Here is a 144,179-nt window from a genome sequence, read left to right on the forward strand (position 1 = left end):
TTCAAAAAGAGCCCAAACTACAATCTCCAGGATGGTCCCTCTAAGATCTGTACTGGTATCACAATCCATGAGGACCCCACCTAAAGCTATAGCAGGAAGTAGTTTGCTGCAGGCCAAAGCCATCTATAGCAGGGCTCAAGTTAGAGGAGAAAGAGTTGTGTGATTTGGCTAACGGTGTAAGTAACGTTGTACAGTGCCCCAACATCCTGTTCTGCCACATGAGAATCATCCAGCTTGCTATAGCAAGTACATATTTTGGTGGTACTTGCTGGATTTGCTAGCTATCTGTGTTTGGTATTACACATATTTTAGGAGAAATTAGTAAGTCTACCTAAATTTTAAGACATTCTTTCCTGTGAGGGTGCTGATGCACTGGAATGGGTTGCCCAGGGAAGCTGTGAATGCTCCATCCCTCACAGTGTTCAAGGCCAGGTTGGACAAAACCTTGGGTGCCATGGTTTAGTGTGAGGTGTCCCTGCCCATGGCAGGGGTTTGGAACTTGATGATCTTAAGGTCCTTTCCTACCCTAACCATTCTATGATTCTAAGTGCTGGATCCTCTGTGTAAGCATTTCAGGACTTGTTTTATATCAAGAGTAAAAGAATGGGGACAGGTAACTACTTTGCCCCTACAATGGAAGGGGTAGGGAGAACTAGGCTAATCTGAGGGCGATTTATGCAATTAGCCAGAATATAAAGGGTGGCAAAATCTTAGGAAGTATGTTCAGCAGAGATCAGAATGTCTCTGTGCCTTGAGGAGGGATCAGCTGTACCTGCATAATCTAAGAAAATGTTATCCAAGTTATTCTTACAGCAATGGTCATTGCCTGCTGGTGATCTGCAGTGCTTTTCCACCCTCCCTGGCATCTTGAGAGGCTGCTCATGTTCAGAGCACCCACCCTCACTTTATAGCTTCTCCTGACTTGTGACTCAAGTTTTCCATGCAGCAGCTTAACCCCATTACTTATTGTTCTGTCTTCAGATGAGCCCTTTCTCTACTAAGACACTTTATGCATGAAGCTCATAATGGCAATAATCTCTGTCCCTGAGGTGAATTATCCTTTGGCAGATTACAGACCTATAATTTCTTGTCATTCTCCGTGAATGGAGAGCTGAGGAGAGGCTTAAGTTGTATTGACTTTTAAGTGGACTTGAATACGCAGATTCCATGCTCTCCACCGGAATTCTCAAACATGAATGGGCATGGCACAAACTCCATCAGCCTTGCCATTTGCCTTGCTTCTATGCCTGAAGCAACCCATGCTACAAGGTAAGGTTCTAGAGAAAAAATCCTGGGAAACTGAAGCTGATTAGATTCAATGCTGACTTGTCATCCCTAATGGTTTATTGAATAAAAATAACCACGGCTCTCCTTTCTGCCCAGTGTAACATTTGAGATGTCAATGGCTTCCTGATGGGACAGCAAATAGGGCAACTTCTTTGTTATTTCACCCCCTTTCTGCAGAGGAATCCAGCCTAACAGGCTGTACACTGTTTTATAATGAACATATAAATATTTACACTGCCAAAGCGCTTTGAGCTTTGTTAGAGTGACATCCAGTGGCATATAAAGTGCTCTTGCTTGTGGCAGCACACAGCAGGTAAATCTCTGTCAGTGTACTACAGCTTTAGAAACATCTCTGTTCATGATCACCTAAGTAACAGGCAGCAGAAGGAAAAGCAGCAGCTGAAGTCTCCAGCCTGGGGTGCCTGCAGCGGGCTGTGTAAATGGATTTCTAACAGGTCTGCATAAGTGACCTGCTGGTATTGAGAAAAGCAGAACACTCCCCTTGGTTATGGAATTTGTGGATGCCTGAAACGTCTGCATCTGGTTCCCACCTCTGAGAACCCCAGTGGGCTGGGTTCAAAGGCCCCTTTAAGACAGTATCCCACAAAGTTCCCAGCTGTCAGCATGTATGAAACGAGTCCTGGGAACTGCAGAATTAACACCTGAGAAAACATTGTCTCTTCTGGCACAGCTCTTTTAATCCAGCTGCTCTGACATAAAAGACATCAGAACCTCAAAGACAGATCCCTGGACACAGCTTTTCCCCAAGTCCTGCCCAAAGGGACCCAACAGGGAAGTCAAGGGTAAACTTGAAGGATGGTTCTACATCACAGGAAAACCTGATGGGGATTGCAGGCTAAGCCACTATTTATTGGGGGAAGACAAATCCAAGGTAGGAGGAACATGCCAGAAAGGAGGCATCACACCAACCTGGACATGTTTAGCCAGTCCAATAAGAAAAACACCCTGTACCTCTGCCCACTTCTTCTGCATGCTCATGTTTAAGACATTCATTGCTTTATTTAGCATATCTGAACAGACATGCCCCATCTCTCTGCCAGTTTCACACCTGATCATGTTTAAACATCCTCTGCACAGCAGGATGGCAGAACCATGCTCTGTCCAGCAAATATTCCATATTTGAAACACACGCTGCATTGGTATGGAGAACATACTCCCACCCAAGCCCAGACCCCTGGTGTAAACTGGTGGCCCCAAGAACAACAGAATTAGGACACAAAGGAGTATCTGGCTCAGTATGCGAGACTGGAAGAGGTGACCTCACGTTCATCTATTGCCAGCTCTTCTGACCTTGGTAACTAACTTCTCCCATTGAGAAGGTCTCAAACCACAGAGGAAACCACATCCTTCCTGGGCTCAGGGGGACATTTTCCTCCTAGCTTGGTCTCCAAACACTCTGAAAGCATTTTTGCCAGGCAGCTGGAGAAACCAAGACGATTCCTGGGCCTCAGGGGCCAGGGCCAAGGGCATGCTAGAAAATGAGATGAAACAAATCCAATTGCACCTTGGCAGCAGCTGGAGACTCAGCCTACCATAGCAGAGGGCTGATACATGGCTGAACTGTGTGGTGCTACTGAGGAGCTGAGTCCTGATGCAATTAATTCTGTGGGGAGGAGAGGAGAAGTGTGCACGAGGTGAGCCCTGGGCCAAGTGAGTGTGTGTCAGGCAGGAGGGAACTGGTGCATTTTGAGCATCAGCTTCTCCAAGAAAGAAGTCTCTGGAGTGGAAATACAGTTTGTGTCCTAAGTGGCAAGAGAAAACCCTGAGAAACAACAGCATAACAAGCCAATGCATTTCTCTCCTTCCTCCTTCCCCACACTGTTATGGGCACAATGGAATCAGGGGTTGTAGAAAAGCTACTGGGGGCTGATAGAGTCATTTAGGTTGGAAAAGACCTTTAAGATCATCAAGTCCTGTCACTTGTTATTTGGGTGCAGAGCCCAGCCTCTCCTGGCTCCATCCTCCTGTCAGGCAGTTGTAGAGAGCGATCAGGTCCCCCCCGAGCCTTCTCCACACTGAACCCCCCAGGTCCCTCAGCCATTCCCCATCACACTGGTGCTCCAGGCCCTGCATCAGCTCCATTGCCCTTCTCTGGCCCCGCTCCAGCACCTCAATGTCTCTCTTGCAGTGAGGGGCCCAGAACTGAACCCAGGATTCAAGGCCCTTGGAAGCATCCCAGAACCTCTGGGGCAAACCCAAGGGTCCCGGCTCAGTTTTTAATCAGGTGTTTCAAAGAGCTCATCAGTTAGTGCTGAAGGCCCTCCATAGAGCACAGCTGCTTAAATGAGAAACCTCCCACAGGATTCTGTGGTCTCCATTGGAATTGGTCCTTGTTTGACTTTAGGCCATGCCCTGCCTTTTTTCCTCTCAGACACCTCCTTTCCAAGGTCTGTTCTCAAAGAGTAGGTAGAGATACTGAAGGCTTTGCTTTATATGCCTACACACGCACACACAATTCACTGCGTATCTGCACCTTGCTGCCTGTCACTTACCAAGTACATCTCATCCCCTCCCATCTGTACACAAAACTGTGCTTCCAGCCGCTAATTACACCTTCTTCTAATTTAACAGGAGGTGTGCTTCAGCCTCCTGTTCCTGGAGCTCTCCAATTCCCAGGCACTCAGTGAAGCATCCAGGAATCAGCCTTGGTTGAGCATTACCTGACAGCGGGGACATTACTTGGCAGGATTCAGACAGAGAACAAATGAAGTGAGGGCTAAACCAGTCAAACTTGGAATGAAGCTGGTTTTTCTGGCTGAGACGGCTGTTGGGGGCTGAGGGCGGTATGCTGTGGGTTGTCATTTCTTACACCACGCAGTGTTTCCCATCATTTTAAACACCTAGACCATTGAAATCTCACTGACAACTCTAACACCGCAATGGCAGCTTCAGCAGGAAGCTCTGGGGTTATTTCATAACAACTTATAGCTCCTCTGTAAAGACTATAAATACATTCTGCACATGAGAAATTGGGTCCAAGGAAACCTCTCGACTCCCTGTTTCGTGGCTTAGATGCTGAGCCGGGGGGACGAGCTGATTTTACTGGCATGTGCTGCCACCTAATGATACAGGAACCAGGTCGCTTGGCAAACAGAATCGGACCTGCACCAAAAAAGGCGCAGCTGCAGAAAGGACTCACAAATCCCGTCAGCTCCAGAAGTGCGTGTCAAATACATGTGAAGAGCTCGGAAAAGCGGGTGGGAGACCTGGCCGCTGCTCGCCTGCTGCAGACAGCAGCAGCGCCGGGGCTTTGCTCTACAAAGCCACGGGTTCATCACCAGCTTTAGGCCGATTCTGCCAAAAGGTGTCCCCAGTGCCCCACAGACATGCTGTTAGAAGGCGTGCTCCGAGAGCACAGCAGCCAAGAGGGATGCAGTTACCTACACGGAACCCCACACCCCGAGAAAGGAAACCTTCCCCCGGGAACGCCTCCACGCCGCCGCGCAGCCCAGCAGAGACTGCAAAGAGCACAAGCTGCTTGCTCTGATTTCAGAAAGGGAAGGTTCAGCTGGGGGGGAACTCAATTTTTAAGTTAGAGTTCATTATTTTATCCCTTAATTCCAGCTTAACCGGGAGAAACAGCATTTCTGTTTCAGGTAACTGCATGTCAGTGAAGAAAAGCTGCTGCTGCAAGAAGCCAGCATTCCAGTGAGCAAAGAGCACTGTATTCACTGGGTTCTCAGACACTTCCATTAGTCCATGGAGTTACCACAATAGCTACTACTCAGTAGCATCTAGAGGTGCAGTACAAAAGTTACTGCCCCTAATGCTGCATCCTCACTCCATCCTGTGTGCCTATTATTTCCCAACACACAGCTAAGAGCACAGCTTCCACCACAGAACTGACTTTTACAGCACTTGGTATTTTCATACAAAACCCCAAAACTCTGTAAAAATACAGGTAAATTAAACTCCTTCAGCTGAACAGATAAAGCGTGCATTGGCCTACAACAGGACCACACCAGGACCCATGCGACAGTTCCCAATGAGAACATTTGCTGAAAAAATGCCTTCATTCCAAATAATCTTAAACTGACTTGAATGATCTAAAAAATGAGGAACTTTAACAACAGCCCTGCAATGCATGGAGCAGCCTCACAACTTAAGCTGGCCATGGGTTAGTCCAAATCCTGCAACAGCTTTGCCAGCTCAGATCATAACACACAAGGGCCTCCAGCACTATCCAGCAATACATGAAACCCACAAATTCCAGAAGTTACACTGCTAGAAATCTAGTTCAGACAGAGCTCCATCATCCACCCCACTCTTCCCACTCCCTACCTGCTGCGTGCTTGAGGCAGGTAGCAGAGGTCATTACATTCAGGAGATAACTCCAAGAGAGAGCTGACAACCATCCATGACAGCATTCCCACAAGGCTTCTTTCCAGCTTCTCCCTACCTTCCCTTATATCATATCACAGCAAGCACCTTCCTTCCCCACCCATGCTCACCATGTTCTGCCACTTACATTTAATGAATCCAACCAACCAACAGCCTCCATCACCACCGTCTCTCACTCTGCAAAGCAGAACCTCTGTAGTGAGTTGTGCTGAGGAGGAAGTGGTACCTACACAAGCAGTAGGCCCGAAAGCTTGGGGAGAAGTCTGTGCTACAAGAACCCAATGAGATTACTGTGAAGGCTGAGCCAAAACTTGACAAACAAGCAGAGCCTTTTAAACATCACCTGGGCTAGTTTTCTGGAAAGAATACCTAAAAATAAGCTATGTAACTGTCACTGGCAATATATTGTGTTTTCATCCCTGCAGACAACACAGATTAGTTGTCCTTTGCTTCTCTTAGCAGCCTGTTCTTCTCTCAATTTCTGCTTATGATTAGCTTCTCTGGGCACCCTGTGCCAGCGCCTCAGCACCCTCACAGGGAAGAGCTTCTGCCTAAGAGCTCATCTCAGTCTCCCCTCTGGCAGGTTAAAACCATTTCCCCTTGTCCTGTCCGTACCTGCTCTTGTCCCAAGCCCCTCTCCAGGTTTCCTGCAGCCCCTTCAGGCACTGGAGCTGCTCCGAGGTCTCCCCTTCAGGAGCCTTCTCTTCTCCAGGCTGCCCCAGCCCAGCTCTCTCAGCCTGGCTCCAGAGCAGAGCTGCTCCAGCCCTCGCAGCATCTCCATGGCCTCCTCTTTGTGACCTCATGGGCGATTCCACCTCTCACGTGTTGCACGTGGGTGCCGGGGCTGCTGATCAGCACTGATCAGAGCACAGCTGAACACAGCACTGCCTGCACCCACCTTGGCCCTCGGGGTGTCTGCCTGAATACCTGCAGTTTGCCCTTTGGACCTTGGCATGCCTTAACTGCAGATGGTCTTTAGCCCTTTGGGAAGAGGAGAGGAGTGATTCATCTGTGTATACTATGATAAATAAACGGGTGCTTTAATTCAAGTAAAAAGAGATCAGCCAGAATTCTTGGTGCTCCTTATGTTTTACTATAACGTTAAAGAGAAGCTGCTCTGCTTCTTCTATAGTGCTGTAGTAAGTGCCAGGAGTGGGTAGTGGAGTTGGCTGATGGACTGTATGAACAGCAAACTGATAGAAATAGAAAGCATACCCTGATATTTTGTCACTAGCCATTTATAGCAAGGAATTCTTGGCTATCCTTAGCGTCTCTTGTTTAACTGGGATACCTCAGTGAAGAGTAAGGACTCATGTTTTAAAAGCCATGGACCTCATCACGATAGAGAAGGACCCTCTCCATCAGCTGACAGTAGCATCTTGTGAGAAACAGGGCCCTGGTTGATGCTTCCAGCATGTGTTTAGTGGCATCAGAAACAACTGCTGGGAAGATGTTCCCCAGAGAGCAGAGATTAACAGGTGGGGGAACTGATCCTTTGAAAACTAAAGTATGTAAGGAAAGGGGTGGGCAACTGTTCCCAGTCAGCACACCACAGCCAGGCGTGGGGCGGGCAGGGGGAGGATGGGGTGGCAGGGCTGACTCTTCCATGGAAGAGTTTATATTAACTAAAGGTTAAGGATTTATATTAACTATATCTATGTAGTTATACGTAAGGATTTATATTAACTAACAGCGCCATGAAGTTGTGAGATCAGGAAACTTTCATTTGTTTCAGCCCCAGATGTACTGGACAAGCTCAAAGAAGCTGATGAATCTTCCCTCGTTTCTAAGTTCCCCATTTAAAGCCTCATGTCTGCCCTAACAGCGTGCTTGTGAGTATTTAATCTGTTAGATGAGGGTCATGTAAAATACATAAACTAAAATACACAGACTGGGGTTTGCCCATTTCCTTTAATCTTTGAAAATAAGTAAGTAGATGAAATCTTGTGCCCTTCAAAACAGAATCTTTCTTGATGTAAAACGTTACATAAACCTTAGTGGTTGTTCATTTTTATTGTACTAGTTGTAATAATACTGCAGATAGTTCAGAAAAGGGCAATGCTGCTTCTAACTGCATAAAAAAAGTCACGATATAGTTGGCGTTTGCATTTTCCCCTTCATGGGGGAAATTCCCCCCCCCCCCCCCCAGTGAGCCGCCGATGCTGTCAGGAAATGTCCCGTCCCACCCCTCCCCACAACAGAAAAATAAGGTTTTGAAAATCAGTACAGGGTTAAACAAGGCAGATAGATATTAAATGGACACATTTACAAGCACAGCACGTTAGTAATACTGTGTAATACTTTAGACCATGCCAAACCATATGTATGTGTATAAAGCTACAGGGGAGATGGTTCATAGCAGCAGAAGAGGAAGCATGTTCCATACAAAGCACATAGCTCCTGGGGAGATCCTTGGATGAGCACAGCAGTTCACAGTACACTGATAAGCCGACATGCACGAGCCCCAGCAGTGTGTGTGGAGTCAAAGGGCAATGCTGACCTGTCTGGGACTTTGATTTTGTGCCTGATGGACGGCCAGGAGCGGTGTGGGTTCCACCTCGGGGCACACTGTACTGCACACAGCCACGACGCGAGTCCCGACGACTGAGGGTAACTCCACTGAGATCAAGGCCCAGTGTAACCTGACAGTGCATCTACATCCACACAGCCTTCACTGGTAAGAGAACACGTTGACATTTCCTCTGGGAGGGGACATAACCCATCCCAAGGTCCATAGGTGGCTTTGGGTCCTCAGTACTGCAACACAGACGGGTGGAGACAGAGACCAGAAAGGGGCACTGGGTCAGAAATGCTAACAGCTTCTTAGGGCTTCCAAACCTGTTAATTTCTAGGTTTCGGAGCAGGAATGGAGTCAATGTCAACATGTAGCTTTCAGTTGTGTCGTTGTATAAACCTCTATCTGTGGTTTCAGTTCTGGGAACAATTCTCTTCCAGCAGTCCCATTTTCCAGTGGGACTGGGGTAACCCAGTTGCGGATCCCCAGCTGAAGGCTCCCTCTGAGGGAGGCCAGCAGTCCCCAGTGGCAGCTCGGTACCTTCACAAAGGCAGGCTCCTTCAAAGTGTCCTTTCTGAAACACGCAAGGATGGAGCGTGCCAAGGTGAGCAGGACTTAACACATTTCAAGCTGAATCCTGGTAGAGACGTTCAGTCTGAGCCTTCCACCTTAGCACCCAACAAATACAGAGAAGATGAATGAGACAGATGGGTGAGTTTTAATGATGTGGTTTGAGACAAAGCAATTCCATGAAAATGCTTTTTTAAGACATAAAATCTTGGAGAAGTGCTGAGCACGTGGACAGTTCTGGGACATCCTCAGTGACTTGCAGTGAAGCAGTTTCCTCTGCCAGGGGCCAGCAGCCACTTCTCTTCCTAATAATTCCAGGTGACGGCATCCGAGCTTTGCTGGTGTGGAACTGCAGAGAAGACAGCAGGCTGCATGTCATTTCTTCCGAGTTAGGCTGTTGCTTTTCTCTCCCCAGCAGGTGCTGTGCAGGGTAGTACAGTGTTCCTCCACAGGCTCTCACACAACCATTAGGTAAAAAAACACAAGGAAAAGAGGTTGTCCAGAACAAATAACAGTGGTTGGAGTATAGGCAAGGAAAAATAACCAACCAAGAGACAGAGATTTTGACATGGGGACTAGCATGTGCACACCTCATGGTGATCACCATCCATCAGCTACACTCACATACAAAATGTTTTAAATCAGAGGGAGCCAGTTCATACAATTGACAGAATAAAAAGACCTGATACCACAAACCCAATACTGCTCCCTCTGCGAAAGAGAGGTCGCAACATCCCTGTCTTCGTTCCTTCATCTGCACCATAGATAAATTACCCCCTGGAATCCTTGTAGAGATTAAGGACCAGATTTCAGCAGCCTTCTACCAATTACGCTCCTATCCTGACCCGGTGCAAGCCTCAATACCATGCGGGGTAGAATAATCAGTGCTAATCTGAGAGGATCTCGAAAGTACCTTGAAGATGAGAAAAGCTGTGCAGCTCTGCACACTGCCATTACAGCACTCTTGCTTTCATCTGAGGGGAATGAGCAGATGCCCAGGCAGACAGACTGGCAAACTACAGATAAAGAGACACAAAGGCTCTAAACCTGCTCTTTCTTTTTCCCTCAGCACATCTCCGCATACATCTCCTCTTGTACAAGCATAGACAGACACATTTCACTTCAGCGGATGGGACGTGTCAGCCAAAATGAAGTCCTGGTACCCAGACACAAAGGCAAATGCAAAGTTTCACAGGCCTCCTGGAGCAGCACACATCATCCCAGAGACCTTACAAGAGCAGCAAAATTCGTATCTCTTAAGAAATACCCTATCCAATCTCCAGAAGTAACAGTGACTCGGAAGTGGGCCCATTCCAGCACAGTTTTAGACCTGCTGAAGCACATGGAGGGCGGAGGGAAGGTGGGAAGAGCAGCTGAGGAGTTGCTTCCTATCGGCTTCCCAATGCTCACCCTGGAAGCAGAGCTGTGGTAGTTGCAAATGTGCCTTCCCAGCCCAGGGAACAGCAGCTGAACCCACACAGCCTGACACCCCTGCACTGGAGAGGCTCTCCCTGACTCCCACGGGTGCAGCCCCCCTCCAGACAGCAACATCCACACCAGCTACAAGTCATCCTGCACCCCTGCACCGTTTGTTCCAGCATAAACCCAAGGACGTCCTGTCCACTTTATATACATACATGAACAGCTGAAATGGTCTGGAATGCTCAAAGGTTAGAATGCACAGATCTATACAATGTTACACCTGCCAGAAATCAACGTAAAAAAGTTGTACAGCACATGATACAGTCCCTCCAACTGCCAAAAAACATCAACTGCAGTCACCATATTACAAGAAGTCATCACTAACATACTGAGAACTATTTCTTTTTCTTTTACATCATCATTACTTACATAGTCATTTAAAAAAACCATTTTTAAACAAGTATACAGTTTTCACTTTATAATTAACTGGTTAATAAAATTCTGTGCAAAACAAGCCAGCCTCTAGAATTAAGTGAATTTATTTATCCATTTATTTATACAAAAAAGAAAAACAACTCAAAAAAAAAAGAGTTCTTTCAGAAATGTGTCTCCTTTTCTGTAATGGTGGAAATGGCACCATCTCCTTTCAGTTTGGCATCGCAGTCATTGATTGCTGCAACGTAGGCTCTTCCTCCAAGCTTCCCCCTCATTTTCAGATCTGAGCTGGGTGTAATCAGCTTCCTGAATTTCTAGAAAATTGGAGAAGATGGGAATCATTATTTTTGCCTTGATGACACACAGACATTTCTTAAACAGACTGACTATAACCCCCTTTCTCTTGTATTCCCACTTCTCATTTCCCTGTTCCAGGTACATCCAGAAAGCTGCATGCCCCCCAATTCTTTACAGATCACACCAGACCGAATGCTAGAGAATGAAGGTGAAGACAGAGTCAAGTGAATTTTCATGCTGATTCAGAGTGACATCCCCTGCCATAAAGAAGCTCAGCTCCATGCTCTGGGTAGGGCCTGATCTGTGGGTGCATTACGTTTCTCATGGTATAGTCAAAGGATATACACTGAAGAAACAAGAGACCATTGAAGTGTATGAAGCTACGGTAAAGAACAAAAAGATGTGTGTTCATCTGAGAGCTTTCTCATTTCTAGCAACGTTGCTGCTCTCAGCTCGGGGAGCAGAGGTGCTGCAGGAAGTTGGCTTGCTGAGAAGTTTGCAATTGTGACTAAAACCCCCTCCCGTGTTCAGGTATGGAAAAGAGAACAACCTGTCTGCAGTGCTTCGGACTAAATGGACTTCAAACAAAGTCTGTTTACCTGCAGAGACAGGGAAAGGTTGCTGCATTAAGGAAATCATGTTGAGATTTGTGCAAAACTTCCTTTTTGACATGCTAAGACAATTATATTGCAGACAATTAATTTTGTGGTTATACACCCATAGCACAGGTTTCCTAGGTATTCTCCAGGTCGTATTTAATCGGCTTAATGGTGTCATTTCAACATGGACTGCCATGTTGGATGCCTTTTCCATTCAGGAATGCAGTACCTATTACAACGAGAGGCACTCGAATACATTTAGATGTCATACCCCTTGGCTCTGAATGGAGGATAATCTTGACAGTGTGGGTACACACTGAGACAGATCTTTCCAAAGTGCTGGGTAAATTAAGGAGCCCCAGGCACCCCAGACACAGAACTTCCTACAGTCTTGTTCATCCTGTTGGCATGATCCTAGAGAATATCAGACTGAGAAAGCACAAAAGGGGCTGAATAAAGGCCCTTCCATACATGCCTTGAGATAGGAGGAGGCAATACAGGGTTACCTCCTTCCACTAACTAGCATGTAAGGGGCTCCAGATGACAGAACTAGGCATTTCTGCAATATGAGAAATCCCAAATGGGTGAATAAGGTTTATATTCTTGTTTCTTCCATTATAGTTAGTCATCTTCACTGTCCTTCTCTGAGCAAAAAGTCATATATTTAATAATCTTAACCTTCCCTGGACCTGAGATAACCTGATACCCAATGTCAGTAAATGGCACTGAATATTTCTTTCTGCCTGTATTTCTCACTTAGATAACTGTAATCAGGAAAAGTGTATACAAGACATATGTGAGGTTTGCAACTCAGCTCCTGGAGGAAAATCCTGCTAGCACAAACATTAGTTACCAAAGCCATGAAAGAAGACAGCTGACCAGAATGAATGGCTGATATAAGCTCCTTGAGGGATTTAGCTGATGTTACAGACATTTTAAGCTACAAACTGAGCAGGAACTGAGCTCCTCAAAGCCATAGTATTGTTTAGTTTGCCACAGATTGTACATTCAGAAGAAAACAGACAAAATTCATATCCCTCTTTCCTCCAGTGACTGAGAGGCCTAACCCGAGTTGCCACCAGAAACCGCTTGTGGCATTTCTTCGATTAAACTGTGCTTAGTCTCTTGAGGTGGGGGCTCACGCTCCATTCCCATTTCTTCTTCTGGTATTGTCAATCTGAAAATGTATCTTACCTCTATGAAAGTGCCTTCTGTCTTCCATAGCTTAATGCAGATCCACAGGGGGATACAGATCATGGAAGAGAGTGCCATCATCCAGCCTATGCCGTAGCCCCAGTCAGGGTATATATAGACATTGTTGTATTTCAGAGGCTTGTATTTCACCAGAAAAAAGATGAAGATGCCCTGAAATAAGCAGAGAAATGTATTAGTGGTATTTGACAAAACACTGCCTGTGGAACAAGAAAATGATTGTTTAGGCAAGGCTGGTCTCCCTAAAGATGGAAAGAAGAGGTAAGCTTTTCAGTCAGAGAAACAAAACAACCAGCAGTGTCTGCTTCGTGTACAGCTTAAATAACATGTCTCAGTAGCTTCCACAGAAACGAACAACCTTTAAAGTTGAAATCCTATTTACCTCTCGATGACAATAAAACCTGCGCTTTGATAGCAAACAGTGCCTGGGCAGGAAAGCTTAAGCTTTGCTCCTGTGAACCAGCTGTGATTAAGTAACACAAGCTGTGTTCTCTCCAACCTGTCACGATGATAAAGGAAAGCCATTTTCAGAGTTGCCCTAATCCGCTGTCTGTGTTTGCAGCCTGCAGGCCAGAATCCTCACAGAAGCTCAAATACAGCTGTCTAAAGCCGGCAGGTGTCTTATCAAGCAGTTTGGACCATTTAAGTTTATGAAATATAGAAAAGCTACTGTGGACTTTCTCCAAAGTGGTGAAAAGGGTGGACAAGAGCAAGAGGTACTGAGTTCATTTATGGGTTGGTGAAAATGAGTCAGAAAGGCACCCAAGTTTGTGAACGAACCGGCAGAGCTCAAAGGAACCCCACAGGTGCCCCAGCATCTGTGGGTTTGCAGCCGCTATCATTTATGTGTTGGACAACTGGAAGGTTTTAGCATCTAATGCTCAAGCACTTGTGGATCAAATGTGTGTGCAAACTGGTCATGCTCCTTCAGTACTTTTGACCCTTTGCGTAGGCACAGCAGACCACCAGCACTGCTACCTTGTGGTAAGGCAAATTCCTTCTCCTTCTTCACGTGTATCAGATATGCCTTTGGCCACTACTTTTGATAGAAGAAAGAAACTCCCCTGTCTGAAAAAATGTCTACTTACCCAAAGAGAGAGAAGGAAGCAGGCTGGAGCAGCTAGGAAACCAGCATGAGCCTGGAGGAGCTTGAGTTATGTGGGGTAGACACCAGGTGTAGTGGAGATGCAGTGATGCAGTGAAAAAAAGCCTCCGTTGTACTGGCAAATGTTCATGTAGGGCCCTGTTTCCTCCTGTTATTGTGTATACTAAGAGATCTCACAACTCACACATTTAGCAGATCCTACGGGGTGTTTTTTAACTAGAACATACGCTACGAATCAGGAGATGTTTTTTTCTGAACTAGCAGCAGCAGCAAAATTCTGCAAGTCGGCACAAAATCCTTTGTGTTTAACCAAGTTCCTTGGATGCTCCGTACTTACTGCGCAAATCCCGGGAGTTAGAACCATCCAGCACCATTTGATCAGTGACAGTGGTCTGTACCCAATCATGTCTTCAATGTTTTCATAAAAGCGATTGCTGCCTACCCCAGGAAACAAACGAAAAGCAGAGGTAGAATGGACGTGGAAGAGGTTGCATGGGTCAGTACTCAAAACATAAAGAGAACAACGGAGTTTCTGACAGAGCAACAAGGGCTGCTCTGTCTTTCCCTGAGGCTGTGTCTTTCCCTGACACTTACATCTCTGTCATCTGCTCCATACTTGCCACGGAGATTGCTGCCCACATCTGGATCTGACCATTGTGAGCAATGAGGTGGTCAAGCTGTCAAACAGAAATGGCTTCTGGGCACTAACAGCCTGAGCAGAGGCAGTTAAAGTGTGTCTATATGCTACAAGCTTGCATGTCAATCCCTCAATAGCTGGGACTGAAGGTCACACTGATAGTCTTGTGGGTGCAAAAACTGCCGGACCACGTAACCATGAACACCCATGGTGGTTTGCTTTTGGCTTTGCTGACAGACAAGCAGCAGAGGCAGGGACACTGCTATGTCCCTCCCTGTGGTAATGAGGCAGGAACTCCAGCTCCCCTGGATATACCTGTGACTGTCAGCAGTGGGAGGGAACATGCCCCAGGGAAAGAAGGTGCAGGTCAGTCCTGACAAGGATTAAGGGGAAAATAAAGTAACAAATCTGTTCCACTATCTCTGTTAGTTAGAGTGGGGAAAAAAGGCATCACTGACTTATGGTAGGGCATGGGAACATGGAGAGCCCCATTCCATAAGCATACAAGGCTCACACACTGCTTTTATGCAAATAGAAGACTTCCATAAAACCCGAAACCACAGCAGTTTTCAGCAACTCACCGTAAACCCAGCCTATGCAGACACATTCAAATATGGCAACAAAGAGAAGGCACATGCCACTAGCTGCGTAAGAGTCAAACAACTGAAAGACGTACATCCCACCCTGGAAGACAAAACCAGATAAAGGAATAAAGCTATTGTGTTGGCACCAGTAGCAGTATTTCATAGCAAATATGGCTTTAATTACACGGTCCATCTGTTGGTTCCCTGGCAATCTTCCTACTAAAGCTGGCTCCTTCCTGAACAAAGTATTTAATTTCTCGCTGATTTCTTACTGTGAAAGATTTTTGCTTCCATAGCACTTAAGGTTATTCCCTTGACTGGCAGTAGACATTTGCTTTAAGGTAGTAAATGCTGGAGTGAACAACATTTGACTTGATTCCAAGATGCTCTCCCACTTCCCTGCCTTTTTTCAACTTCGTTTGGTAACACGTCAAGCTGTAGACATGTACAGGTGCTTCTGAACTCCACATCACTGCACATGAAGAAGCAGGGTCTGGTTTTTGTGTCTGATATTCATATGTAAAGGAATTAGTTAAAATATGGGGAAAGGCGGCAAAACCTGTAGCTACTAGAATCACTTTCCAATGGCATAGGGACTGTAAAATGAGTAAATCAACCTATGAAGTTTGGGTGTAGCTCACAGCCTTTAAGCCACGTTACTGAGTCATTATTTGACACCCCCCCAAAAAAAAAAACCAAGAATCACCCTGACTCCAACAAGTCTTTAAAACATGCTTTCCTAACAAGTTAAAAGTTGCTCTCCAAATGGCTTTACAATAGCAACCTCTGCCCTTCGAGAAAGGAGAGCAAGCCCAAGCTTTGTCCTGCACCAGCACATCCCTGCACCATGCACACTGCGCTGTCAACGTCCTGCCATCCTCTGCAGTCAGTAGTGCCACGATACCAACCAGCAGACACAGGGTGGCCCCTGGCCATTGAAGTGGCCAGGACAAACGTTCAATTTAGGAAACTGTTTTCTCTGCCCCGCCCCCTGATACAGGGAGGCTCTAATGGTCCAGCAAGCAATATGGGCAGAGGAGGGTAGGGATATTGCCCCTCTCTCTTGAGGCCTTGAGAGGAAAACTGCTGATAGAAGTCATTCTGTAAAGCAAACACTAAGCTCCTACCAAGTACCAAAGGGTCCCAGAGTCCTCCCCCAGCCTGGGTACCACACAGAGAAGTAGCAGAGGTGTTGTATCATGAACTGCTGGATGGGCTGACACCCTCAGAATTTCTAGTTTAGACCATCCCAAAGCAAACCCCCTGCTTTGGAAAAAAAAAGGTTTATTTCCTTTATTTCATTTTCCTGTCACTCTCCCTGAAGCAGCTGCTGCTCAGAGATTGGCTGCATCGACTGACCTGGCCTGCTGACATACAAATCAAAGATGTCTTAGTTTCCTATTTCCACTCTACACCATCTTGTTGACTGATCTATTAATCCAAATAAGTCTGCCCATAGTAAGCAAGCAGAAACCAAAGTCAATAGAGCTTGCTGGTGCAAAGCAGATGGAATTTCCTTGGCTATGTAAACTGGATTAAAATATTTCCTAAGCCCAGCTGAAGAACTGAGGATACATTCCACATTTCAGCTGTTCCACGGTACTTGAGAACAGTGTCTCAAGTATTTGTAGTCACATTCCTGACAGTGAAATGTAATATGGCAAACGTTCTTGCATTTTACCTGTTAGGATTATAAACAGAAGCCCGTTTCCTTTTCTCCGGAGCAGTACAGTGAAGGGCACATCTTACCTCAGTTAACAGCAGTGCAGTGAAGAGCACATCTTACCTCAGTTAACAGCAGTGCAGTGAAGAGCACATCTTACCTCAGTTAACAGCAGTGCAGTGAAGAGCACATCTTACCTCAGTTAACAGCAGTACAGTGAAGAGCACATCTTACCTCAGTTAACAGCAGTACAGTGAAGAGCACATCTTACCTCAGTTAACATTATTAGGCCGATGAAGTAGGACACAATGGAAAGGCCAAGAATCAACAGCTCTCTTCGGTAGCCCCTTCGGAAGATTTTTGGGTACATATCTACAACAGCTGTCACCAGGCTTTCAACACACACGAACTACAACAAATGATAGGAAAGCACAACTGAGTCTCATCTGGGACTTGGATTTGCTACAAAAACACTTCAAATATCCTTCTATGTTCCCATCACAGAGACTGACTGATCCCTGAGGACATTCTATAAGCAGAAGCTCAAACTGAGAGGAACACCATTTCAGAATTAAAAAGACCAAAGCTGTAGATTTCCAGTCCACCACCAAATTCAACTTCCACTAATATTATCCCAGAATACATTTGCCCTGCAGCAGAGGGATTACATACATTAAATCTTTCAAATGTGTCCTGAATGGGACTTAAATCCTGTACAAACCACCCACTGGATTGCAGCAGAACTGCACTCTAAGCACCCTGCACTTCTATCACTCACAGGAGCGAGCTGCAGTGCTGTGCACCTTCAAACACTGCTACAGGAGCTGCAGGGGGTTTGGAGATGTTCTCTCCATTTTACAGGAGAGAGAAGCTCCACAAAGCTATTAAGTGCCCAAGCCAAGTACAGCTAGTGAGGGAGGGGAGGAACGTTCTTACTAACTTTGAAACTCAGCAGAAAGCAAGAGGCTTGAGTTCTGCCTCAGGGCTCTGGAGAAGGTTTCTGAAATAGGCACCCAAACGAATGGCCAGAGGTAGGCAGTGTAAAGCCTGCTTCACTGCAGCAGTCAGGAGTAGAATTCAGGAAATGACATTTTAAAAGGCTTTTAAAGGAATTGTTTGATCAGGAAGAAGAGTAGCTACAAAAACGTTCGGTTTAATGTCATGCAAAACAAGCAGTGAAGGGTATATACTTAAATATATACTTATTCTACAGCATATGGTCATGCTGAGAGCTGAGCTGCATGCTAAAACTGCCACTTTGTCCATCAAACAGCTTTCATCATTTTGATGGTCACATAGCAAGAACAACTTCTATGCTGTCACTTTGCTGCAGAATATGCCTACACATTCCTTGCTACGGTATCTTGAAGTATAAATACACCCTAGAAACTTACACTATCATTGATGATCAGTTTCAAAATTCATTACAAGTGCTTTAAAAATGGGAAAAAAAAGGCACACTGGTATTTACTGATCTGTGCATTTTAATCACCCATACTTAAGTTCAAGCTGCTGGCTGTGTTCATAATGAAAGCTGATTCAGTGAATCAGGCTGCATCAGTGTCACAGGAGATCGTGAAATAATCTGCATCACGTAAGATTTGAAAGATTTAAGGAACTTGAATGATGGTTTTATGCACGGGATTAAGTTAGGGTTCATTCTTTCATCAGGTGAGATGTTGTTTCCATCATGGATGCTGCCATACACGTGCTAGGGGATCTGACAAAATATTTAAACAGCATTCATTTCATACCTGACTATCTAATCCAAGGAATATGAGCATCATAAAGAACAGAGCTGCCCACAGAGGAGAAAGAGGCATCATGGTAACAGCTTTAGGGTAAGCAATGAATGCAAGTCCTGGTCCTGAAAAGGAAGAAAGGAAACAGTTTACACTTGTGTACTGGGCCTGGCTGAGATGGAGTTAACTTCCTGCACTGCAGCCTGTGCAGCGCTGTGGTGAGGATCTGTGGCTAGAACAGCACTGCCAACAGCAGCCTTAGGGCTGCCACAGCACCCTTTATTAACCTCTCTTTATCTGCAGCCACCGGTGCTCTCCCTTTTTCTCTTCCTGCCCCCTGCCCTGTCACCCACTGGGGTGGGTGAGTGACAACAGTGTGGACACTCAGCTGCTGGCAGAGGTCAACCCACCTCTTAACTGGTCGACCTCTTAACTGGTCGACCCAACTTAACTGTTCTTTTATGGCAGATGAGAGAAGCTAAATGTATCTCCAATATCTGGTGATAAGGCTAATCAATAATGAAGACTTGCTTGGCACATCAACTCTGCTTACACACTGTCCAAAGGTTTGAAGGTCAAGAGGAGTACCTCTGCGCTCCTGCTGCAGTAACTTCAGTGAAGACCTGTCAGCACACTCCAGCTGTTGCACTGAACAGTATTTACAAGCTCCTATAATTTCCAGAGTTGCTGGAGTCTTTTAACCTTTCTCTATATAGCTTCTATAATAGTACAAAGCCAGTTGGCTTGAGGCTTTAGGAAAAGAGAAATATTTTCCACGAGAGCATCAGTGAAGCTCTGCTTCGCAGTTTTCCTGCTAACCTTGACTAACTTCCTGAGAGCCGTTTCTCCTCTCAACAGTTCAGCATTATACTGCTTTCCTTTCTGGTGGCCCTCCTTTTTGTTCTGCTCGGTTTTAAGTGATGCTTAAAGATGTGACATCCACGAAGGTGTTAAAGAGCTCTTAACTTCCATTGGGTGCCTAACTCCAAGGGATGGTAACGAACATTAGGTGGTTCATTAAAAGCCTTTGTGCCTTTCTGGACTCAAACCAAGAACGTTTATACTTAACCAACCAGAGTGTCTCAGTGTATGTCCCTGGGAGAAAAACTTAGTGACTTGAAGAGACTGCATTAGCCATCTGACTGTTAGAGATCTGTGTCTGGATAGGACACATTAAGCAAGACTTTGTGGCACAGACCCAGTGTTCTGACAGCAACCTCTGGGCATTTAACAACTCTGAAAACTGCTTTTGGAACTTACCTGATTCTGCAACTTCTGCAATGGGCACGCCTTGCTCATAAGCCATAAATCCAAGAACTGAAAAGATAGCAAAACCAGCAACAAAGCTTGTGCCGCTGTTCAAGCAGCAGAGCATGATGCAGTCTCTGAAAATACAAATAAGAAACATTTGTACAGTTGATCTCCAGAGCCTGGCTTGCTTCCACCTACTGAGCTGTAGGACTTAGAGCACCTCATCCTGCAGGACATGAAGTTGCTCATTGAGACTGAGCTCCCAACTAATATTATCAGTCAAGTATAACTATTTGCAGGAAGAAACCATCACTATACCCGTGTGTGCTTTAACTGGTGGAATTACAAACCTGCTGCTATTCACTACTGTTCTTTGACAGAAGCTTTAAAAATGTGTAAAAATGCTGTAAGAATGGTATTAAAAATAACGTCTCAACGGTAGTTGCAATAATGCATTCCAGAGTATATGAGCTCATTTAGAAACTCTATAAAGTTGGTATTAATTTGTTTCCTGGAAAAAACCCTATAGTCAGATCTTAGCTAATTCTATTCCAGTTACAGAATATTGGCAATATCTATTCCTACAAAATACAACTCCAATTTGATTTGCAGACTTTTTGTAAGACGCTGATGTAACAAAACCCACCAAACAGTCCATGAAGTACGTACATGCCTGAAAAAGTGCCTAACAAGTAGGCAAAGACAGTGCAGGGACACTGATCTCTCAGACCTGGGCATCCTACACATCAAACAGTGGCAGTTACGAGGCCAAGGTGAAGAAATATTTCTTTCCCAGATTGGAAATGTCACAGTAGTAAATCACTGTGAAAAAAGGGAAAATGATCTTGCAGCAAGGTGTAATCTTTCCCCAGAGCCCAGTGGAATATCCTTGTTCATCCTGCTTTCAGACAGCACTTGAGGCGTGACAGCAATGAGCTGGGAATGATTTATCCTGACAGTCAGCCTTTTAGGAGTGTTTGCTGCGAGAGCTGTATACCTGAGAAAGTAATAATCTAACCTACATGCCTGAAAGTACATTAGGGTGCCAAACCTGAAACGATATCCAAACTGAAACCCAAGGCAAACCTGTAGTTCTGTTGAGCCTATACCTTAGTCTGCTTTATTCCCATCCTAAATCTGAAGCAAATTTTTGTGCAAGTTGTCTATGAGAAGAAAATACCCTGTAAAATCTGACAGTTTCTGAATCCACATCTTCAGTACCATGTCCTATCTTTGCCACAGATTGGAAGTGACAGTAAGAGGCGGTTCATATTCTGGAAGTGTTGGCACACATTCCAAGCAAAACCCCTCGGCAGACTGTGTAATTTTTAATCCTTTGAAGGAGGGTGGGGAGAGCTCCTACTTCAGAGGGCTGGATCTGGCTGCTCACTGGTTGTACAATGCCTCCCGTTTGGAACAGTGTGCTTTCTGCAGGTAAGATTTATTTTAGATAATTCCCAGGCTTCAGACGCAGCCCGAAAAGGAAGGTTTTTCTTTTTATCAGGTGAAGGTTGGGGCACTCCATATTCTTCCAAACTCATGTCTTGCCAATCACCTGAATAATTCCAGACATGCATCCCTTATCCTGTCCCTGCCTGGTGCCAGGATACTGCTGAAAAGTTATTCTGCCTTCCTTAAGGAGCTTCTTAGAAGAGCCCGCAGAGCCTTTTCACCCCTCCGGTTACTTCGTTACCCTCATGGATCCCCTCAAGACCAAATCCCATTCCTCTTCTCCTCTTGATAAAGGCCACATCTTTGTTTCTGAACAGTTTTGTCCATTTGTTGGCAGTCTGAGAAATGACTCCTTTGTCTTCTGCACCCCAGTGGCAACCTCCTGTACTTAGGCTCGCACACAGGACTTGTCCCACCACAGTGCCAGGCTCCAGGACATAGGAGTGGTGCTAGAATGAGACCAACCCGTGCTTGCCCTGGGGGAGAGCTGTGCAGTGTGCTGCAGGGAGCTGCATCCGCTCTGGAAACCCAGAGCCATAGGAAGCAGGAAGATTGTCCTCTCCTATCTGCTGAGGCTCTCTGACTCTACTTACACCACTTCAGGCAGTGGAACATTTGGAATTCGGGCTGTCAGAGCCAAGCAAAGTGCAATTTAAGTTACTGCTAAGTTACTTTGCATGTTTAGATGGCAAAGTACCTGTACCTGCCGCTGGGTAGCTTTGCAGACATTCAGCTGGTGGCTGCATTTGTGTCTCTGTGGTTTCCAGTATCCCACTTCCCTCTCTGGAGGGTCATGTTGTTTGCTGTTTCTCTGACAGAAGAGCAAATTGTTGCCAAGATACTGAAAGAAGGTGTTTCCTAAAACTGTCTCCTGAACTCTCCAAGTGAACCTGTAATGTAGAATATACCTACTTACACTGCGGGGGATGAGGGCTCTGTTTGGGGTTCTTTCGCTTTTGGATTGTAACTGTTCCTTTATGGAAAAATTGGATTTTAATGCTCTGTCTGGAGGTCAGAATGGACGCAGCATAATCAAACTGTCATTTACTGCCGCCTTTTAGAAGCTGTTGAATAGAAGAGGAACTGATTCCGTAACTACTGATGACAGAAGGAAAAAAGTAGTGCTATGTTCTTGCCGCCGCTGGTAGAATGGAATGGGGTAGAACAGAATGCGTCACCTCCTTTTGACATTGGTTCAGGAGACATTAAAATCTGTTGAGTCATTAGCAATTCCCTCACTGATTTCTACAAAGATAAGCAATTAAATGCTCTCCATTTCTCCTGTGCTCTAGTGAGGAGCCAGTCGACTGTGCTAGAAAGGGACATTCAGACCAGACTCAGGTGACTTTTAATAACAATTTTTGGTAGGACTTTTTTTAAAGCAGATATTCATTATACAATCAAATATTGCATGTACATGCAACTATATATATATATATATATATATGAACTTCTGTTATACATGCAGTTGTGTATGCCTGTGTGTAATGAGTGGCTTGTGGCTGTGCAAGGATCAGGTATGATCAAAAGGGATGAAAACACCAGATTTTGGAAAAGAGTTCCTCTGCAACAATTATATGAAACATCATAGACCTCTGTTCTACAAGAACTTGAGCGTGTGCTTATCTGCAGACAGCTAAAGGAAAAGGAAAAGTACTTCTGAGTGAAGTATGTGGACGTTTCCATCACTGAAACTAAATGTAAAAGTGCAGTGTGGAAGGTATTACCTGTAGCAGTTGTTATTATAGTTGTTGTAGCTTCCCAGAGCTGTCAAGCACCCCAAGCAGATTGCGTAAGAGAAAAATATCTGTGTTCCAGCATCCACCCACACCTGGAGACAGAAACAAACCAAGTGGCAAAAAAAGGTCAGGAAGGAATCACCTTCATGCATGTCCTGCCTGCAAACCTGCAGAGGCAACTGCAGGGAAACAGCGTCCGGCAAACCTGTTCTACATCAGCCTCAAACCAAATACACCATGGGTTACAGTGCTCTCCCTTTCCCAATGGCACAAACAAGGAGTAACTCAGCTGGTCTTCACAGGTTCAAGCTAACCTGCGTAGAAAGAGACTCAGAATTTCTGGAGAAAGAACCTCACCCAGTGTAAGTTCTTTAATAGACTTATTAACACTGCAGGGTGTTAGTAATAGCAATCGGATCACGATCTTCTGCATTTATCTCATTCTTACTTCATAATTATTTATTCAAATTTAAAAAGGTAGTGTTGAAAAACTACTCTGAAGACAAAAGCTGCCATTCATAGATGACATTCGGATTAAGCAGGGGAAAGAGAAGGGACAACTTATCCAGGGAAAGGGATTTTAGCAGTACTTAACGGCTCCAGTTAGGCACTAGGATCTGGTTGTTTGGTCACTGTACAATTAATGAATAAAAGTTCTATAAAGCTTAACAAGTAAATGGCTTTATAATAGCATTATGGCAACATTTATATCCTGACATGATGCAAATACTAAATTCTAAATCAGAAAAGAGAAAACCAAACCAGGAAGCATGAGCTGACCCAGTGCAGTTATTCTCCTCACAGTAAGCTCAGAACATTAATATAACATGCAATTTTGTTGACTTCATAAATACTCCAACAAACCAGTTAATTTCATTTGACTACAGGCTGGGTGTGTTATTACTGGAAGTGAATATACTCTTTCAACTCCTGGTCTTGCCATGAGAGCAATGTGAAGAACCCACATCAACACAGCTGCACTATTATTTCCAATCCAATATATCCTGGCTCCTGGTTTCCTGGGATAAGAACTCTGTAAGGTTGGGTTCTTTAAAGCAGAGTGACCAAAGCGCTTTTCAGAGGAGTAATAAAACACTGACTGATAACCTGGGGCGATAGCTGTGTAGCCATTAGCTACTGTAAGTTAGAGACAGGAAGGAGGTAATGCAGGTAATGATTTCATGACTAATAATAGTAATCAAATACTCATAACTATATGAAGGGGATGTATTTGTTTTACATGTGATCAAGCGGGACCTTGGTCTCTGGATTTATTAAGAGTGTTTCTGTTTAGGAATAACATTAGGATCACATTTGATTTGCATCAGTGGCTTAAATGGTTTCCTTGCTGTCATACCAAATAAGACACAGCTGGTTACATCTCAAAGTTCCACCACTTGGTAAGGAAAAAACTGCCCAGAGAAAGCCTTTTGACAGACAGGCTCTTTAATGAGAACAGAAGCTCCCAAAAAAAGCTGTAAGTAGCATAGGTCAACTGAGAATGCACAGTCCTCTTAAACAGAAACGAAAGCTAGGGAACTGGACCAGCATGGGGAGAATCTGCGCTTCCCTTCCGCCCCAAGTTCTGCAGAAGCCATTGTGGCAGTGCATTGGCCAGCCTTTAGATGAGCAAGAGCCTTTCCTGTTGGCATTTGCCAGCTCCACACAAGTCTGATTATTCCTTGGACAGCAAGTCCTGCTGGAAACGGGGCAAAGAAAAACTGTACTCTGAAGTGAGGACCTTCAGAGCTGCTGGAGAGAACAGGAACAGAGAGCACTCTCCTCTGGAGGTCCTGTGTACCTGCCTAGAGAACGATAGAATTCTGGCCATAAGGGATGCTATTTCTGTCAAAGTAAGAAAGTAATCTCTAAAGACCATGACATCTGACTGTGACTCAACATAAAATGTGGCAAATACCTTATGAGAAACATGTTCTGTAAGCAAATGTTCACATATTCTATAGAGGCTGAATCAGATTGAAAAGCCCTTTTGTCCTGGGTGCACTATATGACATCAATCTAGAAATCAGCAGAAGTTAAGGGCCAGTGTTCAAACATGAAGTCATTTTATTTACTGAATGGAATAACAGAACCAGTGTAGGCTTTCTTGGGTTGTATACTCAGAGAACCAGGGACACTGAATTTGTGACGAACATGAATGTTCCAATTTCAGGTTTCTGAAATGGCAAAAACATCTACAGCTGATCAAGGAAATGGGAAATAGGGAAAGAAATGTAGGTAGATTTTAGCTGGCAAAACAGGAGCTGGACCAATTGACTCAAGCCTACATATGTCAATGTTTTAAAACCATGCAGTTGATATTACAGATCAGTACTTCACCTCCTTGCCCCAACAGCTAGTGCCCATTTGACGTTTAGCATTGGACTGCGGTACTCATTTATGGCTGGAGAATTCCTTGAGGTGGATGACTCATTATTAGTCTAAGTTCATACCCAGCCTCAGTCATTCCCAGACTGTACCTCAGGGGAAGTTGTTCTCATTAGAACTTCTAGTGGGTGCGGATGGGCTGCGTTAGATACCGCTCACAAATCCAGGTGTCACCATCTGGCTCCCAGCAACAAAAGCATTGTCGGTTATTTCTGAGCGCTCCATTAGCACTGCCTGGCTTACGCTGGAGGTTGAACCCTTTCCCAAGTACATGGAATGAATGGAGCACAACTCTGCAGAACAATGGAATTCTGAAGGACAGAGACAAAACGCTGCCAGGAAGCTGCAAACCAAGAGATCTGGAGCCAGCACTGGTGAGAGCCCGGGACAAAAAGGATGTTTCTTTCTGAAATGAGATGGGGCTCGATAGGTTTCTGGCATGAGTAAATTCCAGAGGAAAGGACCTGTACCAGAGAACACTCTGCTCATGCCTTATAAACCTTTTACCTAGAAGACCCTTTGGTTAATGGTAATTAAGCCAACTCGCTAGTATGCATTCATAAATTTGGGCATTGACAATGTGTTATAGTCTTCTATCAGCTTGTACTTTAAAAGATGAAGGTGTTTCTTATTACTTATTTTCACCTCATCTTTAAAATGTTTCCATGCCAAAACATTACAATTACAGCAAAAACGCTCCGTTTATTATACCCTAACATTAAAAAAATCCAAATGCCAAAGGATGGAATCTTTATTTCTACTGTGCTTCCATGTTTTGTGCCCGTGGTACAGCCACTTTCCAGAGGTGCTGGGCCCAGCAGTACGTTAGCAATAGCATGGGCAAACAAGAGGAACACAAAGGCCAGCTCAGAATACAATAGCACAGCTGCTGCTCTGACTCCCGCACAGAAATGATTCCTGCTGCCTGGGAAGAAGGAGCTAGGCCAATGCCATGAAGCTCTGTTCCCAAAGGGAGAAGGCAAGGTAAACAAGCCTCACCTCTGCAGCACTGCCTGCCTTCCCTGAGTAGAAATGAGGCAGAGCAGAGTGAGGCTGAGTCTCTCCGCTTCCCATTGCTTGAGTGGGAAGGGGAACAGCAGAGCTGTCTGTGTCCTGATACCCATGTCGGGGCTTTCCCACACTTGACTTTGCAGCTTTCCTGGTTCACACTGTTAGTGACCAGCAGCGGTCTCAACTCTGTCCTGCTCGTAACTACTGCTGGTACAAACACAATTCCGCACAGCAGAATAAACAAGAACATCTTTTACTACAAATGGAAAGCCCTGTTTTGTAAAGTCCAGCTCCCCAGAGCCCGCAACACCCAGATATTAAGTCTGCCTGGGTAATCTTAACTTGGCCTTCTTGGGTGCAGGTCTAGGGCACAGTCTTCATTTACATGACTATTCTCTCTCTGCCCAGGGAGATGAATTGAGCTAGTCAGAGGATCCTGCTGTCTGGGGGACCCCTTGCCTCTTTCATTGCCATGATTGTAGCACATGTCATGAATGAAGGATAAAGAAGGAAGAAGGGGGATGTGCTGTAGTGAAGACAACAAAATACTGCTCTAGAGAATTAGATTCTTTTCATGTCTCTGCTGTAAAGCTTGTGTGATGTTACATCCATAAATCACTTAAACCAGCCCTTTCTCAAAAGTTCATTAGCTGGGCAGCCCTAATTTAATAGGTGTCCAACGGGAAGTTAGCAATAGCATGTGTCCAAAGGGAAGGACAAAATTACTGAGCATTCACTGTTGCAACTAAGATGCATAAAAGCCATGTTTGGAATAAGTAAAAAAACCCTAAAAAGCACCAAACCCCTCCACAGTATAAAACCACAGGTCTACAACTTCAAACTGAAAATCCCCAGTAGACTGATGGCCTCTCATTTTAGTCTCACTATGTATCTCTCTACACGAGTAAGACGGGGTGATGCCATACACTGAAAACAGAGTAACAGATGTTTATGCAGCATATGCGCAGTGCAGAAATGGCTGAGCCATCCTCTGTGATGCCCAAGGTCTGGACGATGTGCTGCCTATCTACAGGGCCAAGCGATGAGGAGAAAGTCTAAGCCAAAATCCTGCATCCCTGTCCTGAAATGGGCTCAGCTGACGCTGTACTTGGATAAAGCAGAGACCTTGGGGAAATGTGTTATGTGTTGACATCAACTGTTTCCCTAATTCATGCAATATAAATGAACATTGCTCACCTGAAGGGCTACTGTGAAGTTGCAGATTTTTCTCTAATCTGTCCCTTCCCTTTACTTTCCATACTCTTTGCATGTCTTTTCTACATAGAGCCATTCTGGAATCCTCCCATGACTGCAGGAAACATCTCCAAGGATAAACTGACTTTAACTGGGACTTCCACAGGCTTCTAGAGCCATGCCAAACAGCTGAATGTAACTCAAAAAGCAGAAAATCATGTCTGGGGAATGTGGGATAATTCAGCAGTTATTTTCAGTCTGGAAAGCTTCATTTTACACCTCATCTAGGAAGCGATGAACGAAATGGCACTGTTCTGTCTCATTGTGCATGCCTCTGCGCATTAGTCTATAGGAAAGATGTAAGAGGTTGAGGACATTTGTGAGCAGAAGTGGGAGGGTTTCTTAAAAATGTGATACTTGGAAACCCTGTTTATGGCAGGTTCTACGTTCACATGCAGAGCCAGGCACCTCACACCTCTGTGATGGGCCCGGGAGGCAGACAGGACCTGGCCAGGTATCCTGCCTCTGTCTGGGAACATCTTGGCTGTTGGATGGGTAGAGAAGCTCCTGGGATAAACACCAGTTTATGGCTTAATTTTTCAGTCTGTTGTTCAAATAATGTTAAAAATAGGACAAACAAATCACCTCAACCACTTCCTATACTTCAAATGCCTGTCTGTACCTCACTTGTGTGCATGCGTCCCCACAAGCCCCCTGCACATGGGGACAGCAGGCTTCTAACTGTTGATCCACATGTGCAGTGGTTAGGGGGTGATTTTTTAACTCTGCTCTAAGCCATCAATGAGAATAATGACTGTGCAGCACTAGTGCTGTTGTTACTGTGGCACTAAGTGGGAAAGACCATGCACAGGCCTGAAAGACAGGATGAAATTTATACCAAGGAAGCCCAGAAAACCTCTAAAGAGCAAGCAGAAGAGCAAGCAGCATGTAGATGATCAAGTATATGCCTAATTACACACAAGGAAAAGTAGCAGGAATGAACAAAGCTGCTATAGAGCAAGCTCACAGCTTTATAACAAACAGGAAAACTGTTGAGGATGTCATTACAACTGGCTCTGACCTGTGGCAGGAGACATAATATCAGGATCTCCCCTGGTACTGCTCTCTGAACTCCCAGAACCAATACAGATGCTGAGGTAGTAGCTGTGTGTTCTTGATACTAATCTGGACTTACACGCAGGCTTTAGGTGGCCATGTATTACAGATTCAGGCTTTGTGTATGCAGAGAAACCCACAAGTTACCTGTTCTCTTTTTGTAATCTTCTAAATTGTATTTGCCAGATTTCTTAATGGTACCAAACCATTGGGGTGCTTTAGTTCAGAGGACAGCTTAGAGTTCTGATCTTGAACATCTGCAGCATCCATATTTCTCCAACCATAACCAGAACAACAGTCGAGCACTCTGAGGATTCTTCCGTTAAGCAAAACATGTCTGTTGTGTATCTGTCTTTCCATGACCTTTCCTATAGTCTATAGTTAAGAGATCTGCTGGAAATGATAAACATGTGAGTGCTGCTCCAATCTGTAACCCACACTTAAGTTTGCTTCCTTGAGTATTTCTATCAAAATCAGGGAATTAATTTCCCATTGGTGTCTGAGTACCGGCTAAAATATGCATCCCAGTGGGGTAGCTGCATAAATATGCACATTGATTTTCACCCTTAACAGGAAGACTGAACACCCACTTCAGCTGCAAAGCTCAAAGCGCCCTTAATTAGAGTGGTTAATGACAATTATAATGAAGCACTCTGAGAACATGGGAGATCTTACAGGCCAGTTAAATGCTGCTCTTGCTCTTTAAAACATGATGTTCCAAATGTTGATAGTCATTTATTTCCCATTCTGTTATCAGAGAATAAGCAATCACTTTGGAGTTTTCTTTCCATTTAAATTATTCACTACTTTTGATGAATCTCAGCAGTGTTTGTATTTGGAAAAGCAGTTTTCCTTTGGTTTCAAATCAGGATTTGAAAAATAAAGCCTTTGCTGTCAGGATTTAATAAATGAAATGTCAAGGTAAAGGCATAGAACTCTTGCAGATTGTTATGACAGTAAGAATGCTTGAATAAAACAACCTGTTGCCAAATAGACTTCAATATGAGCATTACTGCAGTTTCAGTTCTACCTGTCCTGAAAGGTTTAATGCTCATGTGCCAGTGTCTCTCTCAACGTCTGGGGAGTGTGTGGAAAATGGCAAAAGCTCATGTCAGTTATGGAATACCTTTACCTGTACTAGAGCACAAGGTTCAGCATTTCCAAGCTGGCTTCTAAAGCACAGGCTTGTCAATCTTATAGGCACAAAGTACAGTTTGCATCCAAGCCACCCAGCATGAAAAAAGAGAGGGAAGATGGACAGCAAACAGAGACTGAAAGCCAGTCATGGACCTCACACGGGGTCACCAAGGTAAAGATCTTAGCTTCCACTTTCATTATCATGTGGGTTTAGACATGACAGGACTGTAAGGAACTATGTTAGTTCTCAATCTTGAAGTAGCACCCATACTTGAAGAGTACCCCAACAGGTATGAGGGAATCAACAACATGTTTAATTATGAACACCAACAGAAGCTGTTGGAGAATCACACCATTTCAAAGGAATCTGCCAGCCGTCACCCTAACCTCGGCTTCTGTCCTGCCACCTGAGTTACGGGAGAGAGTTTAAGGGACCGCTGGCAACTAGAGCTCCAAGCGTTGCTACAACAGGTCAGCACTGCTCTAATAATGTGACATAAATCTGTAGGAAGACCTCAAATTTACAATGAGCAAAATATGATTAAAAAATGCAGTCTCTAAAGGCCCTGGGAAAAAGCCAGTCTCTACTTCACCTTGTCCTTTCATCTCCGGTAGTCTGCATAAGTCTTTTCTACCATTTCACCATTAAAGACTGCTTTCACTTACTAGCTAACATAACTGACTGAGTAGGAGCTGCAGTGGAAAACCAAGCTGCCCTTCCTCCTGTAACCCCACAGAAAAGGATGGCCTGAAGCTCCCAAGGCAGAGAGCTTTACCAGTTTTTATCTACAAGACTCTTTTTTCCATTCTTAGATCCCACGTCTCTTAAACAAATGACAATATTATCACTCAGATGAATGTCTGAAGACACCAGGAAACTACTGAAGTGTGCCTACACAGTACAGGGTAATGTGCAACTGTGACAGTAATTCCCAGAATGTTTCTTACGTTGCTATTACATTCCCCTGCTGCAAGTTACATTTCTATGTATTTATATGAATGTATCTTCTAAGAAAAAAAATAGAGAATAGGCAGTGGTGGACACTGAGCATTTTACCTTTGATCTTATTCCAATTCAAGTCATTTTTTTCTGGTTTTCTCATTATGAAAAACATTCAACTACATCTCAAACTATTACACTTGGCATGGTGTAGCATAGCTGAGAATAGCAGGAGAGAACACCAGGATATAACTAGCCTGTTGCATGATGGCTGGATATAGATACACTGGAGGGAAACAGCAGGTATATGTGTGGCAGCTTCTTTTTTGACACTTCCTCTGTTCCTCCCTTGCTAAGCAGGATGCAGAATGCTATACATTCACACAACACCCCACCTAAAAGACAGATTCATCTTGGACGTTTTCAGCTTCAATGCAGAATGCTTTGTCAAACGGATGGAGAAGAGGTCAATGCACCCCTGTCAGCCCTGGAGGCCTTTGTGAGCAGGATCATGCGGTGCCTAGATCCTGGTGCAAAAAGTGCTTCTTTACACTCTGGACCTGCCCTCAACTGAAATCTCCGTTCAAAGGCATGAAACCCAGAATTAAACAGATTTAATTTATTCTCTAGTCACTCTCTGGCAATCAACTGAGTTTCTTTCTTCAATAGCTGCTAACATCAATATCAGCTGAACATCCGTGCTATGCAACCGCACAAAACACAGAGTTCAGTTCAAAGTACAAGTCTAGTCTCAAAACCAACCCAAACACTCAAAGATGCAGACATTTGAAGTGTATAAAGCCATTCCTTGCATTCATTTTGCTCTTTCTTCTGACTACACGTATCTTATTCCTATGAATCCCGCAGACAAAATCATACAGGGAAGAATAGTTTATTATTTTAATTTTCCCACATCATCAACACAGCTATTATAATTGCTCAGTTTTTCGTGTTTGGCTATAAAATAGTAAAAAAGACTGATCTTCTGATCCTGGTATATGGCTAGTTTTTAAAAGTATCGCCACAGAGTTAATTAAAAAAGACACATTTATTCAGAGATCAGACAAAAAGATGTTTCACAAAATTGAACTCGTCAATCCCAGGGGTCACAATGAAAAGCTTTTTGCTGACTAGGAGAATCCAGCTTCCCACTTGGAAGTGAAATCTTGGCACAACCAATGAGCAAAACAGACTGTCCGAATGCAATTTTAAAGTAGAGCATTACTTTAGCTAAAGACGCAAGTTGAAGCTGAGAACTTACGTGATAACCCCCATGAGAAACCATTCTGAAGGACACTGCCTCAACAAATATACTTTCAATAGTAGTTCAACATCCTTTTGGTATACTTCTATTCCATTAAATATGCTCCTTTAAAATAAAACCTCCAATGTCGCTCCTTTAAAATAAAACCTCCAATGTCCAAAGTTATCCAATCTAAATTTACTGAACCTACGCTAGAAGTGGGATGTAGAAAAATCAGGATATAAACCCGACTGTCCACTGAAAATGTCCATGTCCTCAGGCTACTTGAAAGTGGCAACTGTTCAGACACTCATCAATGTAAATGAGAGCTTAGCATGATGTTTTACAAGGGAAGCACAGCTCCTCCAGGCTTATCCAGATGGAAAGAGCAGCGCTGCAATACCCCTCTGTTATCTCCATGCAGCCTCAGTCAACTCCAAGGAATCATGGCTGAGGGCAAACCTGGGGTCCTTTGTTCAGGAAAGTGAAGTAAAAACCCTGCTGGATCCAAGCACACTGGCACCAACTGTGTTACCTAAAGTAAATAAGCTCTTTATCCCCTGCCCCTGTCCCCAGATGCCTTCTTGGGGAAAAAAAAGAAGAACAAAATAGAAAAAGAAGTAAGAAAGAACAGAAAACAAAATCACCACGTTACCCGCTCAACATAATGGTAATGTCATTAAATGGAAACCAAACCTAACCAAAGTATGAGCTGTGTATTGGGGAGAAGCAGCAAAAAAAAAAGGTGAGTTTTGGTTACAGGGCTTGGTTTGTGTCTGAAGTTTACTACCCAGGAAACAACACAGCTTCTGAAAGCACAGCCTTCATTAGAGCAGGAAAACACAACCTAAACGGCCAGGCAGAAAATGGCTGAATTAAGCTCTTTTTTCCCCACTCTTTAATGGCAGTGATTCTCAAATGATTAAAAGTAGGTTAGGCGAATAATAAACCAGCTATGTTTCTAGTGTCTACCTGACAACAGCTTTTGTGGAAGTGAATAATTACATGAAAATCACTTCCCTTCCACCTCTCTTTGGGATCTCTGTGGGTTGCTAGGCAGTCTCTCTCCTACCTTCTGCTAATGTTACTTACAGACGGGATGAATACAGTATATTCATTATGAGAATGGCGAGCTGAGGGGGAGAAGGACCTAAATACTTGAAGGTTTGTTTATTCATTGCTGCCTTTGGAGACCAACACCATAGCTCAGATTACTTTACACATATTTAAATGCTAATTTTCCGAGGCGTAATTGTTAGCCAAGTACCACCCTGTTCAAATGGAGCGGGACCTTCCTCAATACAGGAGCCACACTAGTAGTATGTTTCTGTGTTGCCAGCCAATGTTGAAAGTCAGGTGCTGGAGCAAAGCATACTGAGGTTCCTTCTGGGATGTGGAGAAAGAATTCTTTCACTCGCTCTGAGTGCTTTTCATGACTGAAATAATGTTTGTTAGGAGGCTGGTTTACTTTCCTGACCTCCTTAACCCAAAACTTGGGAGATGCTGTGATTGCTCTGGCCTGATTCCAAAACTAGCAGCCACAAAGCACTGTTGTACTTCCCTAACATTCCAACTTTGCCAAAGGAAAAATTCCACCTGCAGTGGTATTTATGAGCCCAAGAACTTCTCTGACCTATCTTTATGATAAAAACTTTCAAGTCTGCAATTACAGCTAATAGCGACAAGAGTTGTCTAGAATACATGTAAGGGGAGAGTTGTCCCATCGCATAGAATATTCCCTGGATATATATACAAGCTTTCCATTACTTTTGTTCTGGAGCATAAGGTGAGGGCTGACAGGATAAGATACACAAAACATTCAAGAGATATTACTCATCTAAAAATATTTATGTCCTTATTGATGAATATGATTTCAAGGGGAGTGGGGAGGGAAAGTCACTGAGTAGCTGGAACAGTTCTTTAGCGTCTGAATGAGAAGACATGAAAATGGTCTTCACCGGTAGCTTCACTGGTAGCTTGAATCTGGGAATCTGGCAAGTGGGAAACCTTTTAAAAAGGTATTGATAAGAGGCAAAAATACCAAGTCCCAATAGCGTGGGTGCAGCACTGACTTTTTTCACCGATGTGCTCCCTGTCACTGCATACCAAGTGTACATGGAGTTTATGTCAGCAGGATGGGCTGCATCCTGCCTCTGTGACCAAGCCTGCTTGTCCTGACAGCTCTTGCTGAGTGAAAACTGTCCAGCATCCTGGGAAGGTGAAGCCATTGACTGCTGGAGCATCCACATGCTCCAGTTGTGCGGTACAGCTCTCTTGCAGCATGCCTTAAAAGCATCAAGAGTTTTGCCTTCTTGTACACTCACACTGCACAAAGCTTCAGGCTTTTGGAAACATTAAATTTGTTTTTTTCATTTTATACATGACACGAAAATGGACCCAAAAGTAGCCACTGTCTTTTGTTCTCATTTCAATAGCATGTTTTCTGTCTCCTAGAGACACTGGGCTTAACCAGGTCCTTTTGGGGGCTGCTTGGCAGTTGGGACATGCTTAGTGTAATTTCTATGAATGATAAAGAGAGATGCAAATGGAGGAAGTGCAGGTCACTAGTTCTAAACTGAGGGTATTGATTAGTGCCTGTCTTTACTAAGACACCATCACCAAATGCTCTCAGAATGAGATATTTGGCTGCTCCCACATACACTGTATGGACAGTCAGAGGAGTTTCAAAGTATTTACACTGCCTTGCATAGAGGGATTGATAAGAGAGGGCACCCTGACTGATTTCCAGAGTATTCTGAATCCAAACTGACATGGTTTTAAGGTCGTTTTTTCTTTAAATATTTGGTTTACACTAAATTTGGAAAAAAAAAATGCAGAAAACAGGGCTCTGGGGTTGGTTTGGGAGTTAGGTTTTCAGGGGAGGGAGAGGCAAGAGTTTAAGCAAGTGCGGTAGGACCCCATGTCCTCTCATTTTGAGAGCACCTAATGGCTATTACAGAGCTGCTTGACTGCAGTATCAGTGATAAAATAAATCCTTCTCTGATGGCTTTTTTGTTGACTGCTGTTACTTCTTTAAGATTCTCATTCAGCACCCTTAAAGCCTGGGGAACAACGCAGGTATTAACCATACTATGCAGCCCTGATTGCAGATGCTTAAAGAAGGGTAAATGTTTTTGTCCTGAATTATTATCCAAAGAATACACTTTGTTTAGAAATAAACTATACTTATGGAAAATAACATGAGGTTAAATGCTGTTTAATCTAACTTCATTACAATTAATAATTCTGAAGAATTCTTTTTGAGCAATCTTCTTAGGAATACTGATCTTTGATACAGGAGAGAACACATTTACCGAAGCATGACAATTATTTGATCTTAAGTTCTTCCTTTTAGTGAAAACAGCTTAACCCTGACACTAAAGGGGATTTCTATTCATTTCTGCAATTTAGACACTGTCCGCGTGCCCAGTGATGAATACTAAAATGATACATAAACCCTGACTGAAGCAAAGTTTGACTGAGAAGTAGGATACTGTGTACTGTATATGTGACATTACTTAAACAGTTGTCACTATAAAATGCTGATCCAAAGGTTTCAGATGTACTGAAGTAACTTAGTGCCATATATTATTGTCCTGGGTTCAGCAGTAGCAGTCATGTTTCTCCTCCTTGATAGCTGGTGCAGTGCAGTGTTTTGACTTTCAGCTCGGGAACAGAGCTGATAACAATGTTTTGGTTTGGCCAAGGACTTTGTGAGCCTCATGCTCTGCCAGGGAGGAGGGGAAGCCAGGAGGAAGCAGGGACAGGACACCTGACCCAAACTGACCAAAGAGCTATTCCATACCACAGCACGTCATGCCCAGGAGGTAACTGGTAACTGCTTGGTCGGGCTGGGGGGGCGAGTTATCGGTCAGCTGGCGCTGAGGTGTTGTATTCTCTTCCCTTGTTATTTCCTTTATCATTATTATCATTGGTGGCAGCAGTAGTGATTTGTGTTATACCTTAGTTACTAAACTGTGCTTATCTCAACCCGTGGGAGTTGAATTCTTTTGATTCTCTTCTCCGTCCCTCTGGGAGTAGGGGGAGGGCAAGAAGAGGAGGGGAAGGGAGTGAGTGAAGGAGCTCTGCCTGGTTTTAAACCACGACAACTATTCGTAAGTAGTAATAACTAGAACACGCATTAAAAATTAGTAAAAATAACTGACATAGTGACATGGAACTGCATACGAACCCTCTTAAAATAGAGGCTAGATCTCTTCAAAGAAGCATTTCCTCATTCTTGAATACCCTACTAACCAACAGTTAGTACAGTAACTGGTGTGCGGCAACCTGCAACTCAGAGGCAGGCAGACTGTAAAATCAGGCAGAAGTGGACCTCCTGTGGTACTTGAGACCATGGCAGTAGCATACCTGTGACCTGTTCCGTTTCCAGTGTTTATACACCCCAGTTCCACAGCGAGGTCATGCAAAATGATGCAGTCCCAGCCTGGTTTGTGTTGGATGGCACCTTAAAGCTCATGCAGTGCCAACCCCCTGCTACAGGCAGGGACACCTTCCACTAGAGCAGTTTGCTCCAAGCCCCTGGCCTTGATCACCCATAAGCTCTAGATTCAAACATGAAGGAATGCGAATGCTCAGATTCACAGAGCAATACTGCACTGATTATTATTTAGTTTTTTAAAAGATCTCCCCTTTAAAATGTTCATTATATCTCTGTTCAGTTCAGAAATCCCTTTCATGATACAAAAGATTCTCCTTACTGCAAGCATTTTGCAGAAGGGATTCCAACAGCAGTATTTAGGAAAATTGCAGTAAACATGGTAAAAGAAGCCTATACAAAGATTCTACCCTCATATACACTGCTGCAGACAGAGGAATCCCCTGCACCATCTGGTTGATATGCAGATTTGCAATATCAACACTTAGTATGTAGTGCATAGCCAGTGTCCTCATTCTTTGCACATGCACACAAAGATCTCATTACCTCCTGATGAAAAGAACTGTGTTTGACTAGAGAGTCTGTGTCAAGGGATATATAAAAGTGATCTATGTACCAATACTATAATCTGTTCCTGGGTGCATTCTGCAATGAGATCTAACAAGTCCGCTTTCTTCCTTAAAGTGGGCTGTGCAGAGATTGCCAGGCACCGTCAATAGAGGGAAAGAGCAGACAGAGTGGAAACAGCTCTCTTAAAATTGCTTTTCATTTTTACATGTTTGTGCCTTGCTTGCTTGTTGTTGCATTTTCTACAGTAGCAACCAGTCATTTGGGGCAATAATGCATCACACATTTGATTCACTTTCTCAGATTAGATGGGATTACATTACTGCCTTCTTCAAACTGCGCTGGGAAAGCTGACATTGAATCTCAGTAATCTTTCTTCAGGCTGTAGTTTCTACTCATACAACCTCTTTTTCAGCGACTACGGTCAGCAGGTGATTGTGCTGAAAACAGTGTATCTCTATTGACTCTTCATGGAAAGCAGAGTAGCAGTCACAAAAGCACAGCTTCCTAACCCCCAGCATTGCCCTTCTCCAGCCACTGCCAGAAACATAAAAGCCCAAAGACAAACGAGGCAGCAGTCTGCCGTGTTGACTTGCCCAGAGGTGAAGAATATATTTCCCCTTCTCAACTACCCTGGCGCAGTGCCGCGGGTGGGCACCTCAACATTGGATTCTGGCCCAGCTGCTGGAATTGTGCCACTGGCAGCTGCACTTCCAAAATTAAGAAACCAATCAATTTTCTGTAGCATTACCAGCACAGAATTCATCTCTGCTTCCAGAGCCTGTTCCCTCTGCCACTTCTGTTCCTTCTATACTTGGCATTCAAAACATGACAGAAGCTGCTGGTGAAGCTTAGAAACTGCAGAATCAACTTCAATCAATAGGTTATTGCTCCTTGTCATGGTTAATCCCCAGCCCAACTAAGTTGCAGGCAGCCTCTAGCTCACTCCCCTCACTGCCCCAGTGGGGTGGGAGAACTCGGGGAAAAAAGGTAAAATCCCATGGGCTCAGACAAGAACAGCCTAATAACTGAAATAAAGTAAAATATAATAACAACAAAACAAATACTGATAAAAGGAAATCAAGAGAGGAACAAGCCCCAAGACAGGCAAGTGATGCACAAGATCTCCCCAACCACTGACCAATGCCCAGGCCATCCTTGAGCAGTGACTGCTGCCCCCAGCCATCCCACAGTGTCTCTACTGAGTCTGTGGTCTGGAATACCCCTCCAGCCAGTTCATATGTATGTGTCTATACTGTCATCCCCCAGTGTCTATACTGAGCCTGAGACACTGAAGAGTCCTTGGTTAGGTCTGCTCTGCTGAGCAACAACTCAAACATCAGTGTTTTATCAATTCTATTCTCAGACTAAATCTAAGCCATAACACTGTTCCAGCTAGTAGGAAGAAAATTAACCCTATCACAGCCAAAACTAGGACATTCCTACCTGTTTCCTCTCTTGGAAGTGGTCAGCACCCATGTGGTTGAAGGTGATGTAATTCTATTCTGATTTTCAAACGCATTTTGGAAAAATCTGTCACCAAAAGCTCTTTAGGAAACTAAGCATCTGTGGTTTGAGAAAGAAAGTCATTGCTCGAAAAAGAAATTATAAGATAGGAAACATCAGATCAGAGTAAAAGGAATAACGTTTATGGTGGAGGGAGGTCACCAACGGAATACGACAACCAACAACCTGTGCCTTTGCTGCCACAGCAAAGGTGCCACAAAAGCTGGTCAGAGCAGGAAAGATGATCGTTAAAAAAGAAGTACATTCATACAGAGTAGGGGACAGCCTGCTGCAAGGTGCGAGGGGACAAGCTGACCATGAGCTCACAGTGTGCCCTCGGGGCGAAGAAAACCAACAGCATGCTGGGCTAAGCACGAGGAAGAGTGTTACCAGCATGTTCAAGGAGGTGGGTGATCCTTTTTCTCTGCCAAACACTGTCGAGACAGGTCTATACCACTACGTCCAGTGCTGGAGTCCCAGTTCACGAGAGACATAGACTTCCTGGAGTTAGTCCAGTGAAAGACTACAAACAGGATTAAAGGGACTGTTGCATTTAACATGTGAAAAGTGACTGAGAGAGCTGGGACTGCTCAGACTAGAGAAGATTCCAGGGATTGTAATGTTACAAGAGAGGGAACCAGTGTCTTCTCTTCATCCTTGGAGACGTTGGACATGGTCTTTGGTGGACTTGGCAGTGTTGGGTTTACAGTTAGACTAAATGATCTTAAATGTCTTTTCCAACCTAAATGATCCTATGATCCTGAGCTTAGGGAAGTCAGGCTGGACTAGAAGATCTCCTAAGGTGCCTGCCAGGCTCAACTATGCTGTGATTCTGTATGAGAACAGATTGAGTGGCCTAGGACTCCTTCAGCTGAGGAGACATGTCAGGGCAGTTTAACAAGTCATGAATGAGAAGTTAAGTAAGAGTAAGAATACTTTGTTCACTGTTACTTCCAGTGCAGGAACTTTTGAACAATCAGATGAATTTTCTAGGGATCCAGTTCCAAAGGAATGAAAGGATGTAGCTCCTCCTGATACAATTCACAGACCTGTGAAACTTGCTGCCAAGAGATGTTGGGGATACTGTCAGTCTTCATGGGCTCTAGAGACCAGAAAACTACATGGAAGGGAAATTCGTTGAGGATTTCTGAACATAAAAAGCCACGCAGACCTCGGGAACTCACCAGAGCAGAAAATACCTGTCTGCCCAAAGGGTTCGAGAGACAAATATCATATATTCCCCTAGGAATCCTCATGGGTCCATTGCAGGAAACAGCATAATGGGCTACATCAACTTTATTCAGGGAAAGCTTTTATGTAAAGGATTATCTTATATACTTTCAAGCAAATAACAGTTTGATGCTTCCTATAATGCTTACTGTTCTGCAGCAAAAAGCGCTCATGGTGACTTGACTGTGCATTCCACAAACTAACATTTAGTAGCTATTTTCTTACAACCATTTCCATAATTCTCTTAAACTCTCACCTGATAATACCAGTACCCAAACAAGGACTGTTATGTTTCCATGCCTATACAACTCCTGGCACAACCTCCCCTACCAATCCATGCCCAGGATAATGAAAGTGATGAATAATTGCTATCAAAGGATTAAAGACATAAATTAAACTATGAATCTGCAGCAGTCCGGCACAAACATGTTATTTTCTAGTCAAATAAGCATATTCAAATAAGTTCTGACTAGCTGGCATATATTTAATCTTATTTTATAGTAGGGACACAGGAGACAGTACCTGCAGGGTAGACACCCCAGGACAGGGAACTTGCCAGTAGAAGCTGGGTGGAAATCCTCCAGCAGAAACAAGTTGGAACCACAGGTTATATGTGAACTTGTGTTTAACAGTTCACAACTGACCTATCCACAATTAATGGAATTAATTTATACTTTCAGCCTCCCACATCCTCCAGCAGGGAGTTCCACCATTTAGTTATTCATTGTGTGAAATAACACATTCTTTTGTATTTCTCTAAGCCCACTACATCTCCATTTTTATAGCCTTTTGCCAAAGCCAAGGGTTCCAGTAGGACCTCCTGAGTTACTGGCTGAGAGCCACACAAACAGGGAATGGTGCCTTGGCTGCAGAACTACAAGGGCTCTGCTCTGCTCTATTTTCAGGTCTGACAGTGTGTAAAAGGCTTTTGGTTTGGGTTTTTTTTGCCTTTTGACAAAAAAAAAAACAACCCACAAGTGACTGTTGGCTGTACACTACCCTGGAGAGCTACCTCTGCTAGGTACAGGGAAGATCAGTATCCTAAGGAACATCACAGAAATGATACAGTTCTCTGAAATGCTACTCCAGTTACTTGTCTACAATACCACCAAAACCATGGTCCAGCTTCCAACTGGTACCCACTGAGTTTATTTATTTGAGAAATATTTATCACCTAAAGACCCAAAGGAATATTTTTAAAACATTCTTCACTTTAACAAGAATGTCTCTCGAAAATCCCTCAAATGAAACCAGTATTTAATAAACCAAAGGAAGGTTCCAAGTGACAATGCATTACCTATGGTTCTGTTATACAATTACATGGTTAAATGCAGACAGCATTGATTTCACACTGCCCACATAATAATCCAAATATTGCACTTCCCAACCGTAGTCAAAGCTGAATGCTGAGGCAAAATAAAGAACAAAGACACAATTAAAAGTTAATCATCTTTTGCAAACAGTAATGTCAAAACAGAACTGAACTCTTGTGCCACATACACCTTCAGGTATTGATACGGACAATACAGGTCAACAATCCAAAGTGACAGACAAGAAAGTATATTATATTATTATAATTTAACCTCATTTTAGTCACTCAACAAAGCTACAGATATGGATAATTCCATCCTAACTCAGCAAAAGTGCCTCAGAAAACTAAGAAAAGACATAGTTAATCTAGAGCATTAAGCCCTTTACTAAAACATCTTAAATCCTCTTTCCATTTGAGAACTGTCATTTTCTGTTTAATATAACTTAAGACAACAGAACAGAAAGGATTCAAATTACTAGCAAGACAGTCAAACACAAATATTATTTCGGTTCAGCTACTTCTGTGCAGAGGAAACATACTGGGATAAAAATACAGAACAGAGGTATGGCTACATTCAGTCAGTGCAAAGATAGCCTTTTAATTGCTGCCCAAAACCGGATGCTCAGGAAAAGACTACAGCAAACATTTCCCAAAACAATAAATTCCAATTTCATTCTAACTGATTAAACTGTATCAAAGCATTTCACAATTTTATGTTTTCAAATGACTTGAGTACAAGTCAATGGAAATGCTCTCCAAAGGGGGCTTTCCTCTTTGCATTGTCCTTGCAAGAAGCCTGTGAGACCGACCACCTCCCTTACTCCTGCCACAGACACAGCTAACCAACAGGCTTCACACGGCATCACTCTGATCCAGGAGTTCTCAGAGAAACAATCAGGGCCAGAGCATCTTGGCCCGGGTACAGCCTTGGTGTTTGGTGCCTTACTTTGTGCCATTTTGTGCAATCACATTACAACTACAGACAATTATTTTTATTCAGTTGTTTTAATGCAGAAAACAAGTAGCACGAATGAGTCAAGGATACACAGGTCTATGACAGCCCAAGGAAGCACAAAGAAATGAAAACCAACAAATGTCTTTAAGCAACGATTAAGTCTAAGTGAATGTGCCCCCACTGGGTACAGCAAACCCAAATGAGTTCAAAGCAAAAGCTACATATTACTTCTCTTACTCAGCCAAAACAGAACAGCAACTCTAGGAGCAAAAGTAAGACTCCATTAAGATTACTTCACAGCTAAACCTTCAGAATATCAATTCTATGGCAGCAATGCCCAGTAGTAAAGTGTTTCAGTACGGATTCCTCCCCAAGGAATGTATGGTACAAACCCAGATATATGTATTCACTGCAGACTCATGGATCCATATTCACAAACAGAAACTCTACTTCCTCATCCTGTAATCTCTTCTTCCTTGTATTTCACCAAAGAGTAAGTCCTGAGCAAGGAACAGTCATTAACTAAGGCATTTTATAGAATCCTAGAATAACAAGCTTTAAATTAATTTTTCCCCATTTGCACACAAGTCAGAAGCCTCCAATCCTGAATGTGATGGCCAGCTAGGGGTGGGAAGTCTTGCAGCATCTGTAACAGCCAGTAAGCACTGCCATTCTGGGTGGCAACCAGGACTCCCAGGAAGGAATTTGTTCTGGTACATAAGGGGAGGCAGACAAACCACTGACTTGTTCTGCGGACTTGGACCAACCTGATTCTGTGGATGAAGAATCATGGCCACAGCTCTGCAACTGGCAGGGTACCATCACATTGCTGCAATGATGATAATGTGGTAAATACCATCTGACTATGTGTCTCAGAGTTAATTACTGGTGAATGGTAGCTGGAATTTGCTTGGAACCAGACCAAGAGCCTGGCACCTACCCCAGGTTATGTGCCAAGGATCTCAGATTCCTCTAGCAAGCTTAGAACAACAATTTATCCAATTATCTCACATCTGAAGATTTTTACTTTTGGGGAGTTTTCTGGTTCTTCTCAGTTCCAAGTCATTGAAACCCCAGCTGCCTGTTTAAAGAACCTCACATCACTAGGTAAGGACCTATTAATGACATCCAGCTCCATAAGCGGCTCAACAGATAGAAAAAATCAGACTGAGTTCCCTTAATAATCTTTATAAATAAAGGCAAAGCTATAAACCAGATTTGTTTTAAACCTTCAGGCATAAACTTGTCATCTCTTCCCTGTGACGGATTTGTCTTGGAGAAGTTAATTTTGGAAACAAACTGATAGGCTAGGTTTACTTACAACGCTCATCTGAAACATTCAAAGAGCTGATATGCCGGTAGGGGTTTTTCCTAATACCCAGCCAGGAACATAGACTGATGTTCCAGCCAAAAACATCTTTGATGCTGTGTCTTTCCCTCAGAATCACTTCTTGCATGTTCCCCCCTCCATGTGAAGGGCAGTTTGCTTCAGTCTGATACCGCCAATCTACAATACTCATGCAATAGGATGGAAAAAGGACAAAAAGGGATTGTGTTTTTGTTTGCTTCTTCCTCTTTCCCACTTGCTGACAACTCATTTAGCCACGTGTTCTTCAATTCTTTTTGGTAATAAACATTCAGTTCTTACTTCTATTTGCACCTATGACTGCAGCTACAGTAAAAATTTAAGCCAGTGGATAAAAAGAGCAAACACACCTCCCTAAAGAGAGAGTGCTATTCATATTTTACTATTTGGAGTTGTGTTTGACAGATGGGGTTCCTTAACAACTGACTTGTTCAGTGACTATATGTTTTTTGTGACATAAACTACTTACATATCTGCAGGTAAACAGAGTTACAAAAATACAGTTATCAGTGCTATACCAGTATGAAAATCATTGCCTGGTTAGCCTCAAAACCCCCAGGAGAGTCAATTAGCCCCTATGTTATTTACCTCTGCCTCACTCACTGGAGCTGAGGTAGCTGTGTCTGCTCTGGCTGTAAGACTGCGCTCATTCCAAGTGCCCTACACAATTAGTTCAAAAAGGCACTTACAGAACTGATGCAAATGGTGAGTGACTGAGGTACGCTTCCAAAACACCTTCCCCTCTCCGGTGATGAAAGAGGCAGCCATCTACAAAGTCAGAAACTTGCTTACACATGCCATAATTACACATTACGTATGTATTGTTGAATATGACAACTCCGGACCACCTTATCTAGTTTGTTGTGAAGTTCAAGATACAGAACGGACCATTTTAGTTTGTAATCTCAAATCATGCACCACATTTTCTGCCTTTCTGCATAAGATAGAAGCTCACTGAGGGCTAGTGCCCCAACTGTACTTTTTTCAGTGCTTTAACTACTGCAATCACTTTCCACCTATGTCCTGCTCACCTTCATGGATAGATAAACAAGTTCCTTTAGACCTCCAGGCTGGGAATGTACCAGCTTTCACTGTACCTGTTTGTGAGCATCCCTCAGAGTCACCACGCTGTTTTATTATTTCACAGAGGATTTAGAGGATCTGAAAAGCAGGGGTTGTTTTTGGAGTGGCAGGAACTGTATACCCAACTGGCAAATGCTAGTAAACAAGCCACTCAAGTTTCGCTCAAATTCTCTGTGAGCCTAGTCCTTTTTAAAGAGAGCTGGGCAATGAAAAACCTTTCTTTTATGCCACAGAGCTGGCAGAAACTTCAAGTAAAACCAAGTTCAAGATGGAAAAAGCAATAGAATAAAAAAACCCATAAACACCATTTAGGAATTGTATTCAGAGCCTGCAGTTCTTTACACTAAGGGGGCGACTGAAAATACTGGCATAGCGCAAACGTTTAATTTCACAGATTCAGTTTAATTTACATTCTTTGTAAAATGGAGTCGAACAGTCAAGGTGTTTGGTCAAACCCAGGAAGGTTATTTTGGAAGTTAAATGTTGTTTTTCTTATTTTCTGCTTAAATGAAGCAATTGAATTTTGATTCCTAAATGAGAGTTTGTTTCAAAGTGTAACAATAACAGTAAAAAGAATTAAGCAGAACACCTCTTTAAAATAAAACCACTTTTTAAAGTGCTGGTCTGCTTGAAATGCCTTGCATTTGTTCTGCTAAAATATCAATATGTGAACACAGAACTGAAGTGCACATTCACCAGGAACCAGGTTCTGCCTCCCATTCTTCCCAAATCCAGCTGCACTTTCTTTACTCAGCCATTCTCTGACAGTTCACATGGGCTGACAATAAGCAAACCGATGAAAGACTGGTGAACCCGGATCCCAAACAGCAACATCTGATCATTTCCTGCCAAGTTTGTAACAAATTTACTCAATGCACTTTCTGGCCTCTTCTCTTTGTGATTCTTTCGTTATCCTTATTTACAGTCCTAAATTGGAGGAGTAGAGTTTGGTTTGCACTCATGTAACAAAACACATGGTATCGCCTCTGTGCTCTGATGGCATCTTCTTGCAGCCATGATTCTGGTGCAAATGGTCACAGAATGCCCAGTTCATTTGAGCTTCAGTGTTTAAAGTAGCTGTCCATAAACATCCATATGGGAAAATATGTTCAAATATGGAAATCTCAGACTGTGGACATGGTTAAGTAAGGTATCTTCAAAAACATTAATGACCTTTACAGGAATTCCTGTACTACAAAATTTTCTGGAATTTAACATTAACACAGGAATAAATTTATGTCTTAAAAGACTCTTCTTCCAGATAAAAAGAATATGAACCCTATCTCCAAGTCACATAATGCACCACAGCAGAACCTAAAGTTATGAAATCCTGTTGACTATCCCATCCTATCATTCATCTTCATGGGCAGTTCTGATCATGTAACTTTAGTGTGCATATGTGTTTGTGTGTTTAAACATATTGCAAAGCATAAGGAAAAAACAGTTACGCAGTGCTAGGTAAGCAGTCAGCAATCAATCCAGCTTCAACTGCCGACTCAAAAACTCTACTAATACACTGGAGCTTCTCTATCCATACGGAAGGGATAATCAGCAACTGAGCATAGTCATTAAGAGCAGAGAGCATCAGAAAACCACAGCAGCCGATACACACATCTCATCTTCCCCATTTGTTCTCCTGATGTGGATCCTCGCTGTGAGCTGCCTGGCAGCTGGTGACAGTTTGTGATGGGGCAGACAGTGTGTTCTCCTACATGCATTAGGGCAGTGTGCCAGCAACTGTCACCAGTCACCACCCGCCTTCTCCTCCCAGCTTCCCTCTCCTTACTTCCTATCACCTTATCCTCCCTTTCCCATACTGCCCTTGCAAATAAAGCACATACGTACACACAGGTGTCTTACAAACTACATGCCAGCAGACACAAAAGGCATGGTAGGGAGAGGGGAGGGCAGAGTAAGGCACATGTAGTTGTAAGATACCTACATAACACATAGCTGTCTTATACCACCCTGGAGGAAGGCACCTTTTCTGTTCCTTGTGCCTCCTCATTTTGAATTTCCATTAGTTTGGGGACACCTTCAGGGGAGAACTTCAGTACCAATCTGTAGGCTACTTCTGAGGGAAAAACAAGTGAGAACCCAACTCCCTTCACTAGAAGCCTGAGGCAGAGAGTACTCCAGGCTGATGGTGAGGCCCTGTGCACAGCACCTCTCCAGTGGGAGAGCTGGGGTGTACACAAGGTGCTTCAGCCATTCCTACTTCCCTGCAGAGGTTTGCCCAGCCTGCATTTTCTTGGATTCTTTTGAGAATTCAACTGTTATTCCAGTCCTAGGATGGAAATAAAAAGAGTCTCAGAAATATTTGGGGGCTTAGAAAGCTGTTTTGTTTTTTCTTTATGTAGATCTTTAAAGAAGAATCTTTAGGAGCACTGATTTCTAAACAGTAAATAACAGATTTTCTGCACATCATTCCACTAGTGCAGCAAATTTCTCTTTTTCTTTTTTCTCTCATTCCTCTGGAATAACAGGATTAACAAGAATCCTGTTGGCAATCCTTGAAATAACTATATATTTCCAGTGCCTCTATTTATGTGGCATCATATACCCACTTGTGACTGTTGCAGAAATAGCATGGAATATTTATTTGTTTCACTTACTACCCTCACTGTGCACAAGGTCCCTTATTACTATTTCCATACATCACTTAGTATTTCTTGTAACCATTTTTAATGTCATCTGAAAATGCTGAATTTTCAACAGCAGCTTTTCTCCTGCTTGTAGACTTGACTTCTAGAGCAGCTGGCAGTCTGGAGTCATGGACAGCATTTGCAGTTCCTTAGATGTTCCTGGGAATGTTAATCAGTTTATGCACAAAAAGGCTTTTCAAGTTTATCTTCCAGCTGCCATCATTGTCAACAGTGAAAAATCTCTCCCTGTTATGCCAATACACTGAGCTAATATGTGGATCCTGTCTCCCTCCAGTGGCATATCTCATTAGCCATAAAGTCTAATATTAAAGTACAATCAGAGCTTCCCTAGAGCTCAGATGATGTCTCTCCATTACTGCTAAGGGGTTGCAGGGATAGCTGGAAGAGATTTCATGTGGCCTAGAAGCCCCAGGAAAATTACAAAATGACCCCATTCTTTCAACAAGTCTCTTCTAACTACCAAAATCTGCTGTTGCCTGCTCAGCTTGCTGTTGCTTGTGTACCAATAGCAGGAAACATAAGGAAAAACCATGGAGAGAAGCAAACTATTTGTTCAGGGCTTGAAATACATCTCCAAAGCAATAACTGCTCTTCTGAAGTCACATTTGCTTATAAAAATTAATAGTCACAACATTATGCCATTGAAAAAACATAGAGTTGTATATCGAAGCATAAAAAGACACCAGTAGTTTTGGAATGATGCATTCAATTTAGGTTGTGCCTTTCCCACAGCATACTTAAATATAGCTCAGATCTTTGCACAATGGAGTGACCTGCACAGTGAACAACTCCTAAGCTGTTCCATGCATTACAGAGGAAGCATGAATGTTCCATGCATTGTAGCAGAAGACCCTGAATGGTTTCAGCCTTTTGAGGTGTACCTGCCCAGTCACTGGAGTGCAGATTCACCATGACAGAACAGTGAGTGTTCCTTCGAGCAGGGAAATGAAGTTTTGATTTTGAGCAGGGAAAACGTAATGTGCTCCCGGACTTGCCTTCAGTCTTTGCAGAAATGGGAATAGCATCCATCCCTATGGAGCTTTGTTAAACATCTCTGCCCTTCCAGCAAGAGCACAGCATTACAGCAATGTGCTGGTCCTCCTATTTTTTGAGGCCACATAAACAATTTGTAATGTAAAAGCTGTAATACTCAGTAACGGGAAATAGTTCCTCATTGTGGAGATTGTAAACTGCATTACAGGGCAAAATGTTTCTAAACATCACAGCAGTCTATACCCTGCACTTACCATTTAAAATCCCAGTAATCTGTAATGCTGGTGGAAACAGCAGACCTTAAGAATAAATTCTTTACAAGTTTAAAAGTTTGGGCAATGATTATGACTGAGCAGCAACATGAGAGCCCCACAATCACCAGCAGGATGTTTTTCCTCTCATAGAAAGGACAGTTTGAAATTTAGCTTCTGTATCAAAATGAACAAAAACTGACAGTTCAAAGATACAGGTGTAAAGTCAGAGCTGCAGCTCTATAGACAGTAAAGTCAGGTCAGGATTTTCAGACCTCTGGCCCTTGTACATGTTTCTGGCATCTCACTCTTAGTTAAATTTACTGCAGCTCATGTGTGTGCATCACAACTGCCTGGTTCAGAAAGCAAATACCTCATGACGCAAACAGTACAGAGAATGGGAGGAAATCCATAGGAAAAAGAAGAGTAACTGTTAACAGAACCGGACATCTCATTACCACTATTTTTTCCCTGTTAATTGATTTTTAAGAAATGGCTGTCCATATTCTTCTGAAAACCACTCAAAACTGCAGAAAATTGCTGAAGGTGTTACTAGACATAGTGGTATAAAAAGGCTGGTGAGATCTAGGACACATGACCTGCCTCTGAACCCTTTCTCCAAGCACTATGCTTAAAAACTGGCTTATCACCCAGTATCGGGCATGTCTTCAAGAAGTACATTTCTCTTTAGATTGAGGCTTCTCGCATTCCAAACAGATTAAAGCATCAAAAGATTCTCCAGCAATGAGCTGTCATTCCATTGCCACCACAGGAAAATTCCTTTACATTTGAAGGCTCAGGATGCTTAGACTGATACATTACAGGTCTAAAGTCCACCACTTGGGAACCCATACAGTTCCCTTGATTTTCTGAGCACAAAATGAAAACACTGTTTGTTTCAAAGCTAGGGGAGCATTTCTGTTCTCTTCTGCCTTTGGACACAGAGGTTTCCTTCTGCCTCAAGGTGGCAATACAACTGTGATAGCTGCTCGCTTCCAGGGCTGCGTGTACCAAAACTGAATCAGTTTGATTTATTTCTCCTGCTGTTAAGCCATCAGCAAAACAACTCTGCAGTGTTATTGAACATTGGAAAGGAAAAGTTATGGGAAGATAAATTCTCAAATATGTTTCCAGTTTGGATTTTCAGAAAAGGCTTTAAGAAAATATTCTCTCTACACCTCTGCAGTATTCCCAAATGTGTCTCACATACCTGAATATTATAATTAGCCTAATTGGTTAGCAATTCTTGACATCTTTTCTTAAAAGTATAATTTAATGTACATGCTCCAACATACGAAGATGATGTTAAGGAAGGAGTGAGTAACTAGCAAAATAAACTCACGCTAAACTGAAAATTGAGGAGTATGTAATTAAAATTCCCCTGTATCTTTCAGGTAATTTGCCCTGTCTTTCATTTATCATGTTTAATATTCACGTGAGAGTGTATCACAGATAAAGTACAACCTGTATTCATACAACTGTATTCTCATAGGATCATTTCAATTGGAAAAGACCCTTAAGACCCAGCACTGCCAAGTCCACCACTAAACCATGTCCCCAGTGTCACATCTATAGATCTTTTAAATACCTCCAGGGATGGTGACTTCACCACTTCCCTGGGCAGGCTGCTCCAGGGCTTGACATCCCTTTCGAGGAAGAAACTTCTATGTACAATTCAGCTGCAAAACCCAGATTAATTGGATTTGTTCAAGATTTTGGTAAGCACCTACTGCTGTGAGAAGAGTGCAATTCTGACTGTGTTGACAGGTTCACCGCCAGTAACTCAGCCAGTTATTAATATGCAAACATACAATAAGCAAGAAGGAGAATCCACTGCTACAGCAGGGTTTTAATTTACACAGGTATGTTTTGCACATCATTGACCATAATATTACTCCTTGAGCCATCAAACTGGTACATCTGCTGATCCCCAACTGATTTAACCTCTTCCATGCACAAAGGTTTGGAAAATACCATTATGAAGCAGCAAATATGTTCCCGCAAAAAAGAGCAGTGAATAACACACACAAATACAATTACATATCGAGGGACAGATAGAACCACACTCTGGGTCAGGCTTGCACACAAAACCCATCCTATTTACTTTGCTAAATACTTCTTTTTGTGTGAGCTATAACTCAGGCAAGACTTCATATTTAAGTTCCAAACAGTACCTCTAACCTCCAGATTGGGGTAGAGGGACACATCTCAAGCCAATTTAAGCATGAAGGCTCTAGAGGCCTCACCGTTGATGAAACAAAGCATTTCTGAAGCTTAAATATGGTACTCCACTATTATAATGAAAAGTGATTGGTAAGAGCTCTACAGATACACAGGACAAAGGATGGCATTTTCAGACCGGGAGGATTCAGTCTGCTGGAGAGATAGAATATAAAAATGAAATAGAGAACACAGCACTTGAAAGCTAAGAGGAGCTGAAAAGACAGATGAATAGCTGCTTAGAAAGCTATAATGAACCATGGAATGCAAATTACACAAAGACAAAAGCTTCAAGAACTTCAAACTAAAGCAAGCCTTGAAGAGAAACTTAATTTATTTAACCCACAGTAAACACAGTTGGCGCTATGGTTCAAATACTGCTCCTCTAATACAGACATATTAGCCTCCCTAGAACATTATTTCAACAGGCCTCCAGCTCGTACACATGCACTGTGCTGCGATATTGTGAAGCAAATGCAAAGAAACAAGAGCAAAGATAAAAACTGAAAGCACCAATGGCAAGGTCATTGGTCAGTTGTCCTATACATGCTTCTTGGCAAAAACCTCTAGAACAAATTGAGGAGAGGCTTATGGAATGGGATACAAAAATTCATGGGCTTAAACATTATTAAGCCCTACATTTCTATAAAAGGGAAAATGTCGTTTATTTATCTTGTTACCATTAAAAGCTGCAATAAAGCCAAACCAATTCCTTTCCACCATTTTTAATTTAAAAAAATGCTGCCAAATTCAGTTTTAAACTTCCTCCAAACTTCCTTCATTCCTTGCAAACTGACCAGAAATCCTGCTAATAACTCAGAAGTCTTTCTTCAAAAATTGATTAGTCTCAACAAAATATTTAATTTTTAATGCAACTGCATTCTTTCCAACACAAAAATCATTCTCTACAACCATTTCATCACACATATTATGTTTAAATTACATACAGTAGTGTTCAAGATCTCTGTTCTAGTTCATTCTACTTCAGCTTTTTTCCTACAAAAAGCTGCTTAAAATCCTAAGGCAGGAGTATGGCAATATGTCAGTGAAAGTCTCAGTGAAACACAGAATAAATTGGCTTGTTAAATCAATCCATTAAGCCTTCTGAAAAGACATCCCAGTATCAGCCAAGCACTATGTGTGGGACAATCAGATACATCCACACGTGCCTTTTAAGGGCTCACAGACTGCTTAGGCTAATACCATGTGCTTTGGGAATTGTCATGGCAACAGTGTATTTCCTTACAAATGGATCAGTATAGTAAACAGGCATATAAAACCCCCTTGTAGCCTGACAATAATGTTGCTTAAGCTTGCATGCCCTCCCTCAACGACACACAGAAGCAAGGGTGGTGGTGGCATGTGAAAAATCCACACACAAGGCAAAATCCTGTTAACAGGCATCTCGCACAGCACTGGGCGAGTGGATGGAGCAACAGCTTGGCAGCAGGGCTGCCTCCACACTCAGTCCACAGAATTCATGTGTGGAGGAATCATCACTATGTAGTACAAGAGTACTCAGTGAGCGCTTGCTGTTAATCACAAGATGGTTTGGGTTGGAAGGGGCCTTAAAGTTCATCCAGTTCCAACCCCTGCCACAGGCAGGGACCCCTTCCACTAGAGCAGCTTGCTCCAAGCCCCTGTGTCCAACCTGGCCTTGAACACTGCCAGGGATGGGGCAGCCACAGCTTCTCTGGGCACCCTGTGCCAGCGCCTCAGCACCCTCACAGGGCAGAACTTCTGCCTAAGCTAGTTAAGGCAGTGAGTAACGAGCTGTCAGAACCACACAGCAGTATGAAACACTAGTTAAAACTGGGCAAAACAAACAGATTGCCACCCGTGGTCTCAGATAAACAAATTTCTTGTCTCTGCTAAAATAAGTTAAGCCACACGGGTGTATGTGATCCACGTAAATGCTCACACATTTTCAGTAAACAGATTAAAAAACATAATTTGCACAAATATTCCCAAACTCCCTTTCTATCTCCACCTCAGTATCCATTTAATATTGTAACAGTCTTAGGAGTACAACACTGTATAATATCTTTTACACTGCCAAACCAGGTAAGTAAAAGGCTGTCTGCAACCTGTCAGGGTTTCTAGAGCTTGTGTCATTTTGCCTCTTTGCTATCAGACAAATGATATATAACTGTTTCATTGTACTCATCTGTCACTGAAAAAAATCAGCTTAATCCTGTATTTCCATGTTCAACTCTACTTTGGAAACAATGAAAAAGAGAGTGTTCTTGGTTTCAGTACTTCATCCCTCCTTGATTGCATATACAAACTTCTGCTTCGAAGACAACAGTCATCTCAATTATTAATTTCTCTACTAATTTTGACTGAGATTTAGAGCTGGAATAAGCAAAGAACTATAAAATGGCCATGTCTCAGTTAAATTCATTCCTGCTGAACCTGTGGCAATGATTTTGCCTGTCAATACCAGAAGCAGCAACTGGAACACTGGAAAATCCTGAAAACCATGGGCACTTTTCTAGCAGAAGAACTGTATATTCCAGCACATGCAAGCAGCAATGGCTTTAAAGCCTCAGCCACAATTCCAGATCTCTGACAATGAACAACCACCCAGCGAGCACCTCCATTCAAACTTAAAAATCAAGAAACTCTTGCAGTTTTACCCAGTCAGAGAGGAAAATGAATAGATGGCCCATGATCCTACCTGTGGGTCAGACAGTCGGGAAAGGTCAGGGTACAAGTAGAATTTTATCCCCTCGGAAGCACCTGGTAACGTTACTCCACGGATCAGGAGAATCATCAACATGATATAGGGGAAGGTGGCTGTAACATACACAACCTAGCAAGAAAAAGCAAACATTAGAAAAATATTTTCTTCCAACTGCAGAAAAACCCACCCAATTTCCACGTCCATTTTGCTCTTGGTTAAAAACCAAATCCTTTCTCGAAGAAAAGTGCTTTGGATGCCTTTGCTCATGCAGGTGAATTTTATCCTTCAATCTTCCCTTCTAAACTATGTCTTGTAGGAAAGGTCAACACATTTTTATAGAGAGATTGGCAAGTTCTCCAAGTATATTATTTGCTCTCTCTTGGTAGCAGGTGACCAGACATTAGACTCTAGTGTACCTGAACACCCTTACCACCTACTATTTCAAATACAGATACAGGGGAGTTACCTCATAATAGCAAGTAATTAATTGCATTCTATATATTTCATAGCAACATATGCAAGGAGTTCTCAGTCACCTAGTAATTACTAAACTGTCATCTGACAAGAGGGCTTTGCATGCCTGTGTTTGAGGAATAAACATTCTAGCAAGCCTAAAGGTTAATGCTCTGTACATCTATCTCCTTGCGATGTGCTGTAGCACCTTTCTCATGCAAAGCACCTTCAGGCACACTTTCTTAAGTGCTCAAGCTCAGCAACTTCTGTTTCCTTGTATATGGCCACACTTATTTTTTTCCAGAAAAACTGAGCTTTTCTGGAAACCTGAAAGAAATCACATCTTTCAAAGACAGAGTTGAGCAGAATTGATCCCATTTTATGATCACAAACTGAGAACAGTATACAGCGATTCAAACTTGGAGATTGATTAAATTATAAATTCCATGTTAATATAAGTATTTCTTTTAAATAATAACATAAATTCCCTATAGCCATTCCCACCTGTGCAGAGTAGGTATAAAATATGCTCGTGAGGGGATAGTCTTATACATCTGCCTTGCACAAGTCAAAATCACTTAACAAGCTGCAAGAATGGGGAAAATGCTTCAGTAAAAAATACAACCTGTAGAGCTGTCCAAAAATATACATATATTCAAAAGTTCATTATCTCTCCCATGCCTATGTAAATGAGAGACATCAGAAAATGCACCCATGAAAGGATTTTCAAACACATTTTCATTCCTTAATGAAATCTGATTTCATCAACTGAAATCTGATTTGCAGGTGGTGCTGAGTATTTAACCCCAAGCACAAAATCACCTCATGTGTGCTCAGCTGGTACACTCAGAAGTGAAGGAACTTAAAATCACATGGCAGATCTTCAAATAAGTCCAGCTGCTCAAGACAGACACTGCCCTCTCACTGACCTACCTTTCTAATACAGGTAAGCACCTATATATCTTTCAAGTGTCTTAGCCCTTTTGAAAACACAAATCATGATTTTCCTAGGAAAAGGAGACAACCATTGTATTCCCATAGGTCTCAGAAGCCTGAACTGATGAATTCATAGGTCAATAAGCTCTATCCTAGTGCTTACATTTACTGTAACTGACTCAGTGCAAATGTAAACCGATAGGACTGGCTGTGTTTAAGTACACCTTGTCTCAAAGAGATTGCTCTCCATGTTTTGGTTTCAAAGGAAAATAGATCATCAGTTACTGAGAAGTAAAAACAAAACATACAGAATGGATACGGTCCTGCTCTAAGCCTTATGTTGGGCGGAAAAGATGGAGGAGCCAGCCTCTGGCTTTCATGCCTCTGTATTAAACTCTTTGCCAGCTATTTTTACTACTCCTTTTAAATCAATAATTGCTTTTAATAGAGGATAGTCAGCAGACATTTACATTTGATGACATAGAAGGCATTGCACCTGAAAAGCTGTTATCACATTAAAGAGCATTTCATTGCACTGTGCTTTATTAACTCTGCCAGCTTGCAGCCTGCTATCTCGCACAACCTGCTGCTGCCTTCAAATATTTTCATCAGTAAACAGACTGCAATTTTGTACAAGCAGATTTCTTCCCAGGTTCCTTTGGATGTATATCTTCACTCAGCTTCATCCAGGAAGAGCTGAAATCACTCCCTTATGCCAAAGAAAGATCAGATAGAGGTATCCCTGAAGAGGAGTCTGTAATCCTGCAGCAGCTCTCTAGGCTTGTAGAGTTATACTTCAGGATTTTCTGTTTGCTTTTCACATGTCTTCCATGGCTCATCCATGTCTGTTACTAACACTGTTGCAGGTAACAGAACCACAGCCTCTAGTGAACATTTGATCATGAGGGCAGTTGTGCTTTAGAGGAATGAGGACTCGCCTTCCCTTCTGGTTACCATGCACAAAGAGGATATATATAGAGTGCAACTGGCTCAGTATTTCTGGCAGTAAAAACTAATGCAGTTATTGAGAACAACAAAAGAGATACCAAGGAAGCATGTGTGGGGAAGATACACCCTTCCTGAGCCAACTGGCATTTTTGACAATTCATTGGTGTTGGTGCTCATGCAGGTCAGGAGGTTGCTAGAACTGCCAGCTTCTTCTGTACTGCAAGAGGTCTGCAGTGTGTTCAGAGAGGGGAGAGTGGCCACCCCTTGTAGGCTGAGCCTAGGCTCACCATTGCTTTCAGTGCATCAGTTGCTCATTTTATTATGCTTCTCAAGAGCTCAGGAGGTGAGGGAGGATGGGGCATTGTAGAAATCAAATGCCATTATTAATATCATCATCACATCTGTAGGCATTAAAAGTTTCCTGAATTGTTTTCTTTCAACACATCAAACCTCTCTGAATATAAATGTGAACGCAACTGTTTCTAATTACACTGCATCCTGTTTTAATTGACTTTAATTGCTTGGTATGTTAATTTGCATTCCAATGCTCAAAATGCTTTTTTTAAACCCTTGTCAGGACGATGCCAGTGTTTAAGCAGTTGGAAACAAAATACAAATTTCTGGCATGCTAGATTTTGCATCAAGTTCTGCTATTACATATCATTGCAAGACAAACTTACAGAGATATTTAGACATATAAGTATGTGAAGAGGCATCTACTGGGACATCTTACAGTGCTTAAGCATACTTAGGTGTTTAGCTGAAAGTACATGAAGACCAAAGACTGAGAACAGATATGTCATTGACTGACATGAGCTTTAAGTACTGAAGTATTCAAAGTAAGTTAAGACCAAGTATTGGAACCTTAAATAGCAAAATCTTAAGAGACTTACCAAGGTGAGTTATAAAGATATTTAGGAATCTATGCAATGGTTTCAGAGCAAGGCACCACAAAGGTGTTGAGAACTGAACTAGCTGCCAGTTTGTGCCTTTTCATATTTCAGTACCTTTAAAGCACAAATACGGTGCATAGTTCAAAGTTGGCTACTGGGCCTGTTGAAATTCTTGTCCTAAATGAAAGGGCTGTTTTCTGAACATTCTGGCCAGATCATGCTGCAGAGGTTCAAGTGAAGGTGACCTGGCTTGTGAGAAAATGTAGGAGAAATACGTGATAAAGCTGTTGAGAATAAGGAAGAAGCCCTGTGTGCAATGAACTGAGGCACAAACCCACAGGCTTCTCCAACTACAGCTGCTACAGACCTCACCAGCCTGATATTCAGACAATACCTCACAGCAGCTTTGTAGTGGGGTGTGCCAGGAAGCAGTGAACTTTAATCCTTTGCTTGGCTCTTACTGAGAACAAAACAGAACTTGGATTCAATTAACAGAACTTCACTTTCTGAGCCTAGGAAGCTAAAGGAATACTTTCCTGCAAGCTGGGATGCTCAAGCTTGTTTGCACTATAATGAACCAATTGCACTTTATGAATGGAAGTGTTTAATTTCACTTGATCCTTCAGAAAATGACTGGCTTGCTAATCCCCTCCCCATAAAGTCTTCTATTGCCCCAGCTGAGTTTTAGAAGAGTTATAAGGAAAATAAAGCCTGAACGCTGCTCTGCCTATCACTACCTTGCATTTAGTGTTCTTAGCCTATTGGCTTGGCATTTAGCCTATTTATGCAGTTGACACTGTGACCACAGAGAATTATACTGACACCACCAACATCTTTCTTTCAGGGGAGACTGCTGAGCAGTCTTCAGATGTCTGTGACATACAAGGTTTGTCTACACAGGACAAAGAGAAGCAAATTTTGCCCATGCTGCAGTGTGGAGAATCACCTTGGGAACCAAAATTTCACTACTTGAGTGATGTGACAGGGAAAAGAGTCATTTTTATCCTGCTTTACAGTGTTGCTGCAGAAGGGCCTGTTAGTACAAGTATGGAAATCCAGTTATCTTACCACTCTGGCAGCTCTGGTGGTGATGTAGAGACATCCAGGTATTGACAATTTGGGCATCATTTCCATCAAGATTTAAAGAAAATATAAGGAAGAGTTCTCCATGCCACAACTAACCCAGGCGTCCTGACTCCACTAATCACTTTCCAGCTTCACAAATTCTAACTCCCTAGATGTTAACAGCAAATGATAACACAATAAAAGATTTTCTTTTTCAACTACCATGGTAGATTGTGAAATTTCCTACACAGCACTGGCTGAAAAAGTCTTTTGCTGATTTGACTCTGCAGTATCTACAAATGACAATGGAAAAGAGATATTTTGAACATTGACTGGATTTATGAGAAAAAACTGTATGGAACAGTGTAAAGCAATGACAGATGAATCAGAAAAGTATGTCAATGGGGGGGGAGGGGAATTCTAAATCTGTCTACATTTTAAAGTTTAATTTCATCTGCAGAAAAAGAAACCAAACCAAAACCCCATCAGAATCCCAGATGAGTTGATTTGTATGATGTATGCTTGGGATAGCAGGAGAGAGATAAAAATCATAGAATCAACTAGGCTGGAAAAGACCTTTAAGACCATCAACCCAACTCTTACCCCAGGAATGTCAAGCCCACCACTAAACCATGTCCCTAAGGGCAAACTGATCTCCCCTCACGGCTGCCCCTTGTGATCTCCAGTCACAGCCACCCCCCCAGTGGCCCACACTGTATAGCTGCCACTGCTACCCCTCATGGCCACCCCTCATCTCCCCTCAAGATATACCCTCATGGCTGCCCCTCATAGTCCACAGCTGCCCCTGCTCTCCCCTCACCCCTCATGGCTGTCCCCCCTTATCCCCTCATAATCTTCTCTCACCCCTCATGGCTGCCCCTCTCCCCCTCCTGCCAACTGATGCCCCTGATATGCCCCAGTACTGTCCGGAACCAGCAAAAGGTTGATTTTTCTCATTTCTCTGTGTGTTTTATACATTTTATCCAGCACCATCTTCAGTTTACCTCATTTGTTTATCCACAGAAGAAAATCTGCTCCAGAATCATCTTGTGAACCACCCTTACACAGATTGCTCACAAACTGCAACAGTTCTTCTAAGCTACTAATGAATGACGTGTGAGTGCAGAGAGTTTCACCTGAAGTACAGAGAAGTTCAAAAACTAACAGGCAAGAAAATTCAATGAGATTTGAAAGGTAAGAAATAAGAATCAAAGGGGAAAACTTCACTGGGCATGGAAAATGAGCTAGAAAATAGGGGGTGGGAGAGGATACTTAATGAAGGTATGCAAGAGCCTTGTTAAATGCCCAGTGATCACAGGAAGCAGGAGATTCTACATAACACAATAACAGAAAGGAATAAACTCTTCTAATACCACATCCCACTGAAGTCATTGGCTGGGACACAGGAAAATCTCTATCAAGCAGAGCTGTGCAAGTCCTTATTTTTATCCTCTTGGTGGTGAATGCAATGAATAAATAAGTAAATGATAGTCTGAGTCAAGCTGAAACAGTTTTCTCTATAATGAAATGAAAACTCAACTCCAATATTCATGTTGAGTCAATATGAACAAATTACATTCTATTCTGGTTTGGTTTGGCATTCTTTTTACTGTATGGGTGGAAGGGAGATCTCTTTCAAATGAAAAATGCTTTAACAAGCCAAAGTCATTATTTAAAAGCTTCAATATTAAAAAATGGGTGAAAAATGTGTTTTTCCTTTTTTTTAAGCAAGACTTGTTCTTTATATTGGGTGTGATTTTATCAATTCTGCAGCACTTCCCGAATTCCATTTCAATAGCATATTCTGTGCTTGTAAAATTGCCTACTTGTCAAAAGTTCCAAAAGGAGGGTAGGAGAAATGTGGTGGAAGTTTTGACTCAGTGCTGAGGACTCTAGTACTCTAATAGCTTCACCAGGCCAATCCAGAATACAGCTAAAAGTAGAAAGCAATGAAGTTCCACAGCAGACAACACAAATGCAACTGCAGCAGCTCACATCCCTGGCTGAAGTGAGCCAACAATTCACTTGGATGATGAGCTATTTCTCCACATAAATATTCCTTAAGCAGCATCAAGTTTTCTAAAGATGTGTTATTTGAAATGATTTCCCAGCTAATTACCACAGCTGGCTTTGTTTCCAGACTGCCCAGGCCCATTAAGTCCTAGAGCAGTCATTTCTGCTATAATCACTCTTCAAGTTTGTTGGTTGTTTTGATGGCACATCCAAGCCTCATATTTAAGCAATAAAATGTACCGCCTAGATCAAACGCTTAGCTAGATTTCCATGAATTTGGGTAAAAATGCCCTAATTTAACAGATACTGCTGCTCCAAAATATTCATTAGACTACCAAGAGAAACCAAACAGAAATGTTCATAAATACGGCCTGAGTGATTTCAAGATCTGTATCTTGGAACATCGTTGTATCTACACTGCAGAACTGTTGCACTTCACACTACACCCGCAGCAACACTCCAGGTCCATGGTTATCCCCACTTCTCAACTCTGTGTTCGAATACAATGAGAGGCTGCAAAGTTTCCCACATCTCCTTCACAAAGACACCTTGCTATATGAATAGAAGGGAGTTGCAGCGATGCTGCAGCGACTGCCCAATCCATCCGACTGGAAAAAACAGACCAACAAGTTTATTCTTGGAACAGAAGTTTCTCTCTGAACAGACATAATCAGTAAAGTCCAACCATAGGCACCAGAACACATAGAAGTGCCTATATAACATGTAGAAACAGTTAATTTTATTACATTATGGAAGTCCATTCTGTGAGCTGCATTTAAGCCCTAAATAATCATAAATGCAGATAACCAGCTTCTTTCTTGAACTGGCCATATTCATGCACAGCTTAATAATGACCTATTCCAAACAATGAGCCAACAGCTGCTAAAAAAGTGGGACTGACCCTAACAGATGGCTTGGATCCTGCAAGTATGTCTTTAGAGCACAGTTCCATGTATTTCAAGAATCCATTCTAGTCTGAACAGACCTTGGTCAAAGTCATTGTAAAATTTGGTTCAGAGTATGATGAGAAGAGACTCAGTCTAGATTAAGGCTCACAGGAAAAGATTGCATGGTTCCCCTAAGTTTACACAGGTCTACAGTAGGTTCTGGAGACTCTGCTCTGCAGTGCATAGGAAGATTCACTGGTGAATCTACACAGTGCTGACCTTGCTGACTTGCACAGTGACACAGCCTGAACTGGAGACCTGAGAGACAGTCATGCTGTTTCACCAATGCCACTACATCTTTTTACTATGATTAAGAGCCAAAGGAGGAGAGCAGGAAGACTTACTTCCTAGATAAATACCTATAGCAAATACAACTCGGAGAAATCTCAGGAACTTGCATCCTCCCAGTGCTGCTGTTCCTCAGTCTCCAAAATAACAGTGTCCAAACTCAGCATTCACCCTACACTTACAAACTGCCTGATTGTCCTCAGAAGAGTTATGTTGATAAAAACAGTAAAGGATGTAACAGTTCTAAACACTAACATGCCTAGAGCGTGCTATCCATTTGTCACATTGCTGATGTATAGTTAATACACTGCCAACACAAAAATCCTAACAGTTGTAAAAAAAAGAGCACTACCATTTGGCAAACAGAAACAGTTCTACCAGTGTAAACACAAAAGAAGCAGTCCAATGACAAAAGCAGGGTATTATTGCCACTAGTAACTATGGGGTGTGGTAGTGGTGGGTGTCTGGGGTGATTTTTTTACCCTGAAGAGGCTACTGATTTAAATTCATTATTTTTTCTTCACCATAATGGGGCCAGCCTCAAACCAGAATGACAAATGAAATACTGGTATCCTATAACTATGAATATCTAAAAGAATAAGGTTAATGTATTGTTTTGGTTCACATTCAGTGCACACAGAAGACCTGTCCTGTGACTGTGGTCAGGGAGAGGAGGGATGATAGTGAGGAAGCAAACTTCAGCATCTTGGATAAGCTCATTACTGCAAGCAAAGTGTTCATGTAGAGCTGCCATCAAACAGGGAATTTGCAGAGCCACAAATATCTCTAAATCAAAGACTGCTATTTAATCAAGTAAAAGGCAACTTTAGAAATCAGTCAGGAAGAATTTTAAATATAAATTAGGACTAATTAATCAACTGAGGGTTTGGTTGGTTTTTTGGGGGTTGGTTTTTTTTTTTCATTTGAAAAGGTCTTTAAAAAGTTGAAGCTTTTCTAAATCAAAGCTGTTACTTTTCAGAACCTTCCAGGGTTTTCAAACTTCTGCATGCCATCTAGTTTGCCTTTATACACAACGAGCCAGATAAACAGATTAGTTACGTATATGCAGAGAAACCTTCAAATATGGGGTGACTGTACAGTCCCATTCCTATGAAAATAATTCAGAGCCGTTCAGAATGATCCCATACTGGATTTCCAGTTTTGTTACTGAGTTGAGTCAGGCACAAATGGGGAACGGATAAGGCACTAAATGAATTTGATTTCTTAGCTGCTCTAGACACGCCTTTCAGCGCTCACTGAAGGCACCAGTCGTTAGGGTCTGACATGTTCTAAAAATGCACAGAAAGATGCCAGGGTCAGAACAGGACAGGAAATTATCTTTCCTGTCACACAAAAATTTGTGAGACCTTAATTCTGCATGGGAATGGACACAACATTTTTGGTCCACTGATTCCTCTGATCTAGTGAACAGTAAATATCTGGTTTGTCCTCTGACTGATTTATGAAGAAAATCTGTGTTTTCCAGAGGAGCTTATGTAATTACTAAGTGCTCTGAATCACAGACTGGTTTGGGTTGGAAGGGACCTTAAGGCTCATCCAGTTCTATCCCCCTGCCATGGGCAGGAACACCTTCCACTAGACCATGTTGTCCAAGGCCCTGTCCAGCCTGGCCTTGAACATTGCCAGGGATGGAGCATTCACAACTTCCTTGGGCAAATAACAACTAGTTTCAGTGTATTAACATTTTCCAGTGAAATAGAGCTTTACCAGAACAATTCTTATCTCCAGCTTAGACTGCTGCTTGATTTTCCTCACCTGTCTTTAAAAAGAACACAAACCAACACACACACACTACCACTCCTGAATGAACACCACCACTAAGTCAAAAAAAGGTCAACATGCAGTCTGGAAAGCAGATAAAATGCTATCTACCAAAAGGATTAGTAGGTAAAGTTTTCTAACTAGAACTCTTACTCCTTCAAGGTAGCCACAAGAGGTAAAAGATTCCAGTCAGCAAAGGTGAATATAGCAACCAGAGTAACCTGTCTGCCTTGACTGTGAAGGGGGTAAGCAGCAAATCAGTCCCTGCAGCCACCATATGAGAAGTCATCGAGTAAATGCATGACTACTTTAGAAATTTTACAGGACTGTAAACATCAAAACCAGGAAACATCAATACAAGAGGAACAGGAATCATCAATACAATAGGAATTTCCCTAGAACTTTGCACCAGAACGAGTCACAAATGCACCTCTTTTTCCTATGTAGGCTATCAATCTTCCAAGCACGCAATCAGATGCATTAGTGGCCATCCCTAAATGATTTATCAGTCAACTCTTCACAGTTTTCTGAAAGTACTGCAGCATTATAGAATCTTGTGCAATAGATGGGGGGGGAAGTAAAGATTTGTAAACGAGGAAAAGGACATCCCACTAGCTCTCATACCTCTTCTTTCTTTTGATAACTCTTCTTATCATGAAACTGTCCTGTGTATTATACTTGTATATGACATTTAAAGGTCCCTTCCAACCAAAAACCCCACTCTACGATTCTATTGAGAGGTTCAGGACATTTCTAGGATAATAAAAAGCTTGTAATTTATTATTGAAAATTGTAAAATATTATTGAAAAAAGGTGTGGGTTTGTCTACAGACAAATTTCTATCATCCACTGAGGAATATAGGCCCTTATCACCATGGTGACAGCTGAGCAATGTATTCATCATAAGGCATTTTCATTACTACTTGCGTATTAAGTATAATAATTACAACAGTAAAGTAATAAATAGACTTGACACCTAAACTAATAAGCATCCTTATCATTCAGACCCTAATTCTCCATATTTTCATTCCCTATGGCTACTCCATTTATTGTAATGCAGTTAGTCAGATCTTTATTTTACTTAAAGGCTTATTGCACTGTAACTTCCCTACTAAGCAGCCTCTAAACCTAGCCCCTAAATCACCTCTAGGCTGACTTGTAGGACACTGATCTGACAGCCTGCTGCAATTTAATTGTGGGTTTGAGCCGAGTGTCAACCTGAGAAGAAGAGGTGACATGATGCATGGGAAAAATGAGAGGAATCACATGATAAAGGCATTGGGCTGGAAGGCAGTGTGATTTCAGAGTATGCTACTGCTACAGACTTATTTTTGTGTCTTAGACAAACACTTTGATCTCTCTTCTCTCCCTTCATCCCTTGAGTTCAATGGAGCTCTCTGACTGTCTGCTATGTGGGTGTAAAGTCAAACTCTTTGGGGAATAGAGGCATCTTGCTGTGTTCATCCAAGCCTTGGTACACTGAGATTCTAACCTCAGAAAGGCACTCCAGGAACAAGTGACACACAAACTAAACCGCAGAAGTACTTCCTGACCTGGACTATGGCTAGTTATTTCAGATAGCAGTGAACACAATATACATCCACAGGAAATAACTAAGCTTTTATTACTGTCAAATCTCTCTGTCAAGACTGCTGCAGCAGTGCCTTACACTCCCTACATGACACAATCAAACAGGACATTTTGAGGTTTCTTCTTCTCTCTTTTAACCACACCACTTTTTCAATTGTCCAGCAGCAGAAGTGAATAGCAGGAGCAGCAGCCAACTCGCTTCTCAGCGATGTGTTTTAGTTACCAACACAGCGCCAGCAGCTGCCTGAAGCCACTTTTGTTGCTCATACAGCAATTTATTTCATTAAGCTTTCCCATTCTTAAGTGTGCGGGTCTGCATTTGGGTTCAATCTGTGTCAATTGACCCTGGGGTGGGATACCGAATTAAAGTTTGTAAATCTCACAAGAACAGCCTTGTAAACAAAACTTGTACTTCACAGACATCTTTGCACTCTAGATAAAGCCAAAAATCTGGCCTATACTGACCACAGAAACTAAGCAGACTGTCTTTCCACTGGCAGGGATTTGCTATAATACTAACCTTTGTGGATGGATACCTATAAACTGGTTTGTAAATTGCAAAGAATGAGCCAGTCTTGAAGCTATATAGATTAGCACTAGCTGAGAACAAACTATCTGTGTGAGAACAGGGGCTTCTACTTCAGCTGAAGAGATACAAAACCAAGGCATCACTACCAGAGTCATTGTTACAAATGGATACCAGGTCTCAGGGGTCTGTACTTGAGTTGAGGGACCAAGGAGATATTTTGTATGCACTTGCTGAAGAAAAGGTGCAAGTAATATTCCAAATACATAAACTAAAATCCAACAAAACCAATATCCTTAGTGATTTCTGTGTACACATAAAGAGACAAGGACATGGGTGACCACACAACCATTTCTGTAACATGAAGCCTCAACAGTTATAAATCACAGGCACAAGCAGTTCATCATGCACCTGGAGAGTAATGCTTTAGCCCTGACGCATGTGCATCAACAGTGATCACAGTGACAAGAACTTATACTTTGGCTCCTGGTTGATGTTCTTCTGTATGGCATTTATGGTTTTGGGGTGGGGGATAAGGCAATTGGTAAGGAAGGGCAATTTCTGTGAAAGGAGAAATGAAACATGAGAAGGTCACCTAGGAGTGAGTGACTGAAACTATTGCATTGCCGAAGTATTTTCTCATTGGGTCAGTGTATTTATTTTTGATAATGGCCTAAAAGTGTCTGTTAAACTCAATGGAAAAAAAATAAACCTGTTTGTGCTACCTTTATGCAATCAATGCATTTCTCCTATAGAGGTGTCTCAATGTTAAGCTGTGCCTTTTGGCACACAATGTGCCTTCAATTTTCTAGCAAATTTCACTGCGTTACTGCTGCAAATATGACAGTAGGCTTCCACTGCCCTCCCCGTACATTAGGTTGACAGATCAGGCGATTTCTCAGCCCCAAACCTCTTCCATCTGCTGTGCCTGAGTTGTGTTTCAGTACATTGAAACACATTTTTGACTTGCTTGGGCTGTGGACCAGGGCTTAGATCCAGTCTAAGTAAGTATTCATACGAAAGTGGACCACTCCTGTTAAGATGAGGATGGGAAGGAATGAAATCGTGAAGGCAGGATTCTGATTTAGGTTTATTATTCGGTACTTCCCCCAGATGCCAAATAGAAGTTCAGCAAAACCACTGAGAGGCACAAAAAAAATCTCCTTTCTTCTTTTATAAAGAAATCTGAGGTGTCCTTACATGCTCAGTGCACAGGAGAGTGGAAAAAATATTGCAGTAGCTGTTTTAAAACCTCACACAGAGGAGGCGGAGAGCAGGAACTCTGCATGCATCTCATGAATGTTCTACTTTCCCCCTTTGAATACAGAGATCAGTCTTGGACAGAGTGTTAAAGCCTTGCCATGAAGGGCTATTCTTTGCTATTACTTCAGGCTAAAACAAAAGACACTTCAGGAGATACAATCATTGCTGCCTATTTCCTTTTCCTGGGCTCCTACAATGGGCCCCAGTTCTTTTTTTTTTGTTTGTTTCCTTCCACACATCTTTCTCTTATTTTTTTCTTCTGTCCTTTTACTCTTTCTTTCTGCCTCATTGAATCCGTTAAGGCCTTTATATAGTCTGCTATTGAGGAATAAATTTTTTGGGGGACTAGTGACTGAGTTTTAACTGCCGGCAAGTGAGGCTTAACTCCTGATGGGAGGGCAGAGAAAATAATGAGTAAAAAGTATGAAAGGTCCATCTCTGAATCTGGGGTCTCTGAGCACAGTGGATACCTTGCAGTGCCTTGCTGGTAATCAGCTCACAGAAAAGGAACATCCTAATCCTAGCCATTTTTCCACCTCTTTCACACATTAGTCTTGATACACTGTGTTATCTTTCTGCTCATGTTTCCAACCAGATCAATATACTCCTTTCAAATATCTTCCTTGGTTTAGGTCCACATGCCAATCTTTCGTGCACAACTGTAAGTCAGAAGACACTCTGACACCAACAAGGATGTACTGCTATGGGAGATGTAAAACTGGGTCCTCTCTCAATTACTACAAAATTATCCACACTCAGAAATGTAAGCAGTGTTCAGGTCTGCAAATAGTGTGATAAACTATTTCAAAGACACTAAAGCTAGACTCAAATGAATGCACTGCAGTTTACCCCAGAACCAGAACAGACCTGCAAGAAAACTGAAAAGCCTTCTGCTTTGGGGTGGCAAACCAGGTTTTATAGAGGTGTGCAATGCAAGAGAATCAAGGGAGCTGAGAGGGGCCAAGCAGAAACCCATCTGAGGAGAGAGGAAGAAAATAAACCCATGGCCCTATTAAGCCTAAGGAAAGAGGTCTGTGTAAAAACAGGCTAGCTTAAGAAGGTGTACATAGGCTGGCAGAGAGGCTGCTGGCCCTCTTTGCCTTTCCTGTGGTGGGAAGCTCTGTGGAGTCAAGCTTTTGCCATGGGGATCCATTCTATCAGTGATGGCCTTGGCAAATGTACTGCAAAATCTAAGACTTGGAATGAAGGGGAAAAGCCTTCAAATCTTGAAGTTCTGAGTCACTGCTACATAAAATTAAAACATCTCAACTATCTGAGAACCTGATGAATCGTTCACAGAATAAAGAATGAGCTGGGGGGCAGAGGGGGAGTGTTTGAGAATAATTTACTATTAATGTGCCCTCTTGTTTCCAGCCTGGATAATGAAGTTATCTGGGAGATGAACAAGGAAACATCCATAAATCATCCATCATGCAGGTGGAGGAGGAAGCAAGCCTATGAAAAGCAAGGGAAGGGGGGGACATGTAGAGTTCAACAGTGAGATATGACACTGCACTCAGGCAGCCAGAGCCTGAGAGCTTCCATGTTCCATTTTAAACTGTTCATATAAATTCTGTGGTTTTCCTCAACAGAAAAGTGAAAAATGAAGTGTAACCATCAGTTAAACATGTTTACAGCCTTATTTTATTCTTTGTTTTCTAGTAACGCATAGCAAGGAATTTGATTTGTTGAAATAAATTCTCAGCAGCTCAGATGTCTATTTTGTACTGAACTGTGCAGGCTATTAGAATTGCAGCTTGGGCCAGAAGGTCTTCAGCAGCAACACAAAGTGAGAAAAGCACCTTCAGTTCAACTCTGCTAACATAGGGATGCTAATTAAATACATTGTAGTACATTTCATTGGCCATTTTATTTATTCATTATGAATGGCTTTATAGTTTTCAGTGATTGCTTCCTGCCTACGACATTCACAAATTAACAATAATGCCAAAACTACTTACCAAGCCACTTCTCTAATACTGTTAATAGCCTTATGTCAAGATGCCCCAGTCAAACAGGCTGTTTTCTCTTATCTCTGGTCTTTTAACACATAGAATAAATATAGACTTCCACACAATTTCTTGACACTTCAATGGCCTTTCATTGCTCTCAGCTCAGCAAATCAAACTGATCAGTGGAACTAATTCAGAAGTAAGGAACAGCACAGCATTGCAAAGGACAACAGCCATGCAGTTACAAAGTGAATTTCACAAAGTCCAGCTTATCGCTCACAGCTATAAAATGCACTTAGCAGCATTTACGTTGAAGCAGCACTATGTTGAAGTCTTACATGTAAAGGGGAAATAAAACGCTCAAACCAGAAAAAAAGTGGGAGCCCATATGGAATCTAACCATGTTTACCAAACATGTAGAATTACACAGGCTGCTATCAGAACTGTTAAGCAGAAAAGAACTATGGAGAACATTACAGGTTACAACGCTGTACACATACACAGGAAAAATAAAACACCGAGTAGCATAACAGCAAAATAACAAGTTATGCCATTACTTACACTAATTCAACCCAATATCCTGCTTACTTGTGGTAGGCAAAACAGTTCTGCTGCTCCTTCCCAGAAAATAAAGCTCTCCACTTCACTAAGGTGTTTATAACTTTTCCTATCATATCATGGTAGAAAGGAAAATATTTTATATAAATAATGAATGTGACAAGTAAAAAAAACAAGAAAAATAGAACTCCAAGTGTCTCACACTTTGATGTTTATACCTAATAACTACATCACCAAGAAAGCTTGCAAGGTCATTCCTAATGGTTTACAATGAGGACCTACCTGCAAATCATTTTCTTAACCCAACAGTATCCTTTTTAGAGATGCAATAGATGGTATAAGGCTATCCAATAGTAAATTAGGAGTAAAGTCATAAATGTTTCATGAGGAGCTACTGTGTAATCATTAATCTATTATTTTCTGACTTGCAGGACTATTTAATCAAACATCTTTGACAACTCATGTTTATTTAGAGAGGGTAGCTATAGCAATACTTTTTCTTATGTAGCACTTCAACAGATGTGAGCACAGCAATACTTTTCAGCAACGCTTTCTGTGCTATGGTTAACACTGTATCTAGGTAGTGAAAAGGGGTAGCAAGCAATAAACAGAACCATATTAATGTTTTCTAGCATGTTTTCAAGTCAAAATTTGATGAGACAGCATGCAAGGCATTTTCAAAGTTGACTATGATCTGAAAAGCCACGCAAATTTGGTTTAGAGCAACATCCACAGGTTTTTACAGGGGACACAGCCTCTTAGCTCTGGGTCTACTCTAGATTGTTTTGTAGACACTTGATACATATGAGGAGTTGATGGGTTTTGCACGTTCCTGTGCCAAGTCAGGACAACACTCCTGACCTTGCTGTTCACCACGGTCTACTTTTACTGGCCTCTCCTTCTGTCGTAGCTTTAAGGCATATCAAGTGGAGAGACAGCATAAAGTTAATACAGTAAGAATAGGATGATGTTGGACTCAAAGAAACTCAACAGAGAGTAGGAAGAGATCAAAAGATTCAGAAGTCAGAATCAGACAGAAAAATATTTGGTGATTACTGAGTATTTAGTGCATACTGAAGCCTATCTCTGTGATACTTGAATTAGCTCCAGAAAATTTTGAAGAATGGACTTCAAATCTTATATGAGATTTGTCCCTCTTCTAGATGATCCTGAAACAAAGTCAGAAGGATTTCTGACCACATACTGGCCAGCACTAATGAAGAAGTACAAAAACACTGTGGAATGTGATAACATTATGAAATCATTACTTAGTCATATTTTTCCTCCTTTTGCTTTTGAATTTCTCATTCAAAGATCCTGCATTTGGTATATATGCTACGTTTTAAACGTGGAAACTAAGATACAAATAACTTCAGCTCTCAGATCGAATAATTAATGGCAAGAAGCTGGCACAAATGTGTTTCTCCTGAAAACCACCTACAAGTCTTGGAATGGAAAACTAAAATGTTTTGTGAGAAAGTAACTACTTTCAAGAACAGTAACAGGAAAGTTTGAAGCATCTCGTTAAGAGTGTCACAAGCACTTCATTTGGAATTAAACTTTATGTTAGATTTAACGTATTTAATAACTTAAAATATTAAATATTCATAATATGAGCAGATGAGTTCTGTGGTAGTGCTGCTTGGAGAATGATGGCTTTATTTGATGACAGCTTTTTTTTTCCACCATGCATTAGGATGCAGAGTAAAAAGAGGAGAAGAGCAAACCAACCTCTTGAATATTTCACAGAACACAGCTGTGTGAAGATGGTAGGTCTCTCCCACCTCTTCTCCATTTTGTCTCTTTTCGTTTCCCCTCTCCTCTTTCCCTCTAGCTATTCAGACATCTTCCTTTGAAAATGTTTCCGTTTTCAAGGTTCCCATCACCATTCCAAGGTGATAAATCTTTAAGAAGTTTTATACTTTGAATAAATGTGTTATTTCATTGAAATTATTCAATCCAGTTAAAGTGCATAGGAAATTTAAGAGGCTACCTAAGTCCACTTTTAATACTATGATAAAAAACTCTACATCAATTTTAGATGTTTCCTGGAAATGTGCATATAACAAATTCAATCTAGTGCGAAGGGCTACAACTGCATTGAGCTTAAATATGAACTTTTTAAGTGCCAGTAAATCAGAATTGGAAACTCCAGCCCAGAGGACTGCTCTGTCATCTGTATTTCAGAGCATTTTATTCCTTTGTAGCATCCAGCATGCCTGACTGGTACATCTTTGTTTAGCTGGTCTGGGAAGGCAGTGATATAGCACAGACTTCCAGTGGCTTTGGCTGTAAGAAGTGGCAAGTGTAAGAATATTAAAATTCTTAAATACCTCTAAACAGTGAACTTATATCCAGAAAAAAAAAAATAATGTAGCAATGGAAACCAATTGGAGTGTCACATATTCAGCTAGTAAAAAGCTAAAAAACTTTCCTTACTAATTCCAGGAACAGAACTGGAAGAAGAAATGATCAGTATTGGCTATGAAAGATCCTTACAGCATGTTTCCTGAGAAGCAGTGGAGCCAGAACTCCTGCCTGTGGTACACCACTCTACAGTGTAAATATGCGATAATCTACTTCTTATTGACTCTGATCTAATTTTTTCAAGCAACCTATTAAGCTGAATATTGGGCATTAATTCCATTTTCTGTGCACTTCTGTTGCACAACCACTAGTTATTTCTGCTTAGTGGAAAAGCTTATCATCCTGTTTCAAAGGGGCAAAGCAAGTATCTCTCTCTCAGGCTTATTCACCTAACCTCATCAGAAAGGTGGTTATCAAAATCACACTGAAATGAAATAAAATCAGATTTATTCCACCTAGCAGTAAGCTGAGGTTTTAGCTAAGCTACCAGGGAAAACAGATAAAAAGGAGTCAAACAGCTCAATTTCACTTTAATGACTTCCAAAATACAAAACTTGTTTCTGAGGAAATGGTATAAGCTGAAGGAATTTCATGTGACTATATATGAAGAACAATAAAAAGCTGTATGTAAACCACAGAAACGTAAGATATACCCTTCCCACAATCACCAGCCCCTCTTCCTATCAGGAAATGATTTCTACCAAGGCTGTTTTTCTGGAGTACAGGGCAGTTTTGCACAGCTTTGCACGCACACAGGCATGTGCATTCACAGTACATGGTTTTTCCTCCACCCTTGGGCCAGATTATACTATGGTAGAATAAATCTCCATCTTCAGACGTTCTTTCTGATGGAAAAAAGAAAATTAGTTTTGCTCAGTTTCATTTCTTCACTGAGAGCTGTAGCTCCTCAGAAAACTCTCAACCACTTTCGTACCTCCCTGGAGTGCATGCTTCAAAGGCATGTGGACATTTATCTTGTCATTCCCTTATATCACCTTTGCTTTTCCCTATTTCTCTCTTTAGGGTTTGTTGTGGGTTTTTTTTTCCCTTTTTTCCTCTAAACTATTCATGCCTATATGTATCCCTAGACAGTCTGTCTCAGCAGTTCTCCTGCAATGACTTGATGAAAGTAGGACCGCATAAATGTGTGTGTGCAAATACCTAGATGAAAAGCACAGTACCAGATTGACTGACACAGTTGGCAAATACAGGCAGAATTCAGCAAACAGTTGCAGCCAAAGTTTTGGTAGGAGGAAGGATGTGTGTCATTGAGGGAGCTGAAAAAAGCACTCTGACATTTTCGAAATTAATATGAACTCTATTTGAAACAGTTCATTTAGTATGCAACGAAACCAGAAACAAACAAACCCAACCCTACTTCTGAACTAAATAATAAATAATTGACAATTAAATGCACAAGATGTTTCAGTCCACCATTTTTTTCCTTTGTCTTCTTTGGTTCCAACGTGAGAAACCAGTGCTTTTCTTAGACACAAAACCCTCCAGAGCTACAGCTCTTTCCCGCTCTCTGCCGAGTTGATTAATCAGATATTCCACCAGAACTACATCTGCTACTACTCCAGGGGCAACCTCTCCATCATCCTGCAATTCACTTAGGCTATGAAGTTGTGCCTCTCTCCTGGGTATCCCATCTGGAATGGCATTCACTCAAAGAGTTACAAGAGTACTAAATATTTTTCTTTCTTCCCTCTGATATGTCCATCTTTCTATCTTTTATTTTTTGTCATTATTTCAGCTTTTGCCGTTCTATTTGCATTTGTTGTAGGTTGCTTATACGCCTAAATTCTCTCTTCTTATGTGTGTAATTTATTTGCGGCACTGAGAGCTTCAACTCCTGTCAGTTTGGGAGAAGATTCGGATTTTGGATACCTCATGCACAGTAATTAACAGAATACAGTATTGATTTCAGGTTCAAGGACTGGCTAGTAGTTTATAGTCTGTAACATTAACAAAACCAATCCAAAACCAACTAGCCACATCCAACAGAATTAGGGGAAAAAACAAACCATGAAAACCAAAAGGAACGAAACAATGCAAAGTATGACTGATTCTGAATTGCCTACTATTACAATGTATATACCCCCGAGTATATTTGCTTACAGCAACACGATGCCTGTGAAATTCTGATTTAAGTAGCTAGAAACAACAGCACAGGTGTGGAGCATAAGAGAGTCATAAATACAGCTTATGCACAGAATTTTAACCTTACCTTTCCAGTAGACTTTGTTCCTTTCCAAATGCAAAAATAGCAGATAGTCCAAGCAGCAAGGAGGCACAGTGCAAGTTCCCAGCGCAGATTCCCAATGTCTTCAATTCCATCAGATATAGCAAGTACCCTTCGTCTTCAGGGGGAAGGGGTAGAGAAAAAAAGATAACAACATTGAAGCAAAACAGCACCACATATAAAACCCTGGCCTAAAATCAAATCAGCTTCAACCAAGGAGCTTCCTAGTTACTGGCTATTGAAGATGCACCACAGAAGCATAGAATAGTTAGGGTTGGAAAGGACGGAAGCTAAAAATAGAATATTCTTGGTGGATTTTACATCTACTTTAAAATGAACAAATGGGTAGTTTTTCCAGGTCAGTGACAAAATATAAAGAGATTTTAGAATATTTTTTGTATAAAGTAAAAGTCAAAGAAAAAACTGAACATGAATTAATAACTGACAAATATAAGCCCAAAATAAAACACTTTATCTAAAACTTGCAACATTTATTTTAATGAATTTCCTTTTGTAATAGAGACTATACTTGTAAAACATTTCTTTTCAAAACTGTCAAAGATCACAACTTTTTCCAGGTCTGTTTTCTTTAGGAACTGTTAACATTCAAACATTAAGATTGCAAACACAAAGAAACAACCTTTTAATGTGAAAAGTGTACAGCAAAACCATGTATTTAATTTACTGTTTCAAAATAGGGTATTTGAAATCCTAGCAACAGTATATTTGAGGAGCACCCCTCACAGCTCACAGTCTGGAGCCAAAATATTTACTGACTTAGTAAAGAGGCTAAAAAGAAGTGGAAAGGGAGAGCTTGGTTGGTTGGTTTTGTTTGTTGGGTTTTTAAGCAAGAATTTGGGAACAGAAAAATCCCATGACTTGCTACTACTCCTAGAGGAAACCTGTGGAACCAGCCTGCAATGCAGGCTTCCAGATTTCTGAGCTAGCATTTTAGTCACGAGAATGATTTTTAAGAAAGCTTCTCTTATCTGGGAGCTGCATGCTCCCTCCATGCCCTTTAATTTTTCCTTTAAATAAGCTCTGAGGTTAAATGAAATGTAAATTATTTACCAGCCCATAAATAAAATATGGATGCTCCTGGCTGTATGGATGAAGAGGTTAAGAGCAAGAACAGAAATTTATTCCTATAATATTTAATGATTTCATAATTCGCTTGAGCTTCTTCAGTTGCTCTTGAGGCTGAAAGAAACCCTATAGATAATTAAAGACTTTTTTTTTCAGGAATCTCTATTTTTCAGGACAATGAAGTATGATTTAACCGGTATGTGATAGCAAAAGCTGATACAGACTTAAATTCCATGCATTCAGAGATTTAGAAACACCTCATCATTTTCAAGCAAGCCATTAGTAATTTACTAGTTATATACACAGAATGATTTATTTCAGTCATTCATGTCTTTTATCAGCTTAACCAAATCTCCATAGGGACTGGTCATGCCTCAATACATCTGTGTTTCCATGAACCTATTTGCGCATCCATATGCACACATACACAGATTCATGTTAAAGTGTCCAACAATCAACTTTACATAAATCATCCTGAGCAAAGTTTTTTCTGAAGTGTGTACTACACGTTCTCTTACAACCACAGGGTCCCTAAACTTACACTGCCCTCTCCCCTGAGACAGTGAAAACACTGCATTTCACAAGTACTCTGATATAATTAAAAGCCCTATAAAAAATACTCACTATTTATAGATATAATTAAGGTGCACATAGTTATACAGGTAATTAATTACAACAATATATATATAGGTTAAGAGTTGATTATTAAAGTCCAACTTACAATTACCCTTATGAAACAATTCTTCCTTTTGCATTTGATTCAGTTATCAGCTGAAGCAACCAGCTCAGGGAATATAAATTCAAGGCCATGGCTAAAATAAATCAGTGTTGGGGAGCAATCTAAGTGGTTCTTCCTGCTCTCACCAGCAGTAGTTGAGGATGAAGGGAAGTTCTTTCACCTGCCTCTAATAATGAAGTAGGAGGATGGAGACATCATCAGCTGGTGGAATGTGGGAAAATGAAAAGACCTAACTACTGGTGAGTCTTTCAAATGGCCATAATGATGCTGCAGATCCTACTCAATCTCTCACACATCCCAAGAGCTGCACCTGCTGTTCCTGCTGCAGCCCTGGGGTGCAGCTATTCACAACACATGCTAGAAGTTTACTACTTAGGTAAGGTAAGACAAAATTTAACAGTTTAAAGAAACAAAATGCACACACAAACCCTAAAGCCTTCCTTTGTCTTCTTATTTTCCAATGAATACAGAGGAAGAAGATCTTTCAGCTAAAAAGAAAAAAAAAAGTAAAGAGTGGGGAGGGAGGTTAAATGAATTTTTTGCAATATAAAGTAATGTGCTTCTATGTAAAACCACTGCGACCTCATCCAGATTGCCTCCTCATCCTGCAGCTAGCTGTATTCTGCAAAGCTTCTGCCATCATCTAGTTAGGGAAAGGAGTGATCTGCAAAGAACCTAAATGCATTCAGAAATGAGAAAAGGTACATTTAATGAAGGAGATATTTTAATCAAGGGGAAGCACACATATTCAGTCTAGAATTGAAAATAACATCACTGAGTCTTAATTATACAGAAAGGCTGATGAAATAGACACTTAAAATTTAAGTTCTTTAAGCAATTTGATGGATGGTATCATGCGGAATTTGACGTCCAACCTCTATACAAATTCTTATTCAAAAAGCAAAAAGTCAATTCTTGACTGACCTTGAATATTAGTGTTACTTGCAAGAGAACCAAGACAAAAAGGTTTATAACATGGTTAAAGAGGGTCTAGGCGATAAAAGGCCAATAAGTATGTACAGACAACAGGCTATGAATAATCATGTTGAAAGACATGCTAGGAGCGTGTCATTAGAAACCTAATGACAAAGCACAGAACAGGTATTTACAAAGAGACCTATTTTGATTGCTGGTACTAAAAGTTTCTTTTTAACCAAGAAACATTTTATAAATGGACTAAGAGGCCTCAAACTATAAATTACTATCATTAAAAAGAACAAGCTAGTAAGCATCTTGCTCATTTGGGCACAAGTGTTTCCATGCAGAACCTGCCAGGCTAGCAACCTTAACCAAGCAGTTCAGATTTCTGCTCTGTCAGAATCAAGGAAGAACAGCTTTGACAAATGAGGCTGCTAATATCAAGGAAACATTGTAGAGTGAACACTGAGACCTTTAACAACCCTATGGAAAGAAAGCAGCGTGTCGCCAGCCTGTTGGCATGTAGCATGACATACAGTCAGCACATCCACACAGTATGTACCAGCACTATGGAAATCACATCATTTTGTTGAGACGACACAGATCCAGCCTTTCTGCAGTGACACATACATGTACACTACTTATAATTTCCAGTTTATACCTGCAATTCATTGGGGTTTTTTTAGCAGTATTAGTATACTGACTTAAAGATGGAGGCTGGCAAGAGATTGGTCCAAGCTCATTTTAAACTTCACAATCTGCTAAGTGAGCCTAGTAAGACAAGCAGGAGCAGCCTAAAGATTTCTAACTGTTGTTTTGCTTAGAAAGGTTCTAACTTTTACCTTCAAGTGGCAGACTACATTTTACAATTAATAGTTTTGGGTTGAAGATGAAAAAGGAAAAGGAACCAAGAGAACATTCAATCACAAAAATTGAAATGGAATGCTTGTGTTTGGGCCACACGAGTTGTGAAATGGAAACTTTTTCATTTTGCTTTATTTTCACTGAAAAAATAATAATGAACAAGTTTCTTTTTATTTCAATCAAACCATTTCTTTTTTTTCCTGGCTATTTAGATATTTATGTACACGTGCACTTAAACATCAGTAGCATTTCTTTTCCCAAATGCAGAGGTGTGAACACATGTAAGATGGCTGCAGTAACGCCAGTCAATGCTATGGACACATTTGTAAGCTTACTCAGTTATGGGATGCCACAAAACCATGCTAATACAGCACTCTGCCTGGGGGAAGTCATACAAGTAGTTACTTGCTTGTAACACATATACCATGGGTATAGCTGTGCTGCTTTTGTACAGGAGCTAGAGAGTTTAGGCAGCCTGGAACCTCTGCAGTAGACACTGCAGGATCACCTAAGTAGGAACTTCATGAGAAAAACCTGCTACAGGACAAACCCCCAGCAACAGGAATGGCTCCTGGAGCATTGGTAAACTGATTTAAGAGAAGCTTGCAACTTCCTCACTTGAAGATTTGTGCACATCTATATGGGTGACGCACTGCATCACACCAGTCACTCATTCCCATGAATGGCACCTGCCCAGTCTCATGGTACTTCTCACTGCTCTTGCCCTGCTAACATGCATGGGGCTATAATCACTCCTAGTCTTCCAGACCCATGAATGTGTCAAGTGAGATATCAACCTCTGTTCAGCTGTCTTGCAGTGCGCTTGCAGAACTGCGTGCTGTGGGAAATAGACATGGAAAGTTTTTAATAATTCCACAGTACTGCCACCACACTGCAAAATGGTGAACATGATGGAAATATATCACCTGATACATTGGCATACTCAGGGCTTAAAGAGAGCTTGCAAAATTACTTCAGACTCACACTGTAATCCACATCCCACTGCCAAAGTAATCCATTTCAGCTGCCAGTCACTTGAATCATTATGCTATACTTCCCTAACTGCATAACACCTTCTTAATAAATAAATGTTTCTAGTCTCTCTATGCCCCAGCTTTGGCTGGCATAGAGTTCATGTTCTTCTTAGTAGCTGGGGCAGGGCTATGTTTTGGCTTTAGTCTGAGAATAATGTTGAGCTTAATAATGTTAAGGTTAAGCTGCTGCGTGGTACTTAGTTGCTGGCTGGGGTTAAATCATGGCACTCTCTCATGGTCTGAAAGTTTCAAATACCAAAAGACAACCTTGTCTTAAGAACACAATTCTCTGAAGATGTGAGGTGAGGAGTTTTGAGAGCAACCAGTTTCTGGAAGCTGTCTGCAGAAAGTCATTGTTCAGTCTGTTGCGACTGCTCTGTGAGAAGTCTCAAATAGCAGACACCTACATTATTCATACAAAATTTTTGGCCTGATTCTTTCGTAAAGAGTGTCATAGAAAGTAAACAGCAATTTAATGTCCTCGACACAATTATCCCTGTTGCTCCCATTTTAAAAAGACAGCTAATGCCAATTCACTTGAACTGTTAGTACAATAATGAGTATTTAAATACACTGAAGTGCTGTAAATCAGTTTGTATTTTCTTTGTTCAAGCAGAACAATGGCTTGGGGTTTCCCTTAAAAAGTAAGCAGCAACAAGTCCAGAACATATAATTAAACTCTAACATACAATGTGTGCAAGGAATAGATCCAAGGAAGAGAAAGTCTTGATTAGAGACTAGCAGTGATTTCCTCAGTAGGCACACTGCAGCTCTCCCTAATACCAGGGCCTTAACTCTCCTGCTGAAACCATCTGGACCAGCAGCAGCAGATGCAGGTTTTGCAAGGAGGTGGCATTTAGCACATGAAATTCCTCTCAGAAAGCTTCAGTTCAGTCTCACTGTAGAATCCTTTCTATCTGCTCTTTTTCTTTTATTATTCAACTTAAACAAAAAGGCAGAGCATTTTAAAAATACATGATTCTCTGCGTCCAAAAAGTAAGATTGATGTATTTAGGGGTCAGAAGATGGCAGAGTTGATCGCACCCTTGTGCTCAGCAGTTCAGCATCTATCTAAAAGCTGCCATAACCTTGCATAAATCACAGAGACAACAAGAGGTAGTGTAGCTTTCACTGTGCCTTCATTTTCTCTTACCACTGCAAGTCCCCTACACGACCCTGGTCTCCTCACTTCTCAATGCAGAGAAAGAGACAGAAGGAACAAGAGCAGTAAAATCAGCAGTGAAAAAGATACTGTTTTGAAATAACAAATATTTGAAAATGGAAAGCTCTATAGTGAGTTCTGTAGTTTAGCTGGTTTGGTGCATACTTACATTAAAAAAAATAAAATCTTTTTTCCTTACCTATATCAAGACTTACTAAAGCTGAGAATCTTTATGATAAGTCCCCCAAAATTAAATGAGGAGAAATATCTTAACAGACATTTCACACTGGAATGTCTTGAAACCTTATCACTAGAATTCACTACGCCACTGCCCTAAGGCCTGAATATTATTACCTTCAAAGAAATATTGCAAACTTCTCTACCTTGCAGGGCATTTAGGGGAAAGGGTGCTGGGCTCAGGCAGGCTATCGAATGCTCTCCTGCTAAATGAAAGTTTCCAGAAATCATTACACGTTTTTAAAAGTTTAAACAATTAAAAAAGAAAAAATAAATCAACAAAAACCCTACTAGAAAAAAGCCCAAGAACTCAGAGGAGCACTAAAGCTGCCAGTAAAACAGCAAACTGGAGGTAGCTGTATATTACCATTTGAATTACTACAGAATGTAAGATCTCTGGTCAGTACAAGTCATTTTAATCAGAGTAACTTTGAGTATAGTGAGTTTGCTGCCAACAACTTCAGACTACGTGAAACTTTGCTGTAGAAAAGATCTCGCACCCAGACCTGAAGATACAAATCATTAACTATTTTTTGATCTCATTGAAAGCAAGAATTGTTGAGAGACTGAAGTTTTATTGCAGGTATTGAGTTTTGTGGTTGTGGTTGTTTGGGTTTTTTTGTTGTTGTTGTTGTTGTTCAAGAATATGCAGCAGTTCAGTTTGTTGAACTGACCAATAGCCTGGGAAGGAAGCCAGGGGCCTGGTGGCATTTGGGCATGTTGAACAGAATATAGAGGGGAATAAGCTCCCTCAGTATTGGGGTTAATTTAGAACACAAAGGTTAACTCAATCCAGAGTAAGGTTTTTAATTCAGTAGCAGCAAACTGTTAATTCCACATAGAATATTTTGCTTGTAAACGGAAAAGTGAATTTAAATCAGAGTAAATTTGTAACATGTCTCATGTCCAAACACAGACGATGTTTGAAGGTTTCACTACCTCTAGTCACACATATATAGCTTAACTAAATGTTACTGAAGGAAGATTTTTACTTTGCTTCCTATACATAGCACAGAAGAAAAATTACAAATAATTGCAAGAATCTAATGAATGAAAGATAAATTTATGTGGAATAATAGGACATATTCCTGAAGGGTGGCATTCTTCATGCTTCAGAAATACTGATGTTTGGTCACAAGAGTATTTACAATTAGACTGAACAAAATTATGACATAATTGCTACAGTGCAGATTTATTCTTGTTACAGCATACAGTAACAAATATTGTGAGCCTATTTAAAGCTTACAGTTTAACTTGAGTCAAAATATAGGTGTGGATAAAAACAAATATACATGGATAGAGTCAGGAAGAGAGAACAGAGCCAAACTCAGCATGAAACTAGACAGCAGTGACCTTTTGCTACACACATTCAAGTGACATACTGTTGCTAATGGTTACCTCTACTCTTTCAAGTAACATAAAAAAATAAAATCCCACATGCATTTAATATTCAAAAAGTATTATATAATTACTGAAAATGTTTTTAATGTGTTTAAGAAGGCACTAAAACATGTTTCAACTCGGTAGCTCATTACACTGGAAAGAAAGAAGGGCCCCTCTGTTTTTGGAATTGCTATAAAGGGGCATATGATGACATAACTGCTACTTCTGGCTACTCACAGCTGAAAAGTAAACTCTCCAGCCAAACCTGAAAGCTCAAGACACTACATTATTGCCTGGGAGAACACTGCATTTTCCTGGGAAAGAGCATCTTAAAGCGTTCCAATGTGCAGAGCTGTACCAGGCTCTTTCTATTCAAGAGGATTAACTGCTGCCAACACATTGTTGAAAGGAATGTAGGGGGGTACTTATTGCATTATTTCATGATTTGAACAGATTCAGTCTACTTGAGGCAGGTCCCTTCATGTTCCCTCTCTGATGCGGTGCAGTTTCCAAGACATCTTTCTGTAAAAAATGAAAATGCAACAAAAACCACCCAAACAGAGGAGGCAGCCTCTTGAGGTCACTTCTCCATCTGCATCTGTTCAGCCAGGAACAGAGGTGGCAGTGCTGCTTTTCATTCAGGGCCAGACTCTATCCTCAGAGTATTCTGCGGGGAATGAAAAGAGTACAAAGTGAAGCCATTAAGCAGTAGTAGTGCTACCGTGCACTGGCCTTTCTTATTACAGATTTTGATATGCTCCTTTCACCCCTGCAGAGTTTTCAGACCCAGTCCATATTTACCTTGTGAATCTTGTTCCCGAGCTTCCTGTACAGAAACCATAACACACCTGAGTGCCAATGCTGCAGAGGTTTCCCTGTGCAGCAGTTTAGTAGAAAAGTATCTGTATCTTCTCAGACATCCTCTGTTCTTGTGTTTAAGCGAGTTTAAATTTCTATCGAAAGACGTGTCTCATCTTCCTTTCTCTCACTGCACTTTATGAAGTTTTAATTTTATTTCTTGTGAAAATTTATTGGTTTGAGTATTTCCTACCCAGATGTATGAAGTATGGTGTGTAAGTACGCAGTTCTGACATACTTGAAACTCGGGCAGATACTAACTTAATCCTGAAAACTATGGAATTTGGATTCCACATATCAGAATCCACCATGAATGCTTGAACTTCTATGCCAGAGAGCTACCAGCATCCAAGGTTCCGGTAAACATCTGCATGAAGACAATCACACTGTGGATTGTTCCACCGTCAGATGCTTATTCAACTGGTTAGAAGTCATAAAGTCAGCCTCATTTGTGAGACCATAATGACTTCAGCACTTCCAAACACACTGACGGCTGAGATGTTGGCCAGGGACACACAGAAAAGTAAAAAGTGACATTCTTTTTGTCACAGAGATCAGAGGCAGCTGCTTATCTAATGTCTGTGACTTTATTTACTGATGAGAGCATGGCCAACCATACAACTACAGGAATTTTGAGTTATTTTACCACCAGCAGCATTTATTCTCTCCTGTCTGAATCACTGCAGCTTTCTCACTATCTGACAAGAGAATCTTAGAAACTGAATGCTGAGGTTCATTTGGCCCTGCACCCTTCCGAGGCAGCAGTGCTATGAGTTCTTGCTCAAACCAGTGCTTCCTCGACTCTTAAAACTGCAAGCAGTTTTAAAGGATCTCTCAGGTAGTGAAATTGCTCCTTTCATTCTATTAAAACACCAAGCTCTGCTGAGCAGCACAGAGGTTTACTTGTACAGAAATATCTTTCAGGAAGTTTTTACATTTCCCTGTGGCTGGCTAATGTGTGCTAATTGTTGTCTAATTTGGAAGAGATGCTGATCCAGACTGCATAACTCAAAGGTGGAAAAGAAACCACTTGGGAGGAACAAAATCTTCTGAAAGAATGCTTCGATTAGTAATAACAGATAAACATACAAGCAGTGGTATTTCAGAGAGGGCTCCACTGCTTGAGTCCGTAATCTCCAGTTTACAGACCAGATACACCAAAGCTCTCATAAATGAGTAACAGCTAAGAGAAGGTGAGATCACCAAAATTACACGCTTCCTACTTTTCTTTGAACAGAGTGGTTTTCTCCCATAGAGTAAGAAAGCAGTATTACACAGAGTACACAAGAGGCTACGGATTTGAGATAGTATTCTCCACTGCCTTATATACTTATAACTTTTTATAATAGTACTCATATGATAAACTTACAAAATCTATGCTGAATACTAAAGGATATAAAACTCTGAAACCAAAACGACAGCAGTCTACTTTGTAAACCCCTCAGGACTTCTTACTAAGTACATATATTATTATAGGACAAAAGCTATCCTTCAATAAAATGAACCTCAAAAGACTCTTCTCATTACTTGCCTAGTCAATCGATTACTGTATTTATTACTCATACTGTTTTCCAAGGTTTTTCTTCTCTGGCATGGTTCATTATTTCTCGACACAAGAAAACAAGAAGAATGGTACAGTGCTGTTTTAGGCAGCAGGGATAGCAATGTTCTATGTACTAGTGATACCAAAGCTGTGAAATGTTTTCCAGTTTTAAATTATAAATCAAACATGATGTTCTACACTTTACAGGACTATATATTAAAAGGTAGGTACCAAATCAAGTAAAAGAGACTTTCTTCCTGGGGAGGCTTTATGGCAGCCTTCCAATATCTAAAGGGGGCCTACAAGAAATTTATACAGCAGGGATATGTCTTCAAGAAAGAGAATGCCTTAAAAATAAAGGATTCTTCTCAGATTTTTTCCCCCTCTAGATTCTAACATTTAGGAAAATAAAAATGGGCTAGTTGTCAGTTGGGCTTTTTCCAGTGCAGTAGTGTGGTAATCACCAAAACACCTCCTGAACAAGCACAGATAAAGCAGAGCACAGTGCATTTGTAGCAGATTTAGACACTAAAAGTGTATGTTCTTTGAAATGAACAGTGAGCGTGGGTGAGAACTGGACGTCAACATGGACTGACACCTGCACCTTTCTAAAGGTTATATATCCAGAAGTGACCAGGGATACAGAATCTGTGTACTGCACAAACCTCTCCTACAAGGTTTTATATAAGCTCTGGAACAGGAAACATAGCATATCCACAGGTTTCCAAATAACCCTTGCCAAAAAGTGTTGGATACTCACAGTCTCCAACCACCACTGCTCAATGATTAGAAATATGTGTTTCAGCTTTTAGAAGATATTCTACAGATTATAGATTAAAGAATCTGCAATAAAATTCTCTCAAACTGTAAGAATTCTCTTCTGGAAATCCACTCAATTCCATAGTTGGCATTTTTTTAAAGCAGTAGACAGACATTCCTGTGGTCACATTAGCAAGAATCCCTCAGCTACAGCTTTATGCACAACTCTAAAATCCTGACCTTTTAGTGGTCTGTGTGGAAGAATTAAGGTCTATGACCTACACCCATCAGAAGGAGTTATTCCTAGTTGAGCCACATTTGCTGTTGTTAAGCTTAGTTCTTTCTTCTTAAAGTCCAGAGAGACTTGAATGTTGCTCCATCCATCATCCATTTTTAAACTTATTGAATTAAAAGGTAAGATTAAACTCTCCTCAGCAGACTTTTCTCTAAAATTTCTAGTACTGCTTGCAAATAATGATTCCTACTTCTTGTGTCAACTCCTGCCTCATGAAAGTCAGTACTTAAGTTATCTGAATGTAATATAACATTGCTTAGCAGCTACTGATTATGGACATATATTGCCTTTTTTATTTTTCTATGTATGTGTTTGTATTTGAGACAGTGATGGATAAACACAGAATACCTCACTTCTCCTCTAGGCTTTCCTGACCTACTTTCCTTCAACCTCTTTCACGGAAGTCATGGCAACTTCTCAACCAAGTCTGAGAGTTTAATCCTGTCAAGTAACTTTTTTGTACTGTTCCACTCACCTCTGCTCTACAGTTTCTTGCTACTGGCTGAATATATCCAACAACTCCTTTAGTCTTTTTGCAGTTTCACCCCTGCTTGGCTCTGAAGAAGTCATACAGTGACAAAATTCTCCTTTTTATTCACCTTCTGAGGGACAGAGATTAGTTTAGCACATGGCAGCAGCTGTAAACTGAAAGCACCTAGAAGAAATGTGAGTCAACCTGACTTTCCCTTCAGCCTTTTAGTCTGTGGACTCGAACTTGGTTGTTCACCCTTAATTAAATGTTCATAAAATGAGAACTACACACCACAAAATATTATGAACTCTTCTGTGATTTGGTAAAACAGTTCATAGTGAGCTCTTGGCTACAAACTCATGTAGCAAATGAGTGATGCTAAGCTCTTAACTCTTCCACACAGGACAGGGCAGTATGAAATAATTACCTGACTGCATCCCCAAAAATAAATAATTACCTTTCAACGTATTTGTCATACTCACTGTCCCTGTACAAAATCATAGATACAAAAAAAATCCCTAAGAAGTGAAAATACAAAGGAGCAGGGACACATGGCAGTAAAGATTAAAAACGCTCCTGTATGTTTGCAGCTATTTCAGGAGGTTGCAAGTCCTTTGTCCACATTTACATCTACTGGGACTTCCTTGTCTCGAAACTGGACAGATATCAATTTGATGGATTGACACCTGGTGAATAAAGAACTGGCTGGATGGCTGCACACAAAGAGTTGTGGTCAATGGCTCAATGTCCATCTGAAGACCGGTAAGAACTGGAGGCTGAGAAAGCTGGGGCTGTTCAGCCTGGAGAAGTGAAGCTGTGTGGAGACCACAGTGCAGCTTCCAACACCTGAAGGGAGCCTACAAGGATGCTGGAGAGGGTCTCTTTGTCAGGGACTGTAGTGAGAGGACAAGGGGTGATGGGTTCAAACAGAAACAGAGGAAGTTCAGGTTAGATATAAGGAAGAAGTTCTTTACTGTGAGAGTGGTGAGGCACTGGCACAGACTGCCCAGAGAAGTGGTGAATGCTCCATTCCTGGCAGTGTTCAAGGCCAGGTTGGATGGAGTCTTGGGTGACATAGTTTACTGTGAGCCATTCCTGCCCATGGCAGGCGGTTGGAACTGGATGATTTTAAGGTCCTTTCCAATCCTAACTATTCTATGATTCAGTGATTCCTAAAATACCAATCTCCTGTAGTACTTGGCAGCTACCAGTATGATTCTTCACTGCAAGTAAATTAAAAAGAGTGAATAAAAAGCTTTTCATCTGTAAGCCAAAACCAACAGTCAGCAGAGTTGAAATCTTAAAAAAAGTAGCTGTTGAAGGGACTTTGTGTCATTTTCCTTTCTACAGAGGACAACTTCCTGCAGCACTGTTTCAAGGCCTGCGCCTATTGATATTTGGTAATGTTTATAGAAATTCCATAGCAATAGTTAATGAGTCTCCTCAGGAAGTCCTCCTGACACTGCAAATCAATTTCCTGGCTGCCATATATGCATATAGTGGAATAAAGTGATAAATTTACCAAAAAGCTGTTCAGATTTGCACCCATCTTCCCCCCCCCCCCCCAGTCTGTGTTCACTATATTTTTTGGCACAGCAAGAACATCTCTCCTTTGCACATTTAACTTGACCAAACAAACCCAGGCAGGCACCGTTTCTGCTAATGCCCTGGATTTACAAGGGCACACTTGGGAAATACTCTTAAGAAAAGTGTCTAAACATTTTTTTCACCCCCTCCTTGTGATGATAGTTTTTCAAGAGCCAAAAATAGATGCAGGCTTGCTTAATTGCATGCAACTATGTGCTCTGCTCAGTAATCATGCTGAGATAACCAAGAAGCAGATCGATGGAACTGCTGTTTGATGTTGTTTTCAGTTACTTGGGTATCTCTAAAACCCCTTGCAATGAGGTACTTAAGATTCTTCATTTCAAGAGAGTGAGCAAATCCAACGGACACATTCTTAGGCAGTTGCAAAGGACAGTCTGTTATTTGCAAAGCCACATGCATACTTCAAGGATTCCAGAGGCACTGAAAAATAAGTCTTGGAAGAGTTACATGCTATTTGCTGCATATCTAGTCTTGCAGATCCAATTCCCATGGTAAACTGGTGGAGAAAATCCTTACTGGAGCAGGCAGCCTTGTAAAACATGAATGGAACACTGCTCTACTTAAGGGGAGTGACAGAAGGGAACTAATTGGTTTCAGGCAGCAATACTCACCAACTGTATCTCACTTTCAGTTTTCTAGGAGATTAGAGGTTTGCTTAGATACAGCTGTAGGAGGCTATATGTGCTAAGTCTTAGAGAAGGGGATGAGCTCACCTTTGTATTTGCAGAAAACCAGGCATAACTGGAAGGAAGCCTTTCAGTAGAGGTCTTCTCTCATAGAAGTAACAGCAACAACAAAATCAATGAGAAACCAAGAAAGCACTGGCAAAGCCAGAAAAAACACGGCATGTTCGGCAACTGCCTGATTTGGCCAAGCTTGGCGCAGCACAACTAAGGTTTTGCTATTTCAGATCTTCTGTCCCCTTCTTTTCCCTTTTTTAATTTCCCTGCAAACTGTGCTTCTCTCCAATATTTCTTCTTCTACAATATCAAAAAGGGCACATGCGTCTTTAAACACAGACTCCTACATTAACAACAGGAATGAAAATGCCCTGAAAGTTACTGACTCTTAAAGAAAAATCAGCATTCCTCAGCAAAACTGGATACCTGAGCAACAGCTTCTAAATATCACTGCTTTTCAAGCACGTCACTCAGATCCTGTGCTACCAACTATTTGCAGGTAATATTATTATTGCTAGAACACTGACAGCTGTGCAACTAAAGGGTATTTAACTAGCTCATGTATGGTCTTTGCTGTAAAACACAAATTCTGTTTTTGCCAAGACTGCAGGGCAAAACTCTTCCATATTTTATCATAGGAACAAACCAAATGCTACAAATTTCCAAAGATATTTTAAGTACTAAATAGTGAAAATGAATGATTTATGAACTATATCTGAAACAATGGCATCATTCTAAATCAGCAGAAAAATAAAAGGTAAGATTTGTTCATGGTACCATCACAATCAAAGAAAAGTTTACTATTCCTTTAAGTACCTACAACTACTGAAAAGGAGTTCATAACGTTTTGAAGTTACTTTTCCAAAACATAATGGTGCATCTCATAACACTAAGTTTTTATTATTTAAACTTTTCATTATAAAATCCTGGCTTTGGATACAAATTATGTTTATTCAGACTCCTACTGTTGAATCAAAGGTTTTTACAATAATCAGTTTAAAAATGTTAATCACAGTTTGTGGCTGCACCTAAAACACAGCATAGGAAAAAATATTTATTGCAATAAACTGATAGCTTTAGCATTAAATTAAAAAAGAAAAGCACATACTGCCAACAGGTTTAATCAGAATAGAATCATAGAATAGTTAGGGTTGGAAAGGACCTTAAGATCCAACCCTGTGCCATTGGCATGGATGCTTCACACTAGATCAGGTTGCCCAAGGCTCTGTCCAGCCTGGCCTTGGACACTATCAGGGATGGGGCATTTACCACTTCTTTGGGCAACCTGTGCCAGTGCCTCACCACCCTCACTTCTTTCCTATATCTAACCTGAACTTCCCCTGTTTCAGTTTGAACCCATCACCCCTTGCTCTATTGCTATAGTCCCTGATGAAGAGACCCTCTCAGTATCCTTAGGCCCCAAGAGATCAGTCTTCCTAGATTTCTCCTTCAAAATGCTCTAATGCTGCATTCGCACAAGTTGCAGAACATCAGGAGTAAACAAACCACCTGGAGGTCTGGGAGTTAGGGAGACTTGATGTTAAACTGAGACTTCCCAAGGAGGACAGTCTTTCTCACACTAATATGCAGGCATGGGGATAGGAATGAAGCAATGAGCAGAAGGAAGGGCACTCTGCATTTAGCTGGCCAATGGATTTCAGGAGCAGATGAAAAATGTTTAGGAAGTTAAGACTGAAGAACATGGAGCAGCCATCTGAGCCTAGATGCACATTTGGGGAGTGGACAACACTGGATGAAATGACTGGGACTAGCAGGCTGGAGGTGGGAAGCAGTAATATACCTGATTTAGAGACAAGTCAGAGACCAATTTGAACTTCCTAGGAAAAGAGACAAAGAGGTTGAAGAGACACCAGTGGGAAGTGCATGTGGGAATGGCAGGATTAGAGGCAATCCTAGGGAAGGAAACTAAACTGGATGGTTGTGGTGGGGATGCCAGGCAGGCACCAGCATATACCCTGCAGTAATAAATCAACTGAGGAATTAAGGTAAAAACTGAGGTAGTTCCCCAGTGTCCCAGAAGCATGCTAAGATTTTGATTTCCTCTGAAGAGACTTTTCAAAACGTCCAGAACTGAGATTAGAAACATGGGGGATGAAGAGCAGATTTGCATAAACAAAGTGGCTAGGATAGGGAATGAACAATCAAAACCAAACTCATCATGCTGGAAACCCGTATCCATAGCCCTCTTTTACCTGATAAAGCTTATAAGGCTTTCTACCAAAAGAACTCCCTGGCTGCCAAGCATCCTGCTATTCTGCAGTAGATGAATTCAGAAGAAGCTTTCAGTCTCTCCTGTCAGTACTATGTATAAACAATTAAATATTTATTGGCACGAAGACCCAAACTGGATGTTCTCACTATTAACCTGTAAAGTAGCAAAATAGTCTCCCTCAATCTTCCTTGTCCTGAAGTATCCACATTGACCTAAAGCAACTAAGTAAGTACCAAGATAGTAGAAAAATGATCCTGTAGGCTTCTGGCCAAGGCAACCACCTGAGAAGCAAGACTTCAGCATGCCAGTCTGTACTCCATCATTATTTGACTCTTGTACAAAACAGAGCACGTTCAAGAGAAGCTGCTAAAATTCCCACCCCATCCAGAACACATTCAAGGGAGCGGAACATACGTATGCCACTTCTTGCAAGCAAAATGGAATGAAAAGAGACTTCTAAATACTGAGTCATTAGAGCAAAGATGACAAGAAGTAATAATCCCCCTTAAAGTTTCACGCAAGTGTGCAACTTACAGTGTTAAATAGCAATGACCCCATTGCAAACAGAAGTTATGGTGTCCTGAGTTAACTAACTTTTTGGATCTGTATCTCTGGACAAAGTTGCCTTGCATACATTTTCTTGTTTTTATTGAAATTAATAATAAATAATTGCACAACCCTAATGCCAAGTAGTATGAAAAATTGTCTTGGGCTTATCATACCGGGCACTTTTACTCTCTCCAGTCCAGATCCCCTTCGGTAAAATGAGAATAATCTGACCTTATCCAGATTTTGTAGAGATAAATGAACATGTACATAATCAAGAAAGCTATGATTGTGAAGCCATCGGCACCATGAGCACCCCAGGAAGCCTTGATTAAATTAATAACTTTGTCAGCAGAGCAGGAACCTAATAGTGATGCGAATACAAAACATACGAAAATGAAGAGAAGAACAACAAAATACTGAAAGCTGCACAGAGTTTGCTCCCTATCCATCCTCCAGCAAGATGTGCAGAAAAATATTAGGCAGTTCTTCAGATGGTCATATTCATGAAAGATAGGAACTTAAACTGCACCTTATTTCTAGTCTTTCCTAATACCCAAATACTTGACTTGGCAACCTTCAAGGCTGTGTTTTGTCCATATTAAAAATGTTATGTACAATGTTATGTACATTCAAGACAAAAATCAAAAGACATGGAAGTTCATCTGCCTGGTTTAGGGTAACATTAATCCCTCAGTTTTAAGAAACAGGCTTAGCATTTTGACACCTATCCCATTTACTTCTTTTAACCGAATCCAGGCAAAGTCACTGGTATTGAGGCAAAACCAGATGAAGGGCTCGCGTGACCCCAAACAAAAAGCACTTTTCACATGACCTCTTATGAACTGAACAGAAACAAGCAAGTCTGGCACAACTCAGTGTTCTACAAGAGATGCACAAAGGGCTTACTTCTGAGAGGTGCTGAAGGTCTCTGGGTACTGAGCACCACAGGATCAGGCTCAACTTGCTAATGACTTTTCATAGGGTAGTGGGGATTAACCACAATGTGACTCCTGCAGTCATTTGCAGCCTGAATGAAACAGGAACAACTTTTTGACTTTGTGAGGGAAGGGTTTGTGCCTTTCCCTTTTTGCTGAGAACGGCCCCTTTTCTTTTCTCTAGACAAAATAATGTTTTTTCTCACTAGGCTTTACTTGGAAACGCTAAAGATGTGTCACCCTGTCTGGAGAATGACAGGCCAACAACTAGACTTTCTTTAACAGAGGACTAAGTTGTTGTTATACAGCCAATAAGAAACTATTGAGGTGGAATCAACCACAAAACCATGAGTCCTCTGTCCAGCTCCCTTCCCAGGCACTAAAAACCTCAAATTCCTGACCCTGGTGACAAATTGGAGTAGCAGCCAAAAGAGCTGTCCCCTCTACCTGCCAGACAATTTCCTCCCCTAGAAAAGTATGCAGAACAACAGAATAGAGTATCTTATCCTCTCTGTGCTTTCACAGGCTTATCCATGGCCACAGCTCTCTTTCATGGGACTGCTTCAACATACCCAAAATTATCAACGCCTGACTTAATTACTGCTGCTACCACTATTAACTGTTTAAAGCTTGGACACTAAAAATTCCATGTGCTATACCTTGACGTTCTGATTATTATTTTTTCTTAGAAACCCCTTAAGCTATACGATTAGGATAAGAGAAATGCCATGAATGGTGGTTAACTGGACAGTCTCTGAACGCTGGGCACCGGTATGAAATGAAAAGTGAAGTCTTTCATTGGAACATAGCATTGGAGTGTTTGAAGAATAAAAGTAGCTTTTGATTGATTTTGCTGCTTACCTTAAAAAGCCCTGTACACCAGATGGAATGTGAAACTTCTCACGGCTATTGCTTGCAAGGTCTTTTTAAGTAAGGTAAGAGATCCTTTAATCTCCTGATTTTTCAGAGAGGTGTCAACAGTGATATCTGTAGTCAGCAGCAAGTCTGCTAATTTAAATGAAACCTTAAAACATCAACAGGAATAGACACTTCTAAGCGGGAAAACAAGTAAAGAGAGTCCAAACTTCCAGATTTTGCCTACTGCTCCTACAGCAGGATCACACCATTTTCACTGTGTAGCTACAGGTAAGTAGCTATCAGCTACAGGCTCACTAAAATAAGTTTTCAGATCCTTGCATGCAGAATGAGATTCTTCTGAGTGTACCCAAGAAAGCACCTAGGACCTACTGCAGTACTTAACAGAAAGAAGTGAAGTCTTTTTTACTTATTTTAACAAACAAATATTCCATCCAAAACAATAAATAGGCCTTTCTAAATAATAAATAAATTCCTAAATAATAAATAGGCCCTCTGTGTGCCCCAGCTATTAAAGCTGTTAAAGAATGTTGAATTACCAGACAAAGTGAGTCTATACCTGCTAGTTGGTAAGCAAGGAAACAGTATCCTCTGTACAGACCTGAGGAAGGGTAACTACAGAGTCTACTCACCAGAGAAGTTTTCTAGTACTGCAAGAGATCCCCTCTCTTACTCATCACACTTGGGTGAGTTGCTGTTTGACTTCAGCAACAGCTTTAGAAGTAGCCAAGGCCACAAATGCAATAAAAGCTAGAAATATTTCAGCAGAGAGGCTGAAGTTTTTATTTGAAATCCTCAAACTAGCTGAGGATTTGGACTTGCTTCCAGTCACAAAGGGTTGAGTCTTTAAGCCCAGAAGATCAGAAAAAAACCTAGTAGTAACCAGTCAAATGGGGATAAAGACAGTTCTAATGTCAATGAGATCACATGCAGTAAACAAATAGGATCCCTATTCACAATAATTACCACTCTAATTCACAGATTATCTCAAGAGCAAATAGTAACAGAAAAGACAAAAAAAGAAAAAAAGAAAAACCCAACCTCCAAACTGTTCTTCCCCTCAGCTGACCCTTTACACAATAAATTGGCTTTATGTGGCCACAGCTTAGAGGAATTTCAACTGCAGGCTTGACATGGCGGAGAGCAAAGTGGAAAAGTTGTGAATGGTGTGGTTTTTCAGAAGAAACCTAGAAACTCTGCCTTCCCTTCACAGTCATCAGCTTAAGGCATTGTAAGGAACCTGGTTATGCAAATGAATTCAGTCCTGTGATTGGTTATTGCAGCAATGAGGATTCTCACTCACTATCCAAATGAGCTCTGAAAATAGCAACAAGCATCTGCTCTGTACGGTCTACCTCATCAACTTTCCTTTTACTATTTGTTTCAAAGAGTCTCTCAAATTTATGGTTCCTTACACCAGGACTTATAAAGGAGTAAAGCAAAATCATGTGAAAAAGACCTCTGGCTAAGCAAAATAGCATTTCTGGTAACACTCATCTACATACTGTAAGACGACTTGCCAGGTAACTTAACTAGTCTAGGAATGTATTTGCTTCGATCTTCTGTGATCCACACTACACATCCATACACAAAAACCTCTACTGAGCATTTATGTCTGATATATTATACCTCAATTATAAATTTCTGTTTGTCCCAGTTATTTCAATACAAAATTAGCTCCGATCTTTCCTAAAGCTCTTTCTTTCACTTGTAAACTAGTTTGTCATGTCTATTTTAAATTCGGAAGCCATGCAACATCATTTTAAGCAGAGAACATATGCATTTTCATGCCTTGCTCAAGTTTAATTTGGTTTGTTCTTTTTTATTTTAAAATAAAATAGAATTGTTTACTGAAGCAACAACTACCACCCATGGAGATGAAGGTAACTACTCTAGCAAGACACAGTGGTTCAGAGATAAGGACAATAGCTTATGCTAATGTTCAAGAAAATTACATCAATGTAGAGTTCTCCCTTCAAGGATAGTTTTAATTTATGGTCCTTTCAAAATGTAGCTGTTGCTGTCCTGAACATAAAACAGAGCTCTGAATGTACCGCCTCAGAATAAGACCTTTTCTTAATAATAAAATTAATAAGATTAGAACTGGCCATCAAGAAATTTTAGTAACTCATAAATTTTTAACACACTTAAAATTGTGAGATGGCCTAGTATTAAATAACTGCACATTTACGGTAAGAAGAAATACATGTCATAACAAAAGCAGATCACGCTTTGTAAAGACGTAATTCTCTTCTATTACTAGAAATCAGTATCAAGGAGAAACAAGAGAGTTAAACTCCCCATTATTCTAGCTGAATAACTAACACTAACTTTAAAAAATGAGATACAGAAGCCAAAATATTAGTTAGCTTAATCAAAGATGAACATGCAGCTCTCAGACTCGAGAGAAGAAACATCCTGGGGAAACAAACAAACCAACCAACCAAGAAATATTTAAAATCATCCTTTCTTTCACCTCTGCCTCCTCATTAGTATGGGTTTGAGGTTCTTTCCTCCAGCAGCAGGAGCCAAGCTCCCAAGCAAGTGGCACACTTTGTTCTATGTTCTTTCAGGATATGGAATTCTTTTCCTTGTATCCTCTAAAAAAAGAAGTTAAACTCTCATCCTGACTCTCTTTGCCTGTATGAGAAAATTTCCAGCTGCACTCACATTACTGTTACAGGGTTAGAAGGTATTTAATTTTGTGTAAATGATTAAAATATCAGAAGATAACGAATATTCTGATCAAACATAAAGTTGATGTGCACTTACTCCCAGAATTCCATCACTGGAGAAGTGGCATTTTGTAAAGAGAGTTGACTGCAGTTGCTCATGTTAAGTTTTTGAAATTCCACACAGTTTTCTATAAAAGAACAAAAAAACAAGTTTGCTATATTGACATGTAAGTACATTTCTTCTTGTGCATCTGCTACTTTATGCATCCTTTAAAGTCACCATTTTACAATACATTTTCTGTAGATGGTTAAAGGACTTCTAGGGACACTAAAATGCCACAGCTGCTACTTCTGCCACACTGGATTTTGACCACCACACTACAGGCCTATCTGAGAAAAACGTCCATGCAGTATGATATATTCTCCACACTCCAATGCTTTCCAAAGGCACAGTTCCAACGGCAAGGGGCAGTAAAACATCTGAGGCAGAAGAATAATACTTTGAGAAGCTGATGCAATTGATTGGGAATTACAACATACTCCAGCTGCTGCTGGTTCAATAGCAAAAGGTAACAATTGGCTTAGGAAAAACCACCAGCAACAGGTTTCCACTTTGCCTTAACATGGCAGGTGAATAGTCACTCTGGCTTATTGTTATCTCTAGTACAGAGAAAGGAGATCAAAGCAGCTCAGCACTGTTGAGCTGACACTTAGTATTTGAACAGGGATCAACATTGGCTAAGCTCCTTTTCAGAGTTGCCAAAACTGACACTGAAGCCTTGCACATCTATTGGGCCCAAGACTAGTTTTCTAACATAAATAACCTAAACTGCAAGATTTCAGGTAGTTTTAGGTATGCTCAAGGAACAGGACAATGACCAATGAATAAAACTCAAGACAGACAGTACAATTGATACATGACTTGAAATGGAACAGTACCATAGGGAATAAACGCAAAAACTTCAGGAACATGGAAATAAGGGTCATTGGTATGTATTCCTCACCTAGATGTTTGTGATCTTCATGTGCAGTAAGCAGAGCGCTACAGATGAAAATACCAATGACCAGACAGATGCAAAGCCCTATACTGCAAACCCTCACAAATACACACCTCATCTTTCAAGTAAGAGCCTACTTTCCATGCAGCAAAGGTTATTTGTGTGACTTGATGGACGTTATCCCTCAACATCTGGCATTATAAAGAACAAATCCAAAGTTTAATATTTAATATTCTCCTCTCCATTCAAACTCCTCCTAATTTCATTAGAGCAAAACAGCAAGATTGTAACCATCACCAGGTCATCAGCTCTTCAGCAGAATTCACTTACTGCATTCAGGAGAATATATATGATTGCAAATGAGAATCTTGGGATTTTGCTGGAATATCTTATAGAATTAACAAAATCTAAAGTCATCTTCTGCCACCTGGCAACATGTTCTGCAGGAATAAACACTTATACAATGGCCTAACCAAAAAGATATAAATAAGTCTTGACTCTGGGATGCCTTTTGTCATAGTGTGGTGTGATGTGACTGGCCCATTTCCACAGACTTTTCTACAATAGTTTTGTTCCTGACATTTTAATATATTAATCAATTACTTGGAAGTAATTGCATAGCAACAATCTCTGCTGAGGTCATACCTGTATTCCAATCATGCCCACAGGTAGCCCAAGGAAGCTCTGTAGTAAAGCAGTTAAACAAATAGAAGATAGCCCATGCTAAAATGATGATATAATATACATTTAGGTGTGCCTCTATAACTTGGGTAGCATATCCAATGCCTAGAGACAGAAAAGTGAGACACAAGAGAAAAACTTACTTTACAGGTAAATCAAAAACAAATCATCACTTTAAGTATATCTTAAGTTTTGATACAACCTATTTTATTTTACTTCAAATTCAATGCATTCTTCTGCAGTAGAACACAAACTGTTTGTTACCTTCAAATAGTGGGCAAACTTTTCTCCAGCATGTAATACCTCCTTCACTAGTAAACTGTCCCAAGGCTGTCTCCAAGAAGAATACTGGTATTCCACAGCAAATAAAAAAAACCACATATGGGATGAGGAAAGCACCTACAAGCAAACATTGAGGGAGCGGGTTGTTACAATGAACACAGTTCCTTGGCAGCACAGTGAGAAATTAACTTTCTTAATAAAGGATCAACTGTTATCCACCTCTCAGACAGCATGCTGCAAGTGCACGAGGTGTTCACTCTTGGTGCACAGTAACAGCAGTGAACCTGCAGGCTAATGTCATGGACTAAAAAAGACCAGACCGCAGTTCCTCAGTACAGAACATGTGTCTCATGTGTCTCTCAAACACAGAAAAGACCAGAGTCTTGCTTAGCCACACAGCTCTGCTATGTCGTCGTGTCGGTTTACACCACCTTCTCTTCCTTTTCTCAGGAAAGCAAATGATGAAGAAAAGTTATGGAAATTAAATTCAGGAAGTCCTTTGTATGTTATTTGGATATGCCTGATGATAAGAATCATGAAAAAGGAATGATGAAATAAATTTTAAAACTACTTACACTACTTTAACTACTTTAAAACTACTAAGAACAGGAAAGCAGGGCTTGGCCTTATGAGCTAGAAAGATTCATGGGAAATTGCAGGAAAATAAGAAAGCATCAACATTTCTGTCAGCTGCTGACAGTAAACTCCAGCATAGACAATGAAGAGTACAAATCAATACTGAAGTGTCATATTCATTAACAATAATAAAATATTCTCGTATCAAGTAACACATAGCATAAGTATTGTATTATTTCACAACTGATCCTGTTGTCAGGTATGGCACCTAAAAGACACAGCTGTGAAGTATGCCAAAGCAAAAAAATGAGAGAAGATACATGTTAGGCAAAACGTCACTTGCTAATGATGCAGATTTTAGGTATCCTATTTAGAACTGAGCCTAAATAACGAGGAATAAAATACAGCTTTTTTAATTTGTAGAGGATCTGTCAATATGTAAGGCATAAGGATTTTTTTTCCTCATTCACAGACTTTCTGACAAGTTAAAGGATGACTTAGAAAGCAAGTGACTATATTGGTTTAGACTGAAACAAGGCCAGAAGGGAACAAGTACTGAGAAGCAAGAACAAAGTAACTGATTCTGCCATTTTTACTTACGCCAAGAAAGTTTTACTGGTTAAACCAGGCAGACTAGTGCAGCAAAGTACTGCACAGAATAATTTATCTGACATGGTAAGAAAATCACAAAGCATTAACTGCCTAATTAAGTTATGAAAATAAACCTTAGCACAACATACGTAACACTTTGTATCCAGGCCTCAACTTGCTCCCAAAGAAGTAACCTCACAACACTCACGAACTTCACTTAAACCTCCCATTAAATGGTGTACGCATCCCATAATTCAGTTCATTACAAATCAACACAAGAGAACGCTGAACACACAAAAGCTGGGGTGGAAGTGGTCTTCCCTAGGAAGAAGTGGTTTACAGTGCTGCCCATCGCTGCGTATGTTCCTCAGCTCTACAGAGCACTAGCAATAGTAGCATTTTCTCCCTTCAGTGAGAGGCCTGAAAATCAATTGGTATTTAATGAACAGTACCTTAATAGCTACCTCTCTGATACTAAATCTGTCAGAATATTAACAATAAACAAAATGTTTCTGACTATATACTTCAGGAAAATTTCTACAACTTCAAGGCAAATGGATGGGTTAGGTACCCATACGTTATCTTAAAAAAAACCCAAACAACAAAAACCCCCACAAACCCCAAATTCCACAACACCCCCGTAATCTGCAACATTTGTTATACTTGAGTCATTTAGATTAGGCAACTAAATACAGATGCTTTGGCTTGCAGTTTCTTTCTTCAGACACAGCACATCAAGAGAGATCTGCTCATGAGTAGCTGCCTGTAATTGAATCTCAGCTGCATCTCAAGCAACACATGTGGCTTTCCCAAAGAATGGAATCCTTGCAACTAAAACGTGGTTTCTCTATCTCATCTACTGTGCAAACGGTTTGAAGAAAATCCTTATAGGCCAGCTAAACTGCTGGCCGCTATCAAATCCAGCTTGACCCACTCATATGCACGATCATGGTGCATTTGATAAGGCAATTTGTTGAAAGTATTGGCTTTGACTCTCTTTTCCATCTCTGTTCTGCAACAGGTACACATCAAGAAAAAACAGATGATGTTAGGTTTCCAGCTTGCAAACAGATCACATTCCAAGAAATATCTAATTCTAAACATGCCGAGAAATTAATTTTCCTTTAAAAACCCACTAAATATTCCTAAGAACAAATTAAAATTATAGAAGATTATGCCTACACTACCTGTTATGACTTAGATGTAGTACAACAGAGACATCAGATATTCCATACTACTGCTTCTAGAGTCGTTCTGTATCCAGCAAGTTATGAAACAACTAGCTCATTTATCTTACCAGGATGTACTTACTACCACTAAGTAGTTTTCAGTATTTACATCTGATGCATCAAACAAGTCCAACTCTGGTCTAATTTCAGCAGGGCATTCCAGAGGGTTACAAAAACACAGGTCATAGTCCAAGTCCTCATTGAATAAAACTGAAGTCAATGACAAGTTTCCCATGGTGCCAGGACATGACCGATTAAACCACGCACATTAATTTTACACTTTAAGAACAGAGTAGTGATTCAAGCATGGTATTGAAGAAATTCGTTTTTCACCAAGTCACCCAAAACATAGTTAGAATTTTTTCTACCTAATGTTACAGCCTTAAAAACGATCTTCTCACATTTTGACAAGCTGGCATATACATACAAATGGGCACATAAAAGTTACAGATCTATACAGAAAGGAACTACAATCCATGGACACATCTTCCACAGCAGTATTAGACTTACAGAAATAGCAGACAAAATGGGCCCTGAGTTCAGACAACTGTCCCTGGGTTCGGAGGGACAAGGAAAAAAAAACTGGCTTAGTGTTGTTAGCAAACAAACCCATTAAATAATAGATCCCTGCATGTCAGCACTGAACACATTTTTCTCCCAGCCTATGCTCTTGGGCTAACACTGATTAAGGCTTTAAGCAGGGAGAACGTTGAATCCAGTCCACAAAATTCCAAACTCCACTTTTAATTTACTTTTTCCCCCCAACTGCTTTGCAACTCATTGCTGACATGCTTATTCTTAAATGTCACATATCTTACATAGCTTATACTTAACTACTACCAATAGATGCCACATGTTACAGTTTTGTAGAAGTTAAGTCTGTTTTCTCTCAAATAACATTCTGATTCTAAATTTTATAGGGTTTGCTCTCTTCTTTGAGTGACAGGCACCTTTTACATCTTCCCCTACCATCATGCAGTGATTTGGGAAGTAATGAGAAACCGAAGGACAGTTGAGTTACAGAAATTTTCACATGACAAAGAAAAAAGTAATCTTTGTAGCATTATCAAAATCAATATTTACCCTCTTCAAAGTACGTTGTCGTGAAAAATAAACTGCTACATTCATTTCTACAGCAGGTAAACTTAGCTATGCTTGGGTCTGTATTCACATGCGTAAGAAACCACAGTGTACTACTATAAAAGAACACTGGCTTCTTCTGCATTAAAAATCTTACAGGAAAAAAATATCAATTTGCTAATACAAAAGCAACTTGTGCAAGTAAACCATGCAATAGCTGGGGAGGACAAGGAAAGAGAAACACAGTGATCTTTTTCTTACTTGTCAGATGTTTAATAGTTCCCTATCTGCACATACACCGAAATCCTGAATACTTCTCTTAGTGCAAAAAAAAATCCCTGTAAAACACTCTTAACTGTTTATTTCCCACATGCTTATGGTAAGCTGTAAATCAACATATGAAGCCATCTTACCTCCTCCATTCTTGTAGCAAAGATATGGGAATCTCCATACATTTCCCAACCCAATAATCTCCCCTGCCACAGAAAGCACAAATTCAACCTTATTGTTCCAGTGACCTCTTTCGTGAACTTTCTTATCATTGATGTGGACAAGGTTGGTACTTGAGGCTTCTGGGTCCAAAGCATCTTCTGGCTTGCCATTAATTATAGGAATAGTCTTTTCAGCTGTCATGACTGTTCAGCCTAGGGGAGAATGAGAGAGAAACATACAGATGTATTGAATCACTTGTTAGTAATAACCTTCAGTGATTAAAGAATTTCCTTAGCATATCATTGGCTTCTTATTAGCTGCATAAATTTGCAAGTGAAAGTGAAACAGGCAACTCTGTAAGGCTGGAAAAGTTGTAAAGAAGGAAAAAAGGAAAAGGAAGAAGATAGCAAACCACCCAAAGCAGCTCATGTACAAGGGAAGACATCCAAATTGAGACAGACAGCTTAATAGTACAATATTGTTTTAAGGTGCAGACAGTAAAGCCTTTCAAAAAACCCTCCCCAAGCAAGGATCCCAACTTAACTAACCTACCAGAGAACAGATCTCTCTCCACCTTCCAGGCACCAACGAAAGGGATGTGGAGAAAGGAGCCTGAACGTATCTGGCCTGCCTGAAGGAATAAGGGAGCTCCCGGACTACTCACCCAGGGCTCTGCCTGTGCCTGCGCTGCAGGGGGAGAGACAGGGTCTCTAGCTAGGAGCTCGGCTCCCGGCGGAACTCCGCGGACCGCCGCTCGGTTGCACGGGGCGGGGAGAGCGCTGGCGGCGTTAGGATAACCAGGAGCCGGGAAGGCTCGTCCTGCTCTGCGGCTGCCACCCGGCGGGAATAAGATAGGCTAGGATATGATATGATGCTCCCCGCGCTCTGGAGCCGGAATTTGCAAATGCTCAGCCTTCCCCGGAGGGATGGTATAACACCCGCCTCCCCCCTCCGCCCACCTCAGGCTGTCCCGCCAGCCCCCCCGCTCCCTTCTTCCTCCTTCTCCCGGCATCACCACCCGAGCATCCCCAGCCCCTCGCTCCCCCGCCCCGCGCAAAGCCACCGGAGCCAAGCACCGCGCATCCCCACTGTGCGAGAGGACGCTGCCGGCGTCAGGCCCGCGGCTCCCTGCGCACCTGCGGCGCTGCCCGCGGGCGGCTGGGCCGGGCAGGGGCAGGGCCTGGCAGCTTAAAAAAGGGGAGCCGCCGAAACCGGATGACAGTGACATTAACTGCAAGCTGGGAAGGCGGAGAGGGACTGAAAAACGCGGGGGCAACATTTGGGAAGCGCGGAAAAAACGCAGGCATTTTCCAGTTCCACTGGGAAAACGCAGAAACGGCCCACATGGGCATTTCTGATAGGTTTTGCTTAAAAATCAAACTCAACAGGGACAAAGAACACAAACTGGTTTGGACTGAATTAAATATTTCAGATATATTTATGTTTTTCTCATTGAATTTCCTCCTCTCCCACTTTCTATTTTTCTTTTTGGTAGGTCAGTTATTTCCAGTCCCTGTTTCTCAACCCAGACTAAATCTCTCTTCCATTATTTATCCCTGAAGCTTCTCCTTGGCCAAAGGCAAGACCCAGGTCAAGTTCTAGCTTCAAATCTTCTCTCAGATCCAAACTCTGGGTTGCTGCTGCAATCACCAGTGTTTTTACTCTGTAGCCACAGGAGATGTGTTTTGAATGCTGCCTCTTATATCCTGGATTACACTTAAGTGTGCAAGGGAACACTGTCCCAGAGACAGCATGCTCTTCCATGTCAAATCTCTCCCTTTTGCCCTCCAGCTCCACAGATTTTTCCCACTGCCAGGAAAACTGTTATCCACTGCTCACTGAAGACAATATAAAGATGCCCATGGACAGTTTTTACATTAGCTGAATTTGGAATCTAGAGCCTGACCGTACCTTATACATGGAGACTCAGCAGGTTTCCACACAGAAACTTCTACTGTGGCTCCAGTTGTTAGACTTTTGCTCTTAAATGCCACATGCCATAAGGGTGAGCACTGGGACCTCACCCTCCATCCTCTGACAACTGTAGCTCACAGAAACAGTTGCACCAAACCTTGCAGGATGAGGCCCTTTCTTCCTGATACCAACATATAGAGCAGTAGCCAAACCTATATTGTGAAATGAGAAACTGACACTGGGGAAACCATAGTAAAAGACCATAATTCTGATTTTATGTTTTAATCATTATTTAAAAGGATCCTCTACACAAATACCCTTACCAGAGCTTTGACTGGGTGGTTTCTGTGTGGTTTTTTTTGTTTTAATGCAGCTGGTATTCATTAACTGAAGATGGAATGGATCCATTTCTCCCAACCTGGGTTTGTACAAACCAAACTCAACTTTGAAGGTTTTTTGTTTTATTTTTTCCCCCTTCTTCATCTAGTTTTCAGCAGGGATCAACACAGGTATTGTTTTTCTGTATTCCAGCCAGGTTGAGCAGGCTTCACAGGATACACTTAAACAGAAAAGCTGACACTGAATTATCGTTTCATTCCTGAGAGCAATTCTGAAACTGGAGGGAAGCTAAGGGACAGTAAACATTTGACTGATGATTCTCTTACAAAGAGACTAATGATACCAAGTCAAAGGGGCCTGCTCCAAAGAACAACCTATAGGATGACTGGAAGATGCAAAAGGTATTTAATCATTGCTGATTTGTTCAGTATTTGAAACGATTAATTCCTGGTGACAAGTAGTTTATCCACTGCTGTACTCTTGCCCTTGATTGTCATTCAGGCTCCTACCAACTGAAAGGATTATGGAAGTAGTTGCTAGCTGCTAATCTTTGTGAATACTTTAGTGAAGTGCAGCACAGTGTTTCCAACAGAAAACTTCCCAAATTTCAAAATAGGTTGATAAGCCATTGATAACAGGCTGATAGAGCCTATTGCAATGAAAAGAATCTCTGGATTACAGGTTTCATCTCAGTTCAGGCACAAACCTGTGCATCTCATGCTCCTCATCATGAATTCATGCCAGCTTCTGTCAGTCTGCTAGGAGAGTTGCGGGGAGATCAGCACCTGAAATGCAATCAAAGCTCAACTTGGCAACTAGGATGAGGGGAAACCGTGCAACATGGCTGCACTGTAAGGCAAGAGACTGTTACCAGTATCAGAAGGCTGCTATCAAGTAAAACCAGTATCTACTACTAGAACATTCATTAATTAAGTAAAATATTAGTAAATATTATGTAGAAGGGCCAGCAGCATCACACGTCAAGTAAACTATTTACGTCCAAGTAGATCTCTTCTGCACCCCATACCACAGTGTAGCTTCAGCTCTGAAGAAGCATTTAGAGCACTCAGTAGAAGTTTCCTGGCTATTCCTTTCAGGTACCACATTAAAATGATGTGACCTAATGAAGCAATTCAAGTTCTGCCTTATTCAGGTTTCTCCACATTCCCAAGGAAATAATTAAAACTCTGTGTAGAAAGTAGACACGGGTGGGAGTGGAAGAGACTTTTTGCTAGCCAAAGGAAGGTCCTGTAAAGTACCAAATGTTAGAATCATGGAATGGTTTGGGTTGGAAGGAACCTTAAAGATCCTCTAGTTCCAAACCCTTGCAGTAGGCAGGAACACCTTCCATGAGATCAGGTTGCTCAAAACCCCATCCCAAAGCCCCTGGCCTTGGAGACAAGATTATTTATAATTATAAACTAAAATTAACGAAGATGAGGAATTTATATTTAGGGTAACTTGAGAAAAGAACCTCCAAGAAAAAGCTACATTCCCATAGGATTCTGCCAGGACACTGAAATGTCTTTGGTTACTGCCAGAATACATATTCAGCCTATTTTTCCATTTATTCTGTTCTGGGACTTCTACATGGTCCATGCTTTGAGGACAAATACAGAGTGTTAAGACATAATCAACACGTCTGGAGGATGAACTCTTTGGCTTTTTTTTAACTTGGTATCCAACCCATCCACAACTCAGAAGTCACGTAAGAAAAACTGCATGATACAGTTGCACATTTTGCTTCTCATGCTTTGGACGGATACATTTCTTGGAACTTAGGATGCTTTGCTTATCCTGCACTTTGGATCCTTGTTAGGATGCCTCATTTTCTGTAACGCTACAAGTAGACAATAGTGAGGTCTCTGCTACACTGTGTAATCTTTTGGCCCACATGTGCCTTCAGATTTTGGCATTTTTCCTGAATAAAACCAACAAAAGAGAGGCAATAAACAGATGTCAAAAAAAACCAAACAGTTTTCATTAGGATTAAAGCTACCATGAACAGAGCTAATTTTCTAATAGAGATATCAATGCAACGTTCATGCAAGTCTTTAATGTGAGCAAAAGTCATATTATACAGCTTGAAATAAGAAATGAAAAGGCTTGGGCTTGATTCCATTTCTTCTGCTTTTAAACCGCAATAACTCTGTTGATTTCTGTGATGCTTCAACAATATAAAACCTTGTGTCAGTGTAATTGAAGGAAGGAGGGAAAACCAATCCTCTGTAAATCTAAAAGCTTTAATTTAGATTTGCCATAAGCAAAATCTACACAAGCCTCATGTAAAGATTTCACGAAGTTGGGTAAAGAGCTACACAAAAGAGAAGAAATGCATTAAGAATTTCATTAGTGATAGAGATCTGACACAACAGTTTGTATCAAAAGCCTAAAGGCATGAAGCATTCTGTGGACAAGCAAGACAGGTTTAGCTGTACTATTACAGACTGGACTTAAGTCAAAAAGCAATAGGTTGTCTGGTTTGTGCCTAATCAGTTGTTTGCAGTGGTGGGGAGTGGGGGGGCGGGGGCAGAAAAGAAAGGATTTCTTTATGTCACAGATAACAACTTCAAGTTAAGCAACAACTGACTGCTGGGCTTCTATTTAGAAAGGCTTAACAGCTATCACTGTCAATCTCTCTCAAATTTATTGCCCATGACTCACAATAGCTGAGATGCTGAATTTAGAGTTCAAGAGCTATTAAAACCACTTTTTCCTCTATTAGTGTTGCCCTTTGGAGGCTTTCTCTTGTCCCTTGCTGTCAGCCCAAGAGCCACATTTTCTTTGTTACACACATTCTATCTTCCAGACTATCTTATCTTCTAAGCAGGAATGGGTGATATATTCCATAATATGGGTTCTCTGCTACAGACTCATGCTAACATGCCTTCACCTTTGAATCACCTCTGAGACATCTGGCTGTGAAAAGTTAATTTCAGAGCTTCCTAAACATGATTTTTTAACAGACAAACAGCACTCGGAAGGAGCCTCGATCGTGAGGCTTATACAGAACTTCTAAGAGTTAGCGGTCATCTATTCAAATTGAATAGAAGCCCTTACTATGTCCTGTCAAGTCTTACCTGTTTACTTAGCTAACAAAAGCACATTTTTACTTTTTCTATCACTTAGAGCAGCGAGAAAACAAACTAGCAGTGCAAGTTATTTCTCTGAACAAATTACAGAATCATAGAATCAACCAGGTTGGAAAAGACCTTTAAGATCATCCTCATGCCTCTGACTGTAAACCTGGAGGCACTGTACTTCTGCATAAGATGAAGTACATTTCTACATACTGACCAAAATAATCACTCTACAGTAATTTAGTACATGTATGTGGCCAAAGGTGTCCAACAAGACAAAGAGTAAAATGCAGAGTTTTGTGAAGAGAAGAAAAAGTACTAGAAGACACCCATGAAAAGATGTTATAATGTGACTTACAAATGAGATCAAATAAAAGAAATACCAAATGAAGACCTCAGCATTAGATACATAATATAGATACAACTGTCTTACCACTAGCAGTTACTAGTCTGTCATTCTTCCAGATCAAAAACTGAACTTGCGGTCTTCAATGCAGCTATGCCAAATTCATACTGAGAAGTGCTACAATCTGGAAAAGGAATGAATTCTGAAGAAAGCTGGTGTTCAAATCCTCTGGACATATTTCTAACTATATTAAAATTTCAAAATTTGTATTATTAAAGGTACTCAGTGAATGTTAAAACAAAGGCAGAATTTAATTCAGATCATAGATGCTCTCTACAGGCACCTAAATTCCTCTAACTTATCCCCAACATTCTTCCTTGCTGTAGAAGGCAGTAGGGTAAAGAGCTGCTTTGGCACTGTACACTCCAGGCTAATGTGGGGAGACTGTAAGGATTTACAAAGTTAAAGAATCTAACAACTCTACCCCTCAGGTGAGAAAAGAGTGAACCCAATAGGAAGAAGCATCTCCCCTAACCCCTAGGCGATGGTCCTGTTCCCCTTCTTCTGCATGAACAGCCCATCCAGACAGGCTCTGTTAATCCATGAATTTTATACAACGTAACTTGGCTTTCAGCTTTGGAATGAGACTATAGAACAGTAAAAAAACATGAGATGTAAATATCTTGCAATTATATCCCTTCATATATATTTTTTAAATGTCAAGGAACAGAAACGTTTCTTGATGAAAATTAGCGTCTCCCATTCCGATTCAACAGCTTAGTATGTTCATCTATAAAAGTTCCCCACTTTATTCATTTTATTCAAAGTAGCTGGTATGACACTACATTTTAGATTTGTGATCAAAATACTGTTGAGAACACACTGATATTTTAGATATCACTGAGCAGTGATTACACAGCATCAAGGCCTTTTCTATTTGTCATGTTGCCCCATCAGTGAGGAGTCTAGGAGCAACATGACAAATGTTGGGGCATACAGGAAGGGACAGAGCTGGGACCAGCTGACCCAAGGGATATTCCATACCAAATGGAATCACACTCAGCAATAAAAGGGGGTAGGAAAAGGGAAGAAGGGAGGACACTGATTTTAGTTATGGCATTTGTATTCCCAAGTAACAGTCACACACAATGAAGCCCTGCTCTCCTGGAAATGGCTAAATATCTGCCCACTAATGGGAAATTGAATTAATTCCTTATTTTGCTTTGCTTGCACATGCAGCTTTGCCTTATCTATTAAACTGCCTTTATCTCAATTCATGAGTTTTCTCACTTTTCCCCTCCAGATTCTCTACCCTATTCTCCTGGGGGAGATAGTGACCAGATGTGCAGGGCTTAGCTGCCCATCAGGGTTAGACCACAGCACTTACCCAGAAGCAAAAGACCCGTGTTTAATCTTGTACATAAAGTAAATGTCCCTCACAAACATGGTAGCCAATGCAATATTGATGCTCAGTGAAGGGTGGCAGCAACACTGCACAGAGTCTGCCAAATGTGGTTTGAAAACACATAAGAATGAACAACTGTGAGTTACCACGAGGCATGCAGTCACAGGATGTGAATGAGGGAGTGGTTTGGTTCAATTTCACATGTGAAATAGGAGAAAAGCTCCAAAAGACAGCTCAGCTCTTAAAGAGGAAGATTTTTCTCCATGATATAATCAGAAATATATACAAGTTACCACCAAAAGTCTGTTCAACTCAAAGACATGTTTTATTGTTGGTATTTTATATCTTTGAAAATGATCAAAGTGCAACATCAAAATATTGCTTCAAAATTGAAAACAAGAGGGCTCATTTCAGAACATTTCCTTTATTCAGTTCTTTTTGGCTGAAGCTACCTGTTATTAAAACAAAGTAATCACTTGAAAATTTCTGATCAGCTTTTATCAAACACACCCTGTCATGTTCAGTATTTGCTTGCAGTGTTAAACCATAAGCATTTAAGCACTGGAACATCTAGAGCTTTAGTGAAAATATTATGTGTTAAGGTCTCTAAAGCAGAGCTAGTATATTCATACAGACACTATGCTACTGCAACTGCTCTATCACATAAATTACATATGACAGCTTGCACTAACTCAGCAAACCACACTTTGAGCTGTCTGCTGGCACATTACTAATTTACAATTGCCTTCAACAAGATTCCTGCAGAGCAGATGAGGTGATACTGCAGATGTTTCAGCCAACTTGCATTTCTTTGCATCACTGAAGAACAGGTAGAGATTTTTTACTGCTTTGCACCATGGTATTTTAAATCAGAAGTCTATTCCTTTTGTTAATTTTGGTGGGTTAAAGTTGTTACAGTACTTGTGTACTGAAAATCCTTACTCAAATACTTAACAGCTGATTTTTCACAGCTGTTAACTGATATTTAGCCAACACCTGTAGATTCATGTTCTGTGACTTGCCTCAAAAGGGAACTTAGCTGGTAGACCCAGAAAAACATACTGTTGTTAAACCCCATGATGACCAGCAACATCTTGGTGTTATAAGACACAAAACATAGAATACTCGAATTTTATGATACTCACTACTTACTTACTCACTTTTGCACAGCTGTTTTCCAGGCCTGGTGCATGGACTTGTGCATTTTTCACAGCTTAAAGAGGGAGTAGCAGTATAAGTAGAGTATAAAGTAGACTTTATTCTAACTCACTGGAAAGGCAAATTGAGAAGATACAAGATGAGCAGATAGTACAAAATTTCCTATCTGCTGGACAATTATTTTCCCCAGTGACTTGCTACAAGTGAACAAACCAAGGTCAGATGAACCTCACAGCAAAAAGGCATACACCACATTTGTGTGCGCAAAGCACTGTGTCTAGAGGAACAAAGAACAGTAAGTAGGTCCCTGCTTTGCTGGCATGGATTTTGGAAACCTGATAATGGGAATGGTGGGAGGGTGACAGAAGACATGTGGGAACTACTGCTGCACTCTTTCAGAAATGGGTGGTATCTATTTGGGCGTTATGATTCAAGAACATGAGACAAAATAGGCAGATACTTAAGAGTGGGAAAAAGCTTTCCAGAAACTTTTAAGAAAACATTATTTTAACATTATGCTTAAAGCAGAGGTGTGAAGAACTTTATTTAGATGATCCTAATAGCTCCTACTCTACCTCATCCTCTATTCCTATCATATCTACAGGCAAGTTGAAACTGATCCTACACTGTTTAAGTACATTGAAAAGAGAAGCTTAAAATACAACTTGCCTCAAATTCTTTTCCACATGTCTGGCACTGGGTAGAATCACACTACCAGAAACAGTGAGCCTAATCCATAGAAAACTAAATGCATGAGAGAAGAATAAACTCTACAGAAGGTCATTTTATGCATAACTTATACCAAAGGTTTATGTCTGACTTCCTTAATATTCTACTGTTTATAGGACAAGTTATAGGCAACACATCACACAGAGGATGCATCCTGAGAGATGTAGTTCTGGCTTCAGAACAGGAGGAAGAATGAGAAGTTTGGCTCCTCTCTCTTTACAGTCTATAGTAAGAAAAGTGTTAGCAGAACTGCTCAGTGTAAGGAAATAATCCGTTGGTATTCTGTGCTCCCACCATTAGTTTAGGCACAATGTCTGCTGAACGTAATCGCCAAAGTAGTCTCCCATTTCTTAAACTCCTCTAAACTCATTGTCACTAAAAATACGGAGCCAAATGGACCTTTATTCATGATTTTTCATAGCACTTCTTACACTCTGAAAAACATCATTACTTTCAAGGTGCCCAAGCTACAGATATAGTCCTGATTTAACAAGAAAGGTCGAATCCTCACTGAAGCTATATGCATGCTTTACTCAACATTTGAGATGCCGTTATCTAGTAGGTAATACTGTGCTGAACACACTCAAGACCATCATTGCCAGGAAGCGTTTTGTGTTGTTGAAATGGAGAACAACCAGGTTTTGCTTTCTGGAGTGAGGGAACAATGTCAATGTTAAAATTAACTTTTCTAAGTATTATTCCGATTTATTAAATCCAGGAAATCTTTAAGAATAAGAAAGTCAAGAAAACAGTTGACATTTTAAATACTTCATACATAAAAGGTTAAAAGTTTGGAATTTCTCCTGGCACGAAAAGCACTGATGTCTTGCTAGTTTGTAGTTCATTCTGGGCTATAATCTAATTCTAGCCCATGAGTGCGGGCTATCGTTACCGCACCTTGTTTCTGCTTTGTCTGAACTCAGGGACCTCGAATCTGTTTCTTTTATCAGTCAGGATTCTTAGAAAAGGGGTGCCCTCTATCCGCAGGCAGGCAGAGCACACCAATAAAGCTACAGGAGGGCTCCATGTGGGGCTGACTGCATTGCGTTAAAACTATAGGTGGGCTCCACGTGAGGCTGACTACATTGTGTTCGCTGTGGGTTGCTGTCAAGTGCCAGGCGACCACTGAAGCCTTGTGCTACTAAAACTGGAACCTGACATACCCACCTCTCCAAACCCTATATAGACCAGAACCTTACTCAAATGGAAAGGACTTTCATACAATCATAGTAGAGAGAAAATGTAACATGCATTGGTTTATTTAAGGATTTAGGGGGTGAGGTGTTCGAAAAGCAGCTCCTGATATAACTCCCTTTCAAAAAACAGTAACAGTCATTCTCACTGATGCATCCCTAAAGTATGGGAAAAACTAATGCCTGCAAACTCCATTCCAGTTCAAAATATGACACTGAAAACTAGTAATAGTAGGGCATCATGGCCATTTAAAAAACATCCAAAAAACCATAGTGCACTGCAGCCCCTGTTGACATAAGGAAACAGGTGATGCATTTCCCAAGATCTTCTACAGCAAAAACCTTGCACCACTAAAACTCACATGACAATTTAAGGCCCATCTTTCTTTCATTTTGAATATTTCATTTTTTTCATTTTTTTTTTTACAAGTAGCATCTAAGATGTTTCAATTCATTATTTTGAATAAAATAGTATGAATACTATGAAATTATTCATGGATATATTAATATTAGAAAGCTAATGTTAATCAAAGACAAAGATGTCAAAAGTATCAGGACATTTAGATCTTCAGAAAGATTTCTAAAAGACTGAATTTCAAAAGCTGCATATAACAACCTCTGGAAAAAACAGGTCCTTTCAAGAGGCAGCAGTGTGAGTACACAAAACCACTGCTCATGCTTTGACCTGATGATTTGAGCAGTCAGTTATCAACCCAAATATGGCAGCCAGTGCAGAGGCATTCATCCATTTTGCCTTAAACACACACATACAGATATTTTCACAAATTAAAAAAAAAAAACAAAATACACACACAAACCCACAACTTTTGATGAATTTGACAGCAAATGTATTGGAATGTGATCTGACTGAATCAACAGTTAAAAAAAAAAATTAAGTGGCTAAAATAGTATAATGTTAGAGTATAATACTAATGGGTAAGTCTTTTGTGTGTTTGGGGTTATTTTTTTAGTGTTCTTATTTTGTTTTTTTAAAACAGGCACAGTCAAAACTGCCACCATATTTAGCAGCAATGATAATTAATGATCACTATGTCAGCTTTCCCAGGCTAGATTGTCCTGTCAGCCTTTTACTCTCATTTCAGTTTATGCTTGAAAATGGCTCTCAGAACACAAGTGTTAATCTTTGCTTGCAAGGTCTAATTACCTGAATGTAATCAGATACATGTGCGCTCACATACCAGAACCCCCGTGTGCTGGGCTGAACCCCCAGAGCGTGAGCAGCAGGCAGGGAGGGAATTCTGCTCCTCTGCTATGCTCTGGGAAGATGCCACCCCCCCCCACCCCCACCCCCCCCCCTTCCCCCCGCAGTCCTGAAGAGGGATGTGGAAGCTGCTGGAGTCCAGAGGAGGCCACGGAGATGGTGGAAGGGCTGGAGCAGCTCTGCTCTGGAGCCAGGCTGAGAGAGCCGGGCTGGGTCAGCCTGGAGAAGAGAAGGCTCCTGAAGGGGAGACCTCAGAGCAGCTCCAGTGCCTGAAGGGGCTGCAGGAAACCTGGAGAAGGGCTTTGGACAAGGGCCTGTAGGGACAGGCCAAGGGGAATGGCTTTAACCTGCCAGAAGGGAGACTGAGATGAGCATTATCTTACACTATTACTTTTACTTATTATTTAATATTATTTATTATTTAATATATCCTTTAACATTAAAAGGATTTTACTTCTAAATATAACCATTAAGCTAGTTTTTCTTCAATTTTAACAATAGTATCATAATTACATTCATGAAATTGTTCAAGTTAATTTCAAGGTTAAGGACCAAACCCTCTTACTTTGCATATTGGCATAAAGGGACTACCCTTCCTGTTAAGTGGTTTGTATATGTTAGACTACTAAGATTAGGAAATATCTGAAATCTGCTCAAAAGCTTTTATTTTTCCTTAGAAGAGCAGTAGTTCTCTCAGTCAGATAGATAATCACATTCCTACTGCAAATAGTCCAAAGCCAAATCCTGGAGAAGTTAAATGAAAACTTGGATTTAAAATTTGCATTTACTTCCTTCACTCGAGATTAGCTCAAAATACATTCACAAATACTAAAAAATCCCTGTGTTTTGTGGGCATTGGAAAGGAGTCTGTATAAAAGTTCTTCATCTAGACATGATTAATTCTGTAGCTTGTGGCTTAGAATGGGCTTCCCATTTATACTGTCTTTTTTATTAGTAATGAATGATTTACTACAACGTATTCTAGATCAGGCACCACTTTCTAGATGTAACATGGAACTATTTGTATATGGAATATTTCTACATTTTTTTCTACACTATACCACACTATTTCTACAAGTGCTTTCTAAAGGAAACAAACATGCAAAGATAGGAAGTCCATACCTCATCAACAAAATTTTGCTAAGTTTATTTATGTTGCTGGCTTGAGAACGCTACGGCTAAGTACTATAAGGAATGATTCATAGAGTTGAACAAAATCTTGGCAGTTAAAAAAGAAACCAAGCCAAACTTGCTTGCTTTCATTACCAACTATGAAGCCTCACCAGATGTGCTGCGATCTAATAAATCTTTTAAGGGTATCTGTACAGACAGGAAATTCTGTATCAAAATCAGGCACACCTCAGTCGCTGAAACAGATTTTTTTTTGCCATCAGATATCAAAATTAAACTAACTTAAAAACCTTATATAGAAAACAATTGTGGAAGTACAATTCCTACTTAATGGAAGTCAAACATGCAATAGTAGATTAGTGAGAGAGGTAACAGCAAGGATGCACTCAGGAAAGAGAATTTCCCCACCCACAAGCACTGGTTACCTGGGTGAACCACAGGTGCCTTCGCATTACTTCCCTGGTACCTTCTCTGAAGAGTCTGGTTAAATCTTCCACTGACGCTAGAAACATTAGAAAATTTATTCTATGACTGGTCTCTCAGAGGGTTGAGATCTACAAATTACAGCTAAATCTTTGTTATGCAATTTACTTTTTACAAAGAAAAGCCTCCTTTGGTCAAATTGGCATGCATTGACAGAATGGAAAGGTATGCTTGGTTTTAAGTGTGTTTGCAGCAGGTACAGTTAACAGCTATAAAACCAGATTACAGCACTCCTGTTTCCCTGAAAATTTCTTGCTGCAGTATGAACAGATACCACAGAATGCTGGTAATGTAGCAGAACTTACTTGCTACATGCTGCTATTTAACACTGCTCCAGCAATAGACTTCTTCAAGTGGGAGCCTTCCTCCATTGCCTTTCTGCACTTGAGTGCTCACTATTGTCTAGAAAATGGGTTTCTCAGCAGGAGGTGTATGACAACAAAATAGGCCCTTGGCTCAGCAGCCCAATGTTGTCAGAGCTGAATATCTGGCCGGAGCAGGACTTGATATTCCTTAAAATAAGTTCATTAACAGCTTGACCTTTTCTACTTCCTAGGAAGATAGAAGTACCAATGCCTTCCAAACACAACACCAGACCACCTAGGCTGCCACTACATCCGTTTATAAACGGAAGTGTGTGTAAAAGTAGAAAAAAGCCTCGTCTTGCACACTGACCAGAAAGTACATCACATGCAATTAAACCAACTAAAAGTCATTAACATTCTCAAACACTTTTCTGGTAGGTACACTGCCACGGAAATACACTTTGTCTGCTGGGTTACGGTACAGACAGTCCCTTTGACCAGACACCCCCACCTCCTGCTGAATTCCCAGGCTGACAAGTTGCTGCTATGTTTATCACTTTTACAAGTAACAACATTGATGGGAAACAGTAATAATTCTGCTTGTGCTCCAGTACTGCACATTTTGTTGCTGTTGTTAATCTTGGCAACAGTCTGAACTGAGCAACTACATAATCATGGAGTCCATTAACTGGAATAATGCCAGACTTCCCAGTGCTTTATGTTCATAAAAACATCCTTCAACACATTTTCAGATCCAATTATATGACTGATAAATGAAGAAGAAAAAAAAAGTCTAAGAAATTACTTCCACCCTGACTGCTTGCTTGAATTTTCCAGTGGCTTTTCATCAAGACCATAATGAATTTTTCAACTACTCCAGAAGCCAAGCAGTGGGACTAGTGTTAGTGTCTGCAGCAGGGCGAGGCCATCACCTAACAGGTGGAAGCTCATGTCCTGTGTTACCAACCAACAGGAATTGTCTCCAAGATGATCAGCAGCTGGACATCCCCTGCTAAGGACTGATGAAAACCAAGTCGGGCTCACAGAAACCTCAGGGACAGCCACATACACCAAACACTGCAGCCAGTGCTTTGGATGCTCGTGAGTTCAAAAATGCAGCTTGAAAAAGGATATCCCTGCTCCCTGGCCATAGTGGATTTCACACACAGCAAAGAGGCAAGACCAGCAGCAACCATCAGTTTGAGAAAACATTGTTGAAAATCAGGATGTGGCAGAGCCATTTAGTTTGATGTTTCTTCCTGCCAAAAGATGAAGGAGGAAAGAATTTTGTTTCTTATCATCTTCTGGAACATGTACAATGCTAATCCTGCTAATGCTGAGTAGGACTTCATGGATGTTTTCTTTCTAAATCCACACATTTGCTGCGATTTTCTCAGCCTACTGTATATTTGAGTAGCTTGATGAGGTTTACGTCATATTCCCTGCCCCAAACTGTATCAAGCTCAGTTCTCCATAGGACAATAGGGGAGGATGTTTGTACAAAGCAGTAATTTGAACTATTTGCAGTTTCATTTCATGACTACATTTATCTACTTACACCACAGTTAAGATTATTTGTGATTACACTGAGTTCTGTTGCAATTTGTTTACTTTGGTAACAGTCTTCTGAGTTATCAAAACTTATTCCCCCCTCCCCCCCCCCATCTAAACATGATTTAACTGTTCAGTGAGGATTCACTAGCAGTATTGTGGCTACTAGGACGTATTTTCCATCCATGTAACTTCTACCTGGTGGACAAGTTACATCAAAACTCACTGCTTAGAAAAATTTATCTGAGGTATATTAAGCCAGTTGAATTGCATAGCTTGGATGATGAATACTTCATGAAAGACAGTGACCCTTGGCTATCTATAATAGAACACAAACTAGATCTGTGGTACATCTGTTAAGCTGCATGAGAAATTTTTAATGATTTATCTGTAGTTTCATATCACTACAAAAATACTTCTAAATTCTGTTGCTGGCTACAAAGCAAAAATGCTACAGCCAACATTATAATATTCTTTCCAAGTTTTAATTTTCCTTACAGCTAATAAATAGTGCCTGCAATAAGTAGTAGGTCATTGGAAGACAGAGCGAAAACTTTGGGTGCAGATGCAATAAACTGTAATAAGAAAAATCAGCCACCACAAAAATACAGAGGAACATCACAAGATATTATAAACCAAATCGTGAACAAATATTTGCAGAATGGAGGGAACTGGCAGCTTCAATTCTTACTCTCTTCTAAACATGTAATGTGTACTCTATTCTAAAATATTCAGCACATTATGATTTTACCTGCCTCTTCTGCTGTGAATCCCAAATAACTCAGACCTCAACCTGGATTTGAGTGAGCTGCTTTCTTGTTCCATATATTAATTGGCTCTACAAATGGTTAGACATAATTAGAGGCATCTATTCAATGCCCCAGAATAAAGCTTGCATTGCATTGTTCATAACTTCCAGACTTGTTCCCAGGCTGGTCAACAGTCTGTTTTATAGCTATGAGATGCAGAAAGTAATTTTCATTACTTGCATTCTTTTAATTAAAAAATCAATTGAGCTACAGAGCTCATAAATACCTGTTACAAAGTTAAATACCTTGAAGGACACAGTCTGAAGTTAAAGTCATTCTTTGCCAAGTACTTGCAGCTGTATCTTTTTAAATTATTCTTCTTCTCCACATCTCTCTCTTCTAAAAAGAAGTGGAGTGGCTTTACAGGGAGCCAGTACATCATGTTACTATGTTTTACAGTTAGGTCTTGGAAAAAAAAGAAATCACTGGCTACCTGATGTGGTTATTTTTAGAAGCTGAACATATCATCAGAAAAGTCTGTTCTGCATTCCCAGAGCCAAGACAATGTGTCACACTCAGATTGGATGAGTTTCTGAAGCCTGCGGGCAGGAATCCACTAGTGACGGTGCATATCAGCACTGAAACTGAGCAGGAGGCCTCTAGTACAAACGACAAACAGGCAGCCAGAAAACATACAGGAGAAAATATGATGTTGAAATGGCTTTCTTTGAATTCATTCTTATACCTCTTATCAAGAAAGGCAGAATGGGAATACCTTTCTAGTAGCTAGATAGGTGGGATAAAAGCAGAGAAGCTTAATGTGGTTTATTATAGGAATGGAAGCTTAAAAACCAGTTTGTCCTGTTAGCAGGAAGAAAAGCCATCATCTAGAGGACAGGCAGATAGCATCATTGAAAGGCATTAAATTAAAAGAAAATTAATTGTGCCTACTGGAGGACCTTGCATTCACATTACAAATCAGGCCCTCAAAATGGTGCCCAGTGTGCAATTTCAATCTTAGTTTCACAAGGAGTAGGACTGCTTCAGGTGGAACAATAATGCATGAGTTCTACAACCAAGACACCAATTATAGCTTCAGGCTAAGTATTTGCTCCTCAAAAACCCCTCCAAAACACTGACTTGCTAATTTAAACACACACATAATTCTCCCCAGAACATTTGGAGAATTACCTTCTTCCCTCACCCTGAGATTTTTGTTCTGGATCTCACTCCTATTACGAGCAAACTCTTTCCATTCTGGCTGAAATGGTTTGCTTTGCAGCCCCACCAAGACAGCTGTTTTCAAAGAAGAATCATCTCACTCTCCTAGCAAAGGGTAGAAGATGAGGCTATATGAACATGCATCTGGTGCAACTGTCTTTGAACAGCAAACTGGAAACAAACATACTACCATTGTATCACTTGTTGCAAGATGAAAAGAAGAAGCATAAGTGTCTCGGTGTAAAATACTGATATTTAACAATAATTGATCTTGGCACTAATGGTTGTGAAGAGAAATTGTTCAACTGTCTGTTCTACCCACACTACTAGCAGTCTTAGATAAGATGCTCTGGAATTGCCTATTTATTAAAATAATCCTTATATAACTGGTAGTGCAAATACATGGAGAAATGATTCACATCAAACGTGGTATCAGTTGCTATAGCCATGTAAGAAGGATTAGGATGGAAGTAAAGGGACAGTGTCATTCCAGATCAAAGCCAACCATTCTTGCTTTCAAACACTGAGTATCGATGGTTGAGTGAATGAAGCAGAAGATGGGCGGCTAGCTCCATCTTCTCCACTCCATAAAACCACATTAAATCAACTTTTTGGCCACATGCAATGAGTAAGAATCAAAGCGGGTTTTATTTTTAATCATGGAGAACTTCAGTTTGGACAATACAAGCCGAATTGTTCAGTCAACCAGTACTAAAAAAAAAATCATTGTATTTCCTATTTCTGAGCAGTACAACAGATATTTTCTAAACTCAAATAGCATCAACTCTAACATGAACCAAAGCTAAAATGTATATCACAGTATAAGGATAATTATGGAATGATAAAGAGGAGGTGATCGCAGAAAAAGTAGTGATATTAGAGGGTACAAATGACTAGGACTTGGTATGATTTGACAAAGAGATGAAAATTCCAAATATGATCTACTTGGCTCTTTTAAATAGGTAATTGTGTAAGCAAAGTAAGTAAAATCAAACCAGCACAGAATTAAAACCTCATTAGAAAAATGGATGCAATGATAGGAATTGAGTGCATTTCACTGTATTTCTGGAACCTAAGCTGTGAAAAAAGCTGCCCCGGGAGAAAACACACACACACACACACACACACACACACACACACACACACACACACACACAGAGTGAGTGAAATACAATGTGTTCTGTAACAACTGAAACTCAGGAGGCTTTAAAGTCAGCATGTCTAGGAAACTTTACTCAGGAGTTTTAAAAACTTTTTAATGGCAAATTTCAATAACTGCAAAAGACAGGAAAGGTCTCTATGGCTGGGAAAAAAAGCTGTGCTAATGTTTTTTGAAGAATAAATAGAGAGCAACTGTAGAAATAGTAGCCAGCAGTCATTTCCAGTCAGAATAACCGAACAGCTCATACCAGAACGCAATGTAAAAGAACTACAGAATGAAAAAATAATATAACTGAGTTTATGGAAAAGAGAGACGGCTAAACAAATACGTTATCTTTGATACTCTTACGGCTGTGGGCAACAGTGGCAATATCGTTATTGCAGTGTATCAGTAAGGCAAAACTCTGTGGACTTAATATTGGAGCATGTCTCATTCTACACAACCACAACCCTCATATTTTTATGCCCTGTTACTTACTTCCTTCATGTAAAATAATATCCACATCGTTCCTGCAAAAAACAGCCCCTTCAGATGACTGGATGTCCTCACCAACCATGCTTCTTCTTCCTCCTAAAATCCTCACTCAAACTCTGCATCAGCATTTCTAGTCCCTAATTTGGTTCCTCAGCACTAGTATTTCAATATTCTAATTTAACATATACAGGCTGGATTTTTTTAGATTGATCTCACCATTGTAACGATCAATATTATCACTTTCTCCTACCGAGTCTACCAGGTCTCCAGTGATACAAATATTCTCCATGTTCTAATTTCAGTTTTTATCACATCTTCGTCCAGGTCCCACAAGCTTTTTCGAGTGTTATCTTTCCATTTCTTTGCTGCTAGTTTCTAGCATACAATTAATTAATGGACTCTTAGTTTCTGTCTCTTATCACGACACTTTTAAGTGCAGTTAAAGTCTGTAACTTATACACTAGCAGGTTTGCTGTTTTGATACCAGCAGCAAGGATCTTCCATCCCCTCACTTACCTCTGTGATTCACACCCACACAGAGGCGTGTAGCTGCTTATTACATTCTAACCTTTGTTCTTTCAATTGTTTTCAAGATTTACAAAAGCACAGTAACATAGCTTTTAACATCAAAGTTAAATTTGCTTGAATTTAGTAAACTGGTTTAAAATTATTGAGAAAATGATTGACAGGCAGGCTCATACCCAACATGATCTAACTCCCGCTCTTCTTTGGAAACATGTCTGAAAAGCTACCAAGACCATAATGCCCCTCCAGCAGCAGCTGCCAAGTTGCTGCTCTTCTTTCATTGCAACTACTTGTAGTATGCTGTTTGTTTGCTGTGGACTGCTCTTCAGATACACAGGTAGACACAGAAGCTTCAATGGAATTCATTCTGGAAGTCACTGCAGGCTCCCCAAAGGAAGCAATGTAAAAGGAAACCAAAGCATATACAGGGAGAAGCACTACCTCTGTGCCAGCACAGACAGCTGGAGGACTAGAAAGGAGCATGTCTTCAGACTGCAAGATCAGAGATTGTGAGGATTATTGGACTGTACAGTGCTCCCCTATTCCTCTGATTTTAGCATCTGAGCCCCCGATACAGATTAAATACCTGCGGTGTTGAAAGCAAAGAGGAGTTATTGACGTGGTAAAAGTAGGGCTATAAATTGCAGACCCATTTACTGAAGCCAACCCATACATAAGCACAGTACTATCCTATTCAGATAGCACAGCAAAGAATAACAGACAAGATGAGTAAAGATCGGCAAAAATTAATTTTCTGGCTGGCCTCTAAATTAGGGTCATTTAAAGGATCACTTTGTGCTGACAGGAACACTTCCTCTTGTCCCTTCTGTCTAGGTCAGTAGCTCATGCACAGCGTAATTGCTGGCATGTTAAAAACCCCAAAACTTTAAAATGAACAATTACACCACTACAGTTTCAACTATCAGTGGGTTTTGTTAAGTGCCTGTGATATTTTAGATCTCAATTATTGACCTATTTATTATGCAGCCTTGATGGACAGGATCATCTCCCATTTTATAACTCAGAAATGAAGGCCAAACCACTTGTTAGAGGTACTGTGCATTATTGAACCATCAGACTCTCTCAAATTCTAAAAATGTTATGAAGAACAAAAGACCTCTCTCTCACTCACAAAAAGGCAGTCCTTAGCAGTCTTTGCCATCATTTATGGCAGCAGCAGAATTCCAGTGACCATGCTTAGCAAACTGCATACTGAATTTAGCATCGTGTTCAAGCATTATTTAAAGCTACTACAAAAACTGAAGGATTTATTAGCCTCACCAGTACATGCAGTAAAACCTCTGTGGGTCTTCCTAGAAAATATTACCTGAACTTCAGCAGCATAAAGTGGTCAGCAGCATTGCCCCCGCATCCTTCCCTCATCATCTGCAGCAGGGCATCAACCTGGGAGATTCAGCTTTTCCAGAGATTTCCAGAGTGATGACCCACTGTTTATCTGGTCAGATGAGGACCTTTGTTTGGTTTTGATGAATTACATAATGACTGTAATAAAACGTTGGGGATGTTTCACAGAGAAGAAAACACTGGCGAAAAGCTTTTGTGGAGCAGTAAGTGCTGGTAATTAAGTATCAGCCATTCTTCTTCTTCCCTTTATTTGGCAAAGCTGCACGCAGAATATCAATTGAAATTCCCAAATCACCACCACAGGATCCAGTTCAACCAAGCTGACCTAAACTGACTCTTAGCACAGTTCTACCCACATAACCTCAACAGCACAATCAAAACTACCCCACAAACGAGAGACAAAGAGCCTATATGCTCACATGGGAACGCACACCAACCCCAAACATACACAAAAAGAAAGAAAATGTCTCTTTTTTTTTTTCCAACTGGTTTAAAGAACAAGCTTACTTACAGAGCTCAAAGTTGCATTTCCTGCTCAAGACAACCGTGCCTGGGCAGCTGCTTGCCAAACGCAGAGCCGAGCAGAGCTGTGGAAGCCTTGCTCCCCCATTTCTCCGGCACAGAGCGGCCCGCTCCCCGCCGCACCTCAGGCGAACCGCGCTGAGGTAAAACAGCCTCGCGGGCCTCCCCGAGGGCGCCTCATGCGGGTGGGACTGATCCCGCCGCCTGGAGACGCCATGTTTACCACGCTGAGGTGTGAGAGGCGGCAGGCCGCGCCATGACGGACAGCCTAGAGCCTCTGTGAGGGGAGCGCGGACGCCTCGGGCGAGCCCAACGAGAAGAGAGAAAACGCAGGTTCTCAGGAGAACATGGTGCAGGTAAGCCTGGTACAGAACATCAGAGGGGGGAAAACCGGCTTGTACTGGAGCTACACCGGGACAAAACACTCACCTCGGGGCTCTGGGCACCCGCGTGCCACCTGCAGGTTAATTTCCCCAGTACTAAATCCAGAGGTAGTTTTCTGGGAAGAGGAACGTTTCCTTGTGCCCGAAAACGGGATACAAGTGTTTCTCTGTGGTAAAACTTTCTGTTAGCGCGTTCAGCCCTCTTTCTCTTGGTGGCTGCCTTGCTGCAAACCCGCTCCCCTCAGTCATGGCTGGGGGAACTCTAGTGCAGTGCTCTGAGGCTGGGAAAAGGCAGGCAGTAATTCCAGCTCTCCCCTCCACAGTGCTTTAGCTTTCAAGGATATGAGGCATGCTTTAAGGATAGTGAGGAGGAGTATGTGCTAATGTGATGATAAGGGCCATGTGCTTTCATTCGATGAGCCCCGCTGGTGCTCCATTATGAAGCCCGGTTGTAATTACACTGATTACCCTAAGGAATGGAGGGAAAGGGTTAAGTGAAGGGGCGGTGGGTTTGGACTTAGTTCTCCTGAAGCCATAATGTACAAACTGTGGCAATCTATAACATTTGAGATTTCCTTCTATATTCTTGGGATTTTTTAAGTGATATTGACAAACCTTGTTGTATGGTAGACAGTGGATCACGAATTAAATATGCTCTTTAAAAAGGCTTTTGAGTGCAGCGACTTTTGCTGTAGTTTTTATTAAATATAACCTGTGCCCTGGCCATATTGAGGCATTCCTGCAGTGCATTCTTTCCTTTGTCCAAGTGATGCCTCGGGAAAGCATGTGAGGGGGAGAAGATTACCCAAATCCTTTCTGGCAGTGGAGGAACAGTGCAGTATGGCTGATCCCTGATGCTGGTATTTGGTTTACCAGCCAAGAAAGGTAGAATTCTAAATTTGGAATGGAAGAGGAATAGTTTGTTTTACAAACAAACTAATCTGGCTGCTGCTGCAGTTGTCAGCTTGCAGCATAGCTGTGCAGGTAGCCTGGGAAGCGTATTTAACGTAAATCAATCTGTCTCATACCAGAGCAGGTAGGCAGTCTTCATTTATCTGGTTTGATGCCGAGGGGAACACGCCTGTGGCAGCTCAGCAGTGCAGGCTCCCTCTGGTGGCTAATTTCTATAATTGACAAGGTTTTCTTCCTCAAAAGATTCAGTGCATTCCAGCTGATTGGCATCAGCCTGATGAGGTAGAACCTATGTTTGAGAGCAGGTAGGTTTAGGTAACTGTAAGTTTTCTGTAAAGCACTGACCGATAAATACTTTTACTGTGAGTAATGTTAAAGACTCCCAGGTTGTACAGTCCTTTTGTTGTTGCTGTGCAAACTGTGAAAGTGTACGGAAGTGTTCAGGTTTTAGATTTAAGCTGTTTAAAATAAGTATATTAATATGAAATAATGTAATTTAATCATATTAAAACCAGTGTAAATTTAAATTCCATCCCTGCTGTATTTGGAAAGTTACCAGTCTTAGAATTCAGAGTAGCTGTTTGCTTGTAGAGATACAGGAATAAAATGAGGGCTAGAATATGAAAGACTTCAAAACAAATGAAAAGCATAAATTCTTGCAAAAGATGTTCTTGGAGATGCATCCATGTTGAGCACATGTCTTGTAGCTCAACAAGATCTCTAGATTAAATAAAACCCCTATACACATTCCCCCCCCCCCCCCCAAAAAAAAAAATCGGAAGGAAAAAGGCCAACAAACCAGAGCACAAGCCCAGGTGATTGCATAACCAACATGATTTCACAGATTCCAGCAGCTATGCTAGGCTATTCAGCTTTAATCCCATGTGGACATACCCAAAACTACCAGATTTTGACTTAAGTAGTTAAAATTTCATAAATAGCTAAATATAGCCCCCTAGTTAGGAAACCCTATTTGTATTAGAACCTTCTTGCAGGTCGGAAGCAAGCATTTAGTTGAAATAGGTAGCTTGAGTACATCTGGTACATTTTACCTCAGACTGTGATTAATAGTGGTAAAGTCTAGCTTAGTTTGACAGCTAAAGGTGCCTACAACACTAGAAGTGAGCTTGGTGAGGAAATCACATTTGTTAGTATCATCTACATGTTGTGTTATGGGTATAAATCTTACCGTAACTGCAGAAACAATGAGAACTTTAGTAGTACCGAATTCTAGCTGCAAATATTTTGCTACAGGAGAACAAAGTGTAGTTTTGGATATGTTTCAAGTTTGTTTTTTCTTTTTTTCAAGTTTCCATCTTGCCAAATACTGTATTAAAGGACTTGTCCCTGAATTGGTAGGGAATGTTTCCTAGTTCTGAGGTAACACTTTGTGAAGCTTAAGCCCTTACCCAGTCTAATACTTCATAACATTACAAACTGTTTAAAGTTATTTCAGGATTGCCTCTTTGCTTCTTGTCCCCTCTCCCTTAAAATGCATTGAAATTGTCAGAATATTATTAAAGTAAGTTATGCCTTTAAGAAATGTTCTTCTGTCACTTTGTTTTATATTTTAGGCCAATCTCTCTAGAATCCTTACCTAACCTTTACGGTACTGGAGAAAGGAGGAGGGAGGGGAAGGTTGCTAGGATACTTGCAAAAAAGCAAATTAGCTGCACTAGAAATAAAACAAAAGGATTAAAAATCTCTAACCTTTTGAGTTAAACATCCAGTTTCAACAACTGCCAACATTTTGTGGTTCTTTGCGACAAAAAGAAGGCAGAATATTAATAGAACTCCAATTTCACAGTCATATGGGACATTAAAGCATTGCCCTAGTAAATCAAGTTTAAGATTTGCCAAACAGTATAAAAAGTCTTGCTGTTTTCAGAAGATTTTATTATTATAGGGCTTTTGGTATTTTTGTTTTTTTTTTTCTATCCATGTTTGGATGTGGAGCTTCAGAGTTCTAGGTCTTTCATAAAACACTGAGCTCCCAGATGAACAAAACTGAGTCCCTAAATCCAAGTAGAATCTAAGGAGGCTTCAATGAAAGACTTTCTGACAGTGCTGTTTAAGTCTCATTTTACATTTTAGTTCTGTTGAGCTCTTCTCCATTTATAGCTTTGGCAGCAGAAACTCAACAAGAGAAACAAAGCTAAAGATCTAGATGCTTTTCCTTCACTAAAATATACACTGTCTTGATTAAAACTCTGACAAGAAATCAATCCTTGAATATTTTTCTGCATCTTTAGCATAGTAAAATTCCTGCTTATTTCAATAAAATATCTTTTATATATTCAAATCCATTGCAACAGAAAGCTCATTGTAATTGTTTCTCTTGTGCATTAACTCTGAGGTAGAGCATGTACTCGTAGCAAGCTATTAGAATTATAAAGCACATCATCGTCCCACAGGCTTCCTTGTCCCACTGGGGGCATGGAGGTTTGGATCAGACTAATGTAAAGAATGAAGCCATCATTACTCTGAGTAGTGATCTACCACCATATGGCCCCCCCCCCCCCCCAAACTTTTCATGCCATCGTGCTTTGTAGACTAGCAAGTACATCTGCATTAATGACCCTTTCTTCTCTACTTTTTACCCTGAATAATGCCTAAAGAATAGCCCTTGCCTTTACTATATATGTGGGAAATCTGCTGGAACACATGACAGCTTGGGTATTTTCTGTGTTTGAGTCCAGAGAGAGATGACTATACAGTATTTACTCCAGAGGTACTCCATACTTAGAGGAGAAAGAAGGCAGAGTACTGCTAAGCTTCAGCAAGTCAATATTCTTGCAGGAAGAGTTCCTTGCTGTTAAGTCACAGATGGGAGGAATTGCTGGCCTCAGTGCATGATTAAAGAGAGATGCACACATGCCAGCTCTCTGCTCTGCAGATGCTATGTAATAAAATGCACCTCTGTTTCGTTATGTTGTCAGAAATTGACAGAATTCACTTTCCCTGAATAGCTAGGGATAACTTTAAAAACTTGAAGGGAAGATGAATGCTGCTGGTTTCATAATCAATTCCCATGACTCTTTCATTCTGATGTCTGATGCCAGTAAGAATTTGTTCTGCACCCCTTTGGATGCCACATAAGTCACAGATGAAAGAGTATGAATTCCTTACTTACAGAAGGAATTGGAGATTATTATACTGCTCTGGCTTGACTATTTCCCTTTTCCAGCTGAGTCAATAAACAGTATTTCACATGAGAAAGTTGTATACCAGAAGCTTTCCCTGATGTAACTATTTCCATATTTAGCTCTCTGACTCTTTTTCAACCGTGTATTTTTCTTCCTCTTCTATTTACCCATCTGTGAGTTGCAAGAGTAAGTTTGCAGGTTTGGTATTTCAACTGTTTCTAGTTAAAAAAAAAAAAAAGGCATAATCATTGCCTGCATAAAGGGAACTGGGCTATTCACAATCTGAGATGGCAAACTGGTAAGAATCCAAATGCAGCTGCACAAAGACAGCAAACAGCAAATTGAAATGGAAACACATTTGGATAATTACAAACATGCCAAATCAGGAAATGCAAATCTGTGTTTAAAAAAAAAAGTAATGCTGTTGCTTTTCTGCAGTGCCTGCTGAATTAAAAATGCAGAGTCTGTAATAAGACAAACCTCAGGAGTTACAAAGGAAAGTAGGTTGTATGAATTAAGAAGTCCTGTGGTCTAACAGGTAGGTCATTTTATAACAATCCAGAAAAACAGCATTAGGGGTCTACAAGTGCTCACTGTTCCTGAAGTGATGGGAAAAACAAATATGCCCCACACAGAAAGAGCCTCATCAGCCAGGGTCCTGTCCCACAGTACCTAAGTTAGGCAAACAGACAGACCCAGAGGTGGTCATCAGGGTCAGCCAGAAGCCAATATCTTCAGGCAAGTCCATGGGGATGAAGTGTGTTCAGGGACAGGCCAAGAGCACCAGTTCCCAAAGTCGGGCAGAATCAGATCTAATGACGGTAAGCAGGGTCAGACATAAGCAGTGATTCACAGGAACGTCCATAACAAGTTAGGCAAGCCCTAGGTCAAGCTGAAAAATGAATCTGCAGGTCAGGGTTTAGATCTGCAGCATCTATGGCTAGGCACAACTACGACAAAGCTGGAAATGAACACTCCTACAACATAGCTTGGCTCGAGACTAAGAGCCAGGCCTGAGCTTAAATGGGGCTCACAGACAGGGGCCGTAAACAGAGGCCTCTGGTGAGGCTGATTAGAGTTAAGGCATAATTGAGAACGTGAAGTGAAGATCCTTAGGTCATCCAATATTATTAAATTCATATTGTCTTAGAAGTAAGCATGAACGGTGAAGAGAATAAACATGCTTGGAAGCTGGGGATACTCTTGCCTTGATTATCCAAATGCTAGTGGAATACTCGGACTAAAACCTGGATGACAATACAGTTTCAGAATAGCAGATGTTGTGGACGTGGCCCTATTTTAACAATGTGGAATTGCAGATAACAGAGGTTAAAATAAATCTGTATGGGTTTACACATACTCAGACGAATGACATTTTCATCAGAACTGAATCAGATATTCAGATTGTGCCAACATCTAAACTTGAATTTTATGATTAGCTTACTTCTAAGACAATATGAGAGCCATTTACTTTCTCGGTGTAATATTAATCATTCAAGTCATCAAGACTTGTTTAAGCCTCTGCGAATTTCAAAATCTTTCTTAGGTAGCCGGAATAGTTCTTCACAGTATCTATTTTGGTGTTAGAATCATAAGATCCAAATGACTGGCATATCTCTTGTTCAGTTAAAAATGTTGAAAGGCGTCAGATGAGCCTGAATTAATTCAGCCTTACCTAAACATGTGGGTCTTCTCCTGGGGAAAAGAGAAAACTTGAAAATATAGTAGGCATAGCTATAGATACACTTCTAGTGATAATTTGGCCTCGGTAAAATAATTTCAAAAGAAGACATGTCTCAGGGAGGAAATGCATTTGTAGCATGAACCTGTCCTCCAGAACTGAACTCCTGATGCTACAGTTTTATGCTACACTATTGTTAGGTTGAAACCCAACATAGCTGTGGTTTTTTTGTATACAAACGTTAAATAAGATTTGGGAGATTTCAGCCCTTTGCAACCAGATAACAGATTTCAGTATAAATGAGAAAAAGATAAATCTATTGAGAAACATAACTTGGGAACCTGTAGGGTTGGAGTTTCTTCCTGTTGAAACTTCTCCAGTTTTTAATCACACTATAAATCTTCTCCAAGCAGTGCTAGTGAGTGCACTGAACCATGACAGAGGTAGATTGCAGTCATGCAGAATAGGTATATTCAGTGGTATGATCATTCCCAGTGATTATTTGCTGTGTCATTCTTGATTTCCATGTTTAACCATTGTCTTAGGTTTAATAGAAAAAGAAGAATGAAATTAATTTACGTCTAAATAGTTTGCTAGAAGGTCATTGCTTTCTGTTACCTAAAAATGGTGTGCAATGCAGACATTAAGTCTTACTTAAATTGCAAACCACAGTCTAAGAATTTTTAAATACAGCCTCATGAGAAAGCTTTGACATACTAAGAGTATGAGTATATCCTCCCACACGAAAGTTATAACAGTTTTCAGGTTGTTGAAATTCCGATGGTTCACACTTAAGTATAATAGAGTAATACCTGGGTTTCTCTGAGGAGCGGATACTTTTGTGGCCAGAAAAGCAGAAACTACACATTAAACCATTTAAAAATACGGTGCAATGATACCACTACTGTACATGATCAAGTGCTTTTCTGCAGTACTTGGAATGTGATGCAAAAGAACTGTTTTAGTGATACTGTTTAAGCTTTCAATGATTAATGGCAGAAGTTTTTTAAGAGATGCTAATAAAACATTTTTTTCTAGCTCCAGTAATGTGCTGACAGAGTGTAGAGTCACAGTGAAAAAGGGAAACATGTGCTGTGATTTTAGAATTTATATTAGAACCTTTGAAAATCTCTCATACAAATTCTCTGGAAGAGTCAACTATGGTATTCATACTAAGATGGAACCTTCCCATTCCTCAAAACATTCCTCTCTGCTTCAAAGACAGATGAAATCTGCACATGGGGAACTCTGTTCAACCATTTTGTTTGCATGATGGTAACTGCCAACACCTGCCAGGCCTTGGTTCCCTTGTACTCCTGATCTCTTTCCCCCTCTCCTGAATGCCCTTGCAGGTTCATCGTAGGTCATGTGTCCATGCTGAAGTACTCCTTGCTAAAATACCATCCTTACACAATGTTATCTCACTGTAAGCACACAGTGGCACCAGACTAGAAAGATTAATCCCTTTACATCTGTCATTTAAGAGATGGAACTACACTAGCAAAATACCAAATAAATCTTTCTAAGATACAGTTAAGAGGCAGTATGTAAGAATTGAGTTTTCCATTGCCTTGTTGCATAGACATTAAAAAACACTTTTTTTTCTCCCTTTAACAACATTTAATTTACTCCTCCCCTCTGTACTTGTTGAAGAAAGACTTTGCATAATGCAGTGTTACTAGAAACTTTCTCTCCGTCTGAATTGAGAACCACCAAAAGTCTAGAATAGAGTTTCTGAGCAAAACTGAAAGGGCTAAGTGGCTGAATAATACCTTTTTTAAAAAAAGAGGATATAGCCAGTTGCTTTGGAAATAAAGTCTATTCATTGCCACAGGACTTAGAGATGTTAAGACCACCCAGAAGGCAGGTAGCCTGCCAAATCAAAATCGAAAGTACATCAGGCGTAAAGGGCTGCACTTTGCTTTGAGAACTCCCAGGGCTACACTGATTCTACTTTTTATGCTTCATTATTTAGAACCATAAAGGAGACCCTGCAGCTGAAACTTCCTATTTTGCCAGCACTTCACCCCATCTGTATAAAAAAGTAATAGATGATAATTATAGCAGAAGCAGAGCGGAGAAGTACCTCCACTATGAAACTTAAGGCACTGAGAGTTATGGTAATATCAACAGGGCAGATTTTTTCTGATCCAGCATGCACTTACTCTACAGAGCATTCAACTGAAACAGAAGCAAGTGGAAGAAGTGGTAGCAGTAAGAACAGAAACGGTGGTGTATCAGAACAGGATGATTATGGCACCACTAGTCCCATTCAGTAAAAGTTTTGAGAGCTGTTAAATGATCTCAGAGCTGAGAGTTGTGCTCAGGGTTTTTGCTCTTGTAATCCTTAAATTTACAGCTACGCCATTACGTGGCGTCTAATTCACCTAAACTGGGAACTAATTCAAACAAAGTAAAGCAAATTATTGTTTTCTAGCCAATAAATGGGGGAATAGCACTATAAAAAATACCGCAAAATAACTAGAGGTGGCAGTAGTGGTTGTTCTATTTGGGATTGTCTTCAGAGTTCTTATTCTGTTAAAATGAATTTTTAAATTGAGGAATAAAAGAACATAGTTCCCACTTGTACTTTAAGAAGTGATAATCTGATTAGATGTTCTGTTATTTTTTATAAATTAACACTAATATGAAAATGTTCAGTACTTTACAGGTATAATTAATACAGCAGCTTCCACTGGTGTGCTGTACTAGTGAAAATAGGGTTATCAGAGGTTGGCTTTTCAAGGAGTTGATTATGCAAAAGCACCTGCTCAGCAGCACAAAACTGCCAAATGCCAGCGACAGTTTGTGTCATGTGCTTGAATCTTAATTATGTCACTTTGTGTTGGAATAAGAACAGTAACCAGTAATGAGAATACCACTGCAAATGCAATTGTTATGGATTCTGAGGGTGCTGGTACTAACCCAGATTTCCAAATTATTTTATAATAATTAAAAAATGTAACTGCATATTAACTTGGAGCACAGTAAGGTCATGGCAACAGAATACATTACTCTGATGAATGACTGTAGCTTTTGCCATCTGCACGGTACCTCAGTCAGTCATATTAGGAGCAAGCCCAGGCATGCACCAAGATAAAATTATAATGCTTTCCAGAAATACATCTGGGAGTTTTCCAAGAATGAAAACATTCCTCTCTCAAGTTTGTTTTTTGAGTGCTGTATTTATATTGGAAATTGCTAAAACAATAGATTTTTTGGCCAGAGTATGATAACCTGTTCTGACAAGCTAAGCAGGTAGCACTGCTATATATTTTTCCTGGTAATTACTGCACCAAAGTGAATAACTGATGGTTGAGTAATAGACCAGCCTTAGGAAGAAGAATTCTACTCCAGTTAAAACCTGCAAGTGTGAGAGAGGTAGAACTTTGTGAATTTGTCACAAGTTGGGTGATACATCACTGGCAAATTGTTAGAATCATAGAATCATAGAATAGTTAGGGTTGGAAAGGACCTGAAGATCATCTAGTTCCAGCCCCCCTGACATGGGCATGGACACCTCACACTAAACCATCTCACCCAAAGCTTTGTCCAACCTGGCCTTGAACACCACCAGGGATGGAGCACTCACAACTGCCCTGGGCAACCCATTCCAGTGTTTCACCACCCTTACAGTAAAGAACTTCCTCCTTATATCCAATCTAAACTACCCCTTGTCCTGTCACTACAGTTCCTAATGAATAGTCCCTCCCCAGCATCCTTATAGGCCCCCTTCAGATACTGAAGGGCTGCTATGAGGTCTCCAAGCAGCCTTGTCTTCCCCAGGAAGAACAGCCCCAACCTTCTCAGCCTGTCTTCATACAGGAGATGCTCCAGTCCCCTGATCATCCTCGTGGCCTCCTCTGGACTTGTTCCAACAGTTCCATGTCCTTTTGATGTTGAGGACACCAGAACTGCACACAGTACTCCAGGTGAGGTCTCACGAGAGCAGAGTAGAGGGGCAGGATCACCTCCTCCTGCTACGAGTGCACACTGAAGCCGGCTTGTGTTCATTTTCTCATCGACCAGCACCCCCAAGTCCTTCTTTGCAGGGCTGCTCTGAATCTCTTCTCTGCCCAACCTGTAGCTGTGCCTGGGATTGCTCCGACCCAGGTGTAAGACCTTGCACTTGGCATGGTTAAACTTCATAAGGCTGGCATCAGCCCAGCTCACAAGCGTGTCAGGGTCCCTCTGGATGGCATTCCTTCCCTCCAGCGTATCAACCGAACCACACAGCTTGGTGTCATCGGCAAACTTGCTGAGGGCGCACTCAATCCCACTGTCCATGTCAGCGACAAAGATGTTGAACAAGACCGGTCCCAACACCAATCCCTGAGGGACACCACTCGTTACTGGTCTCCAGCCGGACACTGAGTCATTGACCACAGCTCTTTGTGTGTGGCCATCCAGCCAGTTCTTTATCCACCGAGTGGTCCATCCATCAAATTGATGTCCCTCCAATTTAGAGACAAGGATGTCGTGTGGGACAGTGTCGAACGCTTTGCACAAGCCCAGGTAGATGACATCAACTGCTCTACCCCTGTCCATCAGTTCCGTAGCCCCCTCATAGAAGGCCACCAAATTGGTCAGGCAGGATTTCCCCTTAGTGAAGCCATGCTGGCTGTCACCAAGCACCTTGTTGATTTTCATGTGCCTTAACATGCCTTCCAGGAGAATCTGCTCCAAGATTTTGCCAGGCACAGAGGTGAGACTGACTGGTCTGTAGTTCCCTGGGTCATCCATTTTCCCCTTCTTGAAAATGGGGGTTATATTTCCCTTTTTCCAGTCATGGGGAACTTCACCTGACTGACATGATTTTTCAGATATGATGGGTAGTGGCTTAGCAACTTCATTCACCAGCTCCTTCAGGCGAATCCACCTGCGGATGGATTTCATCAGGCCCCATGGACTTGTGCACATTCAGGTTTTTAAGATGGTCTTGAACCAGATCCTCTCCTACAGTGGGCCCAAGGTTTTCATTCTCATAGTTCCCGCATCTACCTTCCAAGACTTGGGTGGTTCAGTCAGAGCCTTTGCCAGTGAAGACTGAGGCAAAGAAGTCATTGAGAACCTCAGCCTTCTTCAAATCCAGGGTAGCCAGTTCTCCCGATAGCTTCCAGAGGGGGCCTGCATTGTCCCTAGTCTGTTTTTTATTCGCTACGTACCTATAGAATCCCTTCCTGTTATCCTTAACATCCCTAGCTAAGTTTAATTCTAGCTGGGCCTTAGCTTTCCTAAGCTTGTCCCTAGCTTCCCGGACAACATCCTTGTACTCTTCCCAGGCCACCTGTCCTTGCTTCTACCTTTTATAAGCTGCTTTTTACCCCTCTAAGTTTCCTCAGCAGCTCCTTATCCATCCAAGGAGGTCTCCTGGCCCTCCTGCTGCACTCCCTTCTAGTTGGGATGCAACACTCCTGAGCTTGTAGCAGATGATCCTTGAATATCCACCAAGAGTCTTGGGCCCCCCTGCCCTCTAGGACTATATCCCATGGAACCTTCCTAAGCAGGTTCCTGAAGAGGCCAAAGTCTGCTCTTTTGAAGTCCAGGGCAGTGAGCTTGCTGCACGCTCTTCTCAACGTCCTGAGGATCTCAAACTTGACCATCTTGTGATTGCTGCATCCAAGGCTGCCCTGGAGTGTCACATTTCCAACGAGCCCTTCCCTGTTGGTGAGCACGAGGTCAAGCATGGCACCCCTCCTTGTTGGCTCCTCTATTACTTGCAGAAGGAAGTTGTCTTCCACACAATCAAGGAACTTCCTGGATTGCTTGTGCCGGGCCGTACCGTCCCTCCAACAGATGTCAGGGTGGTTGAAGTCCCCTATGAGAACAAGGGCCTGTGAGCGTGAGGCTTTTCCTGTCTGTAGAGTGCTTCATCCGCAGGTTCTCCTTGATCAGGCAGGCTGTAACAGATCCCCACAGTAATGTCTCCCATAGCTATTTTCCCTTTAACCCTGACCCACAAACTCTCTGTTAACTGATCACCTGTTCCCAGACAGAGTTCCACACTCTCCAGCCTATCCCTAACATAAAGGGCAACTCCCCCTCCCTGCCTGCCAGGCCTGTCCTTTCTACAGAGCCTGTAACCTTCCATTCCAACACTCCAGTCATAGGAGCCATCCCACCATGTTTCTGTGATGCCTATTATATCATACCCCCATAGACGTGCACACATCTCTAATTCCTCTTGTTTGTTCCCTATGCTACGGGGGTTTGTATAGAGACATCTGAGCCGAGCTCCAAGTGAAGCCGGTTCATTGCCTGGAGCGGCTGGAATATCTCTACATTGCTCCCAGCATTTATTATAGGTGCTGGCAACTGACTTGATGTGTTGGGATGGAATGATGCCCCCTCCCCCAACACATCTAGTTTAAAGCCTCCTTGACCAGTCTGGCAAGCCTCCTACCAAAACCAGACACCACCACCACCACCACCCCCCCCACCCCCCCCCCCCCCCTCCCCGCAGTAGACCTGGCCTACAAACTTAGGTCCCGTGTTCAAGACACCCAAACCCCTGACTATGACACCACCCTTTTAACCATTTATTAACCTGGCTAATCCTAGCTTTTTTTAGGTCCTCCCATGTATCCTGGAGAATTGATGAAAAGACCACCTGAGCTCCAGAGCCCCTAACCACCTCCCCCAGGGCTCTGTAGTCCTTCTATGTGTTCCCCAGGCTACTGCTATCTATACCCCTAGCACCCACATGTATCACGAGAAGGGGGTAATAGTCTGTGGGACTTACTAGAGCATGCAGCCTCTCTGCCACATCCCTGATCCGTGCCCCTGGTAGGCAACACACCTCCCTTGAGACTGGGTCAGGACGACAGACGAGTGCTTCTGTCCCTTTCAGAGTAGAGTCCCCTACCACTACGACGCACTGCTTTTTCCTGGCAGCACCAGTAGAGATCTTCTTTACCAGTGCATCAGCCGGCTGTTTCTGGTGCATTTCCTCAGTAGTCCCCTGCAGGACAGTAAAGCAGTTCTGGGTGGGGACAACAGATTTAGGGGGAAGCCCCTTGCTTTTGATTGTCCTCTTCCTCCTCTTCTTTTTTTTTTTTTTGTTTTTTGTTTGTTTGTTTGTTACTAATTCCCAGCTTCCCGGGTTAACGGCCTCCTTTCCTCCATGAGCTACAGGGGATGCTTGAGGCCCCTGCACAGTTTGGGTCTGGAGCAAGCAGTGCTGCTTTCTCTCAGCTTCCCTGACATCTTGCAGCCTATTGACAGCGTCCCACAGCTCAGCCCCTGCTGCAGGAGCACCTCCACCAGGGAGCACCGAGTGCAGCCCTGCCCATTGTGCCCCCTCCCCTCACCTGACCAGTGCAGGCACTCTCTGCACCCCGAGCTCTGCGCTGCAGCCTCCCTCTCATCGGCTCTGTCTGGTGGCTACACTGGCCACCGCCTTGGCAGCCAGAGCAGAGCTCCCAGACCGGGCCCTGGCCATACGGAGAGTTCTCACCTACCCGCGCCAACCGCCTCGACCCGCTCTCCTCGCCGCACTCCCTGGGGCAGGTTTTTAACTACTCAGGGCTGGTGCCGCTCCTCCTGGCTCCGCCCCGTGTGAATCAGCTGCTCTCTCGTCAGCTGAGCTGCCGGCTCCTGGGCAGGTCTGTCGAGGACTTCAGGCTCCTTCGGTGGCTGTTGCCGCCCTGAGTTGAGGCTCCTGGACGCTGATCTCGCCCCCGCTCCGGTGTTGAAGCCGTCCTCTCTCGAGCTACTCACCTCAGCAATTCATATATATGAGTAACGTCTTCAAGAAGACATGCGAGTAAAACCCTCACCCATAAAACCTACCTAAAAACTTCATGAGCAGCAGTTACTGTCTATTTTTCATTAAAAGTACTGTCCAAGGTAGAAAATCATATCAGGAATATAGAAAGGTTGCTTTTGTAACATCGGGAGGTTGGAACAATTTTAATTAAAAAAAAAATAAAATTGCAGTTCACTTGCATAAAGCATACTTCATTTTAAAATGTTCTATTCCCTTTATTAATTCAGGTACTAATTCTGCTCTTATTTAATGCAAAACTAGGTACTTTGGATTAGATCAAGTAAAAGCAAACGTCACTTTAACAGCTGAAAGTCCTTCTTTCTTCTTGAAAAGTTCATTAAAAAAAGCCCAAAAGGCTAAGCTGTTGTTTCAAAATGGCGAACATTTGATTCTTCAGTTGGATACATTATCTTGTGCTGAGGCAAGTCTCCAGTTAAGTGCAGATTGCACAAACTCACTGACAGAAGGCTATGACCGTTCCATTAACCAGACTGGTGTGGTGTTTATTTTAGACAATCTGTTTAATTTTCCTTGGCTTTCATTTTGATGTATTGAAGATCACAACCCTCCAATATGTGCAATTTAAGTTTTCGTTGCTGATGACAATTTGAAATTGAAAATAGGTTTGTAAAATTACAGGTGTCACTACAGATAGAACAGAACAGCGTAATTATTGACAGAGCAAATCCTTTAAAGCCAGATAAGAAATGAAACTGAAAATCAGCTGCAAAAGCAGATATGTCTTTTGAGCTTTGCAGACTCATGGATGGCTTCATCTTTAGAGCTGAGCTGCTAGCATCACAGATTGTTAATTCAGTATCAACATTGTAATCAGTCCTTATGCATTTTGTGACCCTTGAATATAGCAACGGAGCTTTGTGAGATTAAGGAACTTGGAGGCACAGTGAGACTGTACCTTTTCTTTTTGATCAGTTGATACAGGGTTCTATTCCTATTCAGTTGTGCTCCTTGGGCAACCAGGTTTATAGGACCACTGCATAAATTCGCAGAAGGCAGCAAATTGCATGTAGCAAATCCATAAATAAGGCAGGGAAGTGTCTCAAGTATTCATGGGTAAAAAATTGTAGAAATTTGGCACCTCATTGAAAAAGAAGAGTTTAAAGATATCTTGTTTTGACTCTATGGAGTTATAAGAGACTTCGTTGAGATGAAAAGTGGGAAATAAGGGAATTAAAGTAGTTGTGGTCTCCCTTTACGATAATCTGCACACTAAGGTGCAACCCTAACTATTCTATGATTCTGAAGGGCTAGGGAGAAAAAAATACACGCTAGCAGCCATTTGTTGGCATGACTGTACTTGGTACAAGCAAACATACACTGCATTTGGGGCCACAATAATAGAATAGTTAGGGTTGGGAAGGATCCCTGCCACAAGTAGGGACGCCTCACACTAGACCATGTCACCCAGGACTCCATCCAACCTAGCCTTGAATGCTATCAGGCATGGAGCATTTACCACTTCTTTGGGCAACCTGTTCCAGTGCCTCAGCATCCTCACAGTAAAGAACTTCTTTATACCCAACCTGAAGTTCCCCTGTGTAAGTCTGAGCCCATTACCCCTTGTCCTTTCGCTACAGTCCCTGCCGAAGAGTCCCTCTCCAGCATCCTTGTAGAAAACAGGCAGATTTCACCTCCTATCTGCAAGTCCTGCCAGAAAGGCTAGAAGGGATTTCTGCATTTACCTGTGGCCAAGAGAGTCTTAAGGATTTTCCACTGTGTGAGACTGCTCCAACAGAAAGAATTTCTCCTCTCAACATCCAAAGCTGCTTCATAATGAGAAAACAGGAAGCTGGGGTGGAATTTCAGTGTTCACATTTGTGAATATACTTATTCCTCTCTTGCTCAGTAATTCTAGGCTATTATTTTATTTCTCTTGTCCACCTTTGCTTTTGTGGTGGGAGGAGTGCAATCTGCTTTTTAAGCTGAAATTTATTTGGAAGTTTAAATCTGGAAAGATGATTAAATAAATGTATGGGATTTTTTTTTTGTTTCGCAGCATCTTTTTTTTTTTCTTGCAAACATTACCATTGCCCGAAAATGCTTCTCCTAGCTCCATTTTTAATTTTGAGTTATTTTTGGCCATGTCTTGGGTTATGTTGATCAGTATAGAATATGCAGAGGGTTATTAAGGTTCTTGTACTTTCTGGTACACTTGTAGCTATTGCCAGGCTGTGCAGTATAGCAGCTCTCTTTGGTTTCCTGTACTTTCAATAAAAAATGGCAACACTGATTTTGATTGAGACATAGCTTAGTGAGACACAGCTTTTTCTATCCCATGTATCTGTCATGTGTGTGTATAGAATAGAAAGAACTACATGGGATGGTAAAATACAGTGTTTGTGGTAAACTTTGTTGAGTCAGTAGGTGTGACAAATCTAAACCACTTCTCTTCCATTCCAATTATTTGGATGTCTCCTTGGTATAGCAATGAGTGAGATTGTTGGAGCAATATGACTCATGGAACTGGAACTACTGTGTCAGACAAAAACAGGAACCGTTACTTCTGTCAGCAGCTCATGATGCTGCCCAGTTTACACCATTAACTCACTGTGCTGTAAAGAATAGCAATGGTTGTAGCTTGTAGTACAAAATGATGACCCCCATGAAGCCAGTACATAGACATCTGATGAATTGTCACTGCTGAGCGTCATAACCTTCTTGCTACTCCCTTCTTTGTGGGTATTAAGCAATACTAAACTTGCCAGTTTTTCTCTCTCAGCATGTTCAGTAGCTTTTGAATATGAAAGCCCTTGTGGTTAGGTTACTGGGGGTGGGAAGAAAGGCATAAAGGCTTGTTCCCAATTATTTTACTTCTGATGTCTATTTTATCTATAAATCTATGCACTTTGATTCAGTTGGAGATCATATACTTTTAAGCTCTAAGGAAGAGCTAAACAACAAGAAAAAAGGGTAATGCTTTTCTAACAAAAAGAACAAAACCCTTACAGGAGTTCCTTCTTAGTTTCCTTATTATGATCCAAACATACAGTATGGTGGTGTTAAGCCATGAAAGACTGTAGTACTGCAACTACACCAGTCATGACCCAGGGACAAAAGAATTCTAGCCTCAATTTTATGGTTGGTTTTCTGTATTTTTTCTTTTTATGCGTGTATAAAGATATACATAATATTTTATTATGTATATAAGTCCCAGTTTGGGCTATTTCTAAGGACAGTCAGAAGCATCTAAGTCAGTTTAGCAATGACAAAAAAGTGTGATTCAAGTGAACTCCAACAGAAGTCTTATTCTTTAGGGAAACCAGATTGGGTATGGACTTGAATAAATTCAGATTTAAACTCCATCAGCCTGTGGGAGTCTGTGAATGGCTCATCATGTATTCAAGACACACAGTTAGGTACAAATGCCAACCAGCAGAGCTGCAATACAGAGATCAGATTCTTCTTCCATCTTAAATCAGTGATTTCCTTTCTAAAAATATGCTTAAAAAAAAAGCTGCAAAGACTGAGCACTTTGCTTTGTGAATTTTTCCTCATCTAATAGTTGGAGTTTTTCCTTCTTTCACTTGAAGAACTGTCAGAATACTAAGGCTATGAACGAGGAAAAAGAAACAGTTCACAAACAGATTGAAATGATGGAGAAAAATTCTAACCTATATCTGTTTTGACAGATAATAGCTTGCTGCTGTGGTCCAGCATTTACCCAGTTTCTTTTTTTTAACTGGGTGAAATTAATTTTGCTGAGATTTCCTTTGAAAGTCTCCGTGGAGGGAGGCTGGACTTTCCCACAGGAAAAGTGCATATTGTTTTGTTCCACATTAAGCAAGATTTTCACACTAGCGGTACACAGCACTGCCCATCACCTGTACCGCGCTTTTACATAGGAGGCAAACCAACCAACTCTCGGTGCTGCAGCTGACAGCAGGAAATCTGGGGTAAATTTCAGAACAAAAGAAGGAAAATTAGCCTGATTTATTTATGCATTGAGAGTGCTTCACTAGCTCTGTGCATCATGTGAGCCCTTGTTTCTAAGGAAACAACTCTGATGCTGGGCACATACTCTCTTATCATGAACTACAGGATTTTTTTTCATCCTCAGAGAATTTTTTTAAGACATAAATGTGAAATGATGTGCTGCGCTTGATTCGCATTAATTGCTATTTACGAAAACATAATTCTTAACATATGATCAGTTCAGTAGAAGGGATTATAAATCTATGCTGAAATTAACTACAGTAAATATCTAGCACAGTCAAATTAATTTTATGATATTTGGGATGGGATTGCCCCAGTTTACAAGGGAAAAGATGTTATACAATTGTGTCCCTAGATGGTGCTTTTACTTTGATTCTTTGCATTCTTTGAAAGGATCATTTGCATTACGGCTGATTTATCATTTTAAAAAAATAAAATAAAATCATAGTGTGACTATTCAAATTCTTCTGCTTTCAGCAGCAGCTGCTTCCAGCAAACATGTCTCAACCACCTTGAAATTGTAGCTAAGGTACCAATGTGGTAATGATGAAAAGATGGCAACAAACGTAGTAGAAAGGCTGGCACACACCTGAAGGAAGTGGTGCTTTTATCTATCAGTTAGTGTCAGATTGCTAAACTAAAGAAAGGATTTGCAGATTTACAGTAGCTACAGAAGATATTCAGTACAATAATAAGGGTACTCTTGAAGGATTCTCTGTCCCCATTTGTTAGTAAGATAACCACTAACTAAGCAGCTATAAAGTCTTCAGGCCTGAAGTCTATGTGAAAGGCGAGTTTTCCTGGTGTTAAAACTTGTTTAAATATGATTCTAATGAAGGTGGGTAAGTTGGTATTGAGTTAGACTAAGCTATGGATGGTGGCGTTTCATTTATTTGTTTCCAGCTCACTTGTTTTGTGTATCACCGATATAATTAAGATAGGATTAAATCCTTCACAGAGTATCATATCAAATTGTAACTGAGGTGAAGAATTCCACTGAAACAGAAATAAACAGAAAGTACAAATAAAGCTTAATAAGTGTATAAATCTGAAAAAGAGACAAATATAGATAATTTATAATCTCTATTGTTAGAACCATTTTTAGGAAGGCTCTGAGATATCCAGGTACATCCTCTTTTTAACAGATGTGTTTACACACTGGAAAGAAAGAGTCAGGACATTAGCCAAACACCAAGACAGAAGTAGATAGTAAGCAAACAATTAGGAATTTTTCTGTATAGAGGTACACAGGAACTGGGATGCCTTTCACCATACCTCCCTTTTCAATGTAACTGGTTTGGCTTAACGTCTGCCTGAACAGTGTTTTTGTTCAGCACATGCAGCTTGCAGTTCTGACATCTCTTTGTATGGACCTAGAGGTAAAGATACACCTAATAGTTAGCATCATCTGACAGAAAATATGGTCAGAGCACTAAAGATGAGAAGTGGTACTTCTGACACACGTGGTCAGCCAAATACCACTTTTAGGTGTAATAGCTACCATAACTTACAAGAGAAATGGAGTTAAACATATTCAGATCTAGAGGTAGCCTTGCCAGTCCTGTAAGTTTAACCCTGAAGGAAAAAAGTGTGCTGTATTTTTAGTAATTCAGTACTAAGAGAAGTGCTGTTGAGTGAGCAGAGAGACTCTTCCAACTGGATGGCCAGTGCTTGGAATTAAATGCAAACAGAAATTTTTGGTACAGATTGGAAATCTTGGGGTATCTGTAACTGGCAACAGAATGAGCAGTAAAGTAGGCCACCAGCTCATTTGCAAAACCAGCCTGGCATCTCTGTGTGAAAGGACAGATAATGCAATTTCATTTCTGCTCAGCCTGAGCTTCATGGAAACCTTCTGAGTTTCACCAAATTCTGCAACACTTGGACAGGATACAGGAGGGAACCACAGTGAAATGGTGGGTTTGATGGGATGAGCCTTTTTATGTAACAGTGTAAAGCCGACTCAATTGATTTCTATTTTGGCTGTAAAATCAGGAATATCTCTTAAAGGAGCCTCACAATCATAAAATTACCAAAACTAGAACATTTCTAATAACCCATTACTAAATACCAGCAAGAATTGATTGGGACACATGAGCCAGGCTGATAACAACACATTTACTGCTGTGAAGGGAGTACCGTATCTACTTGGAGATGATTTAGGTCTGTTTTAACATCTATACCAAAAAAATACCTGTTTAGATTCCCAGGATAGTTTCAGCAGAAGGTTTTTTTTTACTGCCTCTGAGTTTGCTTTTCTTGTCCCCCTTTCCTTTTATCTTTAGGAGAATATTTCCTAGTCATTTCTGGTAATGTGGTTTTTACAGCAGCAGGGATTTTAATAGGCTAAGCTGGCTATGTTTGCATGCTTAATGAAAAGGAACATCAATTCGTCTGGCATATTAAAAATAAAGGAAGATACTGCTTTATTGTAGACATATTTAGTTTGTAGTTTTCAATACTTGTAGCCTTTAGCCTTAAGTTATCTTTTTTTTTTTTGTCTAAGGAAGATGAATACTGCACAAGAGGCTATTAAATAAGTGAGTATCTATCAAGCCTTAGAGTGAATTTCCATTTTTATAAGTGATATTGTATTGCCTATCATTTGACTGCAAATGCTTCCTGGCTTATCTCCAATTTGAAAGCTGATATTGTAGTCAATATGAACTGGCACCTATTAACTATCAGCCAGGGAAGAAGTGAATTATGCCTGTGCTTTAGGAAGGGACATATAAGTCACCGGACTTAAGCATGTAATTTCCTCAAACACACACTTCGTCATTCTGCGTGAAGATGTTTGCCTGAATTAGGATCCAAGTAGGCCATGTAGTTAAATGTGTTTCTACTCTGAGAAGAGAATCTCTCAACAAGTTCACACATGCTTTAAGATGGACGATGATGAAGGCTACAAAACTTTTTACAAAGAAAGTTTTGTTTTATTATTTGTTGTTCATAAGCAGGGAAAAACACATACAAAATGAGAATATCTCTGCGGAGGTTTACAGGCAAAACCATTAGCCTTGTTCATATGATTTTACTGGAGGTTGGAAGTGAGAATGAGCCCTAGCAGTAGAGGAACCCCAAAATTGATTTGAGTGTTTAAAGGCTTGGAAAACTTCACATGAAAGGAAAATTGAATTTAACAGCAATTTTTCAAGTTGAAACCCTCAACAGATTGTTACATCTGAATCCATATTAGAAAGTTAACAGGGGGAATTTGTTGTTTTTCCAGGAATTAAGGGCATCTTAAGACCAAACCCAAGTGAAGCGTCCATCCCTTTGTGTTGAGTTGCATGCTCACTTCATTGATTAATCTGTTAGAAAGGGATGGTTTGATGGGCTTTTGCTGTAAATTCCTTCCCATTTCTTGCAATTTAAAACAGAGTAAAAAAGGAATCAACATTGATACTTACATATATATTACACATTTTAAAATTGAATTGAAAGAGGAAAATGGTTTATGAGGGGCTTCCAAATCAGAAAACTCTTTGAAGTTTGAAGCCCTTTTACAAAATAGATACTTGCAGACCACTAACTCCACAGAAAACCTCAGACTTTCTGGGATAGGGTGTTTCTGCTCAAAATTGATTTTGTGGGGAAAATTTAAACATCACATTACCTGTGTACAGTGTAATATTAGAAAAATATTTCCTTTAGAAAACCTTAGGCAGGGCTGTAACACAATAAAGGCTGAACTTAAATCTAAAACTCTACTTCTAGAGCATATATTTTGTTTTGTCTTTCCTCTTTCTTCTAATATACAACTGTACTTAAAGGCAGCAAGAACAAAACACTAGCCCAAGTATCTGAAATCTGAAATAAAGAACAGGAAAAGAACTGCTTATTCTTGCAAGGAAATGAAAGAATAAACATTCTGAAACATAGTATCTGTACTTAAGAACTTTGATCGATTTTGCAACTACTGAATCAGTACCAAAGACAATAGAATTGGTCCAGGTTTACAGTATTACCAACATCAAACTATTTTCATTTTAATTCTACAAAACCCCTCTGTTAGAAGGATGAACCTGTTGAGTGTTAGGCCTTGAATGGGGCCTCAATCTCTAGACTATCCAGTTTGGAAGAACACACTGACCCTGAATTGATTTGAAAGCCTAGATATTGTATGGGCAAACTGGCAGGAAAACACTATTCCAAAGCAATCCTCCTGTAAAAGTGCATAACTTTTGGACATTGATCTTGTAGAAAGATGCTAATTCATTTTGTATGTTTATTTTTAAGAATATAAAATACAGAATATGGGAAAAGTAAATGGACATTTATTGCATATAAATAATTTGTCACCATGAATAGGGACAAAAGCTTAGAGACCCAGCAATCACAGAATCATAGAATCATAGAATAGTTAGGGTTGGAAAGGACCTGAAGATCATCCAGTTCCAACCCCTTGCCATGGACAGGGACACCTCACCCAAGGATCTGTCCAACCTGGCCTTGAACACTGCCAGTAGTCCAGTTAACCATCATTCACTGGTCTTTCACTATTGCCCTTATAAACTGGATATACACACAATTTTCACCAAAAACCTCTCATCTGAGGGAACAAAACCAATCCAGTATTCCCAGAAAATCAAACCAAAACAAACCCCAAACCCACTGAACAAACCCAAACACCCTCCCCCTGCTCGCAAAATCCTTACATTCTGCTTTTATCTGCTTCCACAGGCTAGTCTCCAAGGAAAAGAGTTACAACACAATGTAAATCTAGATGTTGCAGCAGGCTTTTGATCAGTTAATTTTGGAGCCCTGGGATGTGCTAAAATTGTTTCTTTTTTGCTTGGAGCACAGTTCAGCAGTCTGGTAGCTGACTGTTTTGCTGCCTCTTGGCTTTGTCATCGCTTGCACTTTGCTGGGAGCAATTATAACAGAACTGGAAATGCAAACATGGTAACATGATCATTTATTAACGAAGAGAGTGGGATTATTGCTGAAATGAGGAAAAATGTTCTATTTAAATTCTAGCTATGAGCATTATCAGTATTTTTCAAAGGGAAAGCAGCCCAAAATATCAAGAACAACGTGACTTCATGTCCCCATAGCATCATTATTTCACTAACACTTAGAAAAATGAATGAAGAGGTTAACATAGGTTTCTCTATCTTCACCCAAATTGCACTGTTTTATTTCCTTCTGTATGTAGCCAATAATTATAGGAACATTCTGGAAAATCCAGAATTTTTAAGACTCCTAGGAAATATTTTGAGAAAGCAAGCTGCAGACCCATCACTGCACAGTTTGGAGCCCCTGAGTCAGATTTCATCTTTACTAATGTATTCTAATACAACACTTCTTATTGAAAGCTAGAGCTTGCCCAAAATACAGCCTTGGTGAACTCACTCTATAGAAATTGTTCACTTTGAAATTATCACTTCACTTTGTACCTTGATAGTAACAGCTTTGAATGGGGCCTTGCAGTATAAAATACCAAGAGTTTAACATCAGGAATTGTTCTTCAGGAGTTTCATGTCACGCTGGAAGAAGTTATCAATTGGAGCTTCTGTTATCCAGTACAATCACTGTATTAGACTTGAAATACATTGGTCTGTGTAGTCATACATAGTGGGGAAACAGGATCCAGATAAATCCCAGCTCTAGAATTCCCACGTTACTAACAACATTCTGATTGTATTGCTGCGGTTGGCTGGAGTTCTTAAGGCACGAAATTGTCTCCCTTGCCAGACTGTGGCAATGATTTTAATCTTCT

The 144,179-nt window shown here is 41.1% G+C and overlaps 1 protein-coding gene across 4 annotated transcripts; it reads right to left on the reverse strand.

Annotated features, from left to right (window-relative positions):
- Window positions 1-10,679: 10,679 nt before the first annotated feature.
- Window positions 10,680-121,171, reverse strand: SLC6A11 (solute carrier family 6 member 11). Of its 4 annotated transcripts, none has more exons than XM_057404244.1 (16): window positions 121,040-121,171; window positions 100,401-100,566; window positions 99,718-99,948; window positions 95,811-95,945; window positions 95,511-95,651; window positions 93,965-94,055; window positions 72,947-73,079; window positions 53,130-53,264; window positions 22,861-22,964; window positions 19,691-19,815; window positions 18,443-18,555; window positions 16,960-17,097; window positions 15,023-15,125; window positions 14,142-14,242; window positions 12,682-12,852; window positions 10,680-10,905 (listed from the first exon to the last, which is right to left on the reverse strand). In XM_057404244.1, exons 3-16 carry the CDS (start codon window positions 99,935-99,937, stop codon window positions 10,753-10,755), a joined length of 1,863 nt encoding a protein of 620 aa, XP_057260227.1. In that variant the 5' UTR covers window positions 99,938-99,948; window positions 100,401-100,566; window positions 121,040-121,171; the 3' UTR covers window positions 10,680-10,752. The 4 variants fall into 4 exon arrangements, with proteins under 4 accessions (XP_057260227.1, XP_057260229.1, XP_057260231.1 ...); XM_057404246.1 differs by having other exon boundaries at window positions 100,289-100,566; XM_057404248.1 differs by lacking the exon at window positions 100,401-100,566 and having other exon boundaries at window positions 121,040-121,113.
- Between the last annotated feature and the right edge of the window lie 23,008 nt (window positions 121,172-144,179).

This window comes from Pezoporus wallicus, unplaced genomic scaffold (assembly GCF_028554395.1).
Source record: "Pezoporus wallicus isolate ANWC-B61680 ecotype Strahan unplaced genomic scaffold, APGP_CSIRO_Pwel_v1 contig_5935, whole genome shotgun sequence".
In the NCBI taxonomy this organism is placed as follows: domain Eukaryota; kingdom Metazoa; phylum Chordata; class Aves; order Psittaciformes; family Psittacidae; genus Pezoporus; species Pezoporus wallicus.

Bases quoted from the DNA above. Each gene is read 5' to 3' on its own strand.
- SLC6A11 (XM_057404244.1), bottom strand. From the start codon at position 99,937: ATGACAGCTGAAAAGACTATTCCTATAATTAATGGCAAGCCAGAAGAT. The intron at 95,652-95,810 runs GTAACAAACAGT...TTCTGTCTCTAG, and splicing joins AGTTTGCCCACTATTTGAAG to GCATTGGATATGCTACCCAA. The intron at 94,056-95,510 runs GTATGACCTCAG...GTTCTTTTATAG, and splicing joins TGGGCATGATTGGAATACAG to AAAACTGTGTGGAATTTCAA.